We start from the raw sequence: 113,536 nt of genomic DNA on the forward strand, positions 1-113,536 counted from the left end.
AAATTCCAGTATCTATATCGACATTTGTAAATGCTATAACTTTCACATAAACCAATAAATTGACGTGTTGGGATTTTTTTTAGCAAAGACATGTCGCAGAATACATTTTGGCCTACATTTATGATGAAATTAGATTTTTTAAAAAAAAAATTTTGCTGGACATGTTTAATGGCAAAAAGTTCAAAATATTGTTTTTTATTCTCAAAATTGTCAGTCTTTTTTTTTTATAGCGTAAAAAATAAAAACCGCACAGGTGATCAAATACCACTGAAAAAGTTCAATTTGTGGGGAAAAAAGGACATAAATTTCATTTGAATGCAGCGTTGCATGACCATGCAATTTTCAGTTAAAGTAACACAAACCGCTTCTTTAACCGCTTCCTTGACCGCCCTATAGCAGAAATATTGCTACAGGGCAGCATGGGTGCACAAAATCACGTGCGTATATACATGATTCGGTCTCCTGTGGTTTTCACGCCCCTCCCAGATAGCATCAGATTGCAGTAATCACATTTAACCCCTTGATTGCCAGAAACACGCTCATACAAAATAAACCTCCATTGCTAGTATAGTGTCTGAACGGATCAATATCTTTGATCAGATCAGCACTATACCAGCGTTCACATTTAGTATTGTGTCCCCAAAAACAGCATTTAGCGGGATCAGCCCCAGCACCTGCGTCTAGCCCTTATGCTTAGCCCCCCCCCCCCTCCTCCAACAAGTGCAGTGTCAGTAGGTCACTGTCACTTGATACATTGCACACAAAACCGCAGTGTTCGCAGAATCAGACCTGATCTCTGTTAGCACTTCCCAGTAAATTTTGATGACTCTCATATGCAGCAGAGTGCCAGTACTAGTGCTGCTCTCTCTTTTGGTAAACAGGCGAGCACCAGTGGCCTAGTACGTCCTGGTCTTTCACATACCAGCACTGCAGTATCACTAGGTGACGTGGCGAGTCCCATAAATGCAGTACAAGCTGGTGCGGGGGCGAGCACAAATAGTGTCCTGCAGCCTCCAAGAATTTGCACACAGGCCTGTAGAGCCCCTAGTGTCTTTCCAGATGTGCTTGCAAATCCTGATTGGTAGCCTACAGATTCTGCAGCACCTGTACTTCCCCAATTCACCGCCCAACCTAGAATTCAGTTGGAAATAGCAAATTTAACTCCCCTTGATTTTATGGAGCTGTTTTTCCACAGAAGATTTGTACAATTTTATTGTGGGCCAAAGCAATTTATATGCTCAACAATATATCGTCGCAAACCCAAATTCAAAGCTTGCCAGACCATTCGCATGGAAACCCATTACGGTTTCCGAATTTAAAACTTTTTTTGGGCCTAACCTTCAACATGGGCATTACAAAAATGAATTGCGGTCGTATTGGTCCACAGACCTGATTCATCATATGCCCGTGTTCTCTGCTGCAATGACAAGGCATAGATATGAGACGATAATGTGCTTCATGCATTTCAGTGATAACACTCTGTCATCCTCTGGGTGACCCTGAACATGACCGGCTCCACACAATTCGGCCCCTCGTAAATCACCTTAACTAAAAATTTGCAGATGTCTATACTCCCCAGCAAAACATCTGCGTTGATGAGTCCATCATTAATTTTTCTGGCCACCTTGCATTCAAACAATTTCTCCCCAGCAAGCGTGCCAGATATGGGGTGAAGATGTATAACACATGTGAAAGGGCAACAGGCTATACATATAAGTTTTGGATTTATGAGGGAAAAGATAGTCACGTGGAGCCCCCCGGATGCCCAGACTACATGGGCAGCAGTGGCAAGATAGTTTGGGACTTGGTGTCATCATTTCTCCATATGGGGTATCACTTACACGTGGAAATTTTTTATTCAAGCGTGCCACTATTTAGACATTTGTACAATCTTGGAACTGGTGCATGTGGCACTGTGCGACCTAATGTGTGCCCACCATTAGAAGTGGGTGGATGCAGGGCGGTATATTCTAATGTTGGGCATAGCACACACTTTTTCTGGCAGAGATTTATTCTTTTTTTTTCCATTCAGCCCACAGGCTGCATAAAAAAAAAAACATAGCATACATACCCAACAAGGACCAGCGACATACTGGAACATCACTGGATTTGAATGGTTATACCAGGATGATGCCTACAGCTGCAGGCATCATTCTGGTATCGTTTTTTTCAGCCGGCGATCGGCTTTTATGTAACAGCAATCCTAGTGGCTAATTAACTTCAGGATTTCTTTTACAAGCAGCGGGAGACGATGCTCCCCTCCCCCACTGTCTTCCACAGCCTTCTTGGGCAGTCCCGTGCCAACGGGGGAACCTGAGAATGCAGCCAGTGTTTCTGCCAGCTGACTCTACAGCTGATTGGAGACTGGAATGGTGCCAATCATTTCTATAGTCTATGAAAGCAGAAGCTACAAGCATTTCATCATTTCAATTTCGCAGGCTATTTGTAAATTGGCAAAGCATCTGATCACACGATCTTGGTGAGATTAGATAATGTAACAGCAGAGGAGATATCTAGAGTCTGATAGACCCCAGATTTCTCAGAATATATGACAATTCCCATTGAAGTTATAGGGGATATTTGCATTCCCTGCGATAGCATTAAAAGTGATAAAAAAAAAATGTAGGGAACAGTGTAAAAATAATTTTAAAAAAAATTTAAAAAAAAACAAAAAAACACCCTCGCCCCCCCCCCTTCCCCGCACGCATGCGTTTACCCTGCAACAGTGGTTGCACCATGCATGTGAGGTATCGCCGTGAATGTCAGATCAAGAGCAGTAATTCTAGCACCAGACCTCCTCTGTAAAGCTAAAATGCCTATGTATGCAGTTTGTTGCCATTGCACGGGACATGCACAGTTTTAAAGCATGTCATGTTTGGTATTTATTTACTCAGCATACCATCATCTTTTATATTTTATCAAATTAATTGACCAATAGATTGAGTTCTTGTGCATTAAAAGTAAAAAAAAAGTTTTTTTTAAAAAAAAATTTGCATTTGAAAAATTGCTGCACGAGTACTATGTGACATAAAAAATTGCAGCACCCAGGGGGCATGGCCTGCAGCTGGCAGAGATGGTCACATAGAGGAAGTGCTCCGGGGAACCAACAGCTTCCTCTGCACACTGCAGTGACGGGGGGCAGCAGTGACTAATATTACTGCCGCAGCTAGCTTTCGATCAGTGGGGGGAACCTCACTAGACACATGGGGAAAAGAAAAATCAAAGAGGGACCCTGTAAATTAATGGAGTTCTTCACTCCGGCAGGAGTCCCTTCCTCCCAATATGGTGCTGGCTCCAGCGCCCGATCAGCTTCACAGTCCCCTGCAGAAGAGGAGAGACAAGATTCTCCTGTACAGCAGCACAATTGAAAGGGCACAGCAGGCAGCACTCATGTGAGTAGCCCTCTAAAGTCTAAACAAAGATTCTCCCCAGCTCTGCAGAATGCAGGTGAGCAACCTCTTAATTCATTATCTCACACTAGCACCAAAGAACTCCTAGAACATCTGGAGGACTTTCCTGCTGAGGAGCTACCTTTAACAACCTCAGTAGTAGAAGATATGTTAGTTACTCTCAAAGGCTCTCTGCACAAGGATATGATGAGCTTTATGACACAGGTGCATACAGAGAGAGAATCCCTGGGAGAGAGGGTGAATCATGGAATCCAGTTTGCTACTGCACATAACGAATTAGTTGATGCCCACAACGAATGTGACCCAAATCGGACATGTAGCTGAGGAGCTTCAGCCATCCTGATCCTAGTCCGTTGCCATCCGGACACCATCTGGCCAGTGAGCATACCTGACCTCCTTGGCCCCTGCCCTCTTCCTCTACCTTTGCTCCTGATGCCTTCTAGGAGCTGCTCCGCTAAGCAGGCTACTCCATCTTGGCCCTTCCTAGCTCCAACCGCGCAGCCGGATACCATCTTGGCCGAGCGGCTGCAGGCCTTGCTGATGGAAATGGACACTGACCCGGGAGAATCTGCTGTCACAGGCACCCCACCCCAGCCTTGGATCCTCCTCTGCCTCCCTCCGATGACACATCAGTGATCCTGGCGGCCATTGAACAGAGTAACACCTCACTTCTGGTGCGCTTATACAAGTTTGCAGATGATTGTAACTTAATCCGCTCAGATTTGGATAAGATTAGAGACCGAATCACTGAAACGGAGTCACGGATCTCTATGACAGAGGATCTCACTGCCACTCATGCCACCTCCATAGCAGATTTACAACACTCTGTGTCAGCTCTGGTGGCTAAAGCAGATGATGCGGAAAATCGACCCCACCGCAATAATGTCAGAATCCTGGGACTCCTGGAGGGTGAGAGGCCAGCAGAGTTTCCAGAATCCTTTTTTAAGGATCTGCTGGATCCGCTTACTATTTCATCAACCTATGTGGTGGAGAGGGCTTATTGGGTACCCACTGAGCGCAACATCCCAGGGAATAATCCACGTCCCTTCCTGGTACGCTCCCTGAATTACCAGAATAGAGATTCCATCCTGTCTGCGGCCAGGCAGCGCCCTGTACTAAAATTTGGTAATGCCTCAGTCCTGTTATTCCCAGATTTTTCAGCTGACTTGCAGAGGAAGAGGAAAACTTTTACAGATGTTCGCAGATGCCTTCGTGAGAAAAATATCAAGTACAGTATGATCTACCCCAGCCGCCTTCGTGTGCAGTGTAAAGGGTCATCTTGCTTCTTTGATTCACCTGTGGAAGCGGATAGCTGGTTGTCTACCTTGCGTTGAAGTCTGTGGTCCCCTAGTTTAAGCTGCTTGTCTACTTTGATTACTCCAAACTCTGCCAGGGCTCCCTGAACTTCCATGCTCCCTCCTCCCATTGAGAATATGGTTTTCTTCCCAGGTGGGTTTTTCCAGCAAACCATCCTGCTCCTATCAGGATCCGAATGGTGGTCTCTGGTGGGGTTCCCACTGCTGTGGGCAGCAAGTGTTTGTTATGTCATGTGAATTTCACCATGTGGGGCTGGGATGAGGTTTGGGTCTTTTCCTTCTAGTGCAAAGCTCATCATGTCCCATCTTCCTGTTTTGGAGCTCTCTAGTTCAGGTCCCTAGATTTGAGACCCAACCCTTCATTTCAGTTCTTCCCAAAAGACGCCAGGAACGTGTTCTGTTGGCACCTAGGGTGTTACTGTAGGGACAGACTCTAAGTTCAGTTACGGGTATTATACTGACCAGTCTGTTGTTGGGGGTTACTAGTTAGTAGGGAGGTTCTAAGTTATATTGTTATAATGGTTAATATGTTTAGTATTGTATATGGCAACTGTACTCCTCTGTTTCTGCTAGCCCACGGTTTGATGTATTTGTTGCTGGCAGGGGGACACGGCGACTCCTCTCGTGGACTGGTAGCCCTGGTCAAGGACCGGATTTTTCTCCTTTTGATTTTAGGTTGTTTTGACTCTCATGGGGTTCTCCTACAGTTTTTGTCAAGTTCTAGACTATTATGGAGCCTAAAGTGATCTCATGGAATGTCAGAGGTCTAAACAATAAAATCAAGCAGTCTTTAAAGTTTAAGTTCCTTCAATTTCATAAACCGCATGTCCTTTTTTTGTAGGAGACCCATCTCCTAGGCAATAAGATCTTGTCTCTCTGGAGGGGTTGGGTGCAACAGGCTTCCCATGCCACGTATTCTAGTTACACGAGAGGAGTTGCCATATTGTTGAGTAAATCCTTATCGTATAATGTTATCCATGTGTGTACGGATCCTGGAAGTAGATTTATTATTCTGACTCTGTAGATTAGGATTGTTAAATATGCTGTTGCCAATATTTATTTGCCCACGCTCTTTTCTGCTAAGACACTGTACAAGGTATAGGAGAAGTTGGCAAGGTTACAAGTTGCAGAGGTTATTATTGCCGGGGACTTTAATACGGTGCTCAATGTCTCCTTAGACTCCTCAAACCCTAGAAGGTCCTGATTTGGAGATATGGTTTTGGTTTGACTGAATTGAGATTTTCTACATCCTGAAGAATGTTATTACTCCTGTTTCTCAGCAACTCATAAGTCAGCCTCCCGGATAGACCTGGCTTTTGGCTCCAGTTCATTATTGGGGCTGATGCATGGGGTTCTATATCTCCTGGCAGGCATTTCGGACCATTGCCCATCAGAGCCTACCTTGGAACTGGGGAGAGGGAGACATTCAAGATGCTGGAGATTAGATACTAAATGGATTCATAGTGAAAAAATCCAGGACTTATTGTCTGAGTCCCTGACCCAATTTCAATCAATCAATCTGCCTCCCCTCTTTCAGTGTGGGACGCTTTCAAAGCTTTTATGCGTGGCTATTATAACAGCGCGGAAAGAGTTTGCTATAGGTACCACAATGGCAGAACTCGGGTCACGGCCGCAGTTTTGGAATTTGCAAGTTCTCCCATGGAGGTTAATTATGCTAAATGAGCAGGGGCTTGTAGGGATTTGGAGCTTCATCTCACATCTCTGGCCCATGCTGATGCAACTGCCCTCGCGGGCAGATGGTTTGAATCCAGCAACAAAAATGGTAGACTGCTGGCGAATCTAGTGGTTGACTTTCATCAACACACGGTAATTCCACAACTGCTGTCCTCTATTGGCGAACTCCTCTTGGAACACTTTCGTGTACTGCAGGAATTTAGGCTTTATTTTCATTCTCTTTATAGTCCCTGCCCCCTTCCAGTTCCTTCCACTTTAGTGGACAGGCTGCCGAGTCTCTGGTTACCCTGGTTGTCAGAGGAGGAGGCCAGTGCTCTCGATACGGAAATTTTGGTCTCTGAAATAGAATCTGCTATTCGTTCTTTCCCTCCCAACAAAACCCCAGGGCCTGATGGTTTGCCCGAGGACTGGTATAAATTACATGTTACTGACCTAGCACGACATTTCTGTAAAGTCTTCAAGGAAAGTTATACCCAACAGGCCCTTCCACCATCTATATATCAGGCACATATGGTATTGATCCCGAAGCCTGGCAAGGATCCCCTGCGCTGTTCCTCCTATAGGCCCATTTCTCTTTTGAACTATGATTTCAAAATTTTGACTAAGGTCCTACTGCAGTGCTTGATGAAGCTCCTTCCTTTCCTTATTAGCATCGACCAAACAGAGTTTGTCCCCGGAAAATCGACAGATATTTCAGACTCCTTTCCTATAGGCAGGGGTGACCTCTCTCGCCTGCCCTCTTTGCTTTGGTCATGGAGCCTTTAGCACAGGTCTTATGTATGTCCCCTGGTATTAAAGGAATACGGTTGGGTAACATTATTGTGAAAGTAGCTCTATACACGGATGACTTAGTGTTGTTCCTTCATGATCCAGGACTGTCTCTTAAAGAGACCTTGACCTTGGTTTCCAACTTCTCCCCATTGTCAGGACTGAGAGTCAATTGGGATAAATCTCTTATCTTGCCCATTGACAAGGATGCTAGGGCCCTGGCTCCTGATATTCCTTTGCAGTGGGCTTCAGTAGTGAAATATCTAGGTATTATGATCTCATTGAACCCCTTGAATTTCTGTAGGCTCAACCTGTTGCCGTTACTATTAAAGGGGAAACAGTGTATGGCTGCTTGGACCAATCTCCTGCTTTCCTTAATGTGTAAAATTAATTGAATCAAAATGAAGCTGCATCCCTCCTTACTTTACGTGCTCTGCCATACTCCGGTTTGGATCCCGCGGACATATTTTAAACAATTTGACGCAGCAATTGTTTTTTTTTTGTGGGGCTCGAGGCAACCAAGATTTCAATTAAAGGTGCTGCAGAGGCCATGGACCAGGGGGATTTTTTTTTTAACCAAAAACATGTAGCAGAATATATTTTGGCCTAAATTTATGACTAACTTTGAGTTTACTATATATTTTTTATAGCCCAATGTAAAAAATCTAATTTTTCTTAAACATTTCTGACTTTTTTGTTTATAGCATGAAAAATAAGCGCACAGATGATCAAATACCACTGAAAGAAAGCTCTATTTGTGTGAAAAAAAAGACGTAAATTTTGTTTGGGTACAGCATTGCATGACCGCGCAATTATCAGTTGAAATAGTGCAGCGCTGAATAGCAAAAAGAGGCCTGGTCAGGAAGGGGGGTAAATGGTTAATTGGGAGCGATCTTCCTGTTCTATGCTGTGTTTGTGACAGACACAGCCCAGAGAGCAGTTCAGCTGGAGCTGCATGCTCCAATCCCCCTCTCAGCTCAGCTGAGTGTGGGAAGGAGGAGAAAGGTTGTTATCTCTGCACGCTCTTCTCCTGTAGTCGCTACACAAGCAGAGAGAGTTATACACCAGGTCTGCTTTTGGCAGGGATCTGCAACAGTTTTCTATACTGAAAACTGCTTCAATCCCTTTTCTAGTTTGGATTAGGACCACCCATGTGAATGAACTCTAACACCATTTTAAATGCATGTTTGTTTTTTCTGCTAGATGATTTATAATGTTCAGGAGGTTTTGGGATTTAGGGCAGGCTCACACTTGTGTGGAGCACTGCGTTTCTGTGCAGAAGGAAACGCAGCTCTCTGCAAGGGCACATAGAAAACAATGGTCTTCTATGTGTTCAGCTGCAGGACAGAGCTGAGAGGAAAACTACTACGTTTGCCATTTTTTTTGCGCATAAAAGCAGTGGAACTCATCAAAACATACTTTAAACTAACCCCTGTTTCACATATATGAAGCCGTGCAGGCCGTGTTTTGCACGGGCACAAGAGCCCATTCATTTGAATGGACTCATGTGCCCCGTGACACGCAGGGAAGAAGTCCCTGCACTTCTGAAAACGCAGCCCGCACAGGAACCTCGGTTCCCAGTACGGTTGTGTTTTCCAGTGCGGGCGCCCTGCCATTAGAACTAATGGTACCCACCCGCGGGTCATTATTCCTCTGTCCGGGTGTTGTGGCTGCACGGATTTTTGTGCGAATCTGTAGCCGCACCACCCGCACATATGTGAACCTAGTCTCATGCAGCAGGAAGTAAAGAACAAAACAAAATTGATTACTAGCTGGCTTGTAGAATAACAGCTTCCTGAAAACTTGTGTGAAAAAAAAAACCCACTGCTAAATGCGATATGTATTAAAAAAAGATGCATATGAGTTGTATTATCCGATTAGGGTATAAGGAGACAGCTTTTTATATGTTTGAAGCAGAAAGACTTCACAATAAAAATATGTATGCAAAAAGGATGGTGCCTAGAGTTGGGCTTTAGTCCTCATGCACTATGGATGTTAGCTGTGTAAAGTCATGTTAAAAACTCAAGTTTTTTAGCGTTTAGCAACGTTTTTCCGTGTTTGCGCTTTTTTTTTTAACCAAAAAACCCGCTGGTTTGTGGCACGTTTTTCAGCGCTAGAGCGTTTTACAGCTACAAAACACCTCTAGAAACCCACTTGTCCTGGGTTTTTTTTCCAGCTAAAAAAAACGTTGATTATAGTCTATGTGTGCATGGACACATAGGATAACATGCTGGAGTTTTTATTAGCTGCAGAAAAAAACACCAAAAGCCAAAAACAACAGCTGTAAAAAGTCCAGTGTGCATGAGGACTTGAAGGTAAAGCAAGTCCTGCAGTTTTACATAACAGGAAAGATAAAATGAATTTGTAAATGGTAACATTTTAGTGTTTACCTAACTTGCATATTTTCGGGGGTTCAATTGATTTATCAATATTAAGATATGTGGAGTACAAAAAAAATACATCCATTCAGACGGTACAAAGGTACAGTACAACAGAATGAGGAAGTGGGTTGACTTTTTCACAATTTTACAAGCTTGCTTTTATTTGTTTTATTATGTACAGATATGTAGAATAAGAAATATTTTCTCTTTTCTGTAGATTATTTTGGTAAGCAAAGTGATTAAAATGTTGTGTGAACCAGCCCATAGAAATTCACAATTGGGTCTGGTTCCAAAGTTTTTGATTTACCCCTGTACTTGAAAGTTTTAAAGTACACTTCGCATGACATATTGGAACTGTCCTTGATGGCTTTTTTTGGCCTGGCATAAGGTGCCTGTTCACAGCAGCAGGCATGAATTATGGCCATATACTGCATGTGCAGTTTGTAGGGGCAGTGCAATGTGTTGTATTAATGCATAGTAGTGTGTATTTTTTTTTGTTTTTTAACTTTGTTTTAAAAAAAGTTCATAAAAGTGTGTGCACAACAGCTCATTGCAATGCCTTGAGAGAACAATTGTTTTCTGTGTCCTTGCCTTGATCAACACAGCTCAACAAACATGGTATGAACTATCCCTAATTCTTTTATGTCAGACACAAAATAGACATGCTATCTTAAAAAAGAATTCCAGATATTAATATGTTTTACATAGATTCAGCTTGAACCAATGTATATTAGTATATACTATACCTGTGGGATCCCTGTAGAACAGACATCACTAAATGCTGGACCGCGGTCCGGATTCAGACCAGGTTACTGTCCCATCCAGACCGGCCACAGCCCTGCCATTTAAGAGCCGGCTCTTCTGTTCAGCTGCCATCGCTTCTGTCATCCTCATCCAGCTGACATCGGAGGCAAGACAGCTCCAGATGGGCAGCGAGAGGCACATCAGTCTAGAACGGACATTGGAGACTCCGGATGGAGGGCGGTAACTGTCATGTTATCATTTCAGTTTAAACAGCAGATGATTGGTTGCTTGCAACCAATCACCTGCTGGTTACCAGGAAAGGTTGTGCAGCTCCCACTGTCCATCTGGAGCTGTCCTGCCTCTGATGTCAGCAGTATACTGATGTGCCTCCTGACATCCATCTGGAGCTGTCCTGCCTCTGATGTCAGCAGTATACTGATGTGCCACCCGACGTCCATCTGGAGCTGTCCTGACCCTTTTTTTTTTTTTTTTTTTTTTTTAATTGCGCTGCACACGTGGAATTTGCTGATGTTTCAAGGTACCATTAAGAATCAAACATGCAATTCGGAACTCAGCCGGAAGAAAATGTTAGCGACTGGACCTCCGTGAATTTTAATTCAATACCCCTGCTCTAGAAGTTGGATATCACAGTAGCAGACATTGCTAGGGCATTGATCTCCACTAGCTTCCAGGCCCCTTGTTGAGGGCTGGCCCTGCTGCATTATGAGCACAGGAAGTTGGCAATACAGCACAGGCACCAGAGAATACTTGGCATTTTCTCAATAATAGGTAAAGCATTCTCTGATTGGATGAAAAGGGAGGTGGTGACATCATTCTTCGCTTTACTAGTGGAGACCTGAAATATTTCTGTTCACCTTGTGCCTCTGGCAAAGAATCAAAATGCACTAGCCCAAGGGAACTTACAGAGGTGGAAAAATAAATAATTTCAGCAGAGCAGTGGGCTATTTGGCTCAAGTGTATATGATCATAAAGTCGTATTCATTTCCAGATTGGATTTCAATTACTTCCAGTTTACTCCTGTTAATCTGAACAATCCTGCAGTTTGTAAACTCACTTTGTGGAGAGCCCCACAGATTTTACTTCCATGAATTCTGTGATGTTTTCACTATGCCCTGCTGTGTCACATTTCACACAACCTGCCTTCTGCACTAGTGTTGCTAATAGGAATTTCAGTCATCGCAGGAATCGCTGCTTGTTGGCAGGAATATATAGTCCTTAGAAAGTGAATGTAAATAGCAGAGCAACTCTGCAAGTTGTGGAAAGAAATGGGTAAGCTGTGACTGTAGCTCTCCTTTAATTGTAAAAAAAGCAGCCACTGACAAGTTCTTTAGCTGATCCTTCTCAACTGTAAAGCGACACTATATATATATATATATATCTCCTTATTTTTTGCAAATTATTTATACCCAACCACTACTTAATGCAGTATATATGGACATTTAGCTATTGTTTTGACACTTTTTCATAAGCCTTTTATATGTATTTGTGGCAAATATAATTTACACAGCAATATTTAACTTACCTTCAACCTTGATTACTTTTTAGATGCATGAGGGTTTTCATAGGGCATATGAATGATGCATGAAATTCCAGGTTAATTTGACCATATATCACTCTTTTCTATGCACACGATTAGTGTATTCACATAGTTTTATTAGATTTTTTTTTTTTCAATTTTGATTATCCTTCACAGGTTTTATAGTTTCATACTATTTTTAAAATTTTGATTGCCTTTTATAGCTGTGAGGGTTTTCATAGTGCTTATATACATCGTATAAAAGCTCACCTAGCACTTTATCCATTTGAATGTTTGCATTGATACCTCATGTGGGCTGCGATCAGTGTTTACATAAGTGTGCATCTGTATTCATATTTCGGATCAACTTAATTGCCATCACAAGGTATGAACCACAGTAAGATAAATACCGAGTCAAGACTCAGACCCTCAGTTTTAGTGTTTCCTCCACACAAAATGTTTTTCTTTCAGGCTGTTATGCTTGGTGGCAGAAGCCTCCCAGAACAGGGGCAGTGAAACTACGGAGGAACTATTAGCTGATTCTTCCAAAGCATTACACCTTAACCTCCTTGGCGGTATTCCCGAGTGTAGCTCGGGGTAACATTTCAGTACCAAGAGCGGTAACCCCGAGCTACACTCGGGAATACCATGCAGCACTGCTCTGTCATTTGTTCTTCACTTACCTTACCCTGCGCTCCCACGATGGGTCCCCTGCAGCATCCCCGGCCATCTCCTTCGGCTGATACCGGCATCCGGCTTCTGTGTCCTGTCCCTGGGACGTACGGGCGCCGCCGGCGGGAAATTTAAAAATTTTAAATAATGTCATTTTTTTTCACATTTTACATAGTAAAACATTGCTGTCTCAACCAATTTCACATACATTTTGTCCCGAGTGCTTTGTCCTGTGCCCTGCCTGCATTTTGTCTGTTCTTTCTGCCTGGAAACTGAGAAACGTCCATGGCGTCCAAAAAGTGTCCCTTTAGGTCAAAAGCAGTTTAGATCAGCTAGAGAACAGCGATAGTAAATCAGAACCACTTGCAGAATTGAGTGATAATGATTTGTGGGGAAATTCGTCAGACACTGAAACCGATTTTGCGACTTTGCTCAGCAATGTGCGAACTTATTATGGCGCTATATTTCAAATTTCAGTGTTTTTGGTTTGATTATATTATTGAATTAAATGTATTATATTATTTTTTATGATTATTTATTAAATTATAATTTATGATTTTGTGTTTCAAATTTTATCCTACCCGGGATGTTTAATAGACTCTTGTTTGGACAGATTTCAGTGAGTTATTCCTAAATATTACAGCCTACAATAAAAAAGAACTACATATTTCCATGCAAAATAACGGTACCGCTTTCAGCACCAAAAATCTGAACTAATCATACCGCCAGGGAGGTTAATGGGCCTTGGAGTGGGGAAGGGGGGGGGGGGGGGGGGGGAGAAAAAAAAAAAAAGAAGAAGCTTGGTCAGTGGAGATTATGGGGGCTCTTGTTTCATCCTGTCCCTACTGCTTTTGACTGTATTGAGGTACCTTAGAAGGAGGCTGTTGTAGCAGGGTCAGAAGTCCTCACCACAGGGCACACAGGCAGGGTGGGGAAGGGTGGTCAGGGTCTTCCTGGCAACCTGGAACTCAGGGTGCAGGAGAGGAAATCAGTTATAGCAGCAGTCAAGGGCAGGCACCCAATCCACAGCACAACTTTGGGACCTCACACTGATTGACAGTCCTCGAGGAGTCAATTTCTGCCATCAGTTAGACTCCAGAAGTCAGCTAGCAGGATAGAGGCAGATTAGGCGGAGCACATCATTACCAACCCCAAAGTAGGAAGGAGTGGAATTGTATACTTCTTGTATTGCCTGCTTCTTACTTGGTGGAGGGGACACAGAGCAAGGTCAGAGGGAATGCTTGTTTGACACTTGGATGGTGGCAGGAGGGATTTATGTTTATGGGTTGAGATTTGCATTAACACACTTGATTCCCCTTTAATAGCAAGACAGCCTAAAAAAAAGTTAAGAAATTTTACTTTATTTAGTCTTTAAAAGTTATATACATTAAGTTACAAAAAGGTAAACTGTACATATATATAAAAATAATAAATAGACTTTGACGTTATATCTTCAGTGAAAGCCACATTTCGGTCTAGATTATGACTGCCATTCCATCACACACCTAAAAATACAGAGGAAAGAGTCAAACATACAGACATGCAGTCATTTACTGCATGACCAAAGCCAGATTTGCTATTCTACACAGTGATCCTGTCAAACACAGAGGGGAAAAAAAAAAAAAAAAAAAAAAAAAAAAAAAAAAAAAAAAAAGGGGACTGGTATAGAAGTTTTAAAAAAATTACAGTGATAGTTCTGTCCTTCTGTACTAGATTTGCACTTTTGCTACACTGTTTGTAGTGGGCAGAGTACTGGTTAAGACTCCATACACCTGAATATTTTGTAGCTCAGAGCTCCAAAACCATCAGTATCCAAAATCCTATGTATTTCAATAGTGGCAGTTCACATATTAGTGCTTTAGGGCACCTGTAGTGCAACACTTGAGACTCCCAAAAGCTATGCAAGCTACTTTTAAGGTGGAATTGGTCATTTTTGACCCTATAGACTTGAATTGGATTGAAAAAGTGCAAATCAAGTCAGGAGTTTAAACCTATAAGAAGTAGTCTCCAAGTGTTTTCCACTAGCTAAAATAATGCCAGAAGCTTGAAAACACATGTAAAAAACATCTGTATGTGCATGCAGAAAGCACCCAAACAAATACACCTGAAAAATCACTTTGCTCAGGTGTGAATGCAGATTAACTCTCCTCGACACATGCCAGAGCGCTGACGTCCCACAGCAGAAAAGGTTTACTTACAGTGCAACTCATAAATAAACTGGATACTCCTTCAGCATCTATGACAACTGAAAACACTGGATGTTCAGAACAGCTGTTTGCATGTGCAGACAGATTTAGCTCAAGTAATGATTGCAACTTTTCACTGTTCATGCCTTGAGACTGCAGGAAAAAAAAAAAAAAAAAAAAAAAAAAAAAAAAAAAAAAAAAAAGTTAAAAAAGGCCTGCAACAGTTTAAATTCTAGTATTTAGTATTTGTAAGGATTCTGATAATACATAACCAGCAATTGGGTGGGGGGTCTTGGGAACACAGCGCACCATGGATTGTCACACTGCATGCTCCCGGAGTTGCGCACGCATGGTTAGAGTGGGAGGACGACATGACGTCCGCCCAGGACGAGAGAACCGCCTTGCACCCGTCATTACCTTATATGGTGGACAGGAGGCGGTTAAGGTATTTATGTAGAAACATTTTATGCAGGGCCTTACATATACAGTGACTATAAAAAGCTTTACACACCCTTTAAAATGTCAGGTTTCCGTGACATAAAGAAAAGACAAAAATCATTTCAGAACTTTCCACCTTTAATGTGACCTATAAACTGTACAACTCAATTGAAAATCAAACTGAAATAATGTGGTTGCATAAGTGTGTACACCCTCTTATAACTGGGGATGTAGCTGTGTTCAGCATTAAGAAATCACATTCAAAATTATATTAAATAAGAACCAGTATACACCTGCCATCATTTAAAGTGCCTCCGATTAGCCCCAAATTAAGTTCAGCTGTTCTAGTAGCTCTTTCCTGACATTTTCTTAGTTGCATCCTACAGCAAAAGCCATGGTCTTTAATCATGACAACAACCCAAAGCATGCATCCAAATCAAAAGAATGGCTTCACCAGAAGATTAAAGTTTTGGAATGGCCCAGCCAGAGCCCAGACCTGAATCTGAAAATCTGTGGCATGATCTGAAGAAGGCTGTGCACAGAAGATGCCCTTGAAATCTGACAGATTTGGAGTGTTTTTGAAAGGAAGAGTGGGCAAATATTGCCAAGTCAAGATGTACCATGTTGATAGACTCATACCCAAAAATGACAGTGCTGTAACAAAAGCAAAAGGTGCTTCAACTAAGTATTAGTTTAAGGTTGTGCACACTTATGCACCCATATTTTATTTTTACTTCCCGCCACCTAAAAGATGTCAGTTTGTTGTTCAGCTTATAGGCTACATTAACCGTTTCAATACCGTGTGATTTTACACCTTCCTGCCCAGGCCATTTTTCAGGTTTCAGCGCTCTCACACTTTGAATGACAATTGCGCGGTCATACAACACTGTACCCAAACTAAAATTTTATCATTTTTTTCACACAACTAGAGCTTTCTTTTGGTGGTATTTAATCACCGCTGGGGTTTTTATTTTTTGCTAAATTAACAAAAAAAGACCAAAAATTTTGGAAAAAAAAACACATTTTTCTTTGTTTCTGTTATAAAAGTTTACAAATAAATAATTGTTCTTCATAAATTTAGGCCGAGACGTATTCTGCTACATGTCTTTGGTGAAAATAACCCAAATTAGGATGTATTTTTTAGTTTGTAGGAAAGTTATAGAGTTCACAAACTATGGTATAGATCTGAATATTGATCAATCCTGAAGTACTGACAGCCAATCTAATTTCTTGAGGTCCAAGAATGTCAGAATAGTACAGATATCCCCAAATGACCCCTTTTTGCAGAGTAGACAGTCCGACGTACTTCATAAGAGGCATGGCCAGTTTTTTGAAGTTGTATTTTTTTGTCATAATTTTTCGGAAAATTAAAAAAATTATTTTCACTATTTTTTTTTTTACATACTGTCACCAGTGCAGTACAGCGTCTTCATATAACTGGCATGGCGGTGAACATGGACACTGACTGGTGACAGTATGAAAAAAAAATATATATATATTTTTTTTATTATATTTAATTTTTTATTACATTTTTTTAAAGATTTTTTTTCATATTTTACTATGACCAAAGTAGTACAATGTTACCATAGTAACATTGTACTACTTTGGGGGAGTGATCAGTATTTTTTTTTTTTTTTTTTTATACACAGTTTGCTTATAGCAAAGAATTACTTTGCTATAAGCAAGCATTTAGCTGAATGAAATCGATTCATTCAGCTTTTTTTTTTGTGCTTAGCTGTGATTTGGTCACAGCTAATCACATGACATGTGCATGTGACCTGCTGTGACCATTCACAGCTAGGCACTAGTATACAATGGATGGCATCATGAATGAAGCCATCCATTGTATACAACTATCATGTGACCTGCTGTGATTGGTCACAGCAGGTCACATGGTACCAGCAACGGGAGCCGGTACTCGGATCTGTCATCGGCCGTGTCCGAGGTGCACGGCCCGTGACAGATCCCGCTGCTGCGCCGCTCTGCCGCAAACTGCGCATGTGCGGGAGCATGCCAAATGGCGTGCACCCGGAATTTAAGAGCGCATTTCAAGCCGCCAAACGGCCATTGGCCGGGCGGCTAATGGTTAAAATGGTGGAAAAAATTACATTTTTTATTTTTGTCATTTTTTTAAAATCACAGAAACCTGACATTTTAAAATAGGGGTGTGTAGACTTTATACCCACTGTATTGTACAGTCGCACCAGAGCCTTCAAGGAGCTTAATATAAAGAAGGTAGCCATCTAGGCTGGACAGCCTTTTCCCTCCCTTCCCTGCACATGCCATTTCTATTCTCTACGCACTCCCCTTTAACTTTCACCTGTGTATTTGTTACTCCCCAGAAATGGGAGATAGAGCAGCCTTAACCTACATAGTTTTCAGTTTGTGTACTGTCTTATTTTGATTTTATTACATGTAGCTCCCACAGCTAATAAACTACGTAGGGCATAGACATTACAAACTCTCATACGGTCACAAAAAGCCTTCCAGTGAAGGATGACTCCACAGTAACATAACCATTACCTTACAATTGATGTACACACCGCACTGGCATAGGACAAAGCAACTTGTTACGGTTAGGTAATTCCTGAAAGACATCAGTACAAATTTCAGTTAACATTGAAGATGTGATGACAAAACAGAACGCCAGTCGAGAAATACATACCTATTACATACAGGGCACACAATTAGATTTTCAGCACTCATCCCGACAACTGAATCCAGACAGTCATCCTCAAACTGAAGAATGCTTTCAATTTCTGCAACCATTGCCTGCTCTGGAAGGACAGGCAAAATGCTGCATTAACCTTCAATCTCTGCTATATTCACACATTAAACGGCAGACTTACAGCAACTGTACCTTCTAAGAGAAGTTCCTGTCTGATTTCTTCCAATGTTACCAATTCATCCGGATCCTGTAAAATGCCCAGTGCCTAAAAATACATTAAAAGTGTTACACCACTTCAGCTCCCTCACCTGTATAGCCCCTATGGCACAGCACAATTTTCAACTTTTTACATGTCTGCTAGGGGCATGTGATAACGGTTACTACTTAACCCCTTCACACCACCTCCCAGCAGGCCTTTAAAGCTGAACTCTAGGCTAAACAAATATTGTCCAAGTACATTCATTACACTTACTTGTGTGTGCTTTGAGCATTTCTTCCAGAGTATTTCAGTGAGAAACTTGGTCTCCATCATGGAGCTCTCTCAGCCCCTTCAATTGTAAAGTTTGACCACAGCCACTTTCTGCTGCGGCTTGCTAAGCTTCCCTTAAGTGTTATAGAAGGGGAAAAAAAAAAAAAAAAGGAAGGAGCAGAGACTGTACTAAAAGCACTGGGCAGGAAGGGGTTAACATGAGGGGCAATCAAAGGGTTAACTGTGTGCTGGAAGTGTTTTACTATGGGGCTGTGTCATTGTGCCTCACTAATCACACAGTGTGCCTGAGCGGACAGGGAGAAGAATTGTTAGTAAACAAAACAGTTCTCCTCTCCGCTGGAAATCACCAGGCGCCTGTGAATAATCACCGGCTGGGACATGTAGGGCTTGCGCGCAACCCCTACTAAAAAATACAAACACGCGATTTTGCGCAACCATGCCACCCTTTAGCAGTATTTCTGCTATAGGGCGGACAGGAAGCAGTTTATAGGAACTTTTTTTAATTGTAATATAAAAAAAACACAGAAGTGAACGAACACACACAGTATGGGGACTCTCCCTCCTCATTGGAGGAGACATAAGCAAAGCCCATTGGCTCCCACTGCTGGTAATCACAACCAGTGAGGAGAGAGTGGAGGTGGGGCCAAGACATTGCTCTAGGTGTTTTATGGATGTGGAGCAGTGGCTCAGGAGCTAGCACACAGCAGTGCCCCCAGGCAAAGGGCTCTCTTGGCAGACTGCTCGAGGGGGAGGAGCCAGGAGCACTGCAGGAGACCCAAAAAGAATTGAATCAACTGTGGCAAAATTACTGCACTGAGCAGGTAAATATAGACTCTTTTTTTTAATAACAAACAGCTTTAGTACTACTTTAAAGCACAGCTCCAGTTGAATTAAAATATAAATTAAACAGTCAGCAGCTACAAAGACTGTAGCTGTTGACTTAAAATACAGACACTAACCTGCTCCTTGGTCCAGGGGTGCACTTTGTGAATGCTCCAGTAGGCTTCTGGGACCTGTCACATGTCCCAGAAGACTACGGGGAGGGAAGGGGGAGGACAACTTCTGGTGCGAATGCCTAATGCGATCGGAAGCAGAAGTGAGAGCAGGTACCTGTCAAACTTGAGTACCCACTCCCCAAAAGTGCCACTCCTTATTGGGGAGTGGGGGGACAAAGCCTTAAAGCAGAACTTCTCCTTTTGGGTGGATCTCTGCTTCAAGTAAATAAAATGTAGCAATGCAGCACCTAAAGGGGGGGGGGGGGTGCCAGCGCCACAGACAGCACCTAAAGGGGGGGGGTGCCAGCGCCACAGACAGCACCTAAAAGGGGGGGGGGGGGGGGGAGAGGAGTTTACCCCGCAGTACACCCTCCTATCCTCCCATTACCTGTGAGAAGTTGTCTTTCCTCCATAGAGATGGGAAGCTTCCCCCACTGGCCTGCATGGCTCTCCATTCTTCCTCCATCACCTCCTGCACCAGGAAGGAGCCTCCAATGCCTCCATTCACTCTCTCCCCCACCTGTCGGAACTTGTCCAGAAGTTTAGAGCGGTTGCTCTTCAATCTTTCAACACACCTCTAGAAGCAGAAATGAAAGGAGCATTGCTCAGTAATGACACATGTATGGCAGCACAGGCCACTTATCACACATATAACAGCAGCTCCCTATCACCATACATTGGCCTTATCCTAACCGCACACAACGGCTGCAGCTCATGAAGCCCACATGACATTACCCTTCTGTAGGTCTCCTTCCATGGTGGAGTGGTCCCCTTGTACAAGGCACGATGCCTTCTCTCAGACTCCATCATACACTCTCACCACCTCGTACACTGGAGCGTACGGACACTCCCATTTAAATGCCCGCCCCGCGTGATGCCAGCAGGCCAGCGCAAAGCATTCCGGGAATTGTAGTTTTAGAAATGTGTCATCCACAGAAAAGGGGGACTGGCTGCAGACTGGAGCTGCACGTTCGATAGGGAACATGTGACATCCACTCCACCAGTAATAAATAACCAATGGCTGCAGACTGGAGCTCCACGTTCGATAGGAAACATGTGACCTCCACTCCTGCTGTCAGATTACAAAGATACAGCAGGTAGGGTTTCTCCGTCTACCTAAAATTTGTGGATGGGGAAAATCGGTTCAGGTTTGTTCATTCAGTCAGCTGTAAAAAAAAACTGTGGATTGTAGGGCAAACAAATGCAATAAATTACTCAAATTTTGATAAATATAAAGGATGAGGTTGCACCAAGTAAATAGATAACCAACATTATTATTATTATTATACAGTATTTATATAGCGCCAATGGGTATGCTCAGCGCTGTACAGTAGCAGGGGGGACAGAACATGAGACAATACAGTAACAATACAATACACGAGGGGTTCAAGGGCCCTGCTCTTTCGAGCTTACAATCTAGGAGGGAGGGGAAGGTGGCACAGGAGGAGATGGCTGTGGGGGATGGAGTGGAGGAGGTTAGTTGTTAGGTGAGGTCGGGTGTTAGGTGAGGTTGGGGTAGGCTTCCCTGAAGAGGACAGTTTTTAGGGTGTGCCTGAAGGTTAGGAGGGTAGGCGATAGTCTGATGGATTGGGGTAAGGAGTTCCAGAGGATGGGGGAAGTCCTGCAATCGAGAGTGGGAGGAGGAGACCAGGGAGCTAGAGAGTAGGAGGTCCTGTGAGGAGCGGAGGGCATGGGTAGGGTAGTATTTGGGTATCAGATCAGTTATGTAGTTCGGGGTGGCATTGTGAATGGCTTTGTAGGTCAGAGTTAGCAGTTTGAATTTGATGCGTTGGGCAATCGGGAGCCAATGAAGGGATTGGCAGAGGGGGAAGGCAGATGTGGAGCGGTTGGTGAGGTGGATGAGTCTAGCCGCTGAGTTTAGGATCAACTGGAGTGGGGATAGCTCTCATTTGGGTAGGCCAGTGAGAAGGGAATTGCAATAGTCCAGGCGTGAGATGATGAGGGAGTGTATGAATTGTTTGGTGGTGTCTGGGGTGAGGAATGTGCGTATCTTGGAGATGTTGCGGAGGTGGAGCCTGCAAGATCTAGATAGCAGTTGGATGTGGGGTACAAAGGAGAGGTGGGAGTCCAGGGTGACACCCAGGACTTTGGCATGTGGGGTGGGAGAGATGGTGGCGTTGTTAGTAGTGATGGAGAAGATGGGGGGGGGCACGTGGTGGGGGGAAGACTGGGAGCTCGGTTTTAGATAGGTTAAGTTTGAGGAAGTAGAGCGACATCCAGTCTGATATGTCGTTTAGGAGGTGGGCGATGCGGGCAGAGAATGAGGGGGTGAGGTGGGGGGTGGAGAGGTAAATTTGGGTGTCATCGGCATAGAGGTGGTAGTTGAAGCTGTGGGAGTGAATAAGTTTGCCAAGGGAGGAGGTATAGATGGAGAAGAGGAGGGGCCCGAGGACAGAGCCTTGGGGGACCCCAACAGAGAGGGGGAGGTGGCAGTGTTGTAGGTTGCGCTGAAGGAGCGTTGGGAAAGGTAGGAGGAGAACCAGGAGAGAGCAGCATCCTTGATGCCAAGGGAGTGCAGTTTGGCAAGGAGGAGAGGGTGGTCAACAGTGTCGAAGGCCGCGGAGAGGTCGAGGAGCAGGAGGATAGAATAGTGGCCATTGGCTTTGGCGGTTAGCAGGTCGTTGGTGATTTTAAGTAGGGCGGTTTCAGTGGAGTGCAGGGGACGGAAGCCAGACTGTAGGGGGTCAAGGAGGTTGTTATCAGTGAGGTGGGCGCTTAGGCGTTTGTAGGCCAGGCGCTCAAAGAGCTTGGAAGTGAAGGGCAACAAAGAGATGGGTCTAAGGTTGTTAAGGTTAGTGGGGTCAAGGGAGGGTTTTTTGAGTATGGGGGTGATGTGTGCGTGCTTTAGAGGGGAGGGGAAGGTGCCAGTGGAGAGGGAGACATTGAAGATGTGGGTGAGGGAGCGAATGATGGAGGGGGTGACTGGAGGAGCTGTGAGGGGATGGGGTCCAGGGGGCAGGTGGTGAGGCGGGCTACAGTGAAGACCTTAGAGACCTCTAACCTTAAATATGTGTGCCTGTGAAATGGCGACAAACTTCAGTACCCTATATTTTCTATAAGCGACACTTCAAAAGCCCCTATAGGTCATCAGTTTAGTCAATTTAGTCATCAGTAAAGACCCTTATGTGATGATTTTTTATTGACAGGTTCTCTTTAATGAGACATGCAGGGTCTTTTAGACCCTAAATGTCTCCTCTGTGCCCTACTGAATGTAATGCAATGCAAATTGCATTGTAATATATTCCTTCCTGGCTGTGCTAGATGGGGAAAGTGATACAGGGACCCGGAAGTGATGTCATACATGATGCTTTCCGGGTCATCAACAAGAAGGGTAGGAGAATGGACATGTGTCCGCTCTCCTCCGTCCCCCTCTATCTGGTTGCACCCGCTATGTCAATTCTAGGCCTGCAGATGGGCAAGCGAAGGTGGGCGCCATTATCAGGGTGTGGAAGCAATCAGGCAGCAGCCGCCTGTATGCTTCCACCTGACAGGTGTCTGCTTGTCAGTTTTACACACAATCCCAGTGTAGCCTGTATATTGTGTATAAAACCCTGTACGATCTACGGACCTGGCAGCAAAGGGGCTAAAAAGAGGATCACATTCAGCTCTAGTGTTCCCTATAAGAATTCTTCAAGTCTGTACATTGTGCCTCTTCTAGAACATGTCCTCCTTACTGCAAGTGTCTTCAGTACTTATTCTCTTACCCCATACCCTCCCCAAAATCAAAGAGATGCCAGCTGCCACAGAGGGGACGATCATGGCACCTAGGACCTTAGGCACCTAGCCAGCCTTTTTTCTCAGAGAATAAATGCAGGAAACCCCTCTTTCCGAGTCCCCCCTTGTCTCTGCCCTGTACCCTCCTCTGAGCACCATCTCTTGGTTCCACCCCCTACCCACCTCTTGGTCCTGCCCCTTTTAGAGAATACAGAACTAAGTATCATTTCATGGTGCTAAATAATTTGTATGGAATTTGTTAATGATAACAAGAAAAGCAGTAAAATAGATCCCCTTCAGCCAGCAACAATAGACTCCTCCAGCAACAATGGACCTCATCCCAGCAACAGTCATCCCCACACCAGCAACAATAAATCCCCCACACAACAACAATGGAGCACCCAGAACAAAACCTCACCTCCAGCAACAAAAGATCTACCCCAGCATCATTAGACCCCCCCTCAGCAGCAACATCCCCCAGCAGCCAGCAACCTCTTTCTCATTCTGATGGGGTCTGAGGGTGTTTGCATCGGGACCCACCTGGGGTCTGAAAGTGCCGGCATCAAGACCCACCTGGCGTCTGCGGGTGCCGGCTTCGGGGCCCACCAGGGGTCTGAGGGTGCTGGCATCGGGACCCACCAGGGGTCTGAGGGTGACGGCATCGGGACCCACCTATGGTCTGAGGGTGCCGGCATCAGGACCCACCTGGGGTCTGAAAGTGCCGGCATCGGCACCTGCCTGGGGTCTGCGGGTGCCGGAATCAGGACACACCACGGGTCTGAGGGTGCCGGCATCGTGACCCACCAGGGGTCTGAGGGTGCCGGCATCGGGACCCGCCAGGGCTGTGAGGGTGCCGACATCAGTACCCACCAGGGGTCTGAGGGTGCTGGCATCGGGACCCACCTTGGGTCTGAGGGTGTCGACATCGGGGCCCACCTGGGGTTTTAGGGTGTCGGCATCGGGACCCACCTGGGATCTGAGGGTAAGGATGCCAGCATAGGGACCCACCAGGTGTATGAGGATGCCAACATCGAGACCCACCTGGGCTCTGAGGGTGCCAGGGGTGCCGGCATCGGTACCCACCAGGGATCTGAGGGTAAGGGTACCAGCATAGGGACCCACCAGGTGTATGAGGATGTCAGCATCGAGACCCACCTGGGGTTGAGGGTGCCAGAATCGGGACCCACCTGGGGTTGAGGGTGCCAGAATCGGGACCCACCTGGGGTCTGAGGGTGCCAGCATCGGGACCCACCTGGGGTCTGAGGGTGCTTGCATTTGTACCCACAAGGGGTCTGAGTATGCTGGCATCGGGTCCCACCTTGAGTCTGAGGGTGCTGGCATCGGGGCCCACCAGGGTTCTGAGGGTGCCGGCATGAGTACCCCCCTGGGGTCTGAGGGTGCTGGCATCGGGGCCCACCAGGGGCCTGAGGGTGCCGGCATCAGTGCCTACCAGGGGTCTGAGGGTACCGGCATCTGGACCCACCAGGGGTCTGAGGGTGTCGGCATCGGGTCCCAACAGGGGTCTGAGGGTGCCAGCATCGGGCCCCACCAGGGGTCTGAGGGTGCGACATTGGGTCCTATCAGTGGTCTTTAGGTGCCGGCACCATGACTCACCAGGGGTCTTTGGGTATCGAAATCTTGTCCCACCAGGGGTCTGAGGGTGCCTGCATCGGGTCCCACCTTGGGTCTGAGGGTGCCGGCATTGGAACCCACCTGGGGTCTTAGTTTTCCGGCATCAGGGCCCGCCTGGGGTCTTTAGGTGCCGGCATCAGGACCTGCCTGGGATCTGAGGGTGCCGGCATCGGGACCCTCCTGGGTTCTGAGGGTGCCGGCATCGGAATCCCGCCTGGCGTCTGAGGGTGCTGGCATCGAGACCTGCCAGGGGTCTGAGGGTACTGGCATCGGGACCCGCCAGGGGTCTGAGGGTGCTGGCATCGGGACCCGCCTTGGGTCTGAGGGTGCTGGCATCAGGACCCACCTGGGGTCTGAGGGTGCTGGCATCAGGACTTACCAGGGGTCTGAGGGTGCATGGCATCGGGACCCGCCTGGGGTCAGACCGAGGGTGCTGGCATCAGGACTTACCAGGGGTCTGAGGGTGCTGGCATCGGGACCCGCCTGGGGTCTGAGGGTGCTGGCATCGGGACCCGCCTGGGGTCTGAGGATGCTGGCCTCGGGACCCGCCTGGGGTCAGACCGAGGGTGCTGACATTGGGATTTACCAGGGTTCTGAGGGTGCATGCATCGGGACCTTCATCGGGTCTGAGGGTATTTGTAACGGGGATAATTTTTGCAGCACTGCAGCATGTGTACACCTCCATCTACTGCCTTTGCAGCTTAAGGAGGAGCAGGTGGGGGCAAAAAGGCAGCACATTTTTAGGCTGCATTCACAGTTGAGCGATTTGTAGCTTGAAGCTCGAAGCTCCATAAACGCTCAAACTTAAAAAATCCCTTGTCCTCTATGCCTGTTCATGCAATCTGGTGTGAACAGGCACCACAGAGAACAACTGATTTTTTAAGTTTGAGCGTTTTTAGAGCTTCAATCTTTAAGCTAGAAATCGCTCAACTGTGAATGCAGCCTAACTTCCCCCAAATTCAAGTGTAAACGAGACCTACTAATGTGAATAATCATAGGATACACACACATGGGAAGCTTTTTTACTAACCTTTGGCAACACAAGAACATTGGAATCAATTATTAGTGTTATTAGGATGCAATCATTTTTGTTTGTGAACTAATTCAGAATACAAGCCCCGTTGATAGTTTCATTGTAGTTAGAGATGTATTCCATGTTATAAGTGGCTCTAGCAGTTGTCTTCCTGTCCTGTAGATGTCAGGTAAGTACAGGCTGTTTGCTTACCTCTGTTGGAGAAAGAATTGACTAAACTATGTTAGTGCATTATTTGCATAACTACATGTGTTTATTAGTGTTCTAAAAACAAGAGAACCAGAACTTGTGTCAGTGGAGCCAGCTTTAAGGGGGAATTTTTGTGTTGAAAAAATATACCTTATCTATATAAAAAAACTCCACTGCTGGGAACACGAGATTGGAATATCGGCCAGTTCAACAGTAACCAGATGACATTCGGACAGTGTGTACAGCTGCCTGTCCGGGAGAACGTCTTTTGTTGAAGGGACATGCTGGAAAACCAGCATCCGACTGTGACGATCGCAGCGTCAGACCCCAGCCCTTCTCACCAAACTCGTGACCGAAGGACTAACCAATCTAAAATCGCGCTGTCACGTGCGTAACAATGCCACACCCAGCTGCAACCTGCACAAAGATTTTCAAGCTAATGGACCACAATCTGTGTGTCTGCAGCCTGAGAGCGATTGTTACTGGGTCTGGTTAATTACGCAATTAACCCTTCACACTGCCACCACCTCCTTTTTGTACAGAGAAATAGGAAACTCGGCAATATCAGCAATAACACTATGATGTTTGCATAAGTGTCGGTATACCACTGTCACCACAGGCAGAGATATACCGAAGTTTAAAGCACACACACAGTAGCGCTCTTCAGAGGCAGGGGTTCTTAGTTTGCATTAAAGAGCTTTACAAACAGTTCAACACTTTCAGAAAGTAAGATTTACTACTAAAAGGTCAAAATGGTGCAATAAAAATATTTACAGAAAAAGATGTAGCCAATATATATATATATATATATATATATAAATACACAGAGAGCAATAACACAGCAAAGAGATAACAGAAAGGAATTTAGGGAGGTAAAGTACTTGCCAAATGTCCTGGTTTAAGCAGATCAAGTTTCAGAGCAGAAGGGTCCCTTATCTCCCAAAGTTACTTCCGATGTTAAAAGGGAGATTTCTTCAACTTAGCTCAGCTCAGCTTAACTTAGCTCCAAACATAGCAGCCTTTTTCTAGGAACTTAGCAGGGGGTCTCCCTGAAGCAGAGAACCAATTGCCTCATTTGGGGAGGGGTGTTGAGATGGAGACCCAAGCTAGAACCAAAAACCCTCTCAGTTGATGTCATGGTTCATAACTTACTCTTGGTGCATTTAGCAGCCTTGCCACTAGTAGATTAATACACAGAATCATCGGCTGAACGTCTACATATGAAATATAACATACCTGCTGGGATGGTTAAGGAGATATTATTTTCTGCTCTCCTGTTGATATCAGCTAGGGGGTGTAATATATCAGGTGATTTGTATTAAAGTGAGCCATCCGAATATGTGCTCCATGTTTGTGTAATTATTTCCTATTTGGAGATATAAAATGATATAGAAAACTGGGTTTTAAAATGTAAGTCTGTTTCACAGCTAGCTGGAATGTCTTTGAACTCAGTGAAGGCTTGGTTTATGGCTTTGCGATCCCTTTCCAAGCAAGAGTTTCGCAGACATATGGGGGCCAGGCTAATTGGGGTTTATAGCCAGGAGCTCTCCCTGAGCCTTGATGCCTTTGATCTCTGCATCAAACAGACCACATGTCACTCAACAGAGAGGGAGGGGGGATATCGGAGGAATCTGATTTGGGAGTAGAAAATGATACAAGATGGAGGCCTTTGCCAAAATGGAGGTTCACATCCATCTCTGTGTGCATGATTGCTACACCGACCAGCAACTGATCAGCGGTGGCAGCCAATGGCTGTGATCAGCGGGGAACATCGCCGCACTAGCATTGCATAGTTAGCATAGTGACATCTCCTCGCTGGGTTGAAAGAAAAAAAACGTGTACTAGGCTTTACGGTATAATCCACCCTGTAATGCAAAATACTACAAAAAATGATAATCCATACACACAATATTCACACCATGGCATAATGCCGGACATGTAGTGCAAAGCAAAAAGGCCCCAAGTCTCATGCCGATGGGTCAGTTTACTTCACTTTCTGTATCTGTTACTACCATTTTTTGATCTCTTTGTATAAGCTATGTATATATAGTATAAAGACACCTTTTGACATATTATATTTAGTATCATTGTAATCCCAAAAACTAGAGATTCGTCACTAAAGCCAGCCATACATGGAAATTCGGCAGGCTCAGAAAAGACAGACGGAATCTCAACCCATGCTTGGGCAGGGAGGTTATACATAATTCAGTCTACCAGTCAACCTCTGTACAACTGTCCCGTTGAATTTTCCCCGCACGGTCAGCATCCCTGGCTATAACCTGCAACATTGATCAGTGTATTCTGATGGTGGGAATGTGTGTAGCTGGAGGAGTCAAGTCAGTTTTTTTATTCATTGTGTGATATAAATAGGTAGGCGCTACATAGAAATAAAAATACAGATAAGTGAAGTGTGCAATTATTGAGGGACTAGTATCACTACATTCTCCTAAATAGAACCATTAAAGTATAAATGGGTAACTCAAAGTGTAAACTATATTCCCATCATTTATACATATATAAACCAAAAAAAGAATAAAAGTCCACAAGTAAAGTCCTTTCGACTTTTTTAAACTGTGCTCACTCACTAGACCTTTTGACTCCAATTAAGGTGATCAGATGCGCTTTTTGGTCATATAGGAGACCATCCTCTCAACAGAGCTCTCCACTTATGGCCATAAGCTATGGAATAGGGACTCCCAATATGCCTCCAATATGTATATGGTGGAAGACTTCCTGAAGACGCTGCTGGGCAAAAAGTACGTTACAGCGTCCGCGAACATCCAGGCTTAGTGAGAATGAGGCGTGGAATGCTTGTCGGCCATTTTAGATTTACACAGGCTGCAAATACTAGTGCCGGTTTTTAAGCACCATTCCATGTGAGTGCAAGGTTTTTTGATCTTACATTTTTTGCTCATTTAACCACTTGCCGATCGCAGATAACCAAATCACTGCGGTCGGCCAGTTCTGGGAGGGCATCATATGACATCCTCCCAGAACGTGCCCTTCCATGCGCCCCCGGCGATCTCCATGATCGCTGTGTCCGTCGGACACAGCTGATCACGTGATGTGATAAAGGGCCAGTCACAGTGCCTTTTACCAAGTGATCAGCCGTGTCCAATGACACAGCAGATCACCGGTAAATGCAGTTGCCGGTTATCGGCTGCACTTTCTTCACGCTGTCACAGCGTGTGCGCTTTTTTTTTTTTGCGCTATAAATGTAAAAAGACCAAAATTAAAAAGAAAAACAATATTTTTTACTTTCGGCTATAAAAAATATATAGTAAACTCAAAGTTACTCATAAATTTAGACCAAAATTCTGCTACATGTCTTTGGTAAAAAAAAATCCCAATAAGTGTATATTGATTGCTTTGTGTGAAACTTATAACATTTACAAACTATGCTATGGATAGTGCAATTTGCGCCATTTTTTGCTAACTCAAATTTCACCATAAATTTAGGCCAAAATGTATTTTGCTACATGTCTTTGGTAAAGAAAATCCCAATAACTGGATATTAATTGCTTTGTGTGAAAGTTATAGCATCTACAAATGGCTGTATAGATATTGGAATTTACGGCATTTTTTGCTATACGGTGCTGCGCTAGTTTAACTGACAATTGCGGGGTCATGCAATACTGTACATAAATTAAATTTGTCCTTTTTTTACACAAATAGAGCTCTCTTTTGGAGGTATTTGATTGCCTCTGGGTTTGCGCTATAAAACAAAAAAAGACAGAACATTTTGAAAACAAATTTTTCTCATTTCTGTCATAAAAAAATTACCAAAAAAACCTCAAATTTCATCATAAATTTAGGCCAAAATGGATTTTGTTACATGTCTTAGTAAAAAAAATCTCAATAACTGCCTATTGGTTTGTGTTAAAGTTATAGCATCTACAAAATATGGTGTAGATACTGGAATTTACACAGCTTTTACTTTCTGACTGCCTATCACATTTCTTGAGGTGCTAAAATACCACGGCAGTACAAACACCCCCCAATGACCCCATTTCGGAAAGTAGACACCCTAAGATATCTGCTGAGAGGCATGCTGAGTCCATGGAAGATTTATTTTTTTCCCACAAGTTTTGGGAAAATAACATTTTTATTTTATTTTTTTTTTTTAACACAAAGGTGTCACTTAAATGATATATTGTTCACACAAGCCATGGGTATATATGGAATTACACCCCAAAATACATTCTGCTACTTCTACCGAGTATGGGGATACCACTTTTGTGAGACTTTTTGGAGCCTTGCCAGATACAGAAGCCCGAAATCCAGTGACCACTTTGAAAGCCTTAAGGTGTGTAACTTCCTCATTTCACTTCCTCACTACCTATCACAGTTTCGGAGGCCCAATAATGCCAGGATAGCACCAAACCCCCCCAAATGACCCCTTTTTGGAAAGTAGACACCCCAAGGAATTTAATAGGAGGCATGGTGAGTATTTTGCAAATCTCATTTTTTCTCACAAGGTTTTGAAAAATAAAAATATATATATTTTTGTTTTCTTTCATCATTTTACAAAAACTTATTTCAACAAACATGATATGCAAAATACTCACCATGCTTCTTATCAAATTCCTTGGGGTGTCTACTTTCCAAAAAGAGGTCATGGGGCGGGGTGGCGGGGGGTTAGTACTATTCCGGCATTTCAGGGCCTCTGAAACTGTGATAGGTAGTCAGGAAGTGTAATGAGGAAATAGGCCCTTTAAAAGCCTGAAGGTGCTTATTGGATTTTGGGGTCCTGTACTTGGTTAGACTGCGAAAAAGTCTCTCCAATGTGGTATACCCATATTCGGGGGGATAAGTAGCAGAATGTATTTTGGGGAGCAAGTCTACATATACCTATGGCATGTGTGACAATTTTGTTTTTTGTTTTTGTCATTTTCCAAAAACTTGTGGTAAAAAAATAAATTCTTCTATTGACTCAACATGACTCTCAGCAAATAGTTTGGGGTGTCTACTTTCCAAAAAGGGGTCATTTGGGAGGGGGGGGGGGCATTTTATGCCCAGCATTAGAAGATTATGACACATCACTCACTCTTCTAACCACCTGAAGACCAAGCCTTTTTTGACACTTTTTGTTCACATGAAAAAAATCTGTATTTTTTGCTAGGAAATTACTTTGAACCCCCAAACATTGTATATTTTTTTAAAGCAGACACCCTAGTGAATAAAATGGTGGATGCTGAAATTTTTTTATGCCACATAGTACTCGCATAGCGATTTTTCAAATGCAATTTGTAAAAAAAAAAGCCTTTAAAAGCCTTTACAGGCTACTATTTTAGATTTACAAAGGAACTTTAGTGCTAGAATTACTGCCCTCGATCTGATGTTTGCAGCAGTACCTCACATCCATAGTGCAACTGTTGTTTACATACTGGCACGGGGTCAACGCTGCGCAAGCAGGTGCACACGTGCACAAGGGGGCAAGGGTGCTTTTTTTTTTCTTGGTTATTTTGATTATTTTTAATTATTTGTATACTGTCCCTTTCATTTTTTTTTCATTTTTTATCGCTTTTATTGCTATCACAGGGGAATGTAAATATCCCATGACTACAATAGGCATTGACACTTTTTTGATAAATCGGGGGTCTATTAGACTCTAGATATCTCCTCTGCCCTTACATCATCTGATTTCACCAAGATTGGTGTGATCAGATGCTTTCCCAGTTTAAAAATGGCGCTGTTTATATCCTGTTTATATCCTGTGAAACTGAAGTGATTAAATCCTCGTAGCTTCCAATTTCTTAGACCATAGAGATGATTGGTGCCATTCAGGTTTTCAATCAGTTCTATGGTCAACTGGCAGAAACCGCGGCTGCATTCTCAGGTTCCCCCAATGGCATGGGACTGCTCAAGAAAGCTGTGGAAGGCGGGGGGGAGGGGCACATCTTCTCCCACTGTTGTTAAAAGCAATCCTGCAGCTAATTAGCCACTATGATTGCTTTTACACGAAAGCCGATCGCCGGCTGAAAAAAATGATACCAGGATGATGCCTGCAGCTGCTGTTGCTGTCAAAATAAACAGATTGGTGCTGCAGCTGAATGGCATTCCTGCAACAGCAATGGTTGACAATAAAACAGTAATTCAATAAAACAACTTTTTTATTGAAATATGTGCCAAAAAATATTACAAAATATATATGCTGAAGCATAGGGGCCATCCACCCACTGGTCACCCCAGGCTCCCATGCTTGGGCATATATGCTGTTTTTTAACTGCGGATTAAAAATCTCATCCAACAGTGCTGCACACACTTATGTATATTCTGAGAGCAAGACCCCCTGTTGCTGCCAGAATAAACAGATTGGTGCTGCAGCTGATTGTCATTCCTGCAAAGAAAACAGCAATGGTTAATAATAAAACAGTAACTCAAAGAAACGGAAACAGTAAAGCTGCAACAGTAAAACAGTAACTCAACAACAATAAAATGACAACTATTTTTTATTTATTTTATTTTTTTTACTTTATTTTTTTTTTTACTTTTTTCAACTTTTAACCAAATGGTAGGGTCTCTCAAAATGCAATAGCCAGTTTCCTGACTAGCTAACCTCTTTCAAGACCCTGTATGTATATATATATATATATATATATATATATATATATATATATATATATATATAAATTAACATCATGCTATTATAATCGCATGAAAAACCTGACAGGCAAGTTGTATCCAAGTTGTACAACAATCAAATTGGGTACGATCAGCCTGCTCATAGATGGTTCGAATCTTGGCCAGTCCCTACTGAATTGGCCCGAGACTTGAACCATCTATGGCTAGCTTTATGCTAGGTACCCATGAAAATTTGTTCAACCTAGCAGCCTGAAGGAAAAAACCTGAGAGGTCACCTTACTATTTAGGGAAATACGGGAAATTTCGTTCAGCTTGCACAACTGCTTCTGATATTCGTGCAATGAATGTTTTATAATTGATGTCATCTCCTAGCATCTTCACCAAATAGGGAGGCTTTTAAGATCCAATCTTGGACAGTTGCCATGTGGGATCTCTAAAAATATTTGCATATTAACACATTCATTTAAGGATTTGCCAGGGAACACATTAACAAGAATAAAATTTCCTGTTATTTTTAACACCTTATCAGCTTAACCATGACCCACACTGCAAAGTGTGGAGACTAATGATGTGTAAACATGTACAACAAAAGAGAACAACTTGTTCTAGAAAAAATTTTTGCAGAGCAATTTCCAGCAAGGAAACCTGTTATTATATAACAAACCTAACATTAGCAGATAAGCAGCAAATAAGTAATTTAACCATTGACATTTTTTTTTACTGCAGTGGGCAGTTAAGAGGAGGACACAGTCAGGAGGAGTCAGAATGGCACAGTGGCTTCCTCCTTTGGAAGCAGAGGGCATCATTGTGGGACTAACTAACTGGCCAGCCCAGATCTATAAAATAAATGTAAGTTAATGCGGCCTGGATAAATCAACACTCAGGCTGCAATTACAGTAAGTCCCACTGCGTGGCATCTGATAATGCTGACAATAACCTAGTGTCAGCTAAGGATGTAATTAAAAAAATAGTGATAGCATAAAGGAGTCTCTATGACAGCTGCTGTTTGGAGGTGCTTCATGAATTTTTTGGGGTGCTTGTCTGCACACACAAGCACTCCCTGTCAGTAAATGCATTCCGTGCTGGAGGTGCCGATACTGCACACTTCTTTTGTTTGGATGAAAAAAAAGTAAAGCATATAATAATTTTCTTTTTTTAGATAATGTGCAAAGGATTAGAGCCTCTTTAAAGTTTTTATTAGTTGTTTCCGCCAGTATGGATATTTCCCTGTGATTGCCCTTAATAGAATGAAGAAATCTCCACAAAATAATGGGAAATTCCAGTTGTTACCACTTGAACATATTTTATCTACGTCTTTTTTAGTGACAGTCCTACATTTTGACTGTATTTAACAGTGACCACGGTCTGCATAACAAATACTTCAATAATTTTTACTTGGTTGCAGATTCCCACTGTGCCATATTGTAGTTAAGCAGTGTAGCGTACAAGGGCATGGCTTCATTTTATTATGACAAAAAGGAATAGTTGTTACTATACCAAATTCAATGTATATGCAAAAGGAGCAGTAAGTAAAAGTAGAGAACCACTTTAAAGGTGAACAATTGTCTTTTAAAGGTTTTATTGATACATTTGTGAATAGCTTATTGTAAATAATTTTATCAGTGATAAAGATTGATCTTGTTCTTAGCAATTTGAACTGTCTGACATACAAATAGTTTCTAAAGGGAAAATCTACAAATTTGTATGAAATAAACATGAAAGAGGACGTTCAGGTAAACCTTACCAACTTGTTGACAAGCACTGCCATTTCTCTTTAACCACTTGCCCTCCAGAGGATTTACCCCTCTTCCTGACCAGGCCATTTTTTGTGATACGGCACTCTGTTAATCAACTGACAATTGCGCGGTCATGCAACGTTGCACCCAAATGAAATTTACATCCTTTTTTCCCACAAATAGAGCTTTCTTTCAGTGGTATTTAATCACCTGTGCGTTTTTTATTTTTCACACTATAAATAAAAAAAGGCCGACAATTTAAAAATAAAAACTATATTTTTGACTTTTTGCTATTAAACATATCCAGTAAAAAAAATTTAAAAATCAAAGTTCATTATAAATTTAGGCCAAAATTTATTCTGCTACATGTCTTTGCTAAAAAAAAAATCCAAATACATGTAAATAAATTGGTTTACGTGACAGTTATATTGTTTACAAATGGTGGTATATATACTGGAATTTTATTTATCACTAGAAATGGCGGCGATCAGCGACTTATAGTGGAAATGCGGTGGGCATTTTGACACTGGGAGGAACTGACTTGGTGTCACTGACATCCCCAGTGACACCAATACAGTGTGCTGTTTTACTATGTGGACTTTGTGTGCTTTACACTGCAAGCACACTGCTTTGTATGGCTCTGCTATGCAGAGCCATACAAAGCATTGTGCAGGAGCTGACAGGAGAGATCTGTATTGTTTACATACAGGCCTCTCCCTGTTGGTAATACTCTGAGATCGCCGGGTAATCACCAGCCTGAACTCGGTGATCGACAGCCAAGGCCACGAAAATACGCAATTTTGCGCACCCATACTGCCCTGTAGGAGCATTTCTGCTATAGGGAGGCGCAGAAGCGTTTTTTTAAACACATATTCACACATGTCAAACTAGTCCAGAAACTTGTCATGCCACATATCTGAATCTTATTATCTGTGGTCACAAAAACTACAGCCTCTGGTTCAAACTGCAATGCCACTTTTATACGATTTGAAGTCTTCATTCTCAGCACAGATCACTACTGACTGAAAAAAATTAACATTTTCATAGGATGGTTTATGCAGAATATGGTTTAATAGTTCTACTAAATTGGATGTACATAAAATGAATGTAGTTTAGTGGAGATCAATATTTTCTAGCAGTTCCCACTGAATCAGGTTATAGGATTGATTATTTAAAAATATAACTTATGAAAAATTTCTGAATTATAAAATAGGCAATAACATGAATGCATTAATTTAATTATCACATGCTTAGAACAGTTTTGAACATCGTAATCCTTGGGAAGCTCTGTTACATAGGCCAATTTCAGATCTCATCAAGCATGAGCAGAAGCTGGTGGAGTTTTCATTCCTAGAGGCCTGGCAAACTTTGGCCAAAGCATGGAAACAACCAATGGACATTATGATACTTGAGGAACTAATGCAACACTTAACAGCCACACAAACTTCCTTAAGGTCTGGACTCCATGGTTGGACTACAATAGCCACATGAATATCAATCACTCCCTCCTTTGCTTGCAGCTGGGTCAGAAGGCTTGCATTGAGTTGAGTGCCAAGCTGGGCCCTGCGGACCTCTCTGCTCTGCACCCCTACCCGTTGAAACCCCTCTTTTTTTCCCCAAATATTTATTTCTTTCCTTTCTGTCTTTCCTATTTTTTCTTTTTCCTTCTCTCTTCTCCTATGCTTCGCAATCCCTTGAAATCTCATAAATAAACGTTTCCCCATTCTGCATATAATTTGTTTCTTGTTTCATTCAAGGAGAATTTCCACACGGATACATGTTTCTCACCTTAGGCTATCCTGACAAGTATGAAGAATCATCTAAAGCTGTATTGACCTCTTGATTATATTATGTATCTCATTCTACATGTTTTGTATTTCCCCATTGTTTTTTATTTGACTGACTTTTTTTTTATTTGACTGACTGCAATTGTAAGCTTACAATTTATACTTTTTTCTGCTGTTTGACAAACAAAAAACTTAATAAAATATCTGTGAAATAATTATCATGATGTGTGAAAAGGGAATAGTTATTTTGTGATGAACATTTGAGCACACCATAACAAGTTATATGTACAATCTCAAAGTTTATACTTGTTTGTGTAGCGCTTATCCCCAAAGGAGACGCTGCTTCCCAGTTTACCTGTGCCCGTGACTCTGCAATCTGCATCACCCACTCTGACACACCTGGGCTGAAGTAGGAATATGTAATACAGAAACTGTATATACATTAACCCAACAGTTTAACATAAAAAAACAATAATTGCTCAGCAAATATGTAAAACAATAGAAAGTATGATATACGATTGCTGACAAGTGGAACAGAGTGTAGTCCCTAAACCCTGTGCTAGGGGTAATCCTGCCTAAAGGGAGTAGTACCAAAATAATAGTTCAGCATTTTATATTAAACCCTTTATCCCACTGGCCAACACATTGGGACAAAATCTGGCGAAGCGCTCACAATAAAATTTCTCCAATGCAATGCTGTTCCTTTACCAGGGTATTAACAGGGACCTTTCTCCCTTCTCCATTGATGGCTCAATAAAGACAGAGCTTTCTCCAACAAGAGTGTTCCAACAAGAGAACAAGGAGTATTCTCTTTATTGAATCTCTCCATCTCAGACACAGTGGTAAGTGTCTCACCTGCAACCAGATGCACACACAGTAATGGTAAAACGTACTGAGCATCCCAAATGGGCGACCATGCTGTCCAGAGGACCTAGACAGTCATGACAGTCTTTAACAGCAAGGAGACATAATAACAGCAATGATTCCCTATATATCTCCCCAGGAAGACATTTGATACATGCCACAAACTTTAGGCTGCATACCGGAATATTCTTATCAGTTCTTTGAGCGGACACATGTGGACCCTCTCGCCTATTACCTGAATCCACACTTCAGTCTCAGTTTCCTCGTAAAACTCAAACTTACCCATTGTTATTACTTCAGCTAGAGTCTTTAGCAATACACGTTGTTATCTCTCTTCCCTGGTAGAATCAATAAGTCTAGTGTAGTTCATAATTTCTAAAATAATAACAGTACAGCCAGAATAAGGACATATCTACCTTCATTAGTTAATTAGTAGTTTTGAGCCCAAACACCACTACCCTAGGAGTACTGGGAGCAGAACCAGCACAATTCCTTTCCTAGGTGAACTGGGCATCCGAAATCTGTCATATATCCATTCAAAAGGTGACAATAATATGCTAGTTAGCAGACTGTAGCAAATTCAATTTATTAATACCAATAGAAAACTGGATCTGTGGTATGATCGTAAATATAGTGACATCCCATGGGCACTCCAAAGTCACTTAATTGGTCAGATTCTGTCAACACCCCCCTCGCAGACATGAAAAGTGGGGCTGCCCTGCAGTTGACAGCTCTCATGTACCATCAAAAGAAGTAAGATCTGTAAAGTTTGCTGAGAGCCTCTGTACCACTTGCTTGTTGACTGGACTCTGCAAACCAGGGCTTGATAAGTAGTTACATTTTTCAACCCTTTTGTTTTACTGTTGCATTGTTGTCTCTTTGTTACCTTTGTATACCTTTTTTTCTGTAACTATTTTATTTGCACTTTTCATTATTACACCATATTTTGAAAAGTATTAAAATTGTCTTTTAACACAATAACGCAAAACAAAGAATTCCTATCTCTTGAAGGGCACTACTACATGGTAAATCTCTGGATATACCTGTCTGTGGTGAGAGTGTGTGTACAGATGTTTATTTAAATTCATAATTGCTATTGCCAATATTGTGAACATTTACTACTTTTCGATAAAAGTAGTTGGTGGCAGTAAAGAGTTAATTGCTTGTCACACACGCTTTCTCCCTTAATGTCCTCTTTGCAATTTCTTGCAGCCCCAAGGGGGACTGGCTGCAGACTGGAGCTTCACTTTCAAAAGGAAACATGTGACCGCCACTCCACCATTTTATTTTAATGAACTTTAATGTAACAAACAATGTCTGCAGACCGGAGCTCCACTCGACTGGAAACATGACCTCCAGTTTACTTTATTTTTATTATAATGTAACAACCAATAGAGACACAACTCGAGGAAGTGAAGGTCACATGTTTCCTGTTGAGTGGAGCTCCAGTCTGCAGACATTGGTTGTTTGTTACAATAAAGTTCATGAAAAACAAAAAGTGAACTGGAGGTCATGTGTTTCCAGTTGAAAGTGGAGCTCCAGTCTGCAGCCAGACCCCTCTCTCCACAGATGGAAGAGCTCCATAAGCATAATTAAATGGCATGGGAGACTTCTGAGCACATCCTGATGAATCATTTCTTTTTGAAAGAAGCTGCTGGTCACAAGAATGACTGTCCTTTTAGACTGAGAAAGTCGACTTGTCTCCTACACTGATGGGCAAAAAAAATGAATAAATACACCCACATTAAGTAAAAGAAAAATGTTAATTCTTTTTTGTTTTGCTTTTGGAGCCAGCAAAACATTGCAATCATGATCAGTGGATGGTGGGTGAAATGCTCTGGCTTCTGCAGACCATTCCTCCAGCTGTATTCAATGGCCTGCAAGGGAGATGGCATAACGACAATTATGCTCCATTGAAAACTACAATCCCTCTGCCTCAGTGGAAGATGGGACTTCTAGTGCCATTCACACCAGTACACGGTGCAGGAAACTTGTGTTCCATGCGCATTTTCCGCACCTCATTCAAAACACTGTAGCGGGCATCAATGTTAAATTAACGTCACCCCAAATACAGGCTGTAAATGCAGTGCATTTTCCTGCACCAGTTCCCATGATACAATAGTACCATGCGATCTGGTTGCAGTGCATTTTAACACCCCCCCCCCCCCCAGCCCTTTAGCTGCATCAAAATTCCGGGAAGTTGCAACAGGCATTCCAATCATGTGACCACTGGCTGCAACAGCGGTTACGTGATCAGAAAGCTCCCAAATGCAAGTATGCTTTGGGAGGTTTTCATTACATGTTAGTTTCTGTGCTGGGAGCACACAATGAGCGTGCACTCAGCACAGTAAATGGTTTACAAACAGTAACATATACAGTTAGGTCCATGTATATTTGGACACAGGCAAAAATTTTGTTTTTTTCAGGTATTTACCAAATACCAAGCTATAGTTATATAATGGATATGGGCTGAAAGTGCACACTCTCAGGTTTAATTTGAGGGTATGTACATCCAAATTGGAGGAAGGGTTTAGAAATTACATCTATTAAGAGTAGCCATCCCCCCTTTCTCAAGGGACCAAAAGTAATTGGACAAATGAATATAATGATAAATAAAATGTTCATTTGTAATATTTTGTTGAGAATCCTTTACTGGCAATGACTGCCTGAAGTCTGGAACCCATGGACATTACCAAAGACTGGGTTTCTGCCTTTCTGATGCTTTGCTAGGCTCTAACTGCAGCTGTCTTCAGTTTTTCTTTGTTTGTGGGTCTTTCTGCCTTTAGTTTTGCCTTCAACAAGTGAAATGCATGCTCAATTGGGTTGAGATCAGGTGATTGACTTGGCCATTACAGAATATTCCACTTCTTTTCCTTCAAAAGCTCCTGGGTTGCTTTTGCAGTGTGTTTTGGATCATTGTCCATCTGTACTGTGAAGCTCCATCCAATCATCTTTGCTGCATTTGCTTGAATCTGGGCTGACCGTATATCTCTAAACACTGCAGAATTCATCCGGCTGCTTCTGTCTTCTGTCACATCATCAATAAACACCAATGACCCAGTGCCACTGGAAGCCATGCATGCCCATGCCACCACACTGCTTCCACCATGTTTTACAGATAACGTTGTGTGCTTTGGATCATGAGCTGTTCCAAGCCTTCTCCACACTTTTTTCTTCCTGTCATTCTGGTACAGATTAATCTTAGCTTCATCCATCCAAAGAATGCTTTTCCAGAACTGGTCTGGCTTTTTTATGTTTTTTGGCAAAGTCTAATCTGGCTTTTCTATTCTTCAGGCTTATGAATGGTTTGCACCTTGTAGTGAACCCTCTGTATTTGCTCTCGTGAAGTCTTCTCTTGGTTGCAGACTTTGACAATGATACGCCCACCTCCTGGAGAGTGTCCTTCACTTGTCTGGATGTTGTGAATGGGTTTTTCTTTACCATAGAAAGGATCCTGTGATCATCCACCACTGTTGTCTTCCGTGGACGTCCATGCCTTTTTATGTTGCCGAGCTCACCAGTGCTTTCTTCTTTCCTCAGAATGTACCAAACTGTTTATTTGGCCACTTCTATAGTTGCTGCTATCTCTCTGACGGATTTGTTTAGTTTTTGAAGCCTTACAATGGTTTGTTTCACTTGCATGGACAGCTCCTTTGAACGCATGATGTAGGTTCACAGCAATAGATTCCAAATGCAAATACCACACTTAGAATAAACTCCAGACCTTTTACCTGCTTAATTGATGAAGAAATAATGAAGGAGTAGCCCACACTTGGCCATAAAACAGCTTTTGATTCAATTGTTCAATTACTTTTGGTCCCTTGAAAAATGGGGGGATGGCTACTCTTAAGAGCTGTAATTCCTAAAACATTCCTCCAATTTACTTACCTGCTTTGTGCAATAGGATTGCACAGAGTGGCCCCGAACCACCTCTTCTCAGGTCTCTGCCATTGCTCATGGCTTTGCTATGTCCAGTGCCCCTATAAGAAGTATCTCACCGATGGTACACAGACAGCAAAAAATAACCTGGCAGAGGGTTTAACCCTTCCCTATTCTATCTAAAACAAAAAAGGACTTTTGTTCAAGAGTTCCTACATGTGGCAATGTTGGAAGTCTGCTTTCAGCTGCTAACTGAAAAGTGAATAACATTGAATAGAATGGTTTACACAAGGATTCTATAGTATCCCAGTTTAAGCCCCACAATGACAAATTAACACATATATGCGGAGTCCGGGAAGTGGGCTTGAAATCTGGGTGCTACAGATATGTATTCTTGTGTTTGTGCTGGGAGTGCTCTCCATACCACGCTCTCAGCACAGAGACCGGGATCTCACCGATTTATACACGTGATTTGCATTTCTAGGTAGGGGGCGCATGTGTTGCCCTGCCCGTGCCCCTATTGGCTGCTAAGGAAGTCAACCACCAGCTGGGACTCAGTGATCGTCGGCAGGGCTAGGAGGGGAGAGATCTGTGTGCAAATGACACAGATCTCTCTTCTGTCAACATGGACATACTACTTTGTATCTCTCTGCACAACATCTGATAGCCCCACATGTTAACCCCTTCCTGCCCAGTGCCATTAGTACAGTGTCGGCGCTTTTTATTAGCACTGATCACTGTATTGGTGTCACTGTGTCACAGTGGCCGCTAGTTCCCACCCAGTGTCAAAATGCCCACCGCAGACCCACTATAAGTCAACGATTCCCGCCATTACTAGTATAAAAAATTCCAGTATATATACCGCCATTTGTATATGCTACTTTTCACGTAAACCAATTAATATACACGTATTGAGATTTTTTTTTTTAGCAAAGACATAAAGCAGAATACATTTTGCCCTAAATTTATGAAGAAATTTGATTTTTAAAATTTTTTATTGGATATTTTTTATAGCAAAAAGTAAAAAAATAGTTTTTTCAAAACTGTCGGTTTTTTTTGTTTAAAGCGTTAAAAAATAAAAACTGCAGAGGTGATCAAATACGACCAAAAGAAAAAGCTCTATTTATGGGGGGAAAAAGGACATAAATATCATTTGGGTGCAGCGTTGCATGACCACGCAATTGTCAGTTAAAGTAACACAGCGCCGTATCGAGAAACAAGGGCCTGGTCATGAATGGGGGGAAATCCTCTGGAGGGCAAGTGGTTAATTATACTTTAAGGCAAGGGTCTCCAAACTATGGCCCTCCAGCTGTTGAAGTACTACAAGTTCCACCATGCCTCTGTCTCTGGGAGTCTTGCCTGTGGCTGTCAGAGTCTTGCAAGGCCTCATGGGACTTGCAGTTCCTCAACACCAGGAGGGCCATAGTTGGATCCACCTGCTTTACGGCAACTAATGCTGAGATTGATTCAGATGTCTTTAGCATGGCGCTGCTGGGTTTGCAGTCTTTTCACTGTGCACTTATCTAGCGTGTCAGAACCAGAACAAGAACTGACATGATCCCCTTTACAGTGAGGGAAGTTGTGTGACACTGAGCCTAGGAGCGCTGCCATTGGTGATGTCACTGAACACTGCTGCATGCAATGAGCAGACACTTCTACAGAACTCCTCCCGCCCCTCTCCGCTGTGTGTAGACTGGTCGCGGCTCATGGACGTCATACGAGTTGGCGGGGATACCCCAGTCTGGAAGAACATGGCGGCACTGGGAAAGGCTGGGGAGCAGTGGCAGAGCATTCTGAGTGAGCACCGAGTGTTCTCTGAGCTCCGACACAAAGACGGGAAGGCGAGCCGCCAAAGTGCGGCCCAACTGAGGAACCTGATGTGTAGTCTGGACGGGGACCTGCTCGTGTGGGACGCAGAACACAAATGTTTCCACATCGTGAGGCTGGGCAGCTTGGGCGCAGACAGTCCTCCAGAGAATGAGCAGGTGAGAGCCTATCTATCCTGTGTGAGCCTCTGCTCACTGGTATGTACCTCAGAGACCGGAGTTCTGGTTCTAGCAGTGCCTGTCTCCAGGTTCATATCCAGGTAGGGCAATGTGTGGCTGTTTGTTTCTCCTTGTAGCCCCTGTCCCTCTTTTCTCTGCAGCTTTTAACCCCTGTGGTCTCCTGTACAGACCTACACAAATATCGTTTTTTTTAGTAATTTGGAGCATACTGATTTTTTAATAACATAGGAAAAGGTTAGAACCCCATCATGTTTTCCATTGGGAGATGTTCATTCACTCCCTCTATGTAGACCCAAAAGAAGTGAAAGAAAATGTTTTCAAAGTGGGGGGAATCTCTTCTTCTGGTAGCTGAACAATGTCTAATATAGCGCACATTCATCACACCTGCTCTGTAATGGTTTTGCACAGAGCAGCTCCAATCCTCTTCTCGGGTCCCCCGCTGGTGCTCCTGGCTCTTACTAGCCGCTTGCTATGGGGGTATTCATGCTAAGCCACAGTGTGTGTGTGTTTCCATTGACATACACAGCTTGGTAACACCCAGCCCCCACTCCCCCTCTCCTCTCACAGGCTATGATTGACAGCAACAGGAGCCAATGGCTCCCACTGCTGCCTCCATGGCCAGTGAGGATGGAGAGTGCCTCTGCTGTCATGCACATCTCTCGAGATCGGGCTCAGATAAGTATAGGTTGGGGGGGGGAAGTTAGCTGCACACTTTTTTTTTTTTTTTTACCTTTAAGTGGAGCTCTACCCAAAAAGGGAAGTTTCGCTCTAAGAACTGGTCCCCTGCTTCCCATTAAGGATTGGCACCTTTGGGGAGCAGAGAGTGGGACAGCTACCCAAGATTGACAGGTACCTGCCCCTACTTTCGTTGCAATCACCTAGGCGAACGGAAGCAGAAGTTGTCCTCCCACCTTCCTCCCTGTAGTCTTCTGGGACACGTGACAGAAAACTAAGGGACTATTCAGAAAGCACAGCGCTACTCGCTCATTCTCAGTGGGCGCCAGGCTGTCACGCTGCAAGCTGTCACAGCAGGGTGCCCACACTGAAGATGCTGGCGCCAGGAACACAGGACGGCCAGTGACTGCGGTATCCAACAGGGGGCTGGCTTTCATGGGGCTGTGGAGGGTGTTTGGGAGGATTGTTTGCCAGGAAGAGCACCATGGGGACTCTGGTGGTCCCGTGACACTGGGCAGGGATCCACTCTGTGGGGGCAAGAAAGAGGATGTGAGGTGGGGAAGTGTGGACTGGAGGGGGCCCAGGTCACCACGGCAACCAGAAACCATGTCCTGGTGCCTGGGATTTGTTGAGCCTTGGTTTAGCGTATGTTCATGAAAGATAAATAGTTTTTTTTTTTTTTTTTTTTTCCCCCATCGCAAATTCTCAAACAATATAGTAGCTTTTAAGCTTTTACAAGCCTTGTTTGTTTTACTTTTCCATTTGTTACTTGTGTTTCTGTTTTGTCTTTCAGGCAAGTAATTGTTATAATTAACCACTTTGTTTTTTTAATTTATCAGAGATTACTGTGTATTCACAACCCGCTTTTCGAGGTCAGTCAAGTCTTGTTAAGTCCTGCAAGGCGACATATTGCTCTCATCGGAACCAAAGGTTTGATGGTTCTGGAGGTGCCTGAGCGGTGGGGAAAAAACTCTGAATTTGCAGGAGGTGAAAGAGCTGTTAACTGCAGGTATTTAGTAATTCAGTATTTTATCTTTTGTGAAAGTGGTTTACTTTAAAATAAGAGGAGCAAAGTGTGCTTTAGAACTCTGCTGCAGGTTCCTTTTTCTGCTTATGCAAAATCATATCACTTCTCATTTCTAATAAATTTAATGAAGCTACATTTTTGTTTTGAAATCCACTCTGCCCCCAATCCTCTCTTCGCTTCTGCTAAGTAAGCATCTAGCAAGTTAACGTGTTCACAGATATTCAGGAATATGATGGACTGTGCTCATTAAAACAGCTTAGGGTAGGTTTAAACAGTAGAGGGATTGTTAATGGGGTTCAATGAATTTGATAAACAAAAAGTGCAGGTGAGTTGCTGCTCCAGCTGGGCTCTGACAGACGCTTAAGTGGCTGGTAACACAAGCCTTAAAATTTAAAATGCAAATTCAATCTTTAAACCCTGTTATTAACCAAAGGTCTACATGTCATGGTTGTCTTGCCGTCCTGCACCAAGGTAAAGGTCTAGGCTCCCTATTTTAACAGCTGTAAAAGACAGCTGCATGTATCTGCAGGACCATGCAATGTATATTTGCAGTGACTAGAGTAGAACACCGCCTTGGTGGCAGTGAAGGTGCTGGGAGCCAAACGCATCTCATCTGACTGATTACAGTGCAGTATTGCAAAAGGCCCTGCCATATTAGAGGATCCATCGGTCTTGTTTTACAGTAAAGGAGAGAGGTAGGTGGACTATTACAATGTGCACAAGCACCTTTTAGCTTTCTGAGTTCAGAAAAAAAAAAATCACTTAAAGTGGATATCAACTCAAACTTTTTTTACCCTAATACATCTCCTGTACAGGAAATAAGGGGCCACTCTGTGCAATACCATTGCACAGAGCAGGTAAGTACAACTTCTTTTTCCAAAAATATCTTTCAGGACAGAATCAGAGAGAACGTAGCTCCTTCCACAAGAAAAAAGAAAACACGTCAAACTTTTAACTTTAAAAGAAGGCTACTCCCTACAGATCGTCAATTGTTGTGTTTACTCCGTCTTGGCAGAAACACAATGGAACTGAGGGGATGTTAGGATCTTTCAGGGCTGTCCTGGAGGGGTTACTGTCTCCCCTTATCTTTTTTCCTTTTATAGCATTGGGGGCCCCCCCCCCCAGCATTTCCTTGGTATGATAGAGGATGCTCCGGCTCCTTCTCCCCTTTCCATGCTCAGGGAGAGACTGTACCGACTTAGCCCTTGAGCATGGGGATGCTGGTCCTGCTTGCTGGGCCATCAGCACCATGTTTCTGGTGGCTGGAGGAGTGCCCGCAGCCACATTTGACAGTGGTTGTATTATTTCCAGAAGGAAAGGGACTTCTGGGTCAGGCATGCAGTGTCAATTCCAGCCTCAGTGATGCAGGGTTTTGGAGGAAGGACTCAGCTGGTGCCTATTTCCAGTTTTGGTGCAGCAATGTCTCAGAGCTCTGGAACCAGCATTTTAATCCTTTTGCTGCCAAGTCTATACGTTGTACAGACCTGACAGCAGGAAATTTTACACAAAATCCGATTAAGGAGAACTTGTCACCTAAAAATCATCACATAGGGGACTTTGTGTCCCCTATGATGAAGAAAAATTTTTTTTTCTAATTGCAAAAAAAAATTTACGCCCAAGCACATAACATCCCCCCCCCAAAAAAAAAATGTACGTACATAAACGTGCGTCGGGGCGGCTACGCATGAAAAAGTTGATTGCAATACACATTATGTATCACCCCACATGCCGGAGTGAGAGCAATAATTGTAGCACAAGACATCCTCCATAACACTAAACTGATGACCTATAGGGGCTTTTGAAGATTCGCCTATAGAAAATATAAGGTACTGAAATTTGTCTCCATTTCACGGGCGCACACAAATTTAAGGTTTGACATGTAGGGTATCTATTTACTTGGTGCAACCCTGTCTTTTATATTTTACCAAAAATGTGGGTAATTTATTGCTTTTTTTTTTTTTGCCCTAAAATTCACTTTAGTGTGTTTGTTCCTGAAATTTTGCATTTCTTAGTCCTTTGCGGTAATATCATGTGACATAAAAAATTGAAACTACCACTATTTTATTCTCTAGGGTGTCTGCTTTCAGAAAAAATATAATGTTTGGGGGTTTTGTGTAGTCTTCAGGCCTAATATGATGTTTTAAACATGTGCAAAAAATTGCAAAAACTGCTCTGGCACGAAAGGGCTAAGCCATGGTTTTAGCTGCAGGCTCTGCAGAATGGAAGAGGACAGAACCTTGGCCACTGGGTGACAGGCACTGACATCCGCAAGGCCCAGGTAGAGATTTAGCAGTGCTTCTTGTATAGTTTCCCCCCTGGAGGCTGGGGCCTGTCTGGGCGTCTGGGCACTTCAACTAGTCATATCTTTTTCAGTGCACCTTTGTCTGGGGCAATTTGGGGACCATGTTGCTTGTGATTGAGTCTCAGTTTAGGCCGAGGCTAAGAGCTGTAATAAAGAACAGGCCTCTGTGAAGAGGAGGTACCCCTCCTGCAGAGTCAAACTTGGAGATAATTGAAAAATCCATTATGCAAACGCTGTATTGCTCTCTTGGTTAAGGAGGAATATTCAGCTGTTTGTAATGACCTAATTTCCTCAGTGTAGAATGATCTCTCTGCCACATTTCAGTCTTTTCTGGTGAAAGAATAAAGTGCAGCCATCCAGATGTTTTTTTTTTGACCTCTCAAAAGTCCAGGAACAAAAGAAGTCCTTTTTCGTCGTCCTGCTCAGTTCTAGAAGTCTCAATGACTATACCCTCCCAGTGGGAGGAAGACTTCAGGGGTTTCTTCCACAATGGGAGAACATTATCTCAGATCAGTACATTTTAGATACCATCTCCCGAGGATACGACATAGAATTTGCAGAATCTCCTCCGAAAAGATACTTGCTAATAGATATTCTTAAAGTCTGGTCAAGTCTCTGGCAATGAAGTGTCTAATCCAGGGACTGATACTTCAGAGAGTGGTTATTCTGGTGCTGCCACAAAAGGCACAGCAGGGATTCTACTTCCTTGTGGGTAAACCTTTGGGAAAGTTCCACTTAATTTGTCAGTTTGAAACCATTGAACAAAATGGCCCAATACAAACCAATCCAGATGGATTCTATTTTTGATCAGAAATCTCCTTCTGCAAGATTGCTACATGGCATCAATCGACCTAAAGGTTACCTACCTCCACATCCCCATTTGCCTTCGATCTCAGAAGTTCCTGAGACTAGCGTTAAGATCAGAGGCTCAGGTATTCCATCAACAGTTCAGAGCTCTACCGTTTGGTCTTTCATCCACTCTGCAAGTGTTCACGAATATAATGTCAAAACGCCTTAGCACCCCTGTTCCTGAAAGGCGTAGCAGTGACTCCTTCTCTCAATGATCTTTTCTTCGCAGCTTCAGAGAAGTTGTAGGAAAATTTGACTCTAGCTTGCAGCCATTTGGAAAGTCTGGGCTGGATCTTGAATATCCAAAAGTCTAACTTAATACCTGACCCGGTTCTTTTTGTAGGCTACTTGATCAATTCTGTGGAACAAAACATTTTTCATCCAATGAACATGAGAGAAAATTTGCAGGCGACCCTGGATATGCTTCAGTCCACTTGGGCCATGTCTGTCAGGAATCTGATGTAGGTTTTGAACATTCTAACCTCTGCCATTCTGCCAATTCAGAGGTCAAGGCTGCATTTAAATACTTCAGCGTTTTATGCTGTGGATTTGGAATTGGCAAATAGACTCGCTACACACAGTGGTGAAGATCCCCACCAAAATAAACAGATCGCTGTCGTGGAGGAACCAAAGAAATCTTACAGTGGACTCATTATGGTTCTTTCCAGTCAAAAGGAGACTGACCACGGATGCTAGCTCCTGGTGCTTTGGGAGCTCACTTGAAAGAGAAAATAGTGTAAGGTTCTTGGGCAAAGTCCCAAGCATCAAATGACTCAAATTGGAGACAGTTGAAAGCTATGTGTTTTTTTTTTTTTTTTTCTCTCTGGATCTTCAGAGGTACCAAGTCTTTAGACAATGCCACAGCTGTGGCCTATATAAACAGGTAAGGGGATACAAAAAGAAGAGCCCTTCAGTTTTTGACAGAAGAGATTCTTTGAGCAGAAAGCAATTTGGCATCCTTATCTCTAGTCCACCCAAAGGGGACTTTGAATTTGGTGGCTGACACCAGATGTAGGAGGCAGAGCTGACCTTGAATCCAGAGGTGTATTCTATGATTACAAAAAAGTGGGGATGTCCTCTGGTGGACCTCTTTGCAAATCAAGAAAACACAGACCTCGCTATTTTCCTATTCAATTTATATATTAAGTTTTGTATTAAAGTAATACAGTATCTTGTCAAGCTCTGGGTCTTGGTACCCAGATATACACTAGATTGCCAAAAGTATTGGGACACCCCTCCAAATCATTGGCTTCAGATATTCCAATCCGCTCCATGGCCACAGGTGTATAAAATCAAGCACTTAGGCATGCAGACTACAAATACAAATATTCTACAAATATTTGTGAAAGAATGGGTCACTCTCAGGATCTCAGTGAATTCAAGCATGGTACCGTGATAGGTTGCCACCTGTGCAATAAGTCTATCCGTGAAATGTCCTTGCTACTAAATATTCCACGGTCAACTGTTAGTGGTATTATAACAAAGTGGAACTAACTAGGAACAACAGCGACTCAGCCACGGAATGATAGGCCACTTAAAATGGCAGCGTGGGGTCAGCTCATGCTGAAGTGCACTGTGCGCAGAAGTCGCCAACTGTCTGCAGAGTCAGTAGCTAAAGACCTCCAAAATTTGTGTGGCCTTTGGATTAGCACATTAACAGTGCGCAGAGAGCTTCATGGAATGGGTTTCCATGCTTGAGCAGCTGCATCCAAGCCTTACATCACCTAGTGCAATAATAAGCTTCGGATGCAGTATTGTAAAGCAAGCCACCACTGGACTCTATAGAGTGACGAATTGTGCTTTTCTGTCTGACAATCCGATGGACATGTTTGGGTTTGGCAGTTGCCAGGAGAACGGTACTTGTCTGACTGCATTGTGTAAAGTTTGGTGGAGAGGAGATTATGGTGTGGGGTTGTTTTTTGGAAGTTGGACTTGGCCCCTCACTTCCAGTGAAGGAAACTCTTAGGGCCAGTTTGCACTACATGCATTTCAGTGTGCTTTTTTTTTTTTCTGCATCCAAAATGCAGAGAAAGTAGGTTATCTCCTAGATTGTAAGCTTGAAAGAGCAGGGCCCTCGATCCCCTCATGTTTTGCATTGTATTGGTATTGTTCTGTCACATGTTCTGTCCCCCTTTATAATGTACAGCGCTGAGCGAACTATTGGCGCTTTATAAATACTGTATAATAATAATATGGTTGTCAGTGTCATAGTTCACATCAATGCTTGCAGTTCCAGTTGCAGGGAAAAAAAAATGAAAAGGCTTTTTTTTTTTCCTGCACAGAACTGTACTGGAACGCGGTAAAATACACTGGAACACACATGTTCCTATTTAAAAGTGAGGTGAAAAACATCAAAAAACGCACCAAAAATGTTTAAAAATCACGCATGCAGAAACGCATCAAGAACGCCTCTTGGCTGCGTTTCTTTGGTGTGATCAGGCCCTTAAGGCTTCAGCAAACCAACACATTTTGGACAATTTCATGCTCCCAGCTTTGTGGGAACAGTTTGCGGATTGCCCCTTCCTGTTCCAACATGACTGCACATCAGTGCACAAAGCAAGGTCCATAAAGACGTGGGTGAGCGAGTTTGGGGTGGAGGAACTTGACTGGCCTGCACAGATCCCTGACCTCAACCCAACACCTTGGGGATGAATTAGAGCAGAGACTGCAAGCTAGGCCTTCTCGTCCGAGGACAGTGCCTGACAAATGCTTTTCTGGAAGAATGGTCAAACATTTCCATAGACACACCACTAAACCTTGTAGACAGCCTCCCCAGAAGTTGAAGCTGTTAGTCTGTAGGGTTCAATATTGAGTTGGTCCACCCTTCTCAGCATAAGACTGGGATGCCATTCAAGTTCATGTGCGTGTAAAGGCAGGCGTCCCAATACTTTTGGCACTGGTTGCTGGATGCTACTGTCTTTTTGCTTTGATTATTCCTGAAAATGTGATTCATCTACAACAGGGGTGTCAAACTCCATTTCATCATGGCCTGTATCAGCATTATGGTTGCCCTCAAAGGACCCAGTTGTATCTGTAAGACTAGATGTCCAGAGAACCCCACCCCCCTATTACATCAGATGTCAAGAATCCCACACCTTCCCCAACATCACCATGCACCCCCTTTGGGTGCAGAGTTGAAAAGCAGGAGGTGCAGGGTCTGGAGGAGGACCAGAGGAGGAGTGGAGTCCGTTACCAGGGTCTGCTGAATGCTGAGACCAGGGGAGGCAGAGATGAGGGGGTGTTGCAGCTGCACTGAGAGGTTTAGGATTTGGCAAAGCAGATCTATTATCTTTGATACCGACTACTGAGACAAGGTGGGGTCGGAGCTAAAGGGGTACCTGCAGGAGAGGTGCAAGGAACACCTGAAATGGCCTGGAGGGCCAGATTCGGCCTGCGGCCTTCGTGTTTGACACCTGTGATCTACAACCACATGGTTTCTTTTGTGTGTCTGTCCCCTATGTGGGACTTAATTGCTCAGTTTGTATTCTGTTACTATTATTCAATAAAAACCATTGCACCAGAAAGTAATTCAATAAATGTGTACATCTTCAGATGAGCTTTGCAGATTGGAAGTCATAAATGTATGCAAAGTATGGAGGTACAGTAAGTAAACATTGTGTACAATGAATACATTGAGTTCACACAAGGAATTGGCGGGAATCAGCCCCCACTATTTTATTCCTTGAACAGGGAAGACCGTTCTTTAGAGATAGATGCTGTTGATTGACTCTGGGACTTCTATCTTTGCTATGCCTTTCCCTCATTTCAGCTGATTCTGCAAGTGCTAAGGAAGATCCAGAGAGAAAGAACTTTGTTCATCTTCATAGCACCTTTTTGTCTCAAAAGAACATGGTTCTCCATGCTTCTCCATCTGGCAGTCAGACCGTATTGGTCTTTTCGAGTCAGACAAGGCTTTCTTCTTCAGAGTTCTTTGTATTACCCTGAGGTAGACCGATTAAGCCCCACAGCTTGGTTTCTGAGGAACAGTTCTTAGAGGATTTTGGAACATCTACTTTTTGCTCTTTTTGCGAGTGGCGAAAAAAATGACGAGTCATTTATGGTAAAGCGTGGAGAGTTTATAAGTCTTGATTTTTCTGGTCATCAGTTGGAAGACCTCTCCTCCTATTTTTTTTTTTTTTAAATTTCTACTAGACCAGGGGTCTGCAACCTTTAAGACATAAAGAGCCACTTGGACCCGTTTCCGAAGGGAAAAAAAAGACTGGGAGCCGCAAAACCATTGCAACATTTAAAACAAATCAAACACTGCATATATTGTTTCTTACCTTAATGCTATATACAGGATCGTGCAGTTAGCTGTCAATCTGAAGAAAAAAATAACTTTTCCACTTAACAATGTAAAATATATTTTTGCACATTAATAGCTAATTAAAATATTTAATTTATCTGGTTAATGGGATTTATTCTCCTGAACCTCAGTGCACAGTGTCTGCATATCAGGGCTGTAAGACGTCACCTTCATTTTCACACAGGCTTGCAAGCTGTCATCTGTGAGGCGTGATCGATGTTTGTTTTTAATATAGTTCATGTTGGAGAAGACCTGCTCATATACATATGTGGAGCCGAAGATCGACAGCACTCCAAATGCATACTTTTTCATGTTTATATAAGTGTTGGGGATAGCATTCCAGGTTTCGAATACAAGTTTGTCCTGTTTGGGAAGGTTTTTAATATCACTCCATTTATGATTCTGTGCCAGAATGGCCTTCTGCCGGGCAACATCCTCAAGAGTAGCGGTCAAGCATTTAAACTTGGACACCCATATATCTTTGTCGGCTATATCGGCCAATTCCAACTCAAGATCAGGTTGACTTACACCTGCAAATGCAGTCATATTCAATAGGGATGGATCGATCGCCAGGGGAATGACAGGGAAGGATAATGTGGTTTTTTCCTCTCTGAACTCACAGAATCGTTTCCCAAACGAACTTTGCATTGTGGTGATTGCAGACTTGAAATATTCCAAATTGATTGTATCATGACTTTGTTTGAACTCTCTCAAAGAGGGAAAGTGAGACAGTGTACCTCTCTGTAAATCTTTGATAAACACTGTCAACTTGTGCTCAAAAGCCAAAACCTCTTCCAGCATGTGCAGAGCTGTGCCTCCTTTCCCCTGAAGGGTTGTATTTAGCGTGTTTAGATGTGCTGTCATGTCTACCATAAAATGTAATTTTTCCAGCCACTCTGGCTGTTCCAGCTCAGCAAAGGTGAGCTCTTTGCTGGCCAGGAAGGTTTTTACTTCTTCTAAACATGTGACAAAGCGTTTTAGCACCTCGCCTCTGGACAGCCACCGAACCTTGTTGTGGAGCAGGAGGTCAGAATATATGCTTTCCACTTCATCCAATAACAAACGGAACTGGCGGTGGTTTAAACCCTTTGCCATTATCTTATTAACAATTTGAATGACCACATCCATCACTTTTGTGCATTCTGGCGGAAATGTTTGAGCACATAATGCCTCTTGGTGCAGGATGCAATGAAATGACAGCAGCGTTCTACCAAGCGCCTTCTGCAGTAGAGCTACAAAGCCCTTCTGTGCACCTCTCATACTCGGTGCCCCATCAGTAGCCACTGAGACCAGGTGTTTGGTGTTTATTTTTTTAGCAGTTAAAAAGTCCAGAACAGTCTTACAGATATCCTCACCTCTTGTTTGGTCTTTTAGTGGTATCAGCTCAATCAGTTCTTCCTGTGGCCCAAAAGAGTTCACATATCGACAGAACAGCGCTATTTGTTCAATATCACCTTTATCTTTGGACTCATCACAGGCGATGGAGTACGCCACAGCTGAATTAATGTCTTGAATTTGCTGTTTGCTAATGTTTTCTGCCATTTTTAGGGTTCTGTCTTTGACAGTCTTCGCAGAGAGTGGCATGTCTTTGATTTTCTGTCCAATTTCATTCTTGTTTTTGAAGTCCATGTATAGATGTTCCGAAATCTTAATGAATGTTTCTTTTATATACTCTCCATCTGTGAAGGGCTTCCCGTGCTTGACTATTTCCTGAGCGGCCACAAAACTAGCATATGTTGTGGAATTTGCAGACTTCACCCACTTCTTGAAATTATTTTTGCTCATATTAACCTTTCTCATAAGTTCTGCAACGGCTTTTCGTCTCTCATCTCCATCTGGATATTTTTCAGCAAAGGCTGTGTGTTTATTCTGGAAATGCCTTGCAACATTGGACTTTTTGTGGTTTGCTAATTTCTCACCACATATTAAGCATACTGGTAAACCAATCTCGTCAGTAGAGAATGCAAATGATTCTGTCCATGTATCATTAAACACTCTGTTTTCTTCAGAAATTTTTCTCTTCTTGCCTTTATCCATGGCTGACCTACCACGGGGTCGAAAACAGCGACGTAAGTAGAAATCACAGGGCCCATGCCAAAATTTGCTATGCCCACCCCCCTCAAGTTCCAGCCACCCCCTCCCCTCGTTTCCCTGCAACCTGTGTAAAAATTGTTCGATATGTCTGCCGCACTACCACTGTACCGCTAAAAATCGCAGATCACCGCCATTACTGGTAAAAAAAAGAATAAAAATGCCATAAATCAGCAGATGCGGCAATGTGTGCGCAAACAAATCAATGTACGCTTGCGATTTTTTTTTTTACCAAAAACAAGTAAAAAAATACATATCGGCCAAACTGATGAATACATTTTTTAAAATATTTTTTTGGATATGTATTATAGCAAACAATTATTTAAAAATGTTATTTTTTTCTAAATTGTCGCTCTTTTTTGGTTTATAGCGCAAAAAATAAAAACCGCAGAGGTGATCAAATACCACCAAAAAAAGCTCTATTTGTTTGAAAAAAAGGACGCCAATTTTGTTTGGGTACAACGTCGCACGATCACGCAATTGTTAGTTAAAGTGACGCAGCGAAAAATCGCAAAAAGCGCTCTGGTCATGAAGGGGGTTTAAGGGCCCAGTAAGCAAAGGGTTAATCAGGGCCACAGTGTATCGTCATAATCACAATCATAGCCTTCGGTAAATATGAGGGCCCAATGTAATCCAAATTATAAATATATTATTATATTATTGTCACTTTTCTATTAATATTTTTTTAACCCCCCTCAGAACTACTTTTCATAGAAAACGTTAAATTAACTTACCTTTTTTTGTTCTTCACTCCCGCGCAGTGCTGTGTTCTTCTTCACGCTCATTCAACGCTAGCTCACGCTGGTTTCGGCTCTGTCACTCCTCCCCCTCGCACACAGGAGGCCTGACGTCACCAGGCACTGTACTCATGGCGAGGCGGAGCTGAACCACGTTGAGTAGCTACGCCGTATAGTAATTCATCCCCCATATAGTAATTCATCCCCCATAGTAATTCATCCCCCATATAGTAATTCATCCCCCATATAGTAATTCATCCCCCATATAGTAATTCATCCCCCACATAGTAATTCATCCCCCACATAGTAATTCATCCCCCACATAGTAATTCATCCCCCACATAGTAATTCATCCCCCACATAGTAATTCATCCCCCACATAGTAATTCATCCCCCATATAGTAATTCATCCCCCATAGTAATTCATCCCCCACATAGTAATTCATCCCCCACATAGTAATTCATCCCCCACACAGTAATTCATCCCCCACATAGTAATTCATCCCCCATATTGTCTCAATTCACTTACCTTTGCTCCGCGCGTTCCTCTCGCTGTGTTCCCGCGCCGTTCTGGTCTTCAGGGCGGACTGAGAGAGGAGAGGAGTTCGTCACTCTGCCCCGCCTACATCCTGGCTGCCCCACCTACATCCTGACAGCCAATGTTCCACGCTCCGCGGGCCGGATTTTTGAGGAGGGAGGGGAGCGGGCGCCCGGCACACAGAAGAGCCGCATGTGGCTCGCGATCCGCGGCTTGCCGACCACCTGGTGGGCAGTGTGCTCCGGAGCCGCAGCAAAGTTGAAAAAGAGCCGCATGCGGCTCTGGAGCCGCGGGTTGCCGACACCCGTACTAGACTGTTCCTGTCCACAGAGTTTTGTAGTCTGGCAGTCAGCACCCTTAAAGTGCAGGTGGCTGCTTCAGGAGTGTTCAACTAAGGCTCTAATCCAGGCGAGAACTGTTCCGGATAAAAGGGGATCTGTAAGTGGTTCAGTAGGCTCTAACAAAGGACCCGTTTGAACCTTTAGATTCTTCATTTCCGAAGTTTATTACCCTAAGGCGGTTATTTTGATAGTGGTAACTTCTGCACTAAGAATTGGCGAACTGCATGCCTTGTCTATTAGGGAGCCTTTTTTGTCCATCTTCCTGATTGAGATTGCTTTAAGGAAAGTTTGGTGAGTTCTACCAAAGCTTGCTTCTGTTTACCACCATTCCCAAGACATTGTCCTCTTGACATTTTGCCTAAATCCATTGGGAAAAAAGGTTTTCATTCCTTGAACATGAGAAGAACAGAAGTTACCTTGAGGAGTTCAGACTCCTTATTTGTTTTGTATGTTGGTGCCAAAGAGGGCCATTAGTGCACAAAGGGATTCATAGTCAGATGACTAAGGATGGCGATCACAGAAGCTTATGTCTAAGTGAATTTGTCCCATCCATTGAGGATTCATGCTCTCTCCACTAGAGCTGTCGCAGTCACTTGGGCAGAAAGGGCTGGTACCACCCCAAAACAAATCTGTGAAGCAGTGACTTGGTCAAGCCTATCCACTTTCCCTTGGCATTACAGATTGGATCTTGTTATTGGTGGGAGGCCAGGCCTTTGGCAGAAAGGTCTTTCAAGTCATTGTTCCTCCTTTAGAGTGGTAAGATGTTGTTTAACCTCTCAGATGCTGCCCTGAAAGATGTTTTGGGAAAATTGAAGTTAGACTTATCGGTAACTTGTTTATCAGTAGCCTTTCAGGACAGCAAAGATTGCCCACCATTAGGTTTAATATACTTTGTTGTGCTTATAAGTTTGTCCAGCTTGGCCGGAGATTCTGTAGTACAGTTGATAATCTGTGGGGTGAAACCTCCTTTTAAATCATGATGTTATATGTGTCTGGTGGGAGGAGCTATGATCTTTCAGGTGCTGTCTTGAACGACTACTGGAAAACAAGTTACAGGTAAGACCAACTTGAATTTTCATTTTAACTATGAAGAAAAATACCTTTACATCCACTTTAAAGGATTAGTTCCACTTTAAAGGATAAGTTCACCTTTTCTGACATGTTACAACTGTATTCAGGGTGTAACATGTTGGTGCTGCAGCAGCCCCTCTACCAAGTTCCGCTGTGACAGCAGACCAAGGATCTTCTCCTCGACTGCGTCTTTTACAGAATGTGAATGAAAAACTACAAGTCCAGACAGCCTTTGCGGCTGTTGCCTTTTTAATTTTCAATGAACTCTTCCTGTCTGTGTATATCTGCCTGCTCGTATGAGTTACGAGCATCCAGATATACAGACAGGTTTGCAGGAGTCTTTCATGACACCCACGATCTGTTAAACCTGGGTGCAATGCTTTCTAGGCTTCTAGTAAAAAAAAAAACAGACCCACAATTTGATACATACATATATACACGCACGCACGCACACATACCCTTTTAACTGCTTGCCGACCACTCTATAGAAATACTGCTAGAGAGTGGCAGCGCTGCGCAAAATCACGTGTATATATACGTGATTTTGGATTTCCTGGTGGGGGTGCGTGAGAGATGCCATTTGCGGCCATGGCTGTCAATCACTGGGCCCCGCCCGGTGATTTCCGACGAGGAGGAGAACTGTTTTTGTTTCCTCCCTGTCAGCTCGGGCACACTGCTGTGGATGGCTGTGCAATTGTCAGTTAAAGTAACTCAGCGCCGTAACACAAAAGATGGCCTGGTCAGGCAGGGGGGTAAATCCTCAGGAGGGCAAGTGGTTAAAGGAAATCTGTGCTAAGTGACATTGAGTCATTCTGTTGGTAGATGTTCAAGGTGACAGCCCTGGAGCTGATTATTAAAGTGTTGCTAAACCCAGCACCCTGCATTCACTATATCTGGTCTTCCACCTTACACACTACATGGAAACACAATTATTTTAGTAAGCAGAGCACTGCTTAAAGCTTGTAGGAGAAGTTTTCTTTCTGCTCTAGGAGGATGCAGAACCCGACCTCTGTCTGGAAAGTGCTGCTTGGCCCTGTGCTGATTACATGCACTCTTCCCAAAAAAAAAAAAAAAAATCTCTCTAGCAATACACACTAAACTGAGCATGTGCATTGTCTCCACACATCTTATCAAGAGATGAGAGGGGGGCACTGGAAGAAGGGGAGGATCAGAGAAGTCAGGATGAAACTGCATTTTTACACAATTTGGACGGAGGATTAACCCATTAGCTTCCACAGTGAGTATAACAAGCATGCTGCATGCTTTACTGGCTATGGAAGCTCAATATTTCTTTTATCACAGCTATCCTTTGAGGAGGAGCTTCTGAAGATGTGTAAAGGCTGCACTTATTTAGGTACTGGAAGCATTTAAACAATAAATAATGCTTTATAGATTTCCTGAAAAATAATAGTTTCAAATTAAAAATAAATGTTTCAAATTTGAGAGGAAAGAAGAAAGACTATATTAAATACAATGATGGCTTCTGTAGAGTTATATGTTGCAATAGATAAATCCTTTCTTATGTTCCTATATGTAAGATTCATACTCTGTGTTGTTGTGGTTCCCCCCACAGAACTATACCTTTTGCGGAGAGAATGCTTTCCAGCTCCACTTCTCTTTTTCTAAAACAAGCAATATGGTACCCTGGTGAAATTCAAGAACCACATCTCATTCTGTTAACATCTGACAACACAATAAGGTAAAGTAGTCATTTAACTTTTGTGTGATGTGTTTTGTTTTTTTTTGGAGAGTAGAATATAGAGAAAAAAGGGAGACATTTTCTAATAAATATACAGTGCGATATCCTGGTAGAACTATTTTTGATAAAACCTGTGCTTCCTGCAAAAACATCCAAAGCTGCTAGCAAATAATGCAACACCCAGGTATTTCTGTAAACAAAAGTATGGGGGACTTCCCCAATATACATGAGAACCACTCACTGCAGTAACTGAACACCATCTAAGAGCCAGTAAATATGCACTATATTACCACCACTTAAATAACATCCAGTTCTAGCTCATAGTGCAGTAACTCTTGAGCTCTACATACAGTTCCTCTGCTTACATTAAAGATCCATCACCAGAACAAGACCGCTTATTAAAACCCCTAGAGGATCCTTTGCACATAGCACTTATCCTCATCCAAATCCATGCAGATATGGCTGAGCTGTGTTGTTGGATAGCTAGCCTCGCCCACCTGTCTAGCTTTTCATCAACACAGATCAACTGAGATGGAGTTCTGAGTGACTGCTTAGGAGAGGGGGTTAGACTGGCATTGCACATAGAGCCTGCATAGCCCCTGCCAGACAGAACATCACTGTCATTTTTTCTGTTTTATTTTTCCTAACTTGAGGTTTTTTTTTCTCATTTTTCTGTTTTTCTTTTCTTTTTTTTTCTTTTTAGAATTTATAGTCTTCGTGATCATTTAAAGCCAATAAAAGTTATTCCACTTTCTAACTCTGAAGAGGAGACATCATTTTCCCATATTGGGTCAGTATATTTATAACAGTGCATTTGTTGCAAATGTGATCTGCTCCCATATGACATGTACGTGTATATTACCAAAAATGATAAAAGGTCTGATATGACTTCACCCCCCAAAGCATTACTGGTGTCCTTGGTAACCACAATAATACTCCCCAAGCATTATTGGTGTCATTGGTGACCACAGTGAAAACATCTGTGACGGGCTCAAAGTAGGCAAGAGGCAGGCCTGCTGTCCCCTCCAAAAGGCCCTTTCCAAGTTGAGTCTGTCACATTTCTCCCCCCTCAAAAGTCGACTAGCCAGGTCCCAGACCTCCTCCTAGTCTGAACATACATTAGTTGGGCAAAGTGAACCCACATAGTTGGTCCACACAATTTCCATTCTTGGCCAAAGGGAAGAGTTGTCATTGGTAGGTGAGGAGCAGAGGTCACGGACCCTCTGTCTGGCTTCCAGTGCTTCAGCTGGGAGGTCTTTACCATTCCCGGGCTTGGTCTGCTGGGTAGAGGGGCTGACTGCCCCAATTCCCTGGAGCTGTGAAGACACGGTAGGTGCTGGACAGAGGCCAGTGGCGCTCTGCCCTGTTGCCAGCGCTTCAGCTGGGGACCCCAAATCCTCCGCTCTGACTGTTAGGCAGGGAGAACAACCACTTCCTCTCCTAGACTGTAGACTTGCCGCTGGGGAGGGAGGACAATTTCCTCCCCTCCCTGGTCCTTGAACTGCCGCTGGGGAGATGAGCTGACTGCTCCATCTCCTGTACCCTCATCCAGTTGCTGGGACGACATTTCTCAGTTACTGTCTCCCAGGTGCACAGATCCATGCTAGGAAGGGAAAACCTCTCCACTCCTCCGCTCTAACTGACTGTTGGGGAGAGAGGACGACCACCTCCTCTCCTGGACCGTTGAACTGCCGCTGGGGAGACTAGGTGGCTGCTTCATCAACTGGACTTCCGCTGTGGAGCGAGGATGACTTCCTGCACTCCTGAGTCACTACACTGCCGCTGGGGAGGGAGGATGACCACCTCCTCTCCCGGAGTTCGGAACTGCTGCTGGGGCGATAGGTGGGTTCCTCTTAAACCCATACCCTTATCCGGCTGGTACTGTCTCCCAGGTGCAAGAATCCTTGCTGGGGAGGGAAGACCGTTTCCTCTGCTCTGGCTGTCAGTTGCACAGGGAGGGCGACCACCTCCTCTCTGGACTGTACAACTGCTGCTGGGGAGGGAGGATGACCCTCTCCTCTCCCTGGGCCCCTGGAACTGCTGTGGGTGTGGGGCAGAGGTATTGGACCCGCTGTCCTTTTGTCAGCGCTTCAGCTGGGGTTAGAAGTTCCAGTGTATCGGCCTTCTGCTGGAGAGAAGGGCTGCCTGCCCTGGTTCCCTGGAGCTCTGGAATTGCAGTTGGTGCTGGGCAAAGGCCAGTGGTGCTCTGCCCTGATGCCCGCTCTTCCACTGGTGGCTCACTGGGTTGTTCCTCCTTAGCAGAAAATTCTATTAAATCCCAGTTTCTGGAATTGCTGAAAATTCAGGGCACGGGCTGGTGACACTTGGGCCCAGCTCCAGCGATTTGACGGGTCTCGTAATCCATAACATCCATGGGTGCTGTGGCATACTGTTGAGCTTAGTCTTTTATGTTTGTTCCAGCTCCCATTCTTGTGGAACTATAAAGTCCAAGTCTTGGCTCAATCTGAGCTCATTGGGAAGTTTCAACTCCCTAACATCTCGAATATCCTTCCATCTCCACTCCGCTGCACTACCGAAATATGGATCTTCCTGAAGATCTTCCTTCATCTCAAATATCAATCCCGGGCAGCTGAAGTCCTAACCTTCTATGGGATTGCTGTTCTTCAGCCATGGACACTCTTGTAGAATACCAATGCGGTGCCCGATACTCATCGTTCAGCACCATTTCTTTTGTGGACCAGCCTATACAGCTCCATAAGCCATTCCTCCCGATGATGCTCTCCTAGGAATGGTATACGCAAGTTCAACTGCTGCCAGTACTTATCCAGGAATGTAGGGAGAATATTTCCATAATAGCCTTGCCTCACTTGGAGAGCTTCCATTCAGAGCTTCTAGCAGATTGTGTGTCTCATTTCCAGCATGTCCTGGGCAGAACCAGGCTCTCCATACTGGGCGATATTCCCTTACATTCACCACTGGAATTCCGCTTCCATGGCATCCGACTCCTGGAACACTTCTTCGATTTCACCCAACACTGGGTCCCAGTGGTGGTTTGGATATCCCAGACTGCAGGAAGCATCTGACTGCTGCCACCAAATGTGACGGAATGCCTGTCTCCCCAATTGGGTGACTGTCATAGAACTGCTTTCTCGCCACTGGGACACAATACCAAGTTATTATAGTTGGGCATTGCACCCAAAACTAGGCGACGCTAGCTTAGATGCCAAACAGGAATTCTTTATTGAACAGAAAACACAGGTTTTTATACACTCCAGAAATAGGAGCAGTGCCCACAGGAACAATACACACAAATATTCTATATTAGGATAAACATCCCACACTGATTAGGTAATGAGGTGAAGCTGACATCAGTATAATCTCATCATGTAGGAGCCTCCAACAGGAATTGCCAACAGACAAACAATAGGTGACTCAATTAACAATGGAATGCACACCTAGGATGCAATGGTAGAAAGACACACAACATCTTAATAAACAGATTAGAGCAAGTCCTCACTTCAGTTTTGTTTTGAGCTGATTATATTACCTCTTTCTTCGTCTCTGAGACTAGGAATTGGGTTTGGAGCAGTCAATGCTGGTTGGAGCACAGAGACCCCAAATCTGTATCCTGGTCCTCCAGTTCTCAGAGTCTGTGTGTTTTGGGGGAGACATGGACTCCAAAGTAAACTGCTCCAAAGGTCCCCCCAGGCACACACCAAAGATTAGAGCCCCCTCACATGCTAGTGCCATGGTCAGTAGGCAAGAGGCTAGCCCAGGGGTGGGCAAACTTTTTGACTTGAGGGCCGCAATGGGTTCATATATTGGACCCGGGGGCCGGACCAAGAGTAGATGAATGATGTGTGTGTGTCATCCATAGTAAGTATAGTAATAATCCCCCATATAGTAATTCATCCCCCCATATAGTAATTCATCCCCCCATATAGTAATTCATCCCCCATATTAAGTCCCCAAGTCCCCCCTGTGTCAATTCACTTACCTTTGCTCCGCGCGTTCCTCTCGCCGTGTTCCCGCGCCGTTCCGGTGTAGCATGAAAATCTGTCTCCTATGAGGATCTGTCCCCCTCGACGTATCTGCGCATGTGCCAGTTTCAGGCATTAGCAGCCGATCGGCGATCTCCGGCACATGCGCAGATACGTCGAGGGGGACAGATCCTCATAGGAGACAGATTTTCATGCTACACCGGTCTTCAGGGCGGACTGTGAGAGGAGCCTAGCGGGAGCCTAGCTCCGCGGGCCGGATTAAAAGGTCCGCCGGGCCGTAGTTTGCCCATTGCTGGGCTAGCCAGTGGTCCACTCCAAAAGCCCCTGTCCTAGTTGGGTCTATCAAACTCTCCACCCCCATGATAAGTGGCTGTGTTTTGTGTATATGTGTGTGTGTGGGTTTTTTCTCCCCTTTTCAACAAGACTGGATTTTTTCCTTTAAAATAAATCTTTTTTTACTCTTTAACATAGATGTTTTGTACTTTCAGGAGGTCCTACAGAGCATCTCTTGGAGAAACTGCAGTCGCATGTGATTTTGGTCCTTTAGTTGCATTTAATAGGGGTCACGGACTGCATAGTAAAGAAGAGACTGCATATCCTCTATACATACTCTATGAAAATGGAGAAACTTTCCTTATTTACATTAGTCTGCAAAACGGGTGAGATCGCTTGGCTTGTACTGCTACACACTATATCCTGTAAAAATGTTTTAAAAAGTTACATTTTGTTATCTTGCACATTTCTTGTGGCATGCACCAGGGCTGATTTATGAAAAATTGAATGGCTGTTAACACTGGACATAATCTATTTAATTTTTTTTCTAATAAATGCAAGCTAATATTTAACCACTTTCATACAGGGCACTTTTACACCCTTCCTACCCAGGCCAATTTTCAGGTTTCAGCGCTCTCACACTTTGAATAACAACTCTGCGGTCATGCAACACTGTACCCAAACAAAATTTTTATCATTTGTTCACACTAGAACTTTCTTTTGGTGGTATTTAATCACCACTGGGGTTTTTAGTTTTTGCTAAGTTAACAAAAAAAAGACATATTTTGAAGAAAAAAAAACACGTTTTTCTTTGTTTCTGTTATAAAAGTTTGCAAATAGATAAATAATTATTCTTCATAAATTTAGGCCAAGATTTATGCTGCTACATTTCTTTGGTGAAATAATCCAAATCAGTATTTATTATTTAGTCTGTAGGAAAGTTGTAGAGTTCACAAACTGTGGGATATATCTGAAAATTGATCACTCCTGAAGTACTGACAGCCAATCTAATTTCTTGAGGCCCAAAAATGTCAGAACAGTACAGATATCTGCCAAATGACCCCAAAGTAGACAGTCCTACGTATTTCATAAGAGGCATGGCGAGTTTTTTGAAGTTGTAATTTTTATTGTCCAATTTTTTTTTGGAAAATGAAGAAATTAAAAAAAATATTTTCAAAATTTTTTTTTTTTTTTACATGCGGTCATCAGTATAGTACAGTGTCCTCATATAACTGGTGTGGTGGTGATCAGGGACACTGACTTGTGGCAGTACGAAAAAAAAATTACATTACATTTTGTTTTTTTTAAGATTTTTTTTTTTTCATATTACACTAGGACAAAGTAGTATTATGTTACCATAGTAACATTGTACTACTTTGGGGAAGTGATCAGTATTGTTGTTTTTTTTTTTTTTTTACACAAATTGATTGCTTATAGCAAAAAATTTCTTTGCTATAAACAAGCATTTAATTGAATGAAATCGATGAATTCAGGTTTTTTTTGTTGTGATTGGCCATGGCTAATCACATGACACAGATGGGCTGTGATTGGCCAAGCCTGTGACTGTGATCACTGTGACCATTTGCAGTTAGACACGCTTGTATACAATGGATGGCATGAAAGAGAGCCATCCATTGTTTACAACTGTCATGTGACCTGCTGTGATTGGTCACAGCAGGTCACATGGTACAGGCAATGGGGCCGGTACACAGATCTGTTATTGGCCGAGTCCGAGGAACGCAGCCGGTGACTGATCTTGCCACAGCACGGCCCTGCGGGCACGCGCAGGGCACGATCTGGGACGGACGTCATATGACACCCTCCCGGATCGACAAGAGGCTCGCCCGGCCATCATGTTACTATAGGCTGCGTGGGAAGTGGTTAAAGTTTAACTCCAGGAATCGTAACAATTCATTCTTGCAATGGGGCTGTGCCAGCCCTGCAAAGGTTAACTGTTCATTTATATCTAGGGGGCATGGAAAAGTAGATTTACTTACCCAATTTTCTGTGCTTTTAGACCGTACACTGCAGCATTTTTCCCCCCATGCGTCACTGGTTTAAGGTCCTGACATGAAGACAGATGCTGGTTCTATAGCGCTTCTAGACATGAAGGTGCCAAGGACCAGTCCACTGTCAGAGCATGGGGGAGTGCTGTGTTCCCGAGGGAGAGTCGGGTAAGTAAAAGTGCTTTCAAGCTCATCTAGACTAAACAAGCAGCTGATATTTGCAGTGTGGGCATTGCCCCACTGCAAGGGGGACTGTTAGATTTCCCGGTGTTGGGCTTTAACTGAATAATAAAGACGGTAGCTACATATTTTAAGAATTAGGTGCAATAAAATCAGATGTACAGGTATAGGAAATCTAACAAACTGGGCTGAGTTATGTATGTTTGTGTGTGTTTTCTTTCCTAATAGATATGTTGGCAAGCTCCTGGGCCCTCTTCCAATGCACCCAGCTGCAGAGGATAACTATGGCTATGATGCTTGTGCGGTGCTTTGCTTACCCAGTGTACCTAGTATCCTCGTCATTGCCACTGAATCAGGGCTTTTATATCACTGCGTGGTGCTAGAGGCAGAAGATGATGATGAGCAGACCGTAAGTGAAAAATACATAGATCTTTCTGATTTACATAAGTCAGTTGATTTGTCTGATACACTTTTGATGTTTATATGCTTTAATAGAAGACTAATAAGGAGCCTCTCTCAATTTCTATCCGCCTGTGAAAGAATGTATGTGAGCATGATCTAAGTGGTTAAAATTGGGGATTAAAGCTCATTCCAGTTCAGGAACTATAGACACCTATATTGCTCAGACAGACATACAATCCTCTCCATTGTTTAAGCTGTATTTTCCTCCTCGTTCATCTATGGACAGTACATATGGACAATACATCTATAAGCCAGTCCATGTATAACCCCTTTTCTACCTAGCATGCCTCACTTATTTGCTAGTGCCCTAGTAAGTTGGACACCTTTTTTCTCCTCTGCTCATAAAAGTTGAAATATTTTTACTAGTTTTTTTGTTTTTATGGATTTTTTTCATCTGAAATTTTATGATTCCTTGCTACACCACTTCTTGAGCTGATCTTTATATAGCATCTGGATTGGTGTTTCCCCAGCTTAGCTTTGGAGTCTGTACATGGACTCTGATGGACTGCATGTATATGGCTACTGAGAACAAATGGCTCCCCTCTTGGTGCATTGGAGACAATACAAACAAATAGAAATCTTGTTTTATAAAAAAAAAAAAAATTTTTTTTAAATTGTGCAAACAAAAAAATTACAGAAAAAAGGGTATTACAAAAGAGAGACAATAATGCAACAGAAACACAAAAAGGGTTTAAGAATGACAATACTTAACAAAGTCTGTTTGATGGTTAAAGAGAGCTGATGGTGTTTTCCTTTCTGGTCCCTGAGGAGGGTGTTGACCGAAATGACCTGACTAATGAGAAGATGAGGAGAGGCCCATGGGATGTCAGTCTTTATGGCCATTCAGTGATCATGCACTCCAATACAGTTTTTTTCTAAATGTAATAATATTTTATATACAGTGCCTTGAAAAAGTATTCATACTTCTTGATATTTTCCTCATTTTATCATGTTACAACCAAAAACTTAAATGTATTTTATTGGGATTTTATGTGATAGACCAGGCTTCACTAAATGGTGGACCGCGGTCCAGATCCGGACCCAGAAACATTCCTTTCCATACCGCAGCCTTTATTATATTATAACCTTTTTGTGATAGAATCAAATAATCATAATAATATTCAAAATAATAATATCATAAATACTCAAAAACCATAAAAAGAAAAACACAAAAAAAGTCCAATGAAAAAAGTGTCCCAATAAAAACCATGTCCAAATGAAAAGTCCCAAATTTTCAAACTTTATCATCCAGTAGGAAGAAATCCCTTTTCATCCCGTGGTACCTCAAAAATAAAAATAAATAATCTAGTGCATTACCTTTGTAAACAATATATATTCACTCAGTGCAGAGAAAAAAACGTATTTTTTGTGCAAAAACTATATATATATATATATATATATATATATATCTCTCTCGTGCACATATAAATTAACTGTGACCACTCCGTGAACACTGCAACACTGTGTATCCACCGACACCATTAGTATTACATACTATTACCCTCTGTATCAATATAATCAGCATTCAATCAGAGATCTTCTATTTCCTTCTCCAAAGCAATTTTTCCAAGGTCCTCAAAAGACAAGAAGGGTCTCAAGACTCATGTTCAAGGCATAGGTAAAAAGATTTAATAGCAACTTACATTAAAATTCCACATTTCCAGCTCCCAACATGGTTCCTATGCGAGTTCTGCCAAACAAATGCAGCAAACCATGTGTGAACAACCAAAAAAATGGCCGCGGCGACCGGCCAATACCGCAGCCTCACCAAATAGTTGCCTCAATGTCCTCCCCCCGCAGCCACCTCTCCCGCCTGCCGCTATTATCCTCAAGGAAAAGGAGTGTGAGGAAGCGCAGCAGGTTTTTCCCTTTCATAATATTTCAGCACTCCCCCCTTCTTCCCCCCCCCTCCCCATACTGTCCTACCTTATTCACACAACCCAGGAAGCACAACAGGTCTGAACATAGAACAGGGCTTAACATGAAAAGTCCTGCCCTATGTCCAGAACAGCCGTGCTTGCTGTCTTGTGTGAATAAGGTAGGACAGTGTGCGAAGGGGGGAGTGGTGCTATATTATGAAAGGGACAGGAATCAGTAATATGCAGGTAGTAGTGTGATGGGGAACGGGGGGTCTGTGATGAGGGGAACTGAGATGAGTGGTCTGTGAAGGGGGGAATCTGTGATTACGGGGGTCTCTGCTGTGAGGGGTCTGGCATGGACGAGATTTGTGATGGGAAGGGGGGTTTGATGGGCTAGGGGGTCTGTGATGGGGTGGTCTGTGTTGTAGAAGGGGGTGGGGGGGGAACTGTGAGGTGCACGGGAGGACGTGATGTGGAGGATCTGAGTCATAGCACCAACATGACACTCGGACCTCCGCTGGAAGAAAATTTTACTGACTGGACCCCCGTGAATTTGAATTCAGTACCCCTGTGATATACCAACACGAAGTGGCACATAATTGTGAAGTGGAAGGAAAATGATAAATGGTTTGCAAATTTTTTTACAAATATCTGAAAAGTGTGGTATGTATTTGTATTCAGCCCCGTTTACTCGGATACCCCTAACTAAAATCTAGTGGAACCAATTGCCTTCAGAAGTCGCCTAATTAGTAAATAGCGTCCAACTGTGTGTAATTTTAGTATAAATACAGCTGTTCTGTGAAGCCCTCAGAGGTTTGTTAGAGGACATTAGTGAATAAACAGCGTCATAAAGGCCAAGCAACACATCAGACAGGTCAGGGATAAAGTTGTGGGGAATTTTAGAGCAGGGTTAGGTTATTAAGAAAAAAAAAAAAATCCCAAGCTTTGATCATCTCACAGAGCACTGTTCAATCCATCATCCGAACTGTAAAGAGTATGGCACAACTGCAATCCTACCAAGATATGGCCGTCCACCTAAACTGACAGGCCGGGCAAGGAGAACAATAATCAGAGAAGCAGCCAAGAGGTCCATGGTAACTCTGGAGGAGCTGCAGAGATCCACAGCTCAGGTGGGAGAATATGTCTACAGGACAACTATTAATCGTGCACTCCACAAATCTAGCCTTTATGGAAGAGTGGCAAGAAGAAAGCCATTGTTGAAAGAAAACAATAAGAAGTCCTGTTTGCAGTTTGTGAGAAGCCATGTGGGGTACACAGCAAACATGTGGAAGAAGGTGATCTGGTAAGATGAGACCAAAATGTAACTTTTTGACTTAAAAGCAAAACTCTGTGTGGCGGAAAACAAACACTGCACATTACCCTGAACACACCATCCCCACTGTGAAACGTGGTGGGGCAGCATCATGTTGTGGAGATGCTTTTCTTCAGCATGGACAGGGAAGTTGGTTAGAGTTGATGGGAGGCTGGATGGAGCCACATACAGGGCAATCTTAGAAGAAAACCTGTTGGAGTCTGCAAAAGACTTGAGACTGGGTGTGAGGTTCACCTTTCAGTAGGACAACGACCCTAAACATACAGCCAGAGCTTCAATGGAATGGTTTAGATCAAAGCATATTCATGTGTTAGAATGGCCCAGTCAAAGTCCAGACCTAAATCCAATTGAGAATCTGTGGCAAGACTTGCACATTGCTGTTCACAGACACTCTCCATCCAATCTGACAGCTTGGGCTATTTTGGGCTAAGAATGGGCAAAAATTTCACTCTCTAGATGTGCAAAGCTGGTAGAGACATCCTCAAAAAGACTGGTAGCTGTAATTGCAGTGAAAGGTTGTTCTACAAAGTATTGATTCGGGGGCTGAATACAAATGGACGTCACACTTTTCAGATATTTATTTTTAAAAATCATTTTCCTTCCAGTTTACAATTATGTGCCACTTTGTGTTGGTCTATCACATAAAATCCCAATAAAATACATTTACGTTTTAGGTTGTAACATGAAAAAGTGTGGAAAATTTCAAGGGGTATGAATACTTTTTCAAAGCACTGTACTGCATGTTGTGATCTGGTAACCCCCATATTATTGTGCAGTATGCTATTGTCATTCCAGAGAAACTAAACCTGATCTCCCTCAGATAGGCCTGTCACCCAGGCAGAGGGAGACAACTATCTCACCTTCTGTATACAATAGTCTAGTCCTGCTGTTCGTGATCTGTTCAGTATTTTCTTCCATATTCAAATATATAATCAATAGTAATATAGGTTGGTCATGTCTGATTTAATGATTTGGATATAGAAACTTTGAAATGGAGAAGGGGTCTTTTGCAGATCAATTCAGGCCTAAATGGTTTTTTAATATCAATTAGGTCTGTGATAGACACTTTATGGCACACCACTTATGCAGTCCATAGACGGGTCGTTTATTGGCCGGGTTTTCGTCCGCACGAAAAATCGACCGATATTCACGCTGTTGTGGGACAATACTGTCGGCCGTTTTTTGCGGATCTCTCGTTTACTTTTATCGGTCATGCTGGAAAATCCACAAAAAACTGCCATTTTTCGTGGACATTGCTACCAGCAACGACTGATTTTTTGTTTATCAGCTGAAAATTCGGCCAATAAACGACCCGTCTATGACCTGCATTAGTCCTAATGGGTATAATTGCCCTGCAGACCATGCATAACAGAACTGAAAGGCTTTACAGTTTTTACAATGAGTTAATCCCAATTTCCTTTAGAGCAGGTGTCTCCAAACTGCAGCCCGAGGGCCCTTTGCTAGACTTTATCTGGCCCTTGGGGCACTATTCCTTCCTATGATATGAGGCACTATTCCTCCCACTGACACCAACTATGGGGCACGATTTCTTCCACTGATGCCAATGATTGGATACTGTTCCTCCTACTAATACCAGTGATGGGGCACTACTCCTTCTACTGACCAACAGCCCTGAGGCCATGTTTATTCTCACTGATGCTGGGTTCAGGACATTTTCTACCTCCACTGGCCTCAATCTGGCCATCCTAAAGTCTGAAGGATAGTATACTGGCCCTTTTGTTTGAAAAGTTTTGAGACCCCCTGCTAGTGGATAGTGATAATCTTCTAGATGGTTACTGCTAACAGACATTAAGATAACTCCCGACATAATGCATTGATCTTCCACATCTCCTGTTGAAAGCATTCAATTAGATATTTGCTAATTTAGCAGATCTCTGTTCATTAGTTATCTGCTAAGTAATATTCAGCTGAATCGTTGATGCTATTCTGAAGTTCTTTTTTAGTGTCCAGACCATTGGTGAATTGTTTACTCAAGGTAAATGCCAATGGAGATGCACTCTTGGGATTATAGCTAGTTCTGAAAAGGGGGTCACTGCTGCTCTCTTATTTTAAAAATGTTCTAGCTGACCTGTGTTCTCTCACCTAATTTTTGGGGTGCCCAGTTGGCATTATCACACGGTGAATGTACAAGGGGTGAGGAGGGATGAGTAAAGTGGAAAAATAGCGCTGGACCCGTCAGATTATTTTACTGGTATTGCTACCCGGGTAGGCAGCTCCTACACCCCAGAGAATCTCCACTGTCTCTTTGGCATGTAGTGTAATGTAACAAAGATGAAAAGTGAAAGAAATCCTGCTGCTGACAAGGCCTGTGCTTGTAATCACACTTTAAGGAATAACATTAAAGATCCAGCTCTCTTCTGGTTTATTTACATTGTGTTCAATCAAAGTGGTTGCAATGGCTGTAGGTTTTTTTTTTTTTTTACCGTCATGCATTCTATGCATGAAGGTAAAAAATCTTCAATGTGCAAGTCCCCCTTGAGCACCTCCAATACTTACCCAACCCTGATCCTGGTCCATTGATGTGCTCGAGAGCAGTGGCTCTCCCAGGTCTCTTCCTCCTTATTGGCTGAGACACAGCCAGTGTGGAGGGAGCGAGGAATGGGACCGACCCTGTGCTCTGTTTCTTATGGATGCACAAAGGCAGCTCAGGAGCGAGCATGCGCTAGTGCCCCCAGAGCAAGCCATGGCACTCAGCAGGGGGGAGGAGCCAGAATGGGGGTGGGGGGACCTGAGAAGAGGAGGATTGGGGTTGCTCTGTGCAAATACATTGCACCGAGCAGAAAGTATGATGTGTTTTTTTTTTTTATTTTTAATTATCACTTCAAGCCCTGATGAAAAGGGCTGTTTGTGGACCCCAGGAACATGTTCTCTACTATTTGTCTTGTCTCTTCACTTTTATTGGAATAAAGTTGTGTCTGGACCTCATACCAAGGGTGTGGCGCTTCAGTTTCTATTTTGTTACAAGGAGAGAGAAGGGTTGGACTTACAACATGCTTGCTCCACTGTATAAGAGCTGCAGCTTTCATAGCCATGACCCTAAGGCCTCGTTCACACCATACGTGCAGAAAAACTGATGGAAACTGATGCCCAGATTTCACTTGCAGAGGCATCCGTTTACATCCGTTTTTATGCAATCTTCAAAGAGTTTTAAACACGTTGCAGATTCTTGTGCAGAAAAAAACTCTGCACTTGATACTGGTATTGTGGTGTGAACAGGGCACATATAGAGCAATTAATTTTGTGCCTTTGCAGAACACATGCAGAAAAACTGACGTATCTGTACCATGGTGTTAACGAGCCCTAAAACTACAGTACTGGCCTTAGAATCGGACAAATACAGGTCAATGAATTATACAGCAAAAAAATTGATCAGAAAATTTAACACACCGGACAAGAGGTAACCTCTTTTTTTATAGAACTTGTAAAGATATCTGTGGCTGGATTTCCATTTTACATTTCCTGCCACTTCTGGTTTACTGTGGTAAGGGTTATGGCTTAGAAATCCAGCACTAACTTAATCTATTTGGAGTTCTGTGGATGTGCAGTTTCTCTGCATAGCTAGGGTTCTCCTCTCTTGGTTCTGACCTGGGCCTTGGTTCTTCACATACCTTGTTTTTCTAACAGTTCACCGATGCTTGAGTCTGTCAATGGCTGTTTCCCACACTTCAGTTGGACTGCTTTTTGGACGTTTGAACTCTTTCTTATCAATTGAAGGACACAGAAATGCAGAAACAAAATATGATTTTTGTACTTAATTTTTTTTTTCTTGGATTCCATTTCGGGCTAGAAGTCCAACCCTTCTTGTGCCTTTTGCTTTTGCCCTGGTACTGCTTTCTCACAAAATCTATGCATGCTGGGTGAAAGAGGGTTTATATCAAAGTGAAATTGTATTTTATTTCATTTAGCCAGTGTACCAGCCTCCTGTAGGTGCCAGTAAAACCCAAAAGTTTGAGTTTGTATCCCTAAATGGATCGCTATATTGCAGTGAGTTCAACATACTTGACATTAGTTGATATTAGTAGAACATACCTGTGAAATGTGCATATTTACAGCTGCTTGATGTCTCCATTGTGAGATGGTGTCTATGTAGGAGAGCAATTGGAAGTCCAGGGACAAAGTGTTATAACCCTGTAATGGGAAGTGGCTGCACAAGGACTTCAATAGCAAAATCGCCAGGTATTATTTTAAAACTGAACTGAAGCCTCTGAATGTATTATTGTAATACAGTAAAGCTGCATATGTTCTTCTGAGAGATCATGAACCCTGTTAGTTGGAGCACTGTGCACAGAATTGTTGGACTGCTGAAGACCTGGGCCACTGTATGTAATAGCATGAGCCACTAGCTCAGTAGTAAATATAAGAGCCACTTGAATGGATGTCAGCTGTGGCCCTTGATTAGGGCTGCCTGCTAATTTGGAGTCTAGAGTTTGCATGAAGAGAGTGAGTGTGCACAGATGGTTTTAAAATTTATGTAAGTATTGTTATCATTTAAGGTGCTTACTTAAAATAATCTTCCTTTTTTGCAGTCTAACAAGACCTGGTCCAGCCCAGATACTGACCTTGTTCCTTCCCTGTATGTTTGTGAGTGTGTTGAGCTGGAATTGGCACTTAAGATAACTGCTACAGAAGATGAAGTACATGTGGATACTGACTTCTCATGTCCCATTAGACTTCACAGAGGCAAGTTAATATAATGTATAGATCATTTTCACTTAAATAGTGGTTAGCACTATTTCTTACTTATTTTTATGTTTTCAGACCCAGTCTGTCCCTCAAGATATCATTGCACACACATGGCTGGTGTTCACAGTGTAGGCTTGACCTGGTTCGAAAAGTTGGGAACCTTTCTTGCAGCAGGTATATTCTTGCCCCAGTACTGTATTAAGTGGCAAAAATTATACTTACTGGTAAATGTAGTTAAAATTGTTATCAATAATATGCAATTGTTTGATTGTAGATGAGGAAGACAAAGATAGTTTGCATGAGCTGGCAACAGAACAGAAATGCCTTGTGGAACATATTATGTGTACTAAGCCCCTACCATGCAGGTAATTTCCCACAATCTGGTCTGTATGCTTCATCATGATCATCATCATCATTATTATTACAAATTGCATGCTAAAATTAAATTTGTGAATTATTATTCTTATACAGGATTTATATAGCGCCAACAGTTTGCTTAGCGCTTTACAATATAGAGAGACAATACAGTTCAATACAAGAGGGTTAGGAGGGCTGTGCTCCTTGGAGCTTACAATCTAAGAGGGAGGGGCTGATGGTACAAAAGGTAATAACTGTGGGGGATGAACTAATAGGAGGAATAGAGGATTCCGTTATTAGCTGAAAGCAGGATAGGCTTCCCTGAAGAGAGGTTTTCAGAGATCGCCTAAATGTGGGCAGAATAGGCGATAGTCGGATAGATTGGGGTAGGGAGTTCCAGAGGATGGGGAAGGCTCTGGAGACAAGCATGGGAGGAGGAAACAAGGGAGCTAGAGAGCAGGAGGTCATGGGAGGAGTGGAGAGGTCGGTTTGGGTGATATTTGGAGACAAGATTGGTGATGTAATTTGGGGCAGAGTTCTAAATGGCTTTATATGAATGATACTGCATTCATTCTTAAGTTCCATATTAAGTGGTATCATGGTGCACATAATGTGTGTTCGGTATGAAACCACGCTGCTCTGCAAAGTTAAAATACATTGCAGTGCTTGCTTCAGCTACCAGTGAAGTCAGCATGTGATGTGACTAGCCAATAGGCTACAGAAGTTCCATTGAGGACATGTGACAAGTTACATTTTGATGTTTTAAGTAGTGTACAATAAATTATCATTGGCCTCTGTTGATAATATATATATATTTTTTTCTTTCTCCAGCCTTCCTGCCCCCATTCAGGGATTTTGGATTATTTCTGATCTTGCCCTTGGAACAGCTATGATATGCGTTACTAGTGGATATAAATGCATCATCCGGCCTTTGCAGTATGTATACATTTGTAGGAATGGAGTGGCCAACACGGCTGTTGAGTTCTACTTGCCTAGCTGTCATCCTGATTCATTGGCTTTAAAGCCATAGTAAACACCTCTGGTACCTTTATACCTACAGCTAAGCTTCAAATAAATCTTACCTATAGGTACAAGGAATATCTCCTAAATGTGCACCGTTTAGGAGATATTCACTGTTTCTGCAGCCCAGCGCATGCACTCTGAAGGGACGGCATACTCATGCCGCCTCTTCAAAGCTCTGTGCTGCTGCCGTTACTCCCATGCACATGCACAGGCGTGACATCATCGCAGCTCAGCCATTTAAATGTCCAGAACCCACAAACCCGGAAGGAAGGCAAGGGTGTAGATGAAAGTCCTGCCAGCAGTGATAGTGTGCCACTGGAGGGCTTAGTTTTTAAGGTAAGTACTTCATAAAGTGCTAATATGTGATGCATTATCTTGCAGGGGGATTTTTTTTTTCTTTTTCAGCAAAGCTTTACTACAGCATTAATACTTTGAATCATTGACCTGAAACAATTTTTTTTTAATTTAAATATTAAATTTATTTGTGACTAATAGCAATTTGTACAGCGCATAAGCCAGTGCCAGGCTAAAGATGCATGTAGTATAATTTGTATAGTTCATTTCTGGTCTGAATAGGAAACTGCACACTCTATGGGTATCAAAGACTGTAACATAAAACGTCAGAATACGTCAACCAGCAATTTACAGATTAGCAGGGATGGGAATGTTCATTACATGATCGACATTAATGTGTGATGAGAGAACTATGGGACTACTGTTGCTGACTTTTGCTGATCAACAAGTTTTCCAACAATGCAGTTCGGCAGAAGTTGATCAGGAACATCTACACATGAATCGAAAGTTGGCTGGTCCCTGCTGGACTGTCTGAATTTTTATCCTTCTGTGGTCAGCTTTAGGCTTCATGGCAGTGACCCAGAACGAATAACCAGATCAGAAACATTTGTTTGTATCAGTGACTCAAATAATTTAATTAAGAAGGTTGCCATAATATGCAGACAATTAAAATTTACAGGAGAAGACTTCCATTTGGTTTCTTTTAACAGCCAAAATGCTTAAAGTAAATCAGCTTGTATGTATGTGTGGTGGTTGAGAGTAAAAATAAGTAATGCTGACGCTAACAGTAAGTACATGTCAACTGTGATCCAATATTTATGTGTTCTATATCTTGGTGCACAGAATTGCCAATATAATTTAACCAATTCTTAAATAGTGTCAGAGACATAATGGCCCTACAGTAGCAGTTGCAAGATATATAGGTATATGGAGATGTATAGGTGTGTGGTATGTATACCTCCATCTGGTTTGTTTCTTGCAGTAACTTCTAAATTAAATCAGTATTAAACCCAAAACAAAAAATGTAATATATTGCACCTTATCAGTCCTTAGGTGTATTGGCTGCATTAGTTTTTTTTATTAGGCTTTTTTTCCCCTCTGTTTTACTTGATGATCTGGCCAGTAACACAGCTCCTGTATTAGTGTCCCCCACTTTGGATGTAGGCGCACAGGGGTACAGTAGACAGCAGCAATGTTAATCTGGGGGAAGGGTAGTGCTGCATGAACTAGCTGATTTAGATACACTAACAAATGGAAGCCAAACTCCAGCTCACACTCATGTACATAGGCAGTTACAAGAGGTTTTTTGTTTTTTTTTCCTTTTGGGATAAAGGTTTTACATGAATAAATAAAGGATGATCACCATAAATACCACTGTCAGTGATAAATAGTTGTTCTCAGCTCTCTAACTGATACATTTCCAGAAGAGCTTGTTCTGTTAAACAGACTTACTGGCCAGATCACAGGTGAAAATAAGAGAGCCTAAAAAAGAAAACAAATGCAGCCATAACATCTAAACATTGGTAAGCGTTAATATAATAGTTTGCTTTAGGTTTAATTTTATACAAATGTTTCTTTTAAACTTTAAGTGATGAAATTGACTGACTGAATTTTCTTTGTTTTGCAGAACAACTATCTGTCAACCTTCACCGCTCCTTCTGTGCTCCCAGGTTGACAAAAGCGTTGCAGAAACTTTACCACGTGTCCTGGCAGATGTGAAAGGATCCTTTGAAAGCCATATCAGAGGCATTCTGAGCCGTAACTCTGGAAACCCCTTGTTATTAAAGTAGGTCCAGCCTCAGCAGCATCAGTGACCATTTTAATACATGTACGTTTTGGTTGTGGTGTTGTGTGTTTTTTTTGTTTGTTTTTCTTTTTGTTGAAAGGTCAGTGATTTTTATTCTAGAGTAAAAAAAAAATATCTATACCAATGTATAATTTCAGTACAAAGCTTTTCCGAAGCTTTGGCATTTGCAACATAACTAATTAGAAATACACCTAAAGAGAAACACATTTGCAGTGTAGCTGACAACCTGCTTAAACTTAGGTTTCCAAGGTGGTATTCTAAGGAATACTGCCACACGAGAAAAGCAGCAAGGGGCAGAGATAAACAAGTAGCTGAAGGACTAGTGTGAGAAGCAGGATTTTGGGTTCATGGGGAACTGGACTGACTTACCGGTCGGTTACCAGCACTACAGTGGGAACGGACTGCACCAAGATAGGGGAGGGTGCAGCTCTGTCAGAGTAGATGGTGGCCAAATGGTTGGAGGAACTTTTAAACTAGGACGTGTTCTGGAGTGTTCAGTGAAAGATATACAGCGCAATGAACAAAGGTCAGTGTACAAATGTGGGCAAAGTTGGGGTAGGGGGGAGGGACATCAAACCAGATGAAAGAGAAACAAAAGCATCAAGGACCAATATTTCCTGGCTGGATGCATCTTGCTGTAACCTTATAGTGAGCGAGAATAAAATAATATGCATGTGTACAAAATTAAAAGGCAAGTACACAAATGCAGTTAGTTCCAAAAAATGGAAGAACTAGAACTTCTGATACAAAAGGAGGATTTTTACTTTGTGGGAATATCAGAAACCCAGTTTGACAGCTCACGTGACTGGCTTGTGACTGTCCAGGGGTATTCCCTGTATTGGAGGGACAGGGTAGGAAGAAAAGGGGAAGGGGTGTGCCTTTATGTCAAGAGTAACTTGATGGTGAATATGAGGGATGACATTGCTTGTGCCTGGAGCTTCAAAGGGAAGAAACAAATGGTAAATTAATGGTGGCTGTATGTTATAGGCCCCCTAACGTTAAAGAGGAAAAGACTGATCTACTTTCACAGTTGGATGATGAGAAGGCAGGGAAATATAATCATGGGGGACTTTAACTATCCAGATATTAAGTGGGCAGACGGAACTGCTCACTCAACTAAGGCTCATAATTTCTTGAATGTATTGCAGGACAATTTCTTGGATTAAATGGTTGAAGCCCCAACTAGAGAGATTGCTCTGCTGGACCTACTAAATACAGAGCTGATTGCCGATGTGAAATTAAGGGATAACTTAAAAAAACCGTGATCACAGAGTAATTACTTTTGCCATAAATTATAGGAAAAGGAGACATGAGGGTAGGACAAGAATACTAAATTTCAAAAGACACTGAAGAAAAGTTGACAGTGCTTTAAGGACATATTACATTTTTCTAATATATTAATAGTGAAAAGGTTAGGTCAGAACATATTGGCCCCATGAGATGATCAGGGTAAGTTGGTTACAAGTGACAGGGTGAAAGCAACTGTATTAAAAGCAAAGTTCAGGTTGTATAAAAAAAAACAAAACAAGTAGTCCTCCTATTTATTTTGGCAATGGAACCATTGGCGGAGGCTATACACACCCACCCAGACATCACAAGCTTCGATGTGGCGGGCTCCTCCCATAAAATATTGTTGTTCGCCAAAGACATATTATTGACCTTTAACGTCCCCAAGAATTTTCCTACCAAATCTGATCCAAATCCTAGACTCTTTCACTTCTCTCTCGGGACATCACGTTAGTCCTGCCAAATCCAAAGCAATGTCAGTAACTCTTTCCCCTTCCTCACTAACTGACCTGAAGAATACATTCCCTTTTCAGTGGATCATTTTCTACTATCATGGTTTGGCAGAATTAATGTACTGCACATGACTTGCCTTCCAAAATTGCAATATGCTTTCCTCGTCTTGCCAGTTCCAGTCCCTCCACACATTTTGCACATACTCCTGCAATTCATCTGGGATCCTTTAGGCTTTGAATTGACAAAAAGATCCTGTTCGCCCATAAGATCTATCTGTTCCAAACCTCGAAGCCTACTATTTAGCAGCCAATATCTCCTCCCTACCTCATATTCATGAGACCCAGAGTATCCCATTATGGGCTACATTAGATCTAGTAGATTCTTATCCCATAACATTACTTTCCCTTCCATGTCTCCCTACTATTCTCTGCCCCATGACCCGTAGCCCACCACTGCTTCATACTCTTTGCGTATGGGATTCAGTCAAGTTTTCAGCAGGCCTAATCTCATCCTATCTCCCTTTACTGCATCTTAACAGTCTGCTATTCCCCCCAGACCTACATAATCCAGGGCAGTTTGCTTGGTGGACTGCACATGGATTTCTTTATCCACTCTCTCCTTACCCTCACTAGAATGATTACTCTTGATGCCCTTAGGTCCTCATATGATGTTCTGCTGAGGGAACATTACAGCTACCTACAACTTTGCCACTTTATCTCACAACTCCTAATTCAACCTACACCTTATATACTAACCACCTTTCGAACATCTTTGCAGAACCCGGCCTCACACCCCTGGCCTAATTTCACTAATTTATTCCTCAATCTTATCTTCCAGGAGACTCCCTGCTACAACCATACCACCTTCATTGGCAAAGAGAAATAGGGAAATACAGCTCAACTAGGCAGATTGAGAGATTATCCTAACACTATCCAAGTGCTCAAAAAATTTAATTATACTGGAAAATGCCTACAAAATCTTATACTAGTGGTACTATACGCCAGCCCGTCTGGCTTGTTTTGTCCCCTCTTATCCATCTGTTTCTAAGGATGTTCACAGGCAGGAACAATGACACACACTTAATGGTCCTGCCCTAGGGCATGCAGACTTTGGGTCAGGGTTTGTGCACTTCTTTGCTCCATGTTGATATTAAATGAAATCCATACGAATCCATACGAAGCCCTCCTTTTCAAACCAATTGAAGAATTACTAAACAACAATTGGCAGCACATTTTGCTTACAATGACTAAACTGACTATAGCAAAAGCATAGAAAAATCCCAATCCTTAGTGTTGAGGCTGTCAAACACCAGAAGAATAATATTATGGTCAATGAAAAATAGACCGCTATGAGAAATTTCTCTGGGTCTGGCAACCTTGGATTGCACACGTTCAGCCATCTTGGTTTGACAATGCCCTTCTGTCGCTTTAATGACCCTGTGTCATGGTGGACTCCTGGGACTCCCTTCTCATAACCCCTCCCCCCCTTTTTTTTTTTCTTTCTCTCTTGTTCTAACATTTCCCATTCCGTTTCGTTTGTATTCCCATCTTCCTGAGAATTGCTACAGTATCTCACAGAGGTGAGTACACCCCTCACATTTTGTAAATATTTTATTATATCTTTTCATGTGACAACACTGAAGAAATGAAACTTTGCTACAATGTAAAGTAATGAGTGTACAGTTTGTATAACAGTGTAAATTTGCTGTCCCCTCAAAATAATGCAACACACAGCCATTAATGTCTAAACTGCTGGCAACAAAAATGAGTACACCCGTTAGTGAAAATATCCAAATTTTGCCCAATTAGCCATTTTCCCTCCCCGGTGTCATGTGACTCATTAGTATTACAAGGTCTCAGGTGTGAAAGGGGAGCAGGTGTGTTAAATTTGATATCGCTCTCACTCATACTGGTCACTGGAAGTTCAACATGGCACCTCATGGCAAAGAACTCTGAGGATCTGAAAAAAAGAATTGTTGCTCTACATAAAGATAGCCTAGGCTATAAGAAGATGGCCAGGACCCTGAAACTGAGCTGCAGCACCAAGACCATAGGCGAAGACCATACAGCAGTTTAACAGGACAGGTTCCACTCAGAACAGGCCTCGCCATGGTCGACCAAAGAAGTTGAGGGCATGTTCTCAGCATCATATCCAGAGGCTGTCTTTGGGAAATAGACGTATGAGTGCTGCCAGCATTTCTGCAGAGATTGAAGGGGTGGAGGGGTCAGCATAGCTGTCTTCCCAGAAGGAAGCCTCTTCTAAAGATGCTGCACAAGAAAGCCCGCAAACAGTTTGCTGAAGACAAGCAGACTAAGGACATGGATTACTGGAACCATGTCTTGTGGTCTTCTTTTTTTCTTTCTATTTTTTTTTTTAATTTAAATTTTTATTTCTTTAATCATTATACAAACAATATAAAAACACATTACACCTCATAAAGATGCATTTCCTATTATATTTATAACCCTCACCCACCCCTTCCCCAAGCCACATTCTCCCACTACCCCCCCTCCCCTTCTTTCTCGAATATCTCTAATAAAGACCAATCCACAACTCGGGATAGCATTATTGCTGTGTAATAATTCTTCACTTTAGGTAACCCCAGTCCTCCATTCCCCTTTGCTCTACATAACACCTCATAACTTATTCTACGTCTCTTATTTGCCCCAATGAATTTAGTAATCATCTTTTCTAATTATGGTAAAGAAAGCTCCTGAGAGAGCAATCAGGAGCATTTGTTTACCTTTTACCGACGCTGATGGCCCTTATATAAACCCTTAATCCAATTCAACATCTTAATTCCCAATCCCATCTTTTCCAATGTATCGAACATAAAATCCCAGCTAACCCTGTCGAAAGCTTTTTCAGCGTCAATCGACAATAATATTACGGGGTCTTTTCCTGTTTAACTTTTTGAACCAATATTAAAGATCTCAGTCCATTGTCCCTGCCCCCTCTCCCCGGAACAAAACCCACTTGATCCATATGTACCCATTCTGGCATCAGGTCCCCCAGCCTTGTTGCCAAAACTTTTGCGTATAATTTGGTATCGGCATTCAACAACGATATCGGCCTATAACTTGCACACTGCGAACTCTCTTTCCCTTCCTTCAAAATTAACACGATATATGCTTGTAACAATTCTTCCCTCATTTCCAATCCCTCACCTATTGCGTTCATATAGTGCATGTCCTGTGGTCTGATGAGACCAAGATAAACATATTTGGTTCACATGGTGTCAAGCGTGTGTGGGGGCAACCAAGGTTAGGAGTAAAAAGACAAGTGTGTCTTGCCTACAGTCAAGCATGGTGGTGGGAGTGTCATGGTCTGAGGTTGCATGAGTGCTCCCAGCACTGGGGAGCTACAGTTCATTGAGGGAACCATGAATGCCAACATGTACTGTGACATTCTGAAGTAGAGCATGATCCCCTCTCTTCGGAGACTGGGCCGCAGGGCAGTATTCCAACATAATGACCCCAAACACACCTCCAAGATGACCACTGCCCTGCTAAAGAGGCTGAGGGTAAAGGTGATGGACTGGCCAAGCATGTCTCCAGACATAAACCCTATGGGGCATCCTCAATTGGAAGGTGGAGAGGCACAAGGTTTCTAACATCCACCAGCTCCGTGATGTCATCATGGAGGAGTGGAAGAGGATTCCAGTGACAACCTGTGAAGTTCTGGTGAACTCCATGCCCAAGAGGGTTAAGGCAGTGCTGGAAAATAATGGTGACAACACAAAATATTGACACTTTGGGCCCAATTTTGACATTTTCACTTAGGGGTGTACTCACTTTTGAATACAGCAAGTTTACACTGTTCTACAAGCTGTACACTCACTACTTTACATTGTAGCAAAGTGTCATTTATTCAGTGTTGTCCCATGAAAAGATATAATAAAATGTTTACAAAAATGTGAGAGGTGTACTCACTTCTGTGAGATACTGTATGTTAATAGGTCGTCTGACACCAGCCATGCTCAGACGGTTACAAAATTTGTATTTCTTTTCCTACGGTAATATACTGTATTCTTTGTATGCCGTTTTCCTGTTTTTATTTGAATATATGTTCTGACAAATCACTGGCAATTTTATACTACCCACATTACACGCTGGCTTAGACTATTAACTTTTACAAGCTATGGTCTTAAACTCTGTTTATCTGTACATTCCTTCTTCAACCTTTGCTGTGCAGAGAGATACAAAGCAGCATGTCCATGCTGACAGGAGAGAGATCTGTGTTGTTTACACACATCTCCCCTCTCAGCTTTAGTGGTGATCACCGAGTGCCGGACAAGAAACGCCAGCCGGGACCCAGTGATTGACATCCGCTGCAACCAATGGCAGCTCGGGTAGGGTGGGGCGTGCGCCCCCTACCTGGAAAGCAAAATCGGTATATCTGCTATAGGGTGGGTAGGTAAGCAGTTATATACATTCTTCTCCATCTATACCAAGGAAAAGGGGGGTATAATAAACAAGAGCGGAAGATTTACCGCTTCCTGACCGCCCTATAGCAGATATACTGCTACCGGGCGGCACGAGTGTGCAAAATCAAGTATATATTCGCGTCCACGGCTGTCAATCACCAGGTCCTGGCTGATGATTACTTGCCGGCGCCCGGTGTTTGCTGAGCATCTCCCAACAGGGAAGAGAACTGTATGTAAACAATACAGTTCTTCCTGTCAGCTCGTGCACACTGCTTTGGATGGCTGTGCACAGCACAACAAGTTCCGTGACACCAAGTCAGTTCCCCACAGTATCAGAATGCCCATCGCTGATCGCCGCCATTACTAGAAAAAAAAAAATTAAAACAAATTCCAGTATCTATACCACCATTTGTAAATGCTATAACTTTCATGTAGACCAATTCATTTAAATGTATTGGGATTTTTTGTCAGCAAAGACATGTAGCAGAATATTATTATTATTATTATTATTACACAGTATTTATATAGCCCCAACAGTTCGCTCAGCGCTGTACATTACAATGGGAGACAATACACGAGACAGTACAATAACAATACAATGCGATACACGAGGGGTTCGAGAGCCCTGCTCCTCCTTGGAGCTTACAATCTAGGAGGGAGGGGATAGTGGTACGGGAGGGATAGCTATGGGGGATGGAGTGGTAGGAAGAGTGGAGGAGATCGGCAATTAGCTGAGGGCGGAGTAGGCTTCCCTGAAGAGGTAGGTTTTCAGGAGCTCGGTTTTGGAAAGGTTCAGTTTGAGGAAGTGGAGTGACATCCAATCCGATATGTCGTTCAGTAGGCTAGTGATTCGGGCGGAGACTGAAGGGGTGAGGTGAGGGGTGGAGAGATAGATTTGCGTGTCGTCAGCATAGAGATGGTAGTTAAAGCCGTGAGAGTGTATCAGTTGGCTAAGGGAGGAGGTGTAGATGGGGAAGAGAAGGGGCCCAAGGACAGAGCCTTGAGGGACTCCAACAGAGAGGGGGAGTGAGGGGGAGGTAGCAGCGTTATAGGTAACACTGAAGGAGCGCTGTGATAGGAAGAGAGCCAGGACTAATTTGGACTACATTTATGACGAAATATGATTGTTTTTGTGTTTTATAGCGCAAACAAAACACACAGGCGGTCAAATACCACTGAAAGAAAGCTCTATTTTTGGGGAAAAAAGGACGTAAATTTAATTTGGGTGCAGCGTCGCATGACCACGCAAGTGTCAGTTAAAATAATACAGCGCCGTAATGCAAAAAAGTGGCCTGGTCAGGATGGGGTAAATCCTCATGAGGGCAAGTGGTTAATAACATTTTGAACAAGTCAATGGGACTGGCTGTTTTACACCTGAAAATTCTCAAAGAACTTAGCCATGTTATAACCAGACCATTAATCCTAATTTTTAAGGACAGCTTTCTGACTGGATTGGTACCAGCTGAATGGTAAAAATCGAAAGTTATCAATATTCAAAAAAAGGACCAAGATATATCTGAACTTCAGATCAATCAGCCTAACATCAATATCAACCTAAACATCAGTAGAATGTAAACTATTGGAATGCATTATAAGGGACCATATCCAAGAATTTGCTGATGAGAATAGTAGTATTAATAGTAACTAACATGGATTTATAAAAGACCGCTCTTGCCAGACCAACCTTTTAACATTCTATGAGAAGGGTGAGCTGTAATTTGGATGAAGGAAGGCCTGTAGACGTAGTGAATCTGGATTGCTCTAAGTCCTTTTATACAGTACCCCATAAATGCCTAATTTAGAAATTAAAGTCTTTTGGCATTGATGAAATTGTACATACAGTTGTGTTCAAAATAATAGCAGTGTGTTGAAAAAAGTGAATAAAGCTCAAAATCCTTCTAATAGCTTTTATTTCCATACACACAAATGCATTGGGAACACTACACATTCTATTCCAAATCAAAACATGAAGAAAAATATATCAAATTTGTGTTGTTCCTCTACAATAAATTGAAGAAAAGTGAATATTAGACTTTTCAAAAAAATAGCAGTGTTTGTATTCTTCTTTACAAACTCAAACATTCACTATACAGCCAGGTCTATAAATATTGGGACATCAACACAATTCTAACATTTTTGGCTCTATACACTACCACAATAGATTTGAAATGAAACGAACAAGATGTGCTTTAACTGCAGACTGTCAGCTTTAATTTGAGGGTATTTACATCCAAATCAGGTGAACAGTGTAGGAATTACAACAGTTTGCATATGTGCTTCCCACTTGTTAAGGGACCAAAAGTAATGGGACAATTGGCTTCTCAGCTGTTCCATGGCCAGGTGTGTGTTATTCCCTCATTATCCCAATTACAATGAGCAGATAAAAGGTCCAGAGTTCATTTCAAGTGTGCTATTTGCATTTGGAATCTGTTGCTGTCAACTCTCAAGATGAGATCCAAAGAGCTGTCACTATCAGTGAAGCAAGCCATCATTAGGCTAAAAAACAAAACAAACCCATCAAAGAGATAGCAAAAACATTAGGCGTGGCCAAAAAAACTGTTTGGAACTTTCTTAAAAAGAAGGAACGCACTGGTGAGCTCAGCAACACCAAAAGACCCGGAAGACCACGGAAAACAACTGTGGTGGATGACCGAAGAATTCTTTCCCTGGTGAAGAAAACACCCTTCACAACAGTTGGCCAGATCAAGAACACTCTCCAGGAGGTAGGTGTATGTGTGTCAAAGTCAACAATCAAGAGAAGACTTCACCAGAGTGAATACAGAGGGTTCACCACAAGATGTAAACAATTGGTGAGCCTCAAAAACAGGAAGGCCAGATTAGAGTTTGCCAAACGACATCTAAAAAAGCCTTCACAGTTCTGGAACAACATCCTATGGACAGATGAGACCGAGATCAACTTGTACCAGAGTGATGGGAAGAGAAGAGTATGGAGAAGGAAAGGAACTGCCTATAATCCTAAGCATACCACCTCATCAGTGAAGCGTGATGGTAGTGTCATGGCATGGGCATGTATGGCTGCCAATGGAACTGGTTCTCTTGTATTTATTGATGATGTGACTGCTGACAAAAGCAGCAGGATGAATTCTGAAGTGTTTCGGGCAATATTATCTGCTCATATTCAGCCAAATGCTTCACAACTCATTGGACGCCGCTTCACAGTGCAGATGGACAATGACCCAAAGCATACTGCAAAAGCAACCAGAGAGTTTTTTAAGGGAAAGAAGTGGAATGTTATGCAATGGCCAAGTCAATCACCTGACCTGAATCTGATTGAGCATGCATTTCACTTGCTGAAGACAAAACTGAAGGGAAAATGCCCCAAGAACAAGCAGGAACTGAAGACAGTTGCAGTAGAGGCCTGGCAGAGCATCACCAGGGATGAAACCCAGCGTCTGGTGATGTCTATGCATTCCAGACTTCAGGCTGTAATTGACTGCAAAGGATTTGCAACCAAGTATTAAAAAGTGAAAGTTTGATTTATGATTATTATTCTGTCCCATTACTTTTGGTCCCTTAACAAGTGGGAAGCACATATGCAAACTGTTGTAATTCCTACACCATTCACCTGATTTGGATATAAATACCCTCAAATTAAAGCTGACAGTCTGCAGTTAAAGCCCATCTTGTTTGTTTCATTTCAAATCCATTGTGGTGGTGTATAGAGCCAAAAATGTTAGAATTGTGTCAATGTCCCGATATTTATGGACCTGACTGAAATACACTGAATAAACTGAAAAATGTTTGAAGATTTTGCTTTCCTTTGAATCACTTAATTAATATTTAGTTGTATAACCACTGTTTCTGAGAACTGCTGTACATCTATGTTGCAGTGTGAACAGGTATTCCAGCCCAGGATGATTGGATACATTCCACAGTTCTTCTCTATTTCTTGGTTTTGCCTCAGAAAATGCATTTTTGATGTCACCCCACAAGTTTTCTATTGGATTAAAATCCGGGGATTGGGCTGGCCACTCCATAATGTCAATCTTGTTGGTCTGGAACCAAGATGTTGCACGTTTACTGGTGTGTTTGGGGTCGTTGTCTTGTTGGAACACCAATTTCAAGGGCATTTCCTCTTCAGCATAAGGCAGCATGACCTCCAAGTATTCTGATGTATTCAAACTGATCCATGATCCCTGGTATGCAATAAATAGGCCCAACACCGTAGTATGAGAAACATCCCCATATCATGATGCTTGCGCAACCATGCTTCGCTGTCTTCACAGTGAACTGTGGCTTGAATTCAGTGTTTGGGGGTCATCTGACAAACTGTCTCCGGCCACTAGACCCAAAAAGAACAATCTTACTTTCATCAGTCCACAAAATGTTGCACCATTTCTCTTTAGGCCAGTCAATGTGCTCTTTGGCAAATTGTAACCTCTTCAGCACGTCTTTTTTTCAACAGAGGGACTTTGCGGGGGCTTCTTGCAGATAGCTTGGCTTCACGTAGGCGTCTTCTAATTGTAACAGTACTCACAGGTAACTTTAGACCTTCTCTGATCTTCCTGGAGCTGATTGTTGGCTGAGTCCTTGCCATTTTGGCTATTCTTCTATCCATTCGAATGGTAATTTTTCGCTTTCTTCCATGTCTTTCAGGTTTTGGTTGCCATTTTAAAGCATTTGCGATCATTTTAGCTGAGCAGCCTATCATTTTTTGCACTTTTTTATATGTTTTCCCCTCTCCAATCAACTTTTTAATCAAGGTACGCTGTTCTTCTGAACAATGTCTGGAACTACCCATTTTCCTCAGAATTTCAGAGAGAAATGCTCTGTAACCAGCATGTACAACATTTGCTGCCTTCCTTCCTTAAATAAGGGCCATAATTGCCACCTGTTTTTCAAAGAATGAATGACCTCACTACTAGAACTCCACACTGCTATTATTTTGAACATGCCCCTTTCAATTAGTGATTCAATTACACAGAATCAGCAGCATGCATGTCATGACTGTTGGGTCTTTTGGATTTCTATTACTCTACTACACCTGCTAGTAAATTATTTTCCATGTAGAAATCATTTCTACCAAAAACAGTGATTGATCAGGTTAGTGATGTCTGACTGCTATTATTTTTAACACAACTGTACCTGGATAGAGAACTGGTTGCAGAAGCGCATCCAGAGGGTGGTGATTAATGGCATATTTTTTTGAATGGTCTAAGGGTGTAAGTGGGTACCCCAGGGCTCTGTCCTGGGACTAGTTCTACTTAACTTGTTTATAACCAATATAGAAGTTGGAATAAATAGTTCAGTTTCTGTGTTTGCTGATGCTACAAAGCTAAGCAGGGCGATAACTTCACAGCAAAATTTAGCAACTTTACATAAAGACCTAGATAAAATAGAAGGGTGGACAGCTATATAGATAATAATATAAAACAAAGTGAGCGCTACTGATAAGTTATCAATGGTCAAATAAGCAGCTAAATGCACTGAAGATGATCACAACCACTTCTGATAGAATAAATAAGTAAAGTGCAGCGCTAAAAATTATGATATAAAATTTTACAAAATTCGATCTAAATAGTTCGATGAAAAATAAAAGTTCATAAAATCTTGCGAACGATTCATGAATATGGTGAGCACAGCTTATAACAAATCCGGATAATGGCAGAAATGCGCACTCACCGACCACGCATAGGAAATGCGCATGTGTGTATCAAATCCCACAGATGTCATTATCCTCCGGGAAGTGGTGTCGTCAGTCAATCTGCTGGGCTAGCAGGGCCTCCTTAGATTTGGATCAGCCAGGATACACGTTCTTTCCAGGTACAGGGTTCCCTCCTCTGGATAGGATATGTAGCTGGGTATACAAAATGAGGAAGACAGTGCTATATAGATAATAATGTTGATAAGCATAAAGCACTTGAGAGCTAAAAATATAAATGCACGTTACTTGCTGGGGGAGAACCTAAGGAGACCACAGACTCGGCAATATCATCTATAAATTTACCATTTTAAAAAACCCTGGTTCAGCTACATCTTGAGTATGCCATCCAGTTTTGTTCATCGGTCTTCAGGACGATTTTCCTTGAACAGGAGAGAGTCCAGAAGAGATGCTTAAGAGTGGATATGATCACAATATACAAATCTTTAAATGTGGACTCTGACTGTGTGTCTTTAGAGAGCTTAGGTTAAATAGTTTCCTCTTAATGCTACACAATAAGTGTGGATGAGAAGCAGTTCAGTGTTACATTGCATTAGAGGTTCTTTACTGTTAGAGTGGTAATGATTTGGAACCCCCTTCAACAGTTGGTGGTATAAGTGGAGAGAGTAAATAAATTAAAAAAAACTTAGATATGCTTCTCTGCAAACACAAAGTGCAGGGATAATGGAAATGGTAGTGACCTAAACACACACACATTAAACTGGATAGATTGGTGTCTTTATTCAGCCATACCAACTTTGTAAATCCATGCTCTTAACCACCATTTTTTGTAGAGGAAGCATCGTTCTGCTTCTGCTCCTGGCTGCAGATGATACACAGACCTATTCTTGGTTCAGCTGCCTGAACCCTCACTTGGTGCCAACAGCTGGTCATATCGTAGACTCTTTGTCAATAGTCCTGCAGTCCTAGGTGCCTCCTACCAATGGGAAGATCTCACTGCAATCATGCAAGATTTTCTAGGCCAAAGTGCAACTTCTAATTCTGTAGAAATGGAATATATGGGTCTCATCCTAGACACAGCTCAAGCTGTTGTTTTTTGTTTTTTTTCTTCCGGAAGAGAATCTTTAAACTCTCCACTCTTAGACTCGGCCTTTTCAGTCTAGCAGTCAGCTGACTCTATGCCTTTGCATGACAGTCCTGGGCTTCATGGTAGCTTCTTTCGAGGCATTCCTATTTGCCCAATTCCACTCAAGACCTGTACACCTTAACATTCTGTCATCCTAGGGTACGTCAGTTGAATTGGTCTGTCCAGAGATGAGCTTGAGCTAACAACGAAGGCCAAGTTGTCCCTGGCCTGGTGGCTCATGAATCTAGCTCTGTTGGGGGAAGTCCTTTATTCCATTGGAAGATCCTCAAGATGGATGGATGCCTGCCTGACTGTGCAGGGGACTTAATCATCAGAGAAATCTTGTCACCCGACCGATATTCTGAAGCTTCCATTGATTTGGTTGTCTTTGTTGTCTTTTCAATGCTGAACATCCTCACTGCACTAGTCAGACAACTCCACAGCGGTGGCATACATCAAACATTAGGAGGAATTATCCATGCCAAGAAAGGCATAAAGGCAGAAAGAATTCTGCTCTGTGCAACTTCACTTTCCAGCCTAGTTTTCCATTTACATCCCAGGCAAAGACAATTGGCAGGCAGTCTTGTTCAGCCAGCAGCACTTGGATGTCGGGAAGCAGTCTTTACACCTGGAGGTGTTCTAGGAACTGTCACATTTGGGGGAAACTGGATATGAACTAACTGCCCTCAACAACAACTGGGGTAACAGCAAACTGGGCAGGTTTGTCAACAGATACAGACATCCTTTAGTGGAAGCAGAGGAAGCTCTAGTGCTTCAGTGAGATTAGTATAGTTTGATCTATGCCTTTCCTTTCCTGAAAATCCTTCCTCGTCTGCCCCATAGCATTCCAGTGATCCTTATAGTTCTGGATTGGTTCAGGCAGATGGTGGTACTCATACCTGATCAGGCTCCTATCAGATGCTCTATTGGCTTTTACAGATTGTCTGGATACTCTGCCCCAAGTACCAGTTTACCATCCTGCTTCATGGTTGTAGGTTTTAATGGCATGGCTGTTGAAGACCAGGGCCTAAGGAATAGGGGCAATTCTAAATTCTTAATTCCCATGATGCTAAAAGCAAAGAAGTTCACATCACACAGGCTTTATCATTTCACATGGGAAGGCATACTTTGCATTGTTTTAGCAAAGGAACTTTAAATACAGAAAATTCTGAGTGAGAGCAATCATAGAATGCAGTTTTGCTTGAATCAGTGTCCTGCCTGAAATCCCATAAAGTTTTAGTTCTTGGCACTTACAATCTTGTTCCATAGACCAATAGCTTCCCACTCTTTTTATAAGACTTTTGTACAGGATCTCTTTCATTTGGCTCCCCTGTGACTCTGTGGGATATAAAGTAGTTATTTCAGCATTTCAAAAACTGTCCTTTGCAAGTGAATGGGGAAATGTTAATATCCCTAACAGATTCAAAGTTGTGTTTCTTCCTGCCGTCACCTTTTTTAGGTGTCTGAGCTTTTTAAGGCTTTGTCTTGTAAAGAGCCATTTCTGGTCTTACACAAGGACAAGGTAATGTTGAGGTATAAAGTATCCATTCTTCCTAAGGTGGTTTAAGCCTTCAACCTTTTAACCTCAACCAGGAAAATCCAACCCTCCAGTTTGAGGTGTTCGTGTCTACCTCTTCATACCTAGCACTTTTATTCCTTTTAGAAAGACTGATTCATTCTCTTTAATTCCTGATGGTCCCCGTAAGGAGGAACCATCATTCAAGCGTATGGTCTTAAGGATCAGATTCCACCTTTTCCTGTCTGTGAATGCTTCTTGGGTGTTTTGGTGTTCACTGATTTGCAAGAATGCCATGTGGTTTTCTGTTCACATGTATTCCAAATTTTACTACGTGGATGTTGAGGCCCTTTCAAAAACTACTTTGGGCTTCAGGTTTTGAGGGGAAGGCAGTTCCCAGTTCTGTTCTTTTTGTGGGGGCCTGTAAATGTTGTGCACGCCCCTTAGTTGGACTGCTTTTGGATGTTCCAACAGTCTTTGAATGCATCCTGTCCAAAAAAGGGGCTTAATCTTCTGTAACTGTTTTGGATTTGGTGGGAAAGTTGATAAATATATTTTTCAAACGATATCTTCAGAAAAACTTGCATTGCTGCTGTCTGTCTATTTTTTATTGTGTATATTTGTGTCTGCAAGATCTGTTAATAAAATCCCAAAGTATAAGTATCTTGAATCTGTGACTTTTATTTAGTGCATCAAATAAAGATTCCTCTCCACCACCTGAAGAATGCCTGCAGTTACTGAGTAGAGCAATCCAAGTGTTTCGAGAAGAATATGTCCTTAAAATGGACCTGGCACGGGAAGAGATCCAGAGACGGTAATACTTATTTGACATTTTCTTTTTATACACACAAATGCTTTGTATATTTGTAACATGTAATTGATGCATTGTCAATTGTTTGCTTAGAGTGAAGTTACTGATGTTCCAGAAAAAGAAACAGATGGAAGATTTGCAGCACTGTAAGGAAGAGCGGTACGAATTTAACCTCTCACTTGTTAAGCTCATGTATTAGTATTTTGGTAGTCTCAAGGTCTCCAACTGTAGGAACTGTATTTATGCAAATATTGCGCATCTGACATTTGTTGGCATGGGCCGGACAGGATCATTGACGATGTGGGGGGATGATTCTAAACCTCTTCTTGCATCCATTACCTGTGCCCGCTCCCTGCAGCGCCACGATCTGTGTCCGCTGTGTCCGGTCACAGCAGAACACAGATCTCTGTATGGGGCCGCTGTGTGAGGTTCCCAATTCATTTTATCACTGATTGGCCAAATGGGGATAACATGAACAATAGTGAAGAAGATGTCACTTCCTGACATCATTGTTTACTACTTGTGAATTCTGTGAATGGTCACAGAGGTCACATGGTACAAGGCCTTGTACATATGATAAGCTTTGACCAATTACAGCTCTCACAGTATTTCTCAATGGCTGCAGGAATTCAGAGAGAAGGAGATATGATTGCTTTTACAGTCTTTATGGGTGTAAAAGCAATCTGTGTGAAGAAAAAAAAAAATCTTGATCACCCCCCACAAGTAGTACAGTGTCACTATAGTGACACTGTACTGTGACGGTATGTAAGAGGAAAAAAATAAAACATTAAAAATATTAAAAAAATTCAAATGTGAAAAAATATTTTGAATAATTTTTCTATAAACTGGTTTGAGTTATTTATTTTTTTTACTAAAAAGGTAGCAGAATACATTATAGCCAAAATTTATGAAGAAAGATTATTTGCAAAATTTTATAAGAAACATGTTTTGTTCAAAATCTCCAGTCTTTTTTTCAGTTGTATAGCAAAAAAATTTAAATCCCAGTGATGAATAAATACCACCAAAATAAAGTTCTATCTGTCTAAAAAAAAATTGATAAAAATGTAATTTGGGTACAGTGTTGCATGACCGTGCAATTGTCATTCAAACTGTGATGGGGCTGAAAGCTGAAAATTGGCCTGGACTGGAAGGGGGTTAAAGTGTCCGCACTTGAAGTGGTTAAAAAGATTGGGTGTTCTGCATCTTCTTTTATAATGTGTGCAAGACAGTGAAGATAAACACCAAAGAACTTTCACAACACAATGTATTAACAGAGCCATTGGAGATTATTTCCTAAAACTGGACAGTGCAAAATCTGGTGCAACTCTAGAAACCAGTCAGCTTCTATTGCCAAAGCCTAATTGAATAAGTTGAAGTTAGAAGCGGATTGGCTACCATGCACAGCTGCACCAGATTCTGAGTGCTCCACTTTTAGAAAATCTACCCCATTGTGTGTTAGAGCTAAATCTGTAGGTCTTGACTGATCATATTAAATTCCTGCAAGGATAGAACAAAGTTTTGAATGACCAGTACTACAGTTAAAAGATAAGTGGCGATGTCTAATACCTTCATGACTTTCCTCTGTATCTTAACCTAAATAATTTTGCCTTTACATTTTTAGAGCCAGATCTTTTGAGGATTCAGCAACATGTTGGTTTTGTTAATGCTTTTACATGTCTCCACTTGTTCTACGTGGCTAACATAACTAGATTTCATTTGCTTTTGCCGTCCTGGAAAAGTACGGCAAAAATGCACCAGTAAGAAAGGGACCCTTTTGTGCCTGGGTGGCTACGCTTATTTCTCAGGGATGTGCAATTCCTATCACCCGATGCCCAGGACATGTAGGTTTTTTTTTGTTTTGTTTTGTTGGGTTTTTTTTTTTTTTACAGTTAGCCCTGCTGCGAGCAAGGTGTTTTTTTAGGCCGGTTCTCTTGTAAAAGCAATCCTTGTGGCTAGCCAGCCGCTGAATTGCTTTTACTAGTGGGGGAGATGTCCGTGGTCTGAAATCTTTCACGGCTTTAATGGACTCCGAAGTCCTGGCCCCGCCTCCTAGTGGTTGGCATATGGATTTCTGGGGCTGGCACAGGCAGATGGTCTAATCCGCGAGCTCAGCAATTAATGGTGCACCTTGCAAAGGAGCGAGTGCTGAGACTCAGGAAGAGCTTCAAGAAGCAGCCAAAGGGCAGATTCCACACCATCAAATGTGAGGGGGGGGGGGGGAGACTCCAACTGACTTCCAGGGGGAAGGGATCAGAGTGCAGTAAACCATAGCAGCCAATCTCTGGATCAGAATGTTGTAACTCCTAGCAACTGACCTCCAGCTGTCCATAGATGGGGAAAGGGGGCTCAGAATGCAGTAACCCATAGCAACCAGCCTCAAGCTGCCAATAGACTTGAATGGGAGGAGGGTTAGAGTGATGAGGGATCTAAGTGGGGTAAAGTCTCTCCATAAATAGTAGCTGTCACTGCCTATTGCTGTCACAAGGAATGCTTACATTAGCCTTGTATCTTTTGAATAGACTTGTTAAAGGGGGTCTGTATCCATTGTGGATCCATCTTAGGAAAGTGACCACAATTCTAATGAAGGATCTGTCTTCAAGGACCTCTCTGATACTGAAGCCCTCCCTCTAGAACATAAAGTATATGTAAATCCTCACCTCATCAAACAACACATTCGGTTTAAAATAGAAATGAAAGGCAAAACATTTGTCTGACACACACACACTCACACTCTTTGGTTTTTTTTATAAGTGATCACATTTCCTCGGTTCTCAGGTGCTTAAGAGCTAGGGGAGGAGAAAGTGTAGCATACTGGATTTCCCAGTAAAAGGCATAGCTAGAGAACTGAAAATGGTGTGTTCTCCTGCTTTAGTGTGGTCAGTTTTTAGTAGAGCAGAGAGACACAAACACCAGGGATTTCACACAAAGGAAGCAATACAAAGAGAACAGGATCATTTTTCATACAAGAACATGGTATAGCAGGCACATATCAGGAATATGAAATGGTGTGTTTACATACTCTTTAATTCTTGCTGCTAGGTCCTGATTTCTGCACAGTCTTAAATATGACCTCAATTTGCTGTTTTGACCAGTCTATTAGAAGGGATCTGGTCATCATTGCATTTGCTCGTCTGGTTATAGAATGTTTGGAACAAATGGCTATATCTTTGAGCTACAGATGTGATGGGCTGCTGAAGTTTTCCTGTCTGTGCAAGTTTGTCGGTTTGCATGTGGAAGACACCTTGGTTAAAGTGTGTTAGATTGTGAAACCTGAGTCACCTACTCCACATGGCCTTCCAAGACACAATGTCTCCTTGGGTCTTCTGTGGATGGCATTATCAGACACCTCAGGTGGCAAGTTCACCTACCTTACTCAGCCAAAGAAGCCTTAAAGTGGAACTGCACTGCATCTAAGAGCCACAAACCAAAAATGCTATATAATTAATTTTTAATATTCAAAGCAAATTCACCCATCCATTCCTGTCTTCAGGCTTTTATTTTGCTGAGAAATCATTTTGAAAAGCACCCCTTGGCATTTCTGGCTGTGGTCACCTTGAGTAAGGGTAGATGATTTATGTATCATTTACTTCCTTGATTCAATCTGCCATTAGTTCAGGCAAGTAAATATGATATACTTTCCTATCTGTTTACTAAAGCCAACAGAATAAGGATTAAAAATAGCTCATGTTGATTAAGAAAGTGAAATTCCGCTTTAAGCGCAGTCTGGGAAGGTTCACCCCTTGCTGGAGGTTAATGAGTCCTTTTGGTTACTCTACATCCATGAAGTCCAAGCCTGGCTCCCAGCCCACCCACAAGGTCTGAAACTCCAAAACTGCCTAAGCCTCAGTAAAATCTTCCGACATGAAGGCCCACCTCCACTTTCCAAAGGATGGATGTGGAAAAATGTAATGTTTTTGGTTGCCTGTATTCTGTTCTTTCTTCACAGGGGCTTGGATCATAGGTTGGCCCTTAGTTCGATTAAGGCCTGGTTCACACCTATGCAGTTTGCTTTTGATCCATTTCTACAGTTTGTTTTGTTGTATGCGTTTTTACGTTTTTTATGTATATGGGGTTTTTTTGGCCAATTTGTTGCTGGGCAGATTAAAAAAATTCAAAATGTGTCATAAATGCACTACATGCTTTTTTGTAGTCTCTCCATTGAAGACTATTGAACCAAAAACGCACCGTTTTGCGGTTTAAAAAAAAAGTCTTTTTCCAAAAAATGCAAAAAAACATATATGTAAACGTGCCAGATAGGAAACAATGGTAAATGGACTGTAGTGTGTTTCTGCTAAAAGCAGCAAAAAACACATAGGTTTGAACCAGGCATAAGGGCCAGGTCTCTGCTTTGGCTGTTATTTTTTTTTTTTTTTTTTTGCCATCCCATGGCTTTCTTTTTTCTGGTTGGTACCTTTTATCCAGGAGATCATTTGGATGGCCCCACGTTCTAGTCCCCTTGACCACTTTTGGACCTGAACCTTGTCTTGTTGGCACTACAAAAGTTTTCGTTTGAAAACATCTGGAATATTCCCTGTCACGATCGCACGGTCGCCGCCACCAACATGCGACAATCGCACGACCGCAACTAACAGTAATACGTCACGCCCGCGGCGTCAGACCCCAGACCTTCTCACCAACTCGTGACCGAAGAATCGGCCGATCTAAAACCGTGGTGTGACGCGCGTAACAAGGCCCCACCCAGCTGCACCCTGCACAGCGATTGTCCAGCTAATGGGCTACAATCGGTGCCTGCAGCCTGAATGCGCTTGTTACTGGGTCGGGTTAATTACGCAACTAACCCTCTACTGCCACCACCACTTTTGTCGGAGACTGGGAAACTCCCTTTATCAAATATACACTATAATGATTGAAAAGTCACCTGTCCAATACGGTCACCGCAGGCCGATTGGGCAGAGGATTAAACAAACACAGTAGCGTCTCTTCAAAGTCAGGAATTCGTGAATTGCAAGTAAGCACTTAAAAGCAGTTTAACACTTTCAGAAGAAAGATTTATTACTAAAAGAGTCAAACAGGTGCAATAAAATATTTACAAAGAGATGTCACTAAAATATATATATATGTATATAAAGATACAGCAAAGAGATAATAGGAAGGGAGTTACAGGGTTAAGTTACTTGCCCATATGCCTTCTTTTGCAGATCCACGGTGCAGAGCAGGAAGGTTCTTTGATCTCCTCGTTCCGATGTTATGCTGAGGAGATGTGTTAAAAAACTTAACTCTTAGGCTTGCAGCCTGTCCCTTTTAAATATCCCTCTGAAAAGGGGGTTGCTCTGACTACGCTGTGTTGGGTGGGGTCAGGAGAACTCTGAATTAGAACCCACATCTGTCATAATCCATGACATGAAACATCGGGGAAAAGCCGGACTTGAGGAATGTTCAATGTTCTTGCAAGTCCGGGGAGAACTGTCTTATCTGTTTTTATGATGGGTGAGCCTACACAAGTTTCTCAGGTCAGTGCTCTTAAGTGAGAAAGGTTACACTTCCGCAGACGGCCTGGCACCGGACTGAGGATGCCTTAACTTGGGTTGACCCCCCCGCCATCTGTCACTCGGGAAGGGAGGGGGTAGGGAGTGAATGATCGAGGAATACCTCAAATAAAAAGAAGAGAAAGGGGAACTCCGCGTCCAACTCTGATGAGCAAGTTTGCTACATTCCCCTCTTGACCTTGTCGCAGAAGGTGGCCTTCATGGTAGCCATCAGTTCAACCTGATAGATATGTGAGCTTGCAGCTCTTTCTTGTAGGCAGCCCTTTTTGGTGCTGCATATAGGACAAGGTGGTTTTCATCCGAGGCTGTCCTTTCTACCAGAGGTGGTGTCAGATTTTCACCTCAACAAAGATATTGTCTTTCCTTCCTTGTGTCCACATCCCTCTCATCCAAGAAAAGCCAGCTCTTCATTGTCTGGATGTAGTCAGGGCCATTTGTGTTTAAATCTCCACCTCTATTCAAAAGTCTGATACCAATTACTGTGTATTCTACCAGGGTGTTTAGCATGTTCTAGGCTTTTCATCATTCTTCTATTGTTCAAGGTTTCAAAGTGGCTACTTGGTAATCAGATCACATTTACCAGGTTTTACAAGGATGACTTAGCTGCTTAGCTGTACCTATTCCTGTTTTTGTTTTGGGCTCACCCATTTATTTCGTTTTTTTGGTACGGCTTTGGGATGTTCCATACTTGAAGGGGTAAAGCTGTGTCCTTCAATGAATGATAGAGAAAAAGATTCAGTTCTTTCAAACTTTCCAAAGTTTTACCTCACCATCTGATGTACCTGGGTCTAAAGCCCAGTACACACAGACCACAAATCATGCTGTTGCTTTCAGTCTGTGTGTATAGCTGTCTGTTCAACAGAAGCTAGAAAGCCAGCACTTGATCAGCGCTTGCAGCCAATGGCTGTGACTGTGTGTACCCAACTTAATCCTGAACCTTGGCCCAAGCCAGAATTTCACTTCCTCCATAAATGATTGCCTCTTGAGGGCCCACACACGTACCCTCAGATTCAAAAGGCATCCCTCAATTTGCTTCTGCATTAGGATTCTGGGGCCTAATGGTAGCCTCTTCAAGGCAATTCTCTTTGCACAGTTTATTCACATTCACATGGAAGGTGATGAGAATGCATGGCAGCCTTACAGGTTGGGGAAGAGTTTACAACTCAGTTGGCAGTTCTGTTTGCAGTGTTGTTGTCCACCACTCACTTTACTTTGGATATCCAATGGTCTATGAACACAAGCCCCATGTCCTCTACTGTACGAATAAGATAATCAGAATTTTGACTTGCCTGTAAATTCCTTATCTTGGAGTACAGTACAGGAAACCGGCCCATCCTCTCTGTTCTCTTTGGTCAATCATTTTTGCCAGTAACCAGTCACTTGAAGGTGGCCTGCTTTATAATCTATGAATACAAGCCCTCTGAGACAGAACTCCAAGATAAGGAATTAGCAGGCAAGTTAAAATAAAAACAAAAATGTAAACTAAGTTGGCCAGACAATTTGTGCAATTCTCCCCCTTTTTTTTCCCCACCTTCAGCTTTTCTAAAAGGAGCCCCCCCCCCACCCCTAAACCATACATTTTCTGAAAGCAAGGGACTGGTAGAATAAAAAGATGGTGCTACTGTTTTTTTAGGTTGGGTCCTGCGATAGTTGCACAAATATAAACTATAATTGTTATTAGCAGACACAAACAAAACATGACTTATAAAATTCCTGCTGCTTTCTTACCAAATATAACAGCTAAAACTGTGCTGAGTTAATAAATATTTGTACATTTTACATTGTGCCTTTTTGTGAAATGGGGACAATCAAAGGTACGCATAACTGTAAAGAAGTAGCTTACTTTGATAACTTCCAGATTTTTATTCTTCACTTACAGCTTTCAGAGTTTGTTAAAGACCCCCCAAACCATACATTTTCTGAAAGTATAGTACCAGTAGAATAAAATGAAGGTGCTACTGATTTTTTTTTAGGCCTGTGATATTTGTTGCACGTTCATAAAATCGATATATACACTAAAATCTTTATCAGCAGAACCAAACACAATAAAAGTTGCAAAGTTCCTGCTAAATATATTAGCTAAAATTTGTATTGAGTTAGTAAACAACAAATACTTGTTAATGGTACCTTTTTTTAGCAAAATCAAAGATGGAGAAAACTGAAACTAACAAAACACCACACCACATAGGATAAAGCACCTCATTGGATACCAGAAATAGTTTTTGTATACTGGACATTAAAAATCATAACATAACCTGCACGTCTGTCAAATTGAGACCTGCGGCTGTGTTTGTACATCTGGTGCTTCCTCATAGAGTATGTAGTAGTAGTAGTAACATAGGCTTCCTGCACTCCCCTCCAGCCGCATAACCAAACCGCTCATTTACACTATATTGGAAGCCCAGGGCTTTTCAAAACCCTGTTTGGTGAAGTCTAGGGGTTCTTTGCTGAAATGCCAGGGGTCGAATGTGATATCTCACTTTTGAGACAGAGAAAAGGGATTGAGGAGATAGATTCATCAGCCCCTTTTTCTGCAGCCTGAGCTGCACTGCAAGTTGGAGGGGTGGGGAGAAATGCCACATTTTAGATTAATAGTTGTAAGCAGTGGGTTGTCAGCAGCCAATCACAGCTATTCTTTTACAGCAGTTTACAGCAGAATTGGGAATGCAGCCACCGTAAGACTTACTGACCAAACCGGTTGGAATAGGCACTGTTCTGCCGTAGTCTTTATGGCAATGCCAGTAAACGAGTTAAAACATGGATAATGGCGGTGAAAGGGAGCCGAAGAAAATGCGCATACAGTGTTTTTATAGTGATGAAGTACACAACTGTAAAATTAATTTCTATTCCCTAAAGCTTCATTTTTCTTGCATAGTACATGTTAAAAGCACACAGAGTATTATATATGAATGGGCCCTAAGATGTTAATTTTGTCCTAACAAAAACAAAAGTTTGCAATTCTATGTAGACCAAACCTCTGTAGTAGTGTAAATATAAATGTTAGGGGTACAGAACACTTCCTGGTAGCTAACTTTATATTTCAATAATTTTATTGAATTTTTCAGGGAAAAACAAAGGAATAAGACATTGTTCATTCATACATTATTGCAATAAAACATTATACAGTTGAGCATTGTTGTTGTTATTCCATTCGTTAGGCATTGGTGGAGTTGGTCTCATTTAGCGATTTATCATCAGAGGTATTTATATATATATATATATATATATGAAGAACCTTGGTGAGGAGAAGGGTTGATAGGGGGGTTATTGGTAGGGGAGATGGAGGTGGGGGGAAGAAAAGGGGGGGAAAGATAAGGGAGTCAAGGTTTAGGAGATGTTTTTAACTGTTTGAATGTTATCAGGGTTGTACAGAACATTTTGGGTGACTTAACCATCGGGTCCATTTCTGGTTAAATTTAAGGTGGGAGGAAGTATTGATTGCAGATTTTTTCTCCATTTCGCATTGGAAGTTGAGGTATATAATTAGTGAGGTAATTGAGGGGGCGTTAGTTGTGTTCCATAATCTGGTGATGTTTATTTTGGCCTGGTAGCTAACTTTAAATGGTGGTGTTTATTTATTTGTTTTGTTTTTTTTAGAACATGTCTTAAAGAGACAGCTGAACGTCTAGCTGAAAAATATGAAGAGGCCAAAGATAAACAAGAAGCTCTAATCAACAGGTTTGTTTGTAGAGTCCTAATGCAATCCATTCTGTGTTTTCTGACCAGTGAAACATTTTCCAGTTTAAAAGTTTTAGGAGGTTTGAACTGTACAGTTGTCAAAGGACCAAAACAGAAAATTCAGTCATAACTGTGCAAATGTACCTGAACCTGTTATGAAATGTTGAATGCACTGCTGAGAAGAAAAAAATGTTTCTTAACCATTTTAGCCTAGAGCAGAAAATATATCAATACAATAATTTCCATTTATTAGTCAGAGAAAGCTGGAGAGTAGGGATGCAGTCCCTTTTTTAATTCTGAAAAGTAGTGGGAAGAACACAAGTTGTGTTTATTTTATTTTTTATCTTAACCGCTTCCCGACTGCCTTATAGCAGAAATACTTTGCAGGTGTGCAAAATCACGTATATATGCGTGATTTTGCATTTCCGGGTAGGGGGGCACACGCGAGCCCTACCCGCGCCGCCACTCGCAGCCACAGCTGTCAATCACCGGGACCCTGCCGGTGATTACCAAGGATCTCCGACGGGGAGAAGGACTGTTTTTACAGTGAAGCACGCTGACACGTCCCCCTAGTAAAACACTCCCTGCATGCAGTTAACCCTTTGATTGCCCCTCATGTTAACCCCTTCCTGCCCAATGCCATTAGTACAGTGTCAGTGCTTTTTTTTTTTTTTTTTTTTTTTAGCACTGATCACAGTCAGTTACCCCCGCCAGAGTCCAGCTATAAGTCACTGATCACCGCCATTACTAGTAAAAAAAAAAAAAAAAAAAAAATTCCAGTATCTCTGCCGCCATTTGTAAATGCTATATCTTTCACGTAAGCCAATTAATTTACACGTATTGGGATTTTTTTTTTCAGCAAAGACGTAGCAGAATACTTTTTGGCATAAATTTATGACAACATTTTTTTTTCTTTTTTACTGGACATGTTTAATAACAAAGTCAAAAATATAGTTTTTTTTTTCTCAAAATTGTCGGTCTTTTTTTTTTTTTATAATACAAAAAATAAAAACCGCACAGACGATCAAAGAAAGGACATAAATTTCATTAGGGTGCAGTGTTGCATGACCGCGCAATCAGGGGGGTAAATCCTCAGGAGGGCAAGTGGTTAAAGCAGAGCTCCAGTTGTGTTTTGTTTATTAAAAGTCAGCAGCTAAATTTTTTTTTGTAGCTGCTGACTTTTAATTTCTGCAGACGCCCGCCTGTCCCTTGATCCAGTGTTGTGCCCACCTGAGGGTGCGCCGTCTTTGGTCCCCGATGCTGGCATCTTAGCTGTGGGCACGTGGCTGTGACAGCTTACGGGCGGCTTCACATCCAGGTGCCCACTGCGCATGCACAGGCCGCACTGCACACTGTGATTGGTCCCTTGGGGGAGGGAATGAGGAGCGTTGTCAAAATCAGGTGTCGTCCCCCCCCCAAAAGAAAAAAAAAAGCTTGCCACATGTGAATGAGAGGGAAAAAGGCCTTAAAGCAGAACAGATGGCGTTCTTCTTTAAGTTTTAAAGATGTAGGCTGACTGGCATTGCCCTTTTTAAAGCCCTGAGAGGAAAACTTAGCTGAACACACACATATACATGCACACTATATTGCCAAAAGTATTTGGACGCCTGCCATTACACGCACATGAACTTTAATGGCATCCCAGTCTTAGTCTGTAGGTTTCCATATTGAGTTGGCCCATCCTTTGCAGCTATAACAGCTTCAACTCTTCTGGGAAGGCTGTCCACAAGGTTTAGGAGTGTCTCTATGGGAATGTTTGACCATTCTTCCAAAAGCGCATTTCTGAGGTCAGGCAACGATGTCAGATGAGAAGGTCTGGCTCGCAGTCTTTGCTCTAATTCATCCCAAAGGTGTTCTATCTGGTTGAGGTCAGGACTCTGTGCAGGCCAGTCAAGTTCCTTCACCCCAAACTCACTTATACATGTCTTTATGGACCTTACTTTGTGCACTGGAGTGCAGTCATGTTGGAACAGGAAGGGTCATCCCCAAACTGTTCCCACAAAGTCGGGAGCATGAAATTGTCCAAAATGTCTTGGTATGCTGATGCCTTAAGAGTTGCCTTAACTGGAACTAAGGGGCCAATCCCAACCCCAGAAGGACAACCCCACACCATAATCCGCCCGTCACCAAACTCTACACTTGGCACAATGCAGTCAGGAAAGTACCGTTCTCCTGGCAACCGCCAAACCCAGAAAGTCCATCGGATTGCCAGACAGAGAAGCGTGATTCGTCACCCTAGAGAACACGTCTCCACTGTTCTTGAGTCCAGTGGTGGTGTGCTTTACACCACTGCATCGGATGCTTTGCCTTGCACTTGGTGATGTAAGGCTTGGATGCAGCTGCTCAGCCATGGAAACCCATTCCATGAAGCTCTCTACGTACTGTTGTGCTAATCTGAAGACCACACGAAGTTTGGAAGTCTTTTAGTTATTGACTCTGCAGACAGTTGGCGACTTTTGTGCGCTTCAGTATGCCCTGACCCCGCTGTCATTTTACATAGCCTGTTGTTCCCAGGTGCTTCCACTTTGTTATAATACCCCTAACACGTGGCAACCTATCACGGTACCACGCTCAAATTCACTGAGTTCCTAACAGCGACCCAATCTTTCACAAATGTTTGTAGAAGCAGTCTGCATACCTAGGTGCTTGATTTTATACACCAATCCAATGATTTGGAGGGGTGTCCCAATACTTTTGGCAAGTGTGTGTTATCTCAAAATACTTTGAATGCTGTTCATTCGTTCTAGAGCAGGGGTCGCCAAAATTTCTAAACAGAGTCCAGTTTACTGGCCTTCAAACTTTAGGGGGACAGACTGTGGCCATTGGGAGTATTGTCCTAGTGACTGTGGAAGTAAACAATGTTTCTTTGATATTTGGAGGAGGAATAGTGCCCCATTGTTGGTGTCAGTGGAAGGAATAGGGCCCCTTTGTTGGTGTCAGTGGAAGCAACAGTGCCCTGTTGTTTGAGGTCAGTGGAAGGAATAGTGCCCCATTGTTGGTGTCAGTGGAAGCAATAGGGCCCTTTGTTGGTGTTAGTGGAAGCAATAGTGTCCTGTTGTTTTATGTCAGTGGAAGGAATAGTGCCCCATTATTTGTGTCAGTGGAAGGACTAATGTCCTGTTGGTATCACTGAGAGGAATAGTGCCCATTGTTGATGTCACTGGGAGGAGTAGTGCCCCAATGCTGGTGCCTGTGGGAAATATAGTACGCCATCGTTGGTGTTAGTGGGAGATATAGTGTTCCATTGTTGTTGTTAGTGGGAGGAATAGTGCCTGTTGTTTTCAGTAGCAGGAATTATGCCCCATTGTTGGTGTCAGTGAAACGAACAGTGTCTTGTATCAGTTTGAGAAAAAGGGCCAGACAGAGGCAAGCAAAGGTACGCATCCTGCCCCAGGGCTGCAGTTTGGAGACCACAGATGCGACTATTCAGATCCTGCTGTCTCTTGTATGGATTACAGGTTAAGATTAACAGGAATTTATAATAATTATTTTTTTGATAGTGGGTTAGAGACTGTCAGGTCTTTTTTTTTTTTTTTTTAAATCTGTGCCCCTAGCTGAGAAAGATCCTGGTATTATCAATACAGAAAATAAAGGAAAATTTGTGAATGGTAGCAACTTTTGACATACTTTTCTCCAAACATGTTCATTAGGATGAAGGCTGTGCTACGCAATTTCTATACACAGCTCTGCATTTTATCAGACAGCGAAAGAGACATGAAAAAAGAACTGCAGATAACGTCTGAACAGCTACATCACCTAGGAAATGCAATAAAACAGGTACAAACGTTGATTGCAGCTGAAATGCCTTCAATATTTCCATCATTCTGTGATAAGTACAATTTGTATCTCCTAACACAGATCAAAATGAAAACTGCTTACCAAGAGAAGCAGGTGGAAAAGGAAAAAAGTCCAAGTGTATCTAACCTGACCCTTAATAACTACCAAAAGAAGACTATCCAGACTGTATTAAAAGAAGCGTAAGTATCTATAAAGCTGGAATTAAAAAAACAACAGAGGTGATGGTCAGTGGTTGTTTTTGCAGTGTTAATTATGTAAAAAAAAATGCAGTGGCTGTATGCCAGTCACAGTGTGGAGAATTAAATAGTGATAGTTCCAATTTTCTTTTTATGTCATGTGATATTAGCGCAACAGTTTATCAAAAGCAAATTTTCAGTTATAAAAAAAATACACTAAACCTAATTTTAGGACACACAAAAGCAAGTGGTGTCAGGACACATGTGATCATTGGAGGAGAGCAGACTGAGTTCTTGACACAGCTACAGAACTGACCACGCTGTGCCCTCTTGCTTTATGTGATCAGTTTTTAAAAGGACAGTAGAGGGACTGGCAAGAACACCAGGGATTTCACACAAAGGAAGCAATACAAAGAGAACAGAATATTTTTTTCATACAAGTACATGGTACAGCAGGCATGTATCAGGAATATGTAATGCTGGGTTTACATTTAACTGTGAAAAATAGGCCTAGACATATTTATCTCCCTCTGGCACGTGGTGATGTGTAGTGCAATCAATGTTTTCATACGTAGATACCCCTGACGTGTGTTTTTCACATTTGTATGTATGTGAGGGCAGTCTCCAAAGGTTTATTTATTAATTTTTAAAGTGCTAGGGTGTGATTTCCATTTTTTGCAGTTTTTTCCCCCTTCTTACTAAAACTCATGTATGTGATGTAAGTTTGTGACAGGTTCTCTTTAATGAGACATCGGGCATTTAAAAGACCCCTGATGTCTCACCTGCCTCCATTAATAGAGTGCATATCTCGTTTTATTAGTTTTTTCCTGACCACAGCAGCAAGGGAAAGTGACAGCAGAAAACTGAAGTGACAATATACTGTACCTGTTACTAGGTAGGGGAGATAAGTGAATGGATGTTTGCTGGTTTACCTCCCCTCTACCTTGTGATACCCGCCATGAGGCTTTGGAGCCCAAGAGAGCCCAGAACACATGGCAGGGGTGGTCACACTTTTGAGAGTCTGTGAAAGTGGGAAACACCCCCCCCCCCGCCACTGTTATTTGCTGTATGTCAGTGATAGTAAATAAAAGAATGTATATTTAGTTCTTTGCATATTTATTTAAAATGCTGTTTATTCTATTCATCTAGCATAGCCCTTGGGGAATTTTTCTCCCAACTGTCAGCAACAATGGGGCAGCAGCATAGTTCCTACCACTGACACCAACAATGGAGCACTATTCCTCTTACTGACACTATTGATGGCACAATATTTCTCCCACTGACACCAATGTTGAAGCACTATTCTTCCCACTGACAGCAATGTTGGGGCACTATCCTTCCCACTGACACCAATGATGCGGCACTATTTCTCCGACTGACACCAATGTTAGGGCACTATTCTCACTGACACCAATGATGGGGCACTATTTTTCCTACTAACCCCAAGGATGGGGAACTATTCTTCCCACTGACAGCAATGATGGGGCCCTATTCCTCCCACTGACACAAATGATGGGGGCACTGTTCCTCCCAATGACACCAGTGTTGGGGTTCTATTCCTCCTACTGACAAAAAATGATGGGGGCACTCTTCCTCCCACTGCCACCAATAATGGGGCATTTTCCGCTCCCACTGCCACCAGTGATGGGGCCCTATTCCTCCCTTTGTCTACTGCCACTGACACCTGGACATTTTCTAATTCCGCTGGCCACAGTGTGGCCCTCCTAAATTTTGAATGACAGTAATTGGCCCTTTTTTTAGAAAGTTTAGAGACCCCTGATCTAGCAGGTAGAACACTAGTTTCCTTTTTGTACATTATTTGCATTAATATTTTTCACCTTTGCCAATTAGAATCTCACTGTTTATAGAACTAAATAAGTCTGCAGGGCTGAGCTGAAAAACTGTTGTTTTGTCCTGCCCTTTTATGTTATATTTATTCTGGTTTTCTTGTTTTAGGGGTGAACATATTCAAGAAATGGTAAAACAAATAAACAGCATCCGAAGCCATGTGAACTTTTAACTCCTAAGGAGGTTTAATACTTTCTATTTAAGGGAAAGGTCTTTCATTTATTTTGTAGACTGTACATAAAGGATAAGTGGATCTAAGCTCACTTTGGATTGTAAACTTGGCCAAGGAATGTTCATCATACTCCCTGATTGGAGTTTCCTCAGTGGATTTATTCCTGTTTTATCATTGAGATTGTATAGAATGCACTTTTTTTTTAACGTAACCAAAATGCAAAAGATTTTTTTTTCACACTTGAAATACATACCTTTACCAATGTTCTGGTGTGAGTTCTCATTTTTGATGTTCTTCATGAAACCTGCATAGAAATGTATATTCTCAAAGAAACTCTGTAGCTAAAATTTCCAAATCAACTTTTCCCTGAAAAGAAGATATGAATCCTCACCACTCCAGCTGCCCACATTGCCTATTTCTGCAGGACTTAAAAGAAATATTCAGTTCAGTTGCTTACAGAGTCTGACGCTTTCTTGTTCTCCATATTTCAAGCTGCCAGTCCTTGTTTAACTACAGTACGCAATAATGACATGAGAGCTGGCAGGTTGATCCAAGGAGTGCATTGAGAGACCAGAAGTCCAACTTTCTTAAAGTGTGGAATCTGCAGGATCTTTAGATGGCAGTTTCTGTATACCATACCAAAGATCATCAGTAAGAGAGACCATTCCGCTGAGTCCAGAAGTTGTCTGTCAGGAGGAGCTGCAGAAGATGGAAGTCTGGGTGATGCTGGATGTGGATTTAATAACCTCTCACTTCAGAAAAAGGTTGGCCAGTTAATTTCCAGTGTTCTGAAGGTAGATGTTGTGGAGGGCTCAGAAGCCAAGGGGAAACTGGATACAGAATCTGCTTAAAAAAAGGTAGCAGGAGCACAATTCTATCCTTATAGTCAACAGGTAACTGGGGGATTTAGGCCATGAAGTATTGCACGATTGTAGTAGAACGTCACCAGAAAGGACAGAAAAATAGGCCACAGCCAAAGGAGTTGAAGGTCTCCAATGACCAACTACACTCCGCAGAGGCCAACAGGATTTCAGGCTGCACATATCAACATCATCAGGAGGTGCACTGCAAGAAGCCCAGGATCTGTTAGTAGAGAAAGTGGGGGGGCACCCATTATAAAGCAGGACTGTCCTCACCATCCCTATGCTTCTAGAGTAACACATGTTGTGACCGAGCGGCGGTAAGCCAACTTAAGGTGTTTACCTGTACAGAAAACCTGTAGAGATAACATAACACCAGACCCCCCTATCCCTGCCCCACTGTATTTACTGCTGGCTGTCAGGGCTCCCACACCCACTGCTGGAATATTGATCTGGTAAGTTAAGTAGCAGAGGGGGTTGTTAATCAGTTTCAGCTGCTTTGGTGTTAATTAAATTAACAGGTACACTAGATGGGCAACAATGAGACGGCCCCCAAAACAGGAATGGTTTTACAGATGAAGGACACTGACATTTTTTTCCCTACTCATCTTCTCTGTTTTTCACTAGTTTTGCATTTGGCTAGGGTCATTGTTACTACAGGAAGCAGGAGGTGATACCTGGACCCTACAGAGGTTAGACAGGCAATCCAACTCCTCCAGGATGGCACATCAATATGTGCCATTGCCAGGTTTGCTGTGTCTCCCAGCACAGTCTCAAGAGCATGGAGGAGAGACGCTGTGGCGAATGTTATGCTGCTTGGAAAAACGTTCAGCATAACAGTTTTGGTGGTGAGTGATGGTCTGGGGAGGCATATCCATGGAAGGACACACTGACCTCTACAGGCTAGAGAATGGCACCCTGACTGCCATTAGGTATCGGGATAAAATCCTTGGACCCATTGTCAGACCCTACGCTGGTGCAATGGGTCTGGGTTCCTCTTGGTGCATGACAATGCCTGGCCTCGTGGCGAAAGTATGCAAGCAATTCCTGGAGGATGAAGGAATTGATGCCGTTGAATGGCTCCCACTCTGGCCTGACCTAAATCCAGTAGAACACCTCTGGGATATCATGTTTTGGTCCATCCAACACCACCAAGTCACACCTCAGACTGTCCAGGAGCTCAGTGATGCCCAGGTCCAGATCTGGGAGGAAATACCCCAGGACACCATCCGTTGTCTCATTAGGAGCATGCCCCGACGTTGTCAGGCATGCATACAAGCACGTGGGGGCCATACAAACTAGCGAGTACTATTTTGAGTTGCTGCAATGACATTTTAGCAAAATGAACTAGCCTGCTGCATAATTTTTTCACTGTGATTTTTTTGGGGTGTCTTTGAATTCAGTCCTCTGTAGCTAGATAATTTTCATTTCCATCAAACGATGGGGCATCCTTACGTTCCTAACACATTACCCAGTCCATATCAGTATAGATGTTCAGCATGATATTTTTCCCTATTGCGATCTGTAGGGCCACAGTGGATGCCATGCAAACATAGCAGCCTAAATTGACAAGCCAGACTGGGGCTGTCATGTTTGAAATAGCACCAGCAGCAGGGAATGCAGGGGCACCAGGTAAATAAATACTACATGGTCGGGGGGGGGGGGGGGGTTCACCATTCATAACTACCCCCAACTCCTCACACAGCACAAACATAGGTTAAATTTATACTGGCGATTAGAGCCAGTGCCAATTGTAGCAGCAGTCTCTCCTGTGGCTAGATGCTGCTGTCTGCCCTACTCACTATGACAGCTCATCTTCATCGACAGCCACACATATTTGTCTACAAAACCAGCAATTACCAGTGGTGATCACTGCTGAACTCACTTTGTCCCATTTATAGTGAATGGGCCCAGTGACCGCACCTAACAGCTGAGAGCCACAGGAGGAACTGCTCATCAGCTATCCTTATTGTTGGTGTACTTTTTACGCGTTCTAAGACCATTTATTTTTGTCCAATGTGGCCCAGAAAAGTCAAAAGGTTGGATATCCCTGCTCTAGGTGCTGTATAGGCTCCAGAAACAGATTTTAACTGGGGTATGCTTTCAAAAAGAGAAGGGACTGAGGATAGAAGCACCATGACAAGACAAAATGAGGCAAAACAACAACCCAGGCAGTTGGGAGCAGATGGAGGAACCCTAGAGAGGGACCTTTTGTTATGGAATGAAGATAAAATAGGGGCAGGTTTCCATTGAGCCACGGTACATGGCCATAGATGTCATGCCTGACTCCCTAACCGCTAAATGAATCAAAGGGTAAAATGTTCTGCGGGCTGGCAGGAAAATTTAGGCAGTTCCCAGGGACAACAACAAATGGAACAAGAATGGATTATGGAAGTAAGAAGAAGACCAGTCTCGACACTTTCCAGTCCCAAGTGGCAGAGAAATCCAAGGGGGGATCCAACTGCTGATGAGAACAGAGGCCTCCATTCACTGAAGTATATCTTATGAGGTAATTATGTGTTGTGACATTTTTCCCCATATATCTCCTGAGCTAATGAAAATGTCAATTCACTATGCCTTTATGAGGTATTTACCCTAAAAGCAATAAAGTTTGGTAAATACCTCGTAAATGTCAATTCACAAAAGGAAATAAATAAATGCATGAGTTAGGCAAGTAGTGGTCCAGGCATGCGCTATTTAAGTGGTTCCCACCCAGCCTATTGGAAAATGATGGCCAGCGGGACCGCTCTTGTTCTGGGAGAAAGTCACATGATGTCCTCTCATTCTTGGAGTGCAGCACGGTGATTGGTAGTGAGCTAAGTCCATGAGACAGCACATCACCGATCAGGGTAAAGAGCCAATGACACTGGCTCTTTACCATGTGATGAGCTGTGTCCAATTACAGCTGATCACATGTAAACAAATTCTGGTTATCAGCATCTCCTTTTCTCAGTGCAGTCACTGCCTGAGGAAAGGAAAGCTGATAAACCGATTTCCTGTGACGGGACATTTATCTATCGTCCTATCAGCGGAGCCTCATCAGCACATTTCAGTGAACAAAAAGTACTTATTTGCTAAATTCTATAATAGAAACAAAGAAAAATGTTTTTTCAAAATGTTAGTTCCACCAAAAAATAAAAAACCCACTGGTGATTAAATACCACCAAAAGAAAGCTCTATTTGTGTGAAAAAAAATGTCACACCAGTATAGTGTTGTATGACTGTGCAATTGTCATTCAAAGTGCGACAGCACTGAAAGTGAAATTTGGCCTAGGCAGGAAGGGGGTGAAGGTGCACATTATTGAAGTGGTTAAGAAATTTAAAAATATAATAGACGATTTAGAGCAGTCTCTACCTTTTTACCTCTCTACCTCTACCAGTAGTCTCTCAACAGTAATGCACAGAAACCTAAATATGGAAAAACACAAATATTGGTGTTGCTTTACTAAAGGCAAACAGACTGTGCACTTTGCAAGTTGCTGCAGCACTTAGGATATGAGGTACAACTTCACTTTGCAAAGAATACCCAATCACATACAAGGAAAATTTAAAAAGAAAGAAAAAACAGCTGCATTTTTGCTTCCACATAATTGAATGATGGAGGTCAGCAGAGCTTCCTCTCATTTTGGATAGTAATGGGTTAGAACTGGCAGTTTTGGGGTTTTTTTTCCTGTCTGTGTCCCACTGGGGAGATTTCCCCACTATTAAAGTTTGATGTCAACCAAAAATGTGGGAATTTTTCTTTTCCTTTCAGTTTTAGTGATAAGGAGAAACTGTAACAATGAAATTGAATTTTCCTAATGGCACACAGCAATAAAAACTGACAAGTGTTCTAATCCCTCTCCACTCTATCAATCTCACTGGATATCTTGTCATAAGATAAATACCTCACCTTTTGATGAAATAACTCATGCCTTATTTTAGTAGTGTTTTTGTGAATTGCAAATTTTTTTTTTTTAAATACTGCGTTATTTTATTTCAGATCTTAGAGGAAAATAACTCTGAGAATTGAGCCAGACGATTGGATCCTATGAGAGTCCCCTCATAAGGCAGGAGAGAGCAGAGCATGCACCTTACTCCAGGAAAGGCAAATTTGTGGCCACAGCCATGGAAGGTGGAAGCTCAGGATGAGGCCTAAAAGCTGAACCATGGAGGTGATATGGCAAAATGGGGTAGTTGGGGTTGTGTAACTAACCTCTTGGAGTAGAGAAGATAAGGAACCAGTAGCTCAAATGAAATGAACTACCCTCGTGATTTCTTATAGAGAAACTGCATGAGCAATAAAAAAAGAAAAAAGTGCAATTCAGTAGATAGTGCTGAGATGTTCTCCACAAAAACATTTTTTGATGAATCAGAAATGGGTAAGGTTGTCGTGCTGAGTAGTGTTTGGAAAATGGAAGCCCCCCCCCCCCCCCCATGCTTCCAGGACCTAACTCATAAATTTGAGCCCACCTTTGGTGTTCTTTGACTAGTCCTACCAAGCTGTGTGGGAATTGTGCTGACATGGAGCTCGTCAAGAAAGGAAAATTACGATAAGTATCTGTCATTCAATTTTCTGGTTTCCCAACGCTCCATGTCAGCACAGCTGGGAACCAACTAGCCACACGGGAGGGATAATGCTAAACATTCCTTAATTCTGGCTAAAAAACAGAAGCCAGGATTCCTCCACTATCATTAAGACTGCTACTGTATGGCAATGAGCCATGAACGTATATGTTGATGCCAAACATAGCTGCCTTGCAGACAGTATCTGGGAACACTCAGCCTTCTGCCGCTCACAAGGTTGAGACCCTTCTAGTGGAGGGTGATGTGATCCCCCTGGCACAGCCAACCCTTTTAACTTGTAGGCCAAGGAGATGAGCTGTACCAACCAAGAGGCTTAATCTTGTTGGAAGCTGTGAAATCATTACATGCTCCACCTGGAATGACAAAGTGCTCTGACTTCCTGATGCCAGTTGTCGTCTTGATGTAACATTTTAAAGCTTGGCCCACATCTGATGGGCTAACTTCTTGGGTAAGACCAAAGAGGAACCTAGGAAGGACAACTTCTTGTGTGATGATATAGACTCCGAGGGCCATTTCAGGCACAAATTTGAGCATCAGCATGAGTACCACCCTGTCCGGGAAGAGTGTGAGAAAGTTTTCTTTAAATCCCAAGGCAGCTAATACCAACACTCTTCTGGTTGATGTAATTGCCACCAGAAAAGTAATTTTCACAAAAGGTATCACTTGGACTTGTGTGTATCAGATGCCTTTAATCAAACACTAATGAGAGATCCCACTTCAGGAATAACAAACACTTAGGGAGGTTTCAACCAAATTGCAGCTTGAAGAACAGTATAATTAAGTGTTGGATGCACACTGTATGCCGTTGAAGGCAGAGATAGCAGAGAAGGCATAGATAGAAATGTGGGCCTATAACATACCTACTGATGGACCTAAATCAAGCCCTGCCTGCAGAAACTGAAGAAGCCAGTGTAAAACCTTGATCAGAAGCAGTCCTGTGAATTTATGCCATATTCTACTATAGGCACTGCTAGTGCTGTCTTTCCTTGCTTTGATAAAAGTATTGTCTTTAGAGTGATTCCCTGTGCTATCTTGATGGCTTGGTGA

The 113,536-nt window shown here is 42.6% G+C and overlaps 2 protein-coding genes across 2 annotated transcripts; one reads left to right on the plus strand and one right to left on the minus strand.

Annotated features, from left to right (window-relative positions):
- Positions 1-13,868: 13,868 nt before the first annotated feature.
- Positions 13,869-20,159, minus strand: RPAIN (RPA interacting protein). Its single transcript, XM_089678501.1, has 7 exons — positions 20,036-20,159; positions 19,689-19,877; positions 18,008-18,080; positions 17,813-17,924; positions 17,671-17,734; positions 14,722-14,862; positions 13,869-14,028 (listed from the first exon to the last, which is right to left on the minus strand). The coding sequence occupies exons 1-7, from the start codon at positions 20,108-20,110 to the stop codon at positions 13,999-14,001; spliced, it is 684 nt and encodes a 227-aa protein (XP_089534627.1). The 5' UTR covers positions 20,111-20,159; the 3' UTR covers positions 13,869-13,998.
- A 22,109-nt stretch (positions 20,160-42,268) lies between these two features.
- Positions 42,269-107,327, plus strand: NUP88 (nucleoporin 88). Its single transcript, XM_089678502.1, has 17 exons — positions 42,269-42,725; positions 44,261-44,430; positions 58,257-58,382; positions 59,086-59,172; positions 62,833-63,003; positions 65,032-65,212; positions 73,005-73,158; positions 73,237-73,335; positions 73,436-73,526; positions 74,350-74,454; positions 76,463-76,621; positions 91,762-91,887; positions 91,978-92,043; positions 100,989-101,069; positions 104,720-104,846; positions 104,928-105,046; positions 107,000-107,327. Exons 1-17 carry the CDS (start codon positions 42,357-42,359, stop codon positions 107,061-107,063), a joined length of 2,295 nt encoding a protein of 764 aa, XP_089534628.1. The 5' UTR covers positions 42,269-42,356; the 3' UTR covers positions 107,064-107,327.
- Positions 107,328-113,536: the final 6,209 nt, after the last annotated feature.

This window comes from Staurois parvus, unplaced genomic scaffold, assembly GCF_062004578.1.
Source record: "Staurois parvus isolate SC_StPar_1 unplaced genomic scaffold, SC_StPar_1.0 ptg000206l, whole genome shotgun sequence".
Classification (NCBI taxonomy): Eukaryota; Metazoa; Chordata; class Amphibia; order Anura; family Ranidae; genus Staurois; species Staurois parvus.

Coding starts and splice junctions, on each gene's coding strand:
- NUP88 (XM_089678502.1), top strand. CDS start 42,357: ATGTCACTGAACACTGCTGCATGCAATGAGCAGACACTTCTACAGAAC. Junction 63,004..65,031: donor TACATTAGTCTGCAAAACGG/GTGAGATCGCTT, acceptor CTTTCCTAATAG/ATATGTTGGCAAGCTCCTGG. Junction 91,888..91,977: donor CGGGAAGAGATCCAGAGACG/GTAATACTTATT, acceptor TTGTTTGCTTAG/AGTGAAGTTACTGATGTTCC.
- RPAIN (XM_089678501.1), bottom strand. CDS start 20,110: ATGATGGAGTCTGAGAGAAGGCATCGTGCCTTGTACAAGGGGACCACT. Junction 18,081..19,688: donor GGAAAGACAACTTCTCACAG/GTAATGGGAGGA, acceptor ATGTATTTTTAG/GCACTGGGCATTTTACAGGA. Junction 17,925..18,007: donor ACAGGAACTTCTCTTAGAAG/GTACAGTTGCTG, acceptor CTGTCCTTCCAG/AGCAGGCAATGGTTGCAGAA.